Source organism: Pristiophorus japonicus, chromosome 2, assembly GCF_044704955.1.
Source record: "Pristiophorus japonicus isolate sPriJap1 chromosome 2, sPriJap1.hap1, whole genome shotgun sequence".
Classification (NCBI taxonomy): Eukaryota; Metazoa; Chordata; class Chondrichthyes; family Pristiophoridae; genus Pristiophorus; species Pristiophorus japonicus.
In genome coordinates, this window is record NC_091978.1 from 3,125,150 (window position 1) to 3,259,718 (window position 134,569).

The window sequence follows — 134,569 nt, forward strand, 5'->3', positions numbered from 1 at the left end:
GGGACAGATACACTGCAGGGCCGTGGATAACCCACTGGGACAGATACACTGCAGGGCCATGGATAACCCACTGGGACAGATACACTGCAGGGCCGTGGATAACCCACTGGGGCAGATACATTGCAGGGCTGTGGATAACCCACTGGGACAGATACACTGCAGGGCCGTGGATAATCCACTGGGACAGATACACTGCACGGCCGTGGATAACCCACTGGGGCAGATACACTGCAGGGCCGTGGATAACCAACCCACTGGGACAGATACACTGCAGGGCCATGGATAACCCACTGGGACAGATACACTGCACGGCCGTGGATAACCCACTGGGACAGATACACTGCAGGGCCGTGGATAACCCACTGGGGCAGATACACTGCAGGGCCGTGGATAACCCACTGGGGCAGATACACTGCAGGGCCGTGGATAACCCACTGGGACAGATACACTGCAGGGCCGTGGATAACCCACTGGGACAGATACACTGCTGGGCCGTGGATAACCCACTGGGGCAGATACACTGCAGGGCCGTGGATAACCAACCCACTGGGACAGATACACTGCAGGGCCATGGATAACCCACTGGGACAGATACACTGCACGGCCGTGGATAACCCACTGGGACAGATACACTGCAGGGCCGTGGATAACCCACTGGGGCAGATACCCTGCAGGGCCATGGATAACCCACTGGGACAGATACACTGCAGGGCCATGGATAACCCACTGGGACAGATACACTGCAGGGCTGTGGATAATGCACTGGGATAGATACACTGCTGGGCCGTGGATAACCCACTGGGACAGATACACTGCAGGGCCGTGGATAACCCACTGGGGCAGATACATTCCAGGGCCGTGGATAACCCACTGGGACAGATACACTGCAGGGCCATGGATAACCCACTGGGGCAGATACCCTGCAGGGCCATGGATAACCCACTGGGACAGATACACTGCAGGGCCGTGGATAACCCACTGGGACAGATACACTGCAGGGCCGTGGATAACCCACTGGGACAGATACACTGCAGGGCCGTGGATAACCCACTGGGACAGATACACTGCAGGGCCGTGGATAACCCACTGGGACAGATACACTGCAGGGCCGTGGATAACCCACTGGGACAGATACACTGCAGGGCCGCGGATAACCCACTGGGACAGATACACTGCAGGGCCGTGGATAACCCACTGGGACAGATACACTGCAGGGCCGTGGATAACCCACTGGGGCAGATACATTCCAGGGCCGTGGATAACCCACTGGGACAGATACACTGCAGGGCCGTGGATAACACACTGGGACAGATACACTGCAGGGCCGTGGATAACCCACTGGGGCAGATACATTGCAGGGCCGTGGATAACCCACTGGGGCAGATACATTGCAGGGCCGTGGATAACGCACTGGGGCAGATACATTCCAGGGCCGTGGCTAACCCACTGGGACAGATACACTGCAGGGCCGTGGATAACCCACTGGGACAGATACATTGCAGGGCCGTGGATAACCCACTGGGACAGATCCACTGCAGGGCCGTGGATAACCCAGTGGGACAGATGCATTCCAGGGCCGTGGATAACCCATTGGGACAGATACACTGCAGGGCCGTGGATAACCCACTGGGACAGATACATTGCAGGGCCGTGGATAACCCACTGGGACAGATACCCTGCAGGGCCCTGGATAACCCACTGGGACAGATACACTGCACGGCCGTGGATAACCCACTGGGACAGATACACTGCAGGGCCGTGGATAACCCACTGGGGCAGATACATTGCAGGGCCGTGGATAACCCACTGGGAAAGATACACTGCAGGGCCGTGGATAACCCACTGGGACAGATACATTGCAGGGCCGTGGATAACCCACTGGGACAGATACACTGCAGGGCCGTGGATAACCCACTGGGACAGATACACTGCAGGGCCGTGGATAACCCACTGGGACAGATACACTGCAGGGCCGTGGATAACCCACTGGGACAGATACACTGCAGGGCCGTGGATAACCCACTGGGACAGATACACTGCAGGGCCGTGGATAACCAACCCACTGGGACAGATACACTGCAGGGCCATGGATAACCCACTGGGACAGATACACTGCACGGCCGTGGATAACCCACTGGGACAGATACACTGCAGGGCCATGGATGACCCACTGGGACAGATACACTGCACGGCCGTGGATAACCCACTGGGACAGATACACTGCAGGGCCGTGGATAACCAACCCACTGGGACAGATACACTGCAGGGCCATGGATAACCCACTGGGACAGATACACTGCACGGCCGTGGATAACCCACTGGGACAGATACACTGCAGGGCCGTGGATAACCCACTGGGGCAGATACACTGCAGGGCCGTGGATAACCCACTGGGGCAGATACACTGCAGGGCCGTGGATAACCCACTGGGGCAGATACACTGCAGGGCCGTGGATAACCCACTGGGACAGATACACTGCTGGGCCGTGGATAACCCACTGGGGCAGATACACTGCAGGGCCGTGGATAACCAACCCACTGGGACAGATACACTGCACGGCCGTGGATAACCCACTGGGACAGATACACTGCAGGGCCGTGGATAACCCACTGGGGCAGATACACTGCAGGGCCGTGGATAACCCACTGGGACAGATACACTGCAGGGCCGTGGATAACCCACTGGGACAGATACACTGCAGGGCCGTGGATAACCCACTGGGGCAGATACCCTGCAAAGCCGTGGATAACCCACTGGGACAGATACACTGCAGGGCTGTGGATAACCCACTGGGGCAGATACACTGCAGGGCCGTGGATAACCCACTGGGACAGATACATTGCAGGGCCGTGGATAACCCACTGGGGCAGATACATTGCAGGGCTGTGGATAACCCACTGGGACAGATACACTGCAGGGCCGTGGATAACCCACTGGGACAGATACACTGCACGGCCGTGGATAATCCACTGGGACAGATACACTGCAGGGCCGTGGATAACCCACTGGGACAGATACACTGCAGGGCCATGGATAACCCACTGGGGCAGATACATTCCAGGGCCGTGGCTAACCCACTGGGACAGATACACTGCAGGGCGGTGGATAACCCACTGGGACAGATACATTGCAGGGCCGTGGATAACCCACTGGGACAGATCCACTGCAGGGCCGTGGATAACCCAGTGGGACAGATGCATTCCAGGGCCGTGGATAACCCATTGGGACAGATACACTGCAGGGCCGTGGATAACCCACTGGGACAGATACATTGCAGGGCCGTGGATAACCCACTGGGACAGATACACTGCAGGGCCGTGGATAACCCACTGGGACAGATATATTGCAGGGCCGTGGATAACCCACTGGGACAGATACACTGCACGGCCGTGGATAACCCACTGGGACAGATACACTGCAGGGCCGTGGATAACCCACTGGGGCAGATACATTCCAGGGCCGTGGATAACCCACTGGGACAGATACACTGCAGGGCCGTGGATAACCCACTGGGAAAGATACACTGCAGGGCCGTGGATAACCCACTGGGCCAGATACACTGCAGGGCCTTGGATAACCCACTGAGACAGATACACTGCAGGGCTGTGGAGAACCCACTGGGACAGATACACTGCACGGCCGTGGATAACCCACTGGGACAGATACACTGCAGGGCCGTGGATAACCCACTGGGGCAGATACATTGCAGGGCCGTGGATAACCCACTGGGAAAGATACACTGCAGGGCCGTGGATAACCCACTGGGACAGATACACTGCAGGGCCGTGGATAACCCACTGGGACAGATACACTGCAGGGCCGTGGATAACCCACTGGGACAGATACACTGCAGGGCCGTGGATAACCCACTGGGACAGATACACTGCAGGGCCGTGGATAACCCACTGGGACAGATACACTGCAGGGCCGTGGATAACCCACTGGGACAGATACACTGCAGGGCCGTGGATAACCCACTGGGACAGATACACTGCAGGGCCGTGGATAACCCACTGGGACAGATACACTGCAGGGCCGTGGATAACCCACTGGGACAGATACACTGCAGGGCCGTGGATAACCCACTGGGACAGATACACTGCAGGGCCATGGATAACCCACTGGGACAGATACACTGCAGGGCCGTGGATACCCAACCCACTGGGACAGATACACTGCAGGGCCATGGATAACCCACTGGGACAGATACACTGCACGGCCGTGGATAACCCACTGGGACAGATACACTGCAGGGCCGTGGATAACCCACTGGGGCAGATACATTCCAGGGCCGTGGATAACCCACTGGGACAGATACACTGCAGGGCCGTGGATAACCCACTGGGACAGATACACTGCAGGGCCGTGGATAACCCACTGGGACAGATACACTGCAGGGCCGTGGATAACCCACTGGGGCAGATACATTGCAGGGCTGTGGATAACCCACTGGGACAGATACACTGCAGGGCCGTGGATAATCCACTGGGACAGATACACTGCACGGCCGTGGATAACCCACTGGGACAGATACACTGCAGGGCCATGGATAACCCACTGGGACAGATACACTGCAGGGCCGTGGATAACCCACTGGGACAGATACACTGCAGGGCCGTGGATAACCCACTGGGACAGGTACACTGCAGGGCCGTGGATAACCCACTGGGGCAGATACACTGCAGGGCTGTGGATAACCCACTGGGACAGATACACTGCAGGGCCGTGGATAACCCACTGGGACAGATGCACTGCAGGGCCGTGGATAACCCACTGGGGCAGATACACTGCAGGGCCGTGGATAACCCACTGGGACAGATACACTGCAGGGCCGTGGATAACCCACTGGGGCAGATACACTGCAGGGCCGTGGATAACCCACTGGGACAGATACACTGCAGGGCCGTGGATAACCCACTGGGGCAGATACACTGCAGGGCCGTGGATAACCCACTGGGACAGATACACTGCAGGGCCGTGGATAACCAACCCACTGGGACAGATACACTGCACGGCCGTGGATAACCCACTGGGACAGATACACTGCAGGGCCGTGGATAACCCACTGGGACAGATACACTGCAGGGCCGTGGATAACCAACCCACTGGGACAGATACACTGCAGGGCCGTGGATAACCCACTGGGACAGATACAATGCAGGGCCGTGGATAACCCACTGGGGCAGATACCCTGCAAAGCCGTGGATAACCCACTGGGACAGATACACTGCAGGGCTGTGGATAACCCACTGGGGCAGATACACTGCAGGGCCGTGGATAACCCACTGGGACAGATACATTGCAGGGCCGTGGATAACCCACTGGGGCAGATACATTGCAGGGCTGTGGATAACCCACTGGGACAGATACACTGCAGGGCCGTGGATAACCCACTGGGACAGATACACTGCACGGCCGTGGATAATCCACTGGGACAGATACACTGCAGGGCCGTGGATAACCCACTGGGACAGATACACTGCAGGGCCATGGATAACCCACTGGGGCAGATACATTCCAGGGCCGTGGATAACCCACTGGGACAGATACACTGCAGGGCCATGGATAACCCACTGGGGCAGATACCCTGCAGGGCCATGGATAACCCACTGGGACAGATACACTGCAGGGCCATGGATAACCCACTGGGACAGATACACTGCACGGCCGTGGATAACCCACTGGGACAGATACACTGCAGGGCCGTTGATAACCCACTGAGACAGATACACTGCAGGGCCGTGGATAACCCACTGGGGCAGATACACTGCAGGGCTGTGGATAATGCACTGGGACAGATACACTGCTGGGCCGTGGATAACCCACTGGGACAGATACACTGCAGGGCTGTGGATAACCCACTGGGACAGATACACTGCACGGCCGTGGATAACCCACTGGGACAGATACACTGCAGGGCCGTTGATAACCCACTGAGACAGATACACTGCAGGGCCGTGGATAACCCACTGGGGCAGATACACTGCAGGGCTGTGGATAACCCACTGGGACAGATACACTGCACGGCCGTGGATAACCCACTGGGACAGATACACTGCAGGGCCGTTGATAACCCACTGAGACAGATACACTGCAGGGCTGTGGATAACCCACTGGGGCAGATACACTGCAGGGCTGTGGATAACCCACTGGGACAGATACACTGCAGGGCCGTGGATAACCCACTGGGACAGATACACTGCAGGGCTGTGGATAACCCACTGGGACAGATACACTGCAGGGCTGTAGATAACCCACTGAGACAGATACACTGCAGGGCTGTAGATAACCCACTGGGACAGATACACTGCAGGGCCGTGGATAACCCACTGGGACAGATACACTGCAGGGCCGTGGATAACCCACTGGGACAGATACACTGCACGGCCGTGGATAACCCACTGGGACAGATACATTGCAGGGCCGTGGATAACCCACTGGGACAGATCCACTGCAGGGCCGTGGATAACCCAGTGGGACAGATGCATTCCAGGGCCGTGGATAACCCATTGGGACAGATACACTGCAGGGCCGTGGATAACCCACTGGGACAGATACATTGCAGGGCCGTGGATAACCCACTGGGACAGATACACTGCAGGGCCGTGGATAACCCACTGGGACAGATATATTGCAGGGCCGTGGATAACCCACTGGGACAGATACACTGCACGGCCGTGGATAACCCACTGGGACAGATATATTGCAGGGCCGTGGATAACCCACTGGGACAGATACACTGCAGGGCCGTGGATAACCCACTGGGACAGATACACTGCAGGGCCGTGGATAACCCACTGGGAAAGATATACTGCACGGCCGTGGATAACCCACTGGGACAGATACACTGCAGGGCCTTGGATAACCCACTGGGACAGATACACTGCAGGGCTGTGGATAACCCACTGGGACAGATACACTGCAGGGCCGTGGATAACCCACTGGGACAGATACACTGCAGGGCCTTGGATAACCCACTGGGACAGATACACTGCAGGGCTGTGGATAACCCACTGGGGCAGATACATTGCAGGGCCGTGGATAACCCACTGGGAAAGATACACTGCAGGGCCGTGGATAACCCACTGGGACAGATACACTGCAGGGCCGTGGATAACCCACTGGGACAGATACACTGCAGGGCCGTGGATAACCCACTGGGACAGATACACTGCAGGGCCGTGGATAACCCACTGGGACAGATACACTGCAGGGCCGTGGATAACCCACTGGGACAGATACACTGCAGGGCCGTGGATAACCCACTGGGACAGATACACTGCAGGGCCGTGGATAACCCACTGGGACAGATACACTGCAGGGCCGTGGATAACCCACTGGGACAGATACACTGCAGGGCCGTGGATAACCCACTGGGACAGATACACTGCAGGGCCGTGGATAACCCACTGGGACAGATACACTGCAGGGCCATGGATAACCCACTGGGACAGATACACTGCAGGGCCGTGGATAACCCACTGGGGCAGATACATTCCAGGGCCGTGGATAACCCACTGGGACAGATACACTGCAGGGCCGTGGATAACCCACTGGGACAGATACACTGCAGGGCCGTGGATAACCCACTGGGACAGATACACTGCAGGGCCGTGGATAACCCACTGGGGCAGATACATTGCAGGGCTGTGGATAACCCACTGGGACAGATACACTGCAGGGCCGTGGATAATCCACTGGGACAGATACACTGCACGGCCGTGGATAACCCACTGGGACAGATACACTGCAGGGCCATGGATAACCCACTGGGACAGATACACTGCAGGGCCGTGGATAACCCACTGGGACAGATACACTGCAGGGCCGTGGATAACCCACTGGGACAGGTACACTGCAGGGCCGTGGATAACCCACTGGGGCAGATACACTGCAGGGCTGTGGATAACCCACTGGGACAGATACACTGCAGGGCCGTGGATAACCCACTGGGACAGATACACTGCAGGGCCGTGGATAACCCACTGGGGCAGATACACTGCAGGGCCGTGGATAACCCACTGGGACAGATACACTGCAGGGCCGTGGATAACCCACTGGGGCAGATACACTGCAGGGCCGTGGATAACCCACTGGGACAGATACACTGCAGGGCCGTGGATAACCCACTGGGGCAGATACACTGCAGGGCCGTGGATAACCCACTGGGACAGATACACTGCAGGGCCGTGGATAACCAACCCACTGGGACAGATACACTGCACGGCCGTGGATAACCCACTGGGACAGATACACTGCAGGGCCGTGGATAACCCACTGGGACAGATACACTGCAGGGCCGTGGATAACCAACCCACTGGGACAGATACACTGCAGGGCCGTGGATAACCCACTGGGACAGATACAATGCAGGGCCGTGGATAACCCACTGGGGCAGATACCCTGCAAAGCCGTGGATAACCCACTGGGGCAGATACACTGCAGGGCCGTGGATAACCCACTGGGACAGATACACTGCAGGGCCGTGGATAACCAACCCACTGGGACAGATACACTGCACGGCCGTGGATAACCCACTGGGACAGATACACTGCAGGGCCGTGGATAACCCACTGGGACAGATACACTGCAGGGCCGTGGATAACCAACCCACTGGGACAGATACACTGCAGGGCCGTGGATAACCCACTGGGACAGATACAATGCAGGGCCGTGGATAACCCACTGGGGCAGATACCCTGCAAAGCCGTGGATAACCCACTGGGACAGATACACTGCACGGCCGTGGATAATCCACTGGGACAGATACACTGCAGGGCCGTGGATAACCCACTGGGACAGATACACTGCAGGGCCATGGATAACCCACTGGGGCAGATACATTCCAGGGCCGTGGATAACCCACTGGGACAGATACACTGCAGGGCCATGGATAACCCACTGGGGCAGATACCCTGCAGGGCCATGGATAACCCACTGGGACAGATACACTGCAGGGCCATGGATAACCCACTGGGACAGATACACTGCACGGCCGTGGATAACCCACTGGGACAGATACACTGCAGGGCCGTTGATAACCCACTGAGACAGATACACTGCAGGGCCGTGGATAACCCACTGGGGCAGATACACTGCAGGGCTGTGGATAATGCACTGGGACAGATACACTGCTGGGCCGTGGATAACCCAGTGGGACAGATACACTGCAGGGCTGTGGATAACCCACTGGGACAGATACACTGCACGGCCGTTGATAACCCACTGAGACAGATACACTGCAGGGCCGTGGATAACCCACTGGGACAGATACACTGCAGGGCCGTGGATAACCCACTGGGACAGATACACTGCAGGGCTGTAGATAACCCACTGGGACAGATACACTGCAGGGCCGTGGATAACCCACTGGGACAGATACACTGCAGGGCTGTGGATAACCCACTGGGGCAGATACACTGCAGGGCCGTGGATAACCCACTGGGACAGATACACTGCAGGGCCGTGGATAACCCACTGGGACAGATACACTGCAGGGCCGTAGATAACCCACTGGGACAGATACACTGCAGGGCCGTGGATAACCCACTGGGACAGATACACTGCAGGGCCGTGGATAACCCACTGGGACAGATACACTGCAGGGCCGTGGATAACCCACTGGGACAGATACACTGCAGGGCTGTAGATAACCCACTGGGACAGATACACTGCAGGGATGTAGATCACCCACTGGGACAGATACACTGCAGGGCCATGGATAACCCACTGGGACAGATACACTGCAGGGCCGTGGATAACCCACTGGGACAGATACACTGCAGGGCTGTAGATAACCCACTGGGACAGATACACTGCAGGGCCGTGGATAACCCACTGGGACAGATACACTGCAGGGCCGTGGATAACCCACTGGGACAGATACACTGCAGGGCCGTGGATAACCCACTGGGACAGATACACTGCAGGGCCGTGGATAACCCACTGGGACAGATACACTGCAGGGCTGTGGATAACCCACTGAGACAGATACACTGCAGGGCCGTGGATAACCCACTGGAACAGATACATTGCAGGGCCGTGGATAACCCACTGGGGCAGATACACTGCAGGGCCGTGGATAACCCACTGGGACAGATACACTGCAGGGCCGTGGATAACCCACTGGGACAGATACACTGCAGGGCCGTGGATAACCCACTGGGACAGATACACTGCAGGGCCGTGGATAACCCACTGGGACAGATACACTGCAGGGCCGTGGATAACCCACTGGGACAGATACACTGCTGGGCCGTGGATAACCCACTGGGACAGATACACTGCAGGGCCGTGGATAACCCACTGGGACAGATGCATTCCAGGGCCGTGGATAACCCACTGGGGCAGATACACTGCAGGGCTGTGGATAACCCACTGGGACAGATACACTGCAGGGCCGTGGATAACCCACTGGGACAGATACACTGCAGGGCTGTGGATAACCCACTGGGACAGATACACTGCAGGGCTGTAGATAACCCACTGAGACAGATACACTGCAGGGCTGTAGATAACCCACTGGGACAGATACACTGCAGGGCCGTGGATAACCCACTGGGACAGATACACTGCAGGGCTGTAGATAACCCACTGGGACAGATACACTGCAGGGCCGTGGATAACCCACTGGGACAGATACACTGCAGGGCTGTGGATAACCCACTGGGGCAGATACACTGCAGGGCCGTGGATAACCCACTGGGACAGATACACTGCAGGGCCGTGGATAACCCACTGGGACAGATACACTGCAGGGCCGTAGATAACCCACTGGGACAGATACACTGCAGGGCCGTGGATAACCCACTGGGACAGATACACTGCAGGGCTGTAGATAACCCACTGGGACAGATACACTGCAGGGATGTAGATCACCCACTGGGACAGATACACTGCAGGGCCATGGATAACCCACTGGGACAGATACACTGCAGGGCCGTGGATAACCCACTGGGACAGATACACTGCAGGGCTGTAGATAACCCACTGGGACAGATACACTGCAGGGCCGTGGATAACCCACTGGGACAGATACACTGCAGGGCCGTGGATAACCCACTGGGACAGATACACTGCAGGGCCGTGGATAACCCACTGGGACAGATACACTGCAGGGCCGTGGATAACCCACTGGGACAGATACACTGCAGGGCTGTGGATAACCCACTGAGACAGATACACTGCAGGGCCGTGGATAACCCACTGGAACAGATACATTGCAGGGCCGTGGATAACCCACTGGGACAGATACACTGCAGGGCCGTGGATAACCCACTGGGACAGATACACTGCTGGGCCGTGGATAACCCACTGGGACAGATACACTGCAGGGCCGTGGATAACCCACTGGGACAGATGCATTCCAGGGCCGTGGATAACCCACTGGGGCAGATACACTGCTGGGCCGTGGATAACCCACTGGGACAGATACATTGCAGGGCCGTGGATAACCCACTGGGGCAGATACATTGCAGGGCCGTGGATAACGCACTGGGGCAGATACATTCCAGGGCCGTGGCTAACCCACTGGGACAGATACACTGCAGGGCCGTGGATAACCCACTGGGACAGATACATTGCAGGGCCGTGGATAACCCACTGGGACAGATCCACTGCAGGGCCGTGGATAACCCAGTGGGACAGATGCATTCCAGGGCCGTGGATAACCCACTGGGACAGATACACTGCAGGGCCGTGGATAACCCACTGGGACAGATACACTGCAGGGCCGTGGATAACCCACTGGGAAAGATATACTGCACGGCCGTGGATAACCCACTGGGACAGATACACTGCAGGGCCTTGGATAACCCACTGGGACAGATACACTGCAGGGCTGTGGATAACCCACTGGGACAGATACACTGCAGGGCCGTGGATAACCCACTGGGACAGATACACTGCAGGGCCTTGGATAACCCACTGGGACAGATACACTGCAGGGCTGTGGATAACCCACTGGGGCAGATACATTGCAGGGCCGTGGATAACCCACTGGGAAAGATACACTGCAGGGCCGTGGATAACCCACTGGGACAGATACACTGCAGGGCCGTGGATAACCCACTGGGACAGATACACTGCAGGGCCGTGGATAACCCACTGGGACAGATACACTGCAGGGCCGTGGATAACCCACTGGGACAGATACACTGCAGGGCCGTGGATAACCCACTGGGACAGATACACTGCAGGGCCGTGGATAACCCACTGGGACAGATACACTGCAGGGCCGTGGATAACCCACTGGGACAGATACACTGCAGGGCCGTGGATAACCCACTGGGACAGATACACTGCAGGGCCGTGGATAACCCACTGGGACAGATACACTGCAGGGCCGTGGATAACCCACTGGGACAGATACACTGCAGGGCCATGGATAACCCACTGGGACAGATACACTGCAGGGCCGTGGATAACCCACTGGGGCAGATACATTCCAGGGCCGTGGATAACCCACTGGGACAGATACACTGCAGGGCCGTGGATAACCCACTGGGACAGATACACTGCAGGGCCGTGGATAACCCACTGGGACAGATACACTGCAGGGCCGTGGATAACCCACTGGGGCAGATACATTGCAGGGCTGTGGATAACCCACTGGGACAGATACACTGCAGGGCCGTGGATAATCCACTGGGACAGATACACTGCACGGCCGTGGATAACCCACTGGGACAGATACACTGCAGGGCCATGGATAACCCACTGGGACAGATACACTGCAGGGCCGTGGATAACCCACTGGGACAGATACACTGCAGGGCCGTGGATAACCCACTGGGACAGGTACACTGCAGGGCCGTGGATAACCCACTGGGGCAGATACACTGCAGGGCTGTGGATAACCCACTGGGACAGATACACTGCAGGGCCGTGGATAACCCACTGGGACAGATACACTGCAGGGCCGTGGATAACCCACTGGGGCAGATACACTGCAGGGCCGTGGATAACCCACTGGGACAGATACACTGCAGGGCCGTGGATAACCCACTGGGGCAGATACACTGCAGGGCCGTGGATAACCCACTGGGACAGATACACTGCAGGGCCGTGGATAACCCACTGGGGCAGATACACTGCAGGGCCGTGGATAACCCACTGGGACAGATACACTGCAGGGCCGTGGATAACCAACCCACTGGGACAGATACACTGCACGGCCGTGGATAACCCACTGGGACAGATACACTGCAGGGCCGTGGATAACCCACTGGGACAGATACACTGCAGGGCCGTGGATAACCAACCCACTGGGACAGATACACTGCAGGGCCGTGGATAACCCACTGGGACAGATACAATGCAGGGCCGTGGATAACCCACTGGGGCAGATACCCTGCAAAGCCGTGGATAACCCACTGGGGCAGATACACTGCAGGGCCGTGGATAACCCACTGGGACAGATACACTGCAGGGCCGTGGATAACCAACCCACTGGGACAGATACACTGCACGGCCGTGGATAACCCACTGGGACAGATACACTGCAGGGCCGTGGATAACCCACTGGGACAGATACACTGCAGGGCCGTGGATAACCAACCCACTGGGACAGATACACTGCAGGGCCGTGGATAACCCACTGGGACAGATACAATGCAGGGCCGTGGATAACCCACTGGGGCAGATACCCTGCAAAGCCGTGGATAACCCACTGGGACAGATACACTGCACGGCCGTGGATAATCCACTGGGACAGATACACTGCAGGGCCGTGGATAACCCACTGGGACAGATACACTGCAGGGCCATGGATAACCCACTGGGGCAGATACATTCCAGGGCCGTGGATAACCCACTGGGACAGATACACTGCAGGGCCATGGATAACCCACTGGGGCAGATACCCTGCAGGGCCATGGATAACCCACTGGGACAGATACACTGCAGGGCCATGGATAACCCACTGGGACAGATACACTGCACGGCCGTGGATAACCCACTGGGACAGATACACTGCAGGGCCGTTGATAACCCACTGAGACAGATACACTGCAGGGCCGTGGATAACCCACTGGGGCAGATACACTGCAGGGCTGTGGATAATGCACTGGGACAGATACACTGCTGGGCCGTGGATAACCCAGTGGGACAGATACACTGCAGGGCTGTGGATAACCCACTGGGACAGATACACTGCACGGCCGTTGATAACCCACTGAGACAGATACACTGCAGGGCCGTGGATAACCCACTGGGACAGATACACTGCAGGGCCGTGGATAACCCACTGGGACAGATACACTGCAGGGCTGTAGATAACCCACTGGGACAGATACACTGCAGGGCCGTGGATAACCCACTGGGACAGATACACTGCAGGGCTGTGGATAACCCACTGGGGCAGATACACTGCAGGGCCGTGGATAACCCACTGGGACAGATACACTGCAGGGCCGTGGATAACCCACTGGGACAGATACACTGCAGGGCCGTAGATAACCCACTGGGACAGATACACTGCAGGGCCGTGGATAACCCACTGGGACAGATACACTGCAGGGCCGTGGATAACCCACTGGGACAGATACACTGCAGGGCCGTGGATAACCCACTGGGACAGATACACTGCAGGGCTGTAGATAACCCACTGGGACAGATACACTGCAGGGATGTAGATCACCCACTGGGACAGATACACTGCAGGGCCATGGATAACCCACTGGGACAGATACACTGCAGGGCCGTGGATAACCCACTGGGACAGATACACTGCAGGGCTGTAGATAACCCACTGGGACAGATACACTGCAGGGCCGTGGATAACCCACTGGGACAGATACACTGCAGGGCCGTGGATAACCCACTGGGACAGATACACTGCAGGGCCGTGGATAACCCACTGGGACAGATACACTGCAGGGCCGTGGATAACCCACTGGGACAGATACACTGCAGGGCTGTGGATAACCCACTGAGACAGATACACTGCAGGGCCGTGGATAACCCACTGGAACAGATACATTGCAGGGCCGTGGATAACCCACTGGGGCAGATACACTGCAGGGCCGTGGATAACCCACTGGGACAGATACACTGCAGGGCCGTGGATAACCCACTGGGACAGATACACTGCAGGGCCGTGGATAACCCACTGGGACAGATACACTGCAGGGCCGTGGATAACCCACTGGGACAGATACACTGCAGGGCCGTGGATAACCCACTGGGACAGATACACTGCTGGGCCGTGGATAACCCACTGGGACAGATACACTGCAGGGCCGTGGATAACCCACTGGGACAGATGCATTCCAGGGCCGTGGATAACCCACTGGGGCAGATACACTGCAGGGCTGTGGATAACCCACTGGGACAGATACACTGCAGGGCCGTGGATAACCCACTGGGACAGATACACTGCAGGGCTGTGGATAACCCACTGGGACAGATACACTGCAGGGCTGTAGATAACCCACTGAGACAGATACACTGCAGGGCTGTAGATAACCCACTGGGACAGATACACTGCAGGGCCGTGGATAACCCACTGGGACAGATACACTGCAGGGCTGTAGATAACCCACTGGGACAGATACACTGCAGGGCCGTGGATAACCCACTGGGACAGATACACTGCAGGGCTGTGGATAACCCACTGGGGCAGATACACTGCAGGGCCGTGGATAACCCACTGGGACAGATACACTGCAGGGCCGTGGATAACCCACTGGGACAGATACACTGCAGGGCCGTAGATAACCCACTGGGACAGATACACTGCAGGGCCGTGGATAACCCACTGGGACAGATACACTGCAGGGCTGTAGATAACCCACTGGGACAGATACACTGCAGGGATGTAGATCACCCACTGGGACAGATACACTGCAGGGCCATGGATAACCCACTGGGACAGATACACTGCAGGGCCGTGGATAACCCACTGGGACAGATACACTGCAGGGCTGTAGATAACCCACTGGGACAGATACACTGCAGGGCCGTGGATAACCCACTGGGACAGATACACTGCAGGGCCGTGGATAACCCACTGGGACAGATACACTGCAGGGCCGTGGATAACCCACTGGGACAGATACACTGCAGGGCCGTGGATAACCCACTGGGACAGATACACTGCAGGGCTGTGGATAACCCACTGAGACAGATACACTGCAGGGCCGTGGATAACCCACTGGAACAGATACATTGCAGGGCCGTGGATAACCCACTGGGACAGATACACTGCAGGGCCGTGGATAACCCACTGGGACAGATACACTGCTGGGCCGTGGATAACCCACTGGGACAGATACACTGCAGGGCCGTGGATAACCCACTGGGACAGATGCATTCCAGGGCCGTGGATAACCCACTGGGGCAGATACACTGCTGGGCCGTGGATAACCCACTGGGACAGATACATTGCAGGGCCGTGGATAACCCACTGGGGCAGATACATTGCAGGGCCGTGGATAACGCACTGGGGCAGATACATTCCAGGGCCGTGGCTAACCCACTGGGACAGATACACTGCAGGGCCGTGGATAACCCACTGGGACAGATACATTGCAGGGCCGTGGATAACCCACTGGGACAGATCCACTGCAGGGCCGTGGATAACCCAGTGGGACAGATGCATTCCAGGGCCGTGGATAACCCATTGGGACAGATACACTGCAGGGCCGTGGATAACCCACTGGGACAGATACACTGCAGGGCCGTGGATAACCCACTGGGACAGATACACTGCAGGGCCGTGGATAACCCACTGGGGCAGATACATTGCAGGGCCGTGGATAACCCACTGGGAAAGATACACTGCAGGGCCGTGGATAACCCACTGGGACAGATACACTGCAGGGCCGTGGATAACCCACTGGGACAGATACACTGCAGGGCCGTGGATAACCCACTGGGACAGATACACTGCAGGGCCGTGGATAACCCACTGGGGCAGATACATTGCAGGGCCGTGGATAACCCACTGGGACAGATACACTGCAGGGCCGTGGATAACCCACTGGGACAGATACACTGCAGGGCCGTGGATAACCCACTGGGGCAGATACACTGCAGGGCCGTGGATAACCCACTGGGACAGATACACTGCAGGGCCGTGGATAACCAACCCACTGGGACAGATACACTGCAGGGCCATGGATAACCCACTGGGACAGATACACTGCACGGCCGTGGATAACCCACTGGGACAGATACACTGCAGGGCCGTGGATAACCCACTGGGGCAGATACATTCCAGGGCCGTGGATAACCCACTGGGACAGATACACTGCAGGGCCGTGGATAACCCACTGGGGCAGATACATTCCAGGGCCGTGGATAACCCACTGGGGCAGATACATTCCAGGGCCGTGGATAACCCACTGGGGCAGATACACTGCAGGGCCGTGGATAACCCACTGGGGCAGATACATTGCAGGGCCGTGGATAACCCACTGGGGCAGATACATTGCAGGGCCGTGGATAACGCACTGGGGCAGATACATTCCAGGGCCGTGGCTAACCCACTGGGACAGATACACTGCAGGGCCGTGGATAACCCACTGGGACAGATACATTGCAGGGCCGTGGATAACCCACTGGGACAGATCCACTGCAGGGCCGTGGATAACCCAGTGGGACAGATGCATTCCAGGGCCGTGGATAACCCATTGGGACAGATACACTGCAGGGCCGTGGATAACCCACTGGGACAGATACATTGCAGGGCCGTGGATAACCCACTGGGACAGATACACTGCAGGGCCGTGGATAACCCACTGGGGCAGATACATTGCAGGGCCGTGGATAACCCACTGGGACAGATACACTGCAGGGCCGTGGATAACCCACTGGGACAGATATATTGCAGGGCCGTGGATAACCCACTGGGACAGATACCCTGCAGGGCCCTGGATAACCCACTGGGACAGATACACTGCACGGCCGTGGATAACCCACTGGGACAGATACACTGCAGGGCCGTGGATAACCCACTGGGGCAGATACATTGCAGGGCCGTGGATAACCCACTGGGAAAGATACACTGCAGGGCCGTGGATAACCCACTGGGACAGATACACTGCAGGGCCGTGGATAACCCACTGGGACAGATACACTGCAGGGCCGTGGATAACCCACTGGGACAGATACACTGCAGGGCCGTGGATAACCAACCCACTGGGACAGATACACTGCAGGGCCATGGATAACCCACTGGGACAGATACACTGCACGGCCGTGGATAACCCACTGGGACAGATACACTGCAGGGCCGTGGATAACCCACTGGGGCAGATACATTCCAGGGCCGTGGATAACCCACTGGGACAGATACACTGCAGGGCCGTGGATAACCCACTGGGGCAGATACATTCCAGGGCCGTGGATAACCCACTGGGGCAGATACATTCCAGGGCCGTGGATAACCCACTGGGGCAGATACATTCCAGGGCCGTGGATAACCCACTGGGACAGATACACTGCAGGGCCGTGGATAACCCACTGGGACAGATACACTGCAGGGCCGTGGATAACCCACTGGGGCAGATACATTGCAGGGCTGTGGATAACCCACTGCGACAGATACACTGCAGGGCCGTGGATAATCCACTGGGACAGATACACTGCACAGCCGTGGATAACCCACTGGGACAGATACACTGCAGGGCCGTGGATAACCCACTGGGGCAGATACACTGCAGGGCCGTGGATAACCCACTGGGACAGATACACTGCAGGGCCGTGGATAACCCACTGGGGCAGATACATTGCAGGGCTGTGGATAACCCACTGCGACAGATACACTGCAGGGCCGTGGATAATCCACTGGGACAGATACACTGCACAGCCGTGGATAACCCACTGGGACAGATACACTGCAGGGCCGTGGATAACCCACTGGGGCAGATACACTGCAGGGCCGTGGATAACCCACTGGGACAGATACACTGCAGGGCCGTGGATAACCCACTGGGACAGATACACTGCAGGGCCGTGGATAACCCACTGGGACAGATACACTGCAGTGCCGTGGATAACCCACTGGGACAGATACACTGCAGGGCCGTGGATAACCCACTGGGGCAGATACACTGCAGGGCCGTGGATAACCCACTGGGACAGATACACTGCTGGGCCGTGGATAACCCACTGGGGCAGATACACTGCAGGGCCGTGGATAACCAACCCACTGGGACAGATACACTGCACGGCCGTGGATAACCCACTGGGACAGATACACTGCAGGGCCGTGGATAACCCACTGGGGCAGATACATTGCAGGGCCGTGGATAACCCACTGGGACAGATACACTGCAGGGCCGTGGATAACCCACTGGGACAGATACACTGCAGGGCCGTGGATAACCCACTGTGGCAGATACCCTGCAAAGCCGTGGATAACCCACTGGGACAGATACACTGCAGGGCTGTGGATAACCCACTGGGGCAGATACACTGCAGGGCCGTTGATAACCCACTGGGACAGATACATTGCAGGGCCGTGGATAACCCACTGGGGCAGATACATTGCAGGGCTGTGGATAACCCACTGGGACAGATACACTGCAGGGCCGTGGATAACCCACTGGGACAGATACACTGCACGGCCGTGGATAACCCACTGGGACAGATACACTGCAGGGCCATGGATAACCCACTGGGGCAGATACATTCCAGGGCCGTGGCTAACCCACTGGGACAGATACACTGCAGGGCTGTAGATAACCCACTGGGACAGATACACTGCAGGGCCATGGATAACCCACTGGGGCAGATACATTGCAGGGCCGTGGATAACCCACTGGGAAAGATACACTGCAGGGCCGTGGATAACCCACTGGGACAGATACACTGCAGGGCCGTGGATAACCCACTGGGGCAGATACACTGCAGGGCCATGGATAACCCACTGGGACAGATACACTGCACGGCCGTGGATAACCCACTGGGACAGATACACTGCAGGGCCGTGGATAACCCACTGGGGCAGATACATTCCAGGGCCGTGGATAACCCACTGGGACAGATACACTGCAGGGCCGTGGATAACCCACTGGGGCAGATACATTGCAGGGCCGTGGATAACCCACTGGGACAGATACACTGCAGGGCCGTGGATAACCCACTGGGACAGATACACTGCAGGGCCGTGGATAACCCACTGGGACAGATACACTGCAGGGCCGTGGATAACCCACTGGGGCAGATACACTGCAGGGCTGTGGATAACCCACTGGGACAGATACACTGCAGGGCCGTGGATAACCCACTGGGACAGATACACTGCACGGCCGTGGATAACCCACTGGGACAGATACACTGCAGGGCCGTGGATAACCCACTGGGACAGATACACTGCAGGGCCGTGGATAATCCACTGGGACAGATACACTGCACGGCCGTGGATAACCCACTGGGACAGATACACTGCAGGGCCGTGGATAACCCACTGGGGCAGATACATTCCAGGGCCATGGATAACCCACTGGGACAGATACACTGCAGGGCCATGGATAACCCACTGGGGCAGATACCCTGCAGGGCCATGGATAACCCACTGGGACAGATACACTGCAGGGCCATGGATAACCCACTGGGACAGATACACTGCAGGGCTGTGGATAATGCACTGGGACAGATACACTGCTGGGCCGTGGATAACCCACTGGGACAGATACCCTGCAGGGCCATGGATAACCCACTGGGACAGATACACTGCACGGCCGTGGATAACCCACTGGGACAGATACACTGCAGGGCTGTGGATAACCCACTGGGACAGATACACTGCAGGGCCGTGGATAACCCACTGGGACAGATACACTACAGGGCCGTGGATAACCCACTGGGACAGATACACTGCAGGGCTGTGGATAACCCACTGGGACAGATACACTGCAGGGCCGTGGATAACCCACTGGGGCAGATACACTGCAGGGCTGTGGATAACCCACTGGGACAGATACATTGCAGGGCCGTGGATAACCCACTGGGACAGATACACTGCAGGGCCGTGGATAACCCACTGGGACAGATACACTGCAGGGCCGTGGATAACCCACTGGGACAGATACATTCCAGGGCTGTAGATAACCCACTGGGGCAGATACACTGCAGGGCCGTGGATAACCCACTGGGGCAGATACACTGCAGGGCCGTGGATAACCCACTGGGACAGATACACTGCAGGGCCGTGGATAACCCACTGGGACAGATACACTGCAGGGCTGTGGATAACCCACTGGGACAGATACATTGCAGGGCCGTGGATACAGAACATCTGGCCGTGTGAGTACTGCACGCTTTGTTAGTTGTACAGTTTATTAAGAACGACGAGCAGATACAAAAGTATGTGATGCTGTGAAGGGTGCACTGTGCTGGTCACACACCTCTCAGTCTTGTGCAGGCATCACGGAAGGGGGAAGATTTTTGGAAGAAAGAATAAGGGCGACTGATTCCCCCCGACAAATCCGTGGGGGAGAGCCCCGATGAAACAGAGAGACGAAGAGCAGCCCGCTCCGGGGTGTTGGACCTGCGTGTGCTGCTTTTAGTTTGTTGATTGATTGATGGATGTACACACATTTATTATTTGAGATATTCTTGAGCCACGTTGATGGTTACTGAACTGATTTAAACTGTGTGAGCAGGCACATAACCTGCGAATATCACCTCCAAACAAACTGGCACTTTGAGTTGGTAACCAGTTACAGGGATCCATATTTCTAAATTGTGTTTAAGTTTGTTCATTTCAATTTAAGATTGTGCACCCAGGATTGAATTACATTTTAAGTTAAATGCCGCTGTGAAATGCACAAACGAAGTTACAATGTCCAGTATGAAAATGAATTGGAACTTTTCAACGCGATTTGTTTTAATTGGATTACAGCTTAAAAAATGTTATTGCAAGTGTAAAATGTACAGAGACTTCAAAAGAGAATCAAGCGCCAATTTACTGTCTTTTTCGATTGGAAAAGTTTTTTAAAATGACCTGAAGTGACGCAGTTGCATGTGTCTGGCGATATTTACTCGGTCTTCTCATAAACTTGCAAAATAGTTCATCCTTTCCACTGACAGCTGCTTTACGTTTAAATTCATCACACATTGCTCAGCGAAATGTATATATTGTACATTATTAAATGTAAGTTTCTTCATTTGAAGTGGATATTTTCCCACCGTGACAGAAGGAAAATTAGGTTAAGCAGTGACACACTGGATCCTCGGGTTTTCTCCCTTTAAATAGCTTCCCACTGTTTGACTATTGATGGCAAAGCAGGAGTTCCAGAAGTTGCAGAATTTATCGCAGACATCAAAAATCACAGCAAGCCTGGGCGTCACTTGTTTCTGAAATTGGAACTGATACGATCAATTAATGAGAAGGAAAGTCTACCTGAAATTTAAAGGGATAATCAATTTTCCACTAAAGTAAACTGGTTGAGAGCAGTTTGGTGGCCCTGCCCATCGCTGCCTATTAAAGATGGTTCACACGTAATGAATGAACTGATAAAATGAACTCGGACACAACATAGTGCCTTATTTTGGGGGCAATAAAAGCTGCGCCAAACATAGAAAATAGGTGCAGGAGTAGGCCATTCGGCCCTTCGAGCCTGCACCACCATTCAATAAGATCATGGCTGATCATTCACCTCAGTACCCCATTCCTGCTTTCTCTCCATACCCCTTGATCCCTTAGTAAGGGCCGTATCTAACTCCCTTTTGAATATATCTAACTAACTGGCCTCAACAACTTTCTGTGGTAGAGAATTCCACAGGTTCACCACTCTCTGAGTGAAGAAGTTTCTCTTCATCTCAGTCCTAAATGGCTTACCCCTTATTCTTAGAATGTGACCCCTGGTTCTGGACTTCCCCAACATTGGGAACATTCTTCCTGCATCTAACCTGTCCAGTCCCATCAGAATTTTATATGCTTCTATGAGATCCCCTCTCATTCTTCTAAATTCCAGTGAATATAAGCCTAGTCGATCCAGTCTTTCTTCATATGTCAGTCCTGCCATCCCGGGAATCAGTCTGGTGAACCTTCGCTGCACTCTCTCAATAGCAAGAATGTCCTTCCTCAGATTAGGAGACCAAAACTGAACACAATATTCCAGGTGAGGCCTCACCAAGGCCCTGTACAACTGCAGTAAGACCTCCCTGCTCCTATACTCAAATCCTCTCGATATGAAGGCCAACATGCCATTTGCCTTCTTCACCGCCTGCTGTACCTGCATGCCAACTTTCAATGACTGATGTACCATGACATCCAGGTCTCGTTGCACCTCCCCTTTTCCTAATATGTCACCATTCAGATAATATTCTGCCTTCCTGTTTTTGCCCCCAAAGTGGATAACCTCACATTTATCCACATTATACTGCATCTGCCATGCATTTGCCCATTCACCTAACTTGTCCAAGTCACCTTGCAGCCTCTTGGCATCCTCCTCACAGCTCGCACTGCCACCCAGCTTAGTGTCATCTGCAAACTTGGAGATATTATATTCAATTCCTTCGTCTAAATTATTAATGTGTAATGTATAATGTAAATAGCTGGGGTCCCAGCACTGAACCTTGTGGCAACCCACTAGTCACTGCCTGCCATTCTGAAAAGGACCCGTTTATCCCGACTCTCTGCTTCCTGTCTGCCAACCAGTTCTCTATCCACGTCAGTACATTACCCCCAATACCATGTGCTTTAATTTTGCACACCAATCTCTTGTGTGGGACTTTGTCAAAAGCCTTCTGAAAGTCCAAATACACCACATCCACTGGCTCCCCCTTGTCCACTCTACTAGTTACATCCTCAAAAAACTGCAGAAGATTTGTCAAGCATGATTTCCCTTTCATAAATCCATGCTGACTTGGACTGATCCTGTCACTGCTTTCCAAATGCGCTGCTATTTCATCTTTAATAATTGATTCCAACATTTCCCCCCCCCCCCCCTACCAATGTCAAGGTAACCGGTCTATAATTACCCGTTTTCTCGCTTCCTCCTTTATTAAAAAGTGGTGTTACATTAGCTACTCTCCAGTCCATAAGAACTGATCCAGAGTCGATAGAATGTTGGAAAATTATCCCCAATGCATCCACTATTTCCAAGGCCACCTCCTTAAGTACTTTGGGATGCAGTCCATCAGGCCCTGGGGATTTATCGGCCTTCAATCCCATCAATTTTCCCAACACAATTTCATGACCAAGAAGGATTTCCTTCAGTTCCTCCTTCCCGCTAGACCCTCAGTCCCCTAGTATTTCCAGAAGATTAGAACCAAAGTATTTGTTCAATTGGTCTGCCATTTCTTTGTTCCCCATTATAAATTCACCTGAATCTGACTGCAAGGGACCTACATTTGTCTTCACTAATCTTTTTCTCTTCACATATCTATGGAAGCTTTTGCAGTCAGTTTTTATGCTCCCTGCAAGCTTCTTCTCGTACTCTATTTCCCCCCTCCTAATTAAACTCTTTGTCCTCCTCTGCTGAATTCTAAATTTCTCCCAGTCCTCAGGTTTGCTGCTTTTTCTGGCCAATTTATATGCCTCTTCCTTGGATTTAACATTATTCCTAAATTCCCTTGTTAGCCACGGTTGATCTACCTTCCCCATTTTATTTTTACGCCAGACAAGGAACTACAATTGTTCATCCATGTGATATTTAAATGTTTGCCATTGCCTATCCACCGTCAACCCTTTAAGCATAATTCGCCAGTCTATCCTAGCCAATTCACATCTCATATCATCGAAGTTACCTTTCCTTAAGTTCAGGACGCTAGTTTCTGAATTAACTGTGTCACTCTCCATCTTAATAAAGAATTCTACCATATTATGGTCACTCTTCCTCAAGGGGCCTCGCACAACAAGATTGCTAATTAGTCCCTTCTCATTACACATCACCCAGTCTAGGATGGCCAGCCCTCTAGTTGGTTCCTCGACATATAGGTCTAGAAAGCCATCTTAATACACTCCAGAAAATCCTCCTCCACCATATTGCTACCAGTTTGGTTAGCCCAATCTATATGTAGATTAAAGTCACCCATGATAACTGCTGTACCTTTATTGCACGCATCCCTAATTTCCTGTTTGATGCCATCCCCAACCTCACTACTACTGTTTGGAGATCTGTACACAACTCCCACGAGCGTTTTCTGCCCTTTGGTATTCCGCAGCTCCACCCATAGCGATTCCACATCATCCAAGCTAATGTCCTTCCTTACTATTGCGTTAATTTCCTCTTTAACCAGCAACGCTACACCACCTCCTTTTCCTTTCTGTCTATCCTTTCTGAATATTGAATACCCCTGGGGATCAGTGTACACTGTACAATGTGTGGTACATGGGGATCAGTATACACTGTACAATGTGTGGTACATGGGGATCAGTGTACACTGTACAATGTGTGGTACATGGGGATCAGTGTACACTGCACAATGTGTAGTGCATGGGGATCAGTGTACAATATGTGGTACATGGAGATCAGTGTGCACTGGACAATGTGTGGTACATGGAGATCAGTGTACAATGTGTTATACATGGAGATCAGTGTACACTGTACAATGTACTCACAAAGGAAGACACAAATAACCTTCCCAATGTACTTGGGGTCTGAAGGTCTAGTAAGAAGGAGGAACTGAAGGATATCCTTATCAGGCGGGAAATTGTGTTAGGGAAATTGACGGGATTGAAGGCCGATAAATCCCCGGGGCCTGACAGTCTACATCCCAGAGTACTTAAGGAAGTGGCCCGAGAAATAGTGGATGCATTGGTGATAATTTTCCAACAGTCTATCGACTCTGGATCAGTTCCTATGGACTGGAGGGTTCCTAATGTAACACCACTTTTTAAAAAAGGAGGGAGAGAGAAACCGGGTAATTATAGACCGGTAAACCTGACATCAGTAGTGGGGAAAATGTTGGAATCAATTATTAAAGATGAAATAGCAGCACATTTTGGAAAGCAGTGACAGGATTGGTCCAAGTCAGCATGGATTTATGAAAGGGAAATCATGCTTGACAAATCTTCTGGAATTTTTTGAGGATGTAACTAGCAGAGTGGACAAGGGAGAACCAGTGGATGTGGTGTATTTGGACTTTCAAAAGGCATTTGACAAGGTCCCACACAAGAGATTGGTGTGCAAAATCAAAGCACATGGTATTGGGGGTAATGTACTGACGTGGATAGAGAACTGGTTGGCAGACAGGAAGCAGAGAGTCGGGATAAATGGGTCCTTTTCAGGCAGTGACTAGTGGAGTGCCGCAGGGCTCAGTGCTGGGACCCCAGCTCTTTACAATATACATTAATGATTTGGATGATGGAATTGAGTGTAATATCTCCAAGTTTGCAGATGACACTAAACTGGGTGGCAGTGTGAGCTGTGAGGAGGATGCTAAGAGGCTGCAGGGTGATTTGGACAGGTTAGGCGAGTGGGCAAATGCTTGGCAGATGCAGTATAATGTGGATAAATGTGAGGTTATCCACTTTGGGGGCAAAAACACGAAGGCAGAATATTATCTGAATGGTGGCAGATTAGGAAAAGGGGAGGTGCAACGAGACCTGGGTGTCATGGTACATCAGTCATTGAAGGTTGGCATGCAGGTACAGCAGGCGGTGAAGAAGGTAAATGGTATGTTGGCCTTCATAGCTAGGGGATTTGAGTATAGGAGCAGGGAGATCTTACTGCAGTTGTACAGGGCCTTGGTAAGGCCTCACCTGGAATATTGTGTTCAGTTTTGGTCTCTTAATCTGAGGAAGAACGCTCTTGCTATTGAGGGAGTCCAGCGAAGGTTCACCAGACTGATTCCAGGGATGGCTGGACTGTCATATGAGGAGAGACTGGATCGACTGGGCCTTTATACACTGGAGTTTAGAAGGATGAGAGGGGATCTCATAGAAACATATAGAATTCTGACGGGACTGGACAGGTTAGATGCAGGAAGAATGTTCCCGATGTTGGGGGAGTCCAGTACCAGGGGACACAGTCTAAGGATAAGGGGTAAGCCATTTCGGACTGAGATGAGGAGAAACTTCTTCACTCTGAGAGTTGTTAACCTGTGGAATTCCCTGCCGCAGAGAGTTGTTGATGCCAGTTCACTGGATATATTCAAGAGGGAGTTAGATATTGCCCTTGCGGCGAAAGGGATCAAGGGGCATGGAAAGAAAGCAGGAACAGGGTACTGAGGGAATGATCAGCTATGATCTTATTGAATGGTGGTGCAGGCTCGAAGGGCCGAATGGCCTACTCCTGCACCTATTTTCTATGTTTCTATGTAATGTGTGGTACATGAAGATCAGTGTACACTGTACAATGTGTGGTACATGAGGATCAGTGTACATTGCACAATGTGTGGTACATGGAGATCAGTGCACTCTGCACAATGTGTGGTACATGGAGATCAGTGTACACTGCACAATGTGTGGTACATGGGGATCAGTATACACTGTACAATGTGTAGTACATGGGGATCAGTGTACTCTGTACAATGTGTGGTACATGGGGATCAGTATACACTGTACAATGTGTGGTACATGGGGATCAGTGTACTCTGTACAATGTGTGGTACATGGGATCAGTGTATTCTGTACAATGTGTGGTACATGGGGATTAGTGTACACTGCACAATGTGTGGTACATGGGGATCAGTGTACACTGTACAATGTGTGGTACATGAAGATCAGTGTACACTGTACAATGTGTGGTACATGAGGATCAGTGTACATTGCACAATGTGTGGTACATGGGGATCAGTATACACTGCACAATGTGTGGTACATGGGGATCAGTATACACTGTACAATGTGTGGTACATGGGGATCAGTGTACTCTGTACAATGTGTGGTACATGGGATCAGTGTATTCTGTACAATGTGTGGTACATGGGGATCAGTATACACTGCACAATGTGTGGTACATGGGGATCAGTGTACACTGTACAATGTGTGGTACATGGGGATCAGTGTACACTGTACAATGTGTGGTACATGAAGATCAGTGTACACTGCACAATGTGTGGTACATGGGGATCAGTATACACTGCACAATGTGTGGTACATGGGGATCAGTGTACACTGCACAATGTGTGGTACATGGGGATCAGTATACACTGTACAATGTGTGGTACATGGGGATCAGTGTACTCTGTACAATGTGTGGTACATGGGATCAGTGTATTCTGTACAATGTGTGGTACATGGGGATTAGTGTACACTGCACAATGTGTGGTACATGGGGATCAGTGTACACTGTACAATGTGTGGTACATGAAGATCAGTGTACACTGTACAATGTGTGGTACATGAGGATCAGTGTACATTGCACAATGTGTGGTACATGGAGATCAGTGTACTCTGTACAATGTGTGGTACATGGGGATCAGTGTACACTGTACAATGTGTGGTACATGGGGATCAGTGTACTCTGTACAATGTGTGGTACATGGGGATCAGTGTACACTGTACGGTACATGGGGATCAGTGTACTCTGTACAATGTGTGGTACATGGGGATCAGTGTACTCTGTACAATGTGTGGTACATGGGGATCAGTGTACACTGTACAATGTGTGGTACATGGGGATCAGTGTACTCTGTACAATGTGTGGTACATGGGGATCAGTGTACTCTGTACAATGTGTGGTACATGGGGATCAGTGTACTCTGTACAATGTGTGGTACATGGGGATCAGTGTAGAAGAAACAGAGGTGAGGTAACTAGATGGAGAATAAATGTTACATTTGATTGCACTTCAATAGGACAGGACGTGGGTGGTTACTGTACTAACACTGACCTCCACCAGCAGGAAACAACAACCGGGGAGACGATGGAATTGCGTTACAGACCCAGTTGATCTGGATAGAACCAGTGGGGAGTGGGGAGGAAATGGGTTACAAATATGAATTAAATGGGTGTTTAAGTAAGTATTTCCTTACAGCCAGAATAGTCATTAATTTCAAGGTCTCCATTAACCGTTGAATAAATAAAGTTTGTAGGAAGCTAAAAACAAAGATAAGTGAAACCTAGGCCTTATCTCTGTAATTAGGGTAGGGTTAAGTAGAAGGGTGTACTCTACTTAATAGTAGAGTACTACTATAATAATCCATAGTGAGTGTGTTTAAACACAATGGTGATCCACCATAATAATCTCATCATCACGGCCAGTCCCTCGGAATCGAGGAAGACTTGCTTCCACTCTAAAAATGAGTCCTTGGGTGACTGAATAGTCCAATACAGGAATTACAGACCCTGTCACAGGTGGGACAGATAGGCATTGAGGGAAAGGGTGGGTGGGACTGGTTTGCCGCATGCTCTTTCCGTTTGATTTCTGCATGCTCTCGGCGACGAGACTCGAGGAGCTCAGCGCCCTCCCGGATGCTCTCCCTCCACTTAGGGCGGTCTTTGGCCAGGGACTCCCAGGTGTCAGAGGGGATGTTGCACTTTATCAGGGAGGCTTTGATATTTGCCATAATAATCCATAGTGTGTGTGTAAACACAATGGTGTCCCAACGTAATAATCCGTAGATAGTAAGCTTGGTAGCAACAGTTAATTTAACAAACGACATTGTACCTGGTCCTTAAAAAACTTGCCCAAGAACATTGTCGATCGTTGCCTGCACAGCTGCAAATGGTACAATAAGTCAGGCTGCCTTGTTCACAGACAAGCAAGCCAGTGTGGAGTTGGGAGCAGAGGAGAGAAGGGACATGTTAGATGAAGAAATAACGATAAAGATGTACCTTGCTCTCTGGGTGATTGTGCCCGAGTCGAGCTGCCCACTCCCGGCTGTTTCCAGGCTGTGAGAAGGCCTGGCGGGGAGGCCGATGGTCAAACTAAAGATCACGCTGGAGGCACCGAGGAGGGGTGGCACGCTGGATGATGTGTTTTTCTTTATCTCTTCATTGTCTCATTAGTTGTAACAGTGGGGAAGTTTGTGCGTGGGTTGGAGAAGTTTGAGGTATCGTGTCCCAGCGAGCATGGTGCCATCTGGCCGATGGGGCAATTCAGTCGGCCTGCTGACCACTTGCCCCAGGGTGAACGTGCATCACCACCCTCTCACCTTTGGGCATAAAAACTGGATTTGGGAGTTGGAGCCTGCTCCTAACGCCCGGCGGTAAAATCAACACTCGGGCGCTGAAACCGCCTCAAACACGGCAACACCCAATCGCAACCCCAAAATGTCCGTTTTTATATAATTCTGTGCCTGCAGTGAACGCTGTTATGTGCAGAATAACTCCCTCCACCAGACTGTACATTGTAAGCTCAAACTGTTGTGACCTTGATCTGTTTAATGTAACTCCAGAGTGAGGAAGCAGCAAGGTAGTCTACCTTTTATACCTGCTTGCCCAGGGTGTGCAGGTAACCCTTGGCTCTCCCACAGGTGTGCCCCCTGGTGGCAAGTCTTACACATTGGTAATGTTTACATACAGAACAAACGCAAATCTGCCTCTTTGCCCTGGATTGGATTCTTTCTGTCACCTGACTTAATGTGGCCCCGCCCCTCCAGTACATTTCCATCACAGCCAGCCCAGCGCAGAGACTGAGCTTCCTGGCATCGAACATGTCCCTTATCTCAGCTGCTCCCAACTCCTCCTCGGTCTTTGCTGCCCATTAGCCGTCTCCTGCGTGCGGGAACTGTAGGAACGGAATTCCGACCCCTTTGTGTTTAGGTTTAGTACGACATTCAACCGCCTGCTCACATGGATTGTTCTCTGTGGGTCCACTCCACCTGTAACTCGCTTTGCATGCTGAAGTTCCTTGTCGACATGAGAGCTAAGTGGCGGAAGGAGCGTATGCGCAGGCTGAAACGTAAAAGGCGAAAGATGAGGCAGAGGTCCAGGTGAACTACGGCTGAAGATGCACTACTGATCAGGCCTTGTTGAATCTTGCATGGTAAATGGACCCTGGACACTTCTGTTTATACATGTACCGCCAAGACTGTGATGTATGTAGCACTCAGATCACTGACTGCACACAGTCTGATGTTGTAGTAACTGCTGTGACCTTAGTCCTGTGTGGTGGACAGCCTTTTATACTCTGTCTTGCAGGTACTTCCAGCTCTCCCACCACAGCGCCCTCTGTGGCGCACCATTGTAACTATACATTTAATGTACCTGGACAACACATAACAAAGACCAACAATTTAGAGGCACCTCACATGCTGGTTATGAGAAGATCTTGAACATTGGTCTGTTGTAGTACTGTGCTTTGATGTATAGTAGTTATAAAATAAAAATGTGAATTGAAGAAATAAAGGGATTGAACCTGAACCAATGACTATTTTCATTACTGCTCAAGGGGAAGGGGTCTAGCTGAAGTGCTCTTGCAGAGAGCTGGCATGGGCTCGATGGGCCGAATGGCCTCCTCCTGTGCTGTAACCATTCTGTGATTCTAACTACACAACTTCCGTTATTTTACAGAGTACAACAGCAATGAAGTTATGATGAACCTGTATAAAACACTGGTTCGGCCACAGCTGGAGTATTGTGTCCAATTCTGGGCCCCACACTTTAGGAAGGATGTGAAGGCCTTAGAGAGGGGGCAGAGGTTTACCAGAATGGTTCCAGGGATGAGGGACTTCAGTTACGTGGATAGACTGGAGAAGCTGGAGTTGTTCTCCTTAGAGCAGAGAAGATTGAGGGGAGATTTAAGCAGAGTTGAAAATCACGAGTAGTTTTATCGAGTAAATCAAGAGAACTGTTCCCAGTGGCAAGAGGGTCAGTAACCAGGGACACAGATTGAAGGTGGAGGGTAAAGAACCGGAGGTGAGATGCGGAAACATCTTTTTAACGTAGCGAGATGTTGTGATCGGGAACACGCTGCCTGAAAGGGCGGTGGGAGCAGATTTAATAGTAACTTTCAAACGGAGAATTGGATAAATACTTGGGAGAAAAAATGCAGGGCTGTGGGGAAAGAGCAGGGGGAGTGGGATTAATTGGGCCTCTCACAGAGCCAGCACAGGCACGATGGGCTGAATGGCTTCCCTCTGTGCTGTCTCATTCTGTGATTCTAAGATATAAACAACAGCAAGAGAAGACAAAAAATAAAGAGCGAGCTGTAAAAAGGGAGTACAGCAAGAAAGTTGTGCGGAATGTCAAGATGAACGCAAAGTTTTTACAATTATATTATCGACAGGTAACGCCTATAAAACACTATGGCCAAGATGCTCCCTAAAGCCCCTCAAAGCCCGATTGCCCACTGAGAAGAACCACGAACGTTCGGCGAGAAAAGCTGGCGAGAATTTAAAGTTTAAAGTTTAAAAGTAAGTAGAACTAATCGCCCGGCGAGAAAATGGGCATTGCACAATTGTCAGCGGTCTCTCGGTGGGTAAATGGACAGTTAGCAACATGGGCGGTCATTACTGGAATGGACGGTAAGTACGGAAATTTAGTCCCAGGCTGCGGTTGGGCCTACAAAGCATTCCCAAGACAGTTTTAACGCTAATGGCGAGGTATTGGTTCTACACGTACCAGCGATCTGAAGGTCAGGAAGTGGCGAGCTATGTTGCCGAGCTAAGGCGACTTGCAGGACAATGTGAGTTTGATGGCTACCTGGAGCAAATGCTCAGAGACTTTTTTGTTCTGGACATTGGCCACGAGACCACCCTATGAAAACTTTTAACTGTAGAGACACCGACCTTCAGTAAGGCCATTGCGATAGCACAGGCGTTTATGTCCACCAGTGATAACACCAAACAAATCTCTCAGCACACAAGTGCTAGCAATGTTTATAAATTAACTGGAACTGTGTTTGTGAGCAGAAAGGTACAGGGCAGAAACCACGAGTCTGCAACCGCCAGCAGACCTCAGGTGACCCAGATGACTCAGAGTCCCCAACAAAGGATGAATGCAAGGCAATTCACACCTTGTTGACGTTGTGGAGGCTTCCATTCAGCCCACTCATGCCGCTTGAAAGGGTATGTTTGCAAGAGCTGTGGAACAATGGGGCACCTCCAATGAGCTTGCAAACGAGCTGCAAGCTCTGCAAAACCTGCTAAATACCACGTGACAGAGGAAGATCGGTCCATGGTGGATCAAAGCAATTTAGAGCCCCAGAGAGAGGAGGCAGATGCTGAAGTACACGGGGTGCAAACATTTGAGACGAAATGTCCACCTATAATGCTAAACGTAAAATTGAATGGCTTACCCATAGCCATGGAACTGGACACTGGTGCGAGCCAATCCATCATGAGTAAAAAGATGTTTGAGAGACGGTGGTGCAACAAGGCACTCAGATCAGCCCTGAGCCCCATCAACACGAAACTGAGAACGTACACCAAAGAGCTCATCACTGTCCTGGGCAGCGCCATGGTCAAGGTCACCTACGAGGGCACGGTGCATGAACTGCCACTCTGGATTGTCCCGGGCGATGGCCCCACACTGCTTGGAAGGAGCTGGCTGGGCAAAATCCACAGGAACTGGGATGACATCCGAGCGCTATCACATGTCGATGAGGCCTCATGTATCTAGGTTCTTAACAAATTTCCTTCCCTTTTTGAGCCAGGCATTGGAAACCTTTCCGGGGCGAAGGTGCGGATCCACTTGGTCCCTGAGGCACGACCCGTTCACCACAAGGCGCGAGCGGTACCTCACATGATGAGGGAGAGAGTGGAAATTGAGCTGGACAGGCGGCAACACGAAGGCATCATCTCCCCAGTGGAATTCAGCGAGTGGGCCAGCCCGATTGTTCCAGTACTCAAAAGTGATGGCACGGTCAGGATTTGCGGCGATTATAAAGTAACTATTAATCGTTTCTCGCTACCTAAGGCAGACGACCTATTTGCGACGCTGGCAGGAGGCAAGACGTTCACCAAGCTCGACCTGACTTCGGCCTACATGACGCAGGAGCTGGAGGAGTCTTCGAAGGGCCTCACCTGTATCAACACGCACAAGGGACTGTTCATCTACAACAGATGACCGTTTGGAATTCGGTCGGCTGCAGCGATCTTCCAGAGAAACATGGAGAGCCTACTCAAGTCGGTACCACACACGGTGGTCTTTCAGGATGACATATTGGTCACGGGTCGGGACAGCGCCGAGCACCTACAAAACCTGGAGGAGGTCCTCCAGCGACTGGATTGCGTAGGGCTGCGGCTGAAAAGGTCGAAATGCGTCTTCATGGCAACAGAAGTGGAGTTTTTGGGGAGAAAGATCGTGGCGGACGGCATTCGGCCCACAGACGCCAAGACAGAGGCTATCAGGAACGTGCCCAGGCCACAAAACGTCACGGAGTTGCGGTCGTTCCTGGGACTCCTCAACTATTTTGCTAACTTCCTACCGGGGTTAAGCGCCCTTTTAGAGCCCCTACATGTGTTATTGCGTAAAGGTGAGAACTGGGTATGGGGAAAAAAAACAAGAAATTGCTTTAGAGAAAGCCAGAAACATTTTATGCTCCAATAAGCTGCTTGTATTGTATAACCCGTGTAAAACACTTGTGCTAGCATGTGATGTGTCGTCGTACAGAGTTGGGTGTGTATTACAACAAGCTAACGTTGTGGGGAAGTTGCAACCTGTCGCCTATGCCTCCAGGAGCTTGTCTAAGGCCGAGAGGGCCTACAGCATGATTGAGAAAGAGGCATTAACGTGTGTGTTCGGGTAAAGAAAATGCATCAGTACCTGTTTGGCCTCAAGTTTGAGCTGGAAACCGATCACAAGCCCCTCAACATCCCTGTTCGCTGAAAACAAGGGAATAAATACAAATGCCTCAGCCCGCATACAAAGGTGGTCACTCGCGCTATCAGCATATAACTATACCATCCGCCACAGGCCAGGCACCGAGAACTGTGCGGATGCTCTCAGTCGGCTACTATTGCCCACCACGGGGGTGGAAATGGCGCAGTCTGCAAACTTGTTGATGGTGGCGCAGCCCGCAGACTTGTTGATGGTCATGGAAGCGTTTGAAAATGATAAATCACCTGTCACGGCCCACCAGATTATGACTTGGACCAGCCAAGATCCTCTGCTGTCCCTAGTAAAAAACTATGTACTGCATGGGAGCTGGGCCAGCATCCCTGTTGAAATGCAAGAGCCAATCAAGCCGTTCCAGCGGCGAAAGGACGAGCTGTCCATTCAGGCAGTCTGCCTGTTGTGGGGTAACCGCGTAGTGCTACCCAAAAAGGGCAGGGAGACGTTCATCTCAGATTTACACAGCACACACCCGGGTATAGTAATGATGAAAGCGATAGCCAGATCTCACGTGTGGTGGCCCGGAATCGACTCTGACTTAGAGTCCTGTGTACGGCAATGCAGCGTATGTGCTCAGTTGAGCAACGCGCCCAGAGAGGCACCACTAAGTTTGTGGTCCTGGCCCTCCAGACCATGGTCGAGGATCCATGTCGACTATGCGAGCCCGTTTCTCGGTAAAATGTTCCTGGTGGTGGTGGATGCTTTTTCAAAATGGATTGAATGTGAAATAATGTCGGGAAGCACCGCCACCGCCACCATTGAAAGCCTGAGGGCCATGTTTGCCACCCACGACCTGCCTGACACACTGGTCAGTGACAACGGGCCATGTTTCACCAGTGCCGAATTTAAAGAATTCATGACCCGCAATGGGATCAAACATGTCACCTCGGCCCTGTTTAAACCAGCCTCCAATGGGCAGGCAGAACAGGCAGTACAAACCATCAAACAGAGCCTTAAACGTGTCACAGAAGGCTCACTCCAGACCCGCCTGTCCTGAGTACTGCTCAGCTACTGTACGAGACCCCACTCACTCACAGGGGTGCCCCCGGCTGAGCTACTCATGAAAAGGACACTTAAAACCAGACTCTCGCTGGTTCACCCCAACCTGCATGATCAGGTAGAGAGCAGGCGGCAGCAACAAAATGTAAACGATGGTCGCGCCACTGTGTCACGGGAAATTGATCTGAATGACCCTGTGTATGTGCTAAACTATGGACATGGTCCCAAGTGGATCGCGGGCACGGTGATAGCTAAAGAAGGGAGTAGGGTGTTTGTAGTCAAACTAGACAATGGACAAATTTGCAGAAAACACCTGGACCAAACGAGGCTGCGGTTCACAGACTGCCCTGAACAACCCACAGCAGACACCACCTTTTTCGAGCCCACAACACACACCCAAAGGATCAACGACACCACCCCGGACCAGGAAATCGAACTCATCATGCCCAACAGCCCAGCAAGGCCAGGCTCACCCAGCAGCCCTGCAGGGCCAACAACACGCCAGCCCAGCGAGGGCACAGCCAACACACCAGGACAGACATTTGTACCGAGGCGGTCCACCAGGGAAAGAAAGGCTCCCGACCGCCTCACCTTGTAAATAGTTTTCACTTTGACTTTGGGGGGAATGATGTTGTGTATCTGTAAAGCATGCACTCCCATGTTCTGCCACCAGGGAGCGCATCCCCTGAAGTCCCAAGGGATCCCAGCATCCCTTGGGAGCACTGTATATAAGCCGGCCCCTAAGGCCTGTTCCTCACTCTGGAGTGTCTTATTAAAGACTGAGGTCACTGTTACTTTCACCTCCCTGTGTGCAGCCTCATCTGTGTTAGGGACACAATATATATCTGTGTTAGGAACACAATATATATCTGTGTTAGGGACACAATATATATCTGTGTTAGGGACACAATATATATCTGTGTTAGGGACACAATATATATCTGTGTTAGGGACACAATATATATCTGTGCTAGGGACACAATATATATCTGTGTTAGGGACACAATATATATCTGTGTTAGGGACACAATATATATCTGTGTTAGGGACACAATATATATCTGTGTTAGGGACACAATATATATCTGTGTTAGGAACACAATATATATCTGTGTTAGGGACACAATATATATCTGTGTTAGGGACACAATATATATCTGTGTTAGGGACACAATATATATCTGTGTTAGGGACACAATATATATCTGTGTTAGGGACACAATATATATCTGTGTTAGGGACACAATATATATCTGTGTTAGGGACACAATATATATCTGTGTTAGGGACACAATATATATCTGTGTTAGGGACACAATATATATCTGTGTTAGGGACACAATATATATCTGTGTTAGGGACACAATATATATCTGTGTTAGGGACACAATATATATCTGTGTTAGGGACACAATATATATCTGTGTTAGGGACACAATATATATCTGTGTTAGGGACACAATATATATCTGTGTTAGGAACACAATATATATCTGTGTTAGGGACACAATATATATCTGTGTTAGGGACACAATATATATCTGTGTTAGGGACACAATAGAACCTTTAACGGACCTTTCTTTGCAGGGTCCCCCCCCTTACCGCCCGGTTTAATCAGCGTTTACCGGCCGGGTCTCTCGGCGATCTGGACGCCGACGGTTGAGGCCAAACTTACGCCCTGGCGGTTGTTCTCGGCCTTGCACGTGGGCCGTTTGGTCCCAGCGGGCAACTTCAGATGTGGGCGATACCAAGGAAAAAACGTACTTGGAAACTCTCACTGGGCGAAAAACCAGCTGTAACGCCGAGAAAATCGCCGACAATGAAGCCAAAAGTCTGGCCCATGGTCTCCATATTGCAAATTAAAATACGTAAATGATAGACCTGTTGAATAATTGTGTCAGTCCTCACAGTCGGGGAGGAGGATAACGTAGCTGGCAATCCAGGGAAACCAATACTGAATCACAGACTGGATCACACTGAAGGTAACAGAGGAAGGGAACTATTAGAACATATAATGGCACTAGGTACTGACCAATCCCCAGGGCCTGATGGTTCCCACCCCAGGGTTTTACAGGAAGTGAGGGAGCAAATTGCAGATGCTTTAGCCATAATCTTCCAAAGCTCTCTCCATGCTGGAATTGTCCCATTAGATTGGAAAATTACAAATCTAACTACTTACTGTGTTAACCGTGGCTCAGGGGGCAGCACACTCGTCTCCGAGTCAGAAGGTTGTGGGTTCAAGTCCCACTCCAGGGACTGAGCACAAACTCCAGGCTGACACTCCCAGTGCAGTACTGAGGGAGCGCCGCACTGTTGGGGGGGCAGTACTGAGGGAGCGCCGCACTGTTGGGGGGGCAGTACTGAGGGAGCGCTGCACTGTCGGGGGGGCAGTACTGAGGGAGCACCGCACTGTCGGAGGGGCAGTACTGAGGGAGTGCCGCACTGTCGGGGGGGCAGTACTGAGGGAGCGCCGCACTGTTGGAGGAGCAGTACTGAGGGAGCGCCGCACTGTTGGGGGGGCAGTACTGAGGGAGCGCCGCACTGTTGGGGGGGCAGTACTGAGGGAGCGCTGCACTGTCGGGGGGGCAGTACTGAGGGAGCACCGCACTGTCGGAGGGGCAGTACTGAGGGAGTGCCGCACTGTCGGGGGGGCAGTACTGAGGGAGCGCCGCACTGTCGGGGGGGCAGTACTGAGGGAGCGCCGCACTGTCGGAGGGGCAGTACTGAGGGAGTGCCGCACTGTCGGAGGGGCAGTACTGAGGGAGTGCCGCACTGTCGGAGGGGCAGTACAGAGGGAGTGCTGCACTGTCGGAGGGGCAGTGCTCAAGTAATGCTGCACTGTCGGAGGTGTTGTCTTTTGGATGAGATGCTGCCCGTGTGCTCTCTCAGGAGGACATAAAAGACCCTATGGCACTATTTCGAAGAAGAGCAAAGGAGTTATCCCTGGTGTACTGGCCGATATTTATCCCTCAATTGACAGAAGTAAAACGGATTATCTGGTCATTATCACATTGCTGTTTGTGTGCACACATTGGCTGCCATGTTTCCTACATTACAACAGTGACTACATTCAAGAAGTACGGCATTGGCTGTAAAGCGCTTTGGGACATGCAGTGGTCATGAATGGAGCGAGAGAAAGTCTGTCTGTCTTTTGTGAGAGAAACCAGGAAATTATAGACCTGTTAGACTAACATCTGATGTGGGGAAGTTATTAGAATCTATAATTAAGGACTGAGTGAATTAAGAGTTGATTAGAGAGAGATCACTTGGATTTACAAAGTGTAGGTCATGTCTAACAAACCGAATAAATATTTTGAGGAAGTAGCTAAAGTAGTAGACAGGGGGACGTCTGTGGATGGAGTTTACTTGAACTTCCAGAAGGCATTCTACAAGGTTCCACATAAAAGAGGGGTTGCTAACATTTAAGCACCGGAATTGAATGTAAATGATTAACCTGGTTAGGAGATTGGTTGGGTGGTTGAAAACAGAGAGTAGGGATAATAGGTATGTACGTGATTGGGAAGGAAGTGACCAGCAGTGTCCCACAAGGATCTGTGCCGGGGCCTCAACTAATCACTATATTTATTAATAATGCAACAGAGAACCCTTTATCCAAGTTTGCCGATGTCACAGAGCTTGGTGGCACAGTAATTAGTGTAGTTGGGAACATAACGTTACAAAAACATTGATAGATTAGGTCAATGGCTAAAACTGTGGCACATAGAAACATAGAAAATAGGTGCAGGAGTAGCCCATTCGGCCCTTCTAGCCTGCACCACCATTCAATGAGTTCATGGCTGATCATGCAACTTCAGTAACCCATTCCTGCTTTCTCACCATACCCCTTGATCCCCCTAGTAGTAAGGACTTCATCTAACTCCTTTTTGAATATATTTAGTGAATTGGCCTCCACAACTTTCTGTGGTAGAGAATTCCACAGGTTCACCACTCTCTGGGTGAAGAAGTTTCTCCTCATCTCGGTCCTAAATGGCTTACCCCTTATCCTTGGACTGTGACCCCTGGTTCTTGACTTCCCCAACATTGGGAACATTCTTCCTGCATCTAACCTGTCTAAACCCGTCAGAATTTTAAACGTTTCTATGAGGTCCCCTCTCATTCTTCTGAATTCCAGTGAATACAAGCCCAGTTGATTCAGTCTTTCTTGAATCAATGTAATTCATGGAATTCAATGTAATCCCACAGACCCACACCAGCCTCTCCCCGGAACCCTGCGACTTAAGTCATAAGAACATAAGAAATAGGAGCAGGAGTTGGCCATACAGCCCCTCGAGCCTGCTCCACCATTCAATACGATCATGGCTGATCTGATCATGGACTCAGCTCCACTTCCCCGCCTGCTCCTCATAACCCTTTAGTCCCTTATCACTCAAAAATCTGTCTATCTCCATCTTAAATATATTCAATAATCCAGCCTCCACAGCTCTCTGGGGCAGAGAATTCCACAGATTTACAACCCTCTGAGAGAAGAAATTCCTCCTCATCTCGTTTTAAATGGGCAGCCCCTTATTCTGAGACTATGTCCCCTAGTTTTAGTTTCCCCTATGAGTGGAAATATCCTCTCTGCATCCACCTTGTCGAGCCCCCTCATTATCTTATATGTTTCGATAAGATCACCTCTCATTCTTCTGAACCCCATTGAGTACAGGCCCAACCTACTCAACCTTTCCTCATAAGTCAACCCCCTCAGCTCCTTCTCTGAACAGCCTCCAATGCAAGTATATCCCTCCTTAAATACAGAGACCAAAACTGTACCCAATACCCTGTACAGTTGTAGCAGGACTTCTCTGCTTTTATACTCTATCCCCCTTGCAATAAAGGCCAACATTCCATTGGCCTTCCTGATCACTTGCTGTACCTGCATACTAACTTTTTGTGTTTCATGCACAAGGACCCCCAGGTCCCTCTGTACTGCAGCATTTTGCGATTTTTCTCCATTTATATTATAATTTGTTTTTTTAATTTTCTGCCAAAGTGGATAATCTCACATTTTCCCACATTATACTCTATCTGCCAAATTTTTGCCCACTCACTGAGCCTGTCTATAGCCCTTTGCAGATTTTTTGTCGACTCCTCACAATTTACTTTCCCACCCAGCTTTGTATCATCAGCAAACTTGGCGACATTACACTCAGTCCCTTCATCCAAGTCATTAATATAGTCCTCTTCAGGCACATGTCCAGATGCCTTTTGAAACTTACCTTGGAATCTGATTCCACCTCCCGTTCAGGTGGTGCATTCCACATCACCGAGAGCGCCACACTCACCTCACGCACCGAGGGTGCCTCACGGATCTCACTCACCGAGGGCGCCTCACTCATCGAGAGCCCATCACGCACCTCACGCACCGAGGGTGCCTCACGGATCTCACTCACCGAGGGCGCCTCACTCATCGAGAGCCATCACGCACCTCACGCACTGGCGGCACCTCGAGCTTGCTCCGCCATTTAATACGATCATGGCTGGAGGGTTCCTATGGACTGGAGGGTAGCTAATGGAACACCACTTTTTTAAAAAAGGAGGGAGAGAGAAAGCGGGTAATTATAGACCGGTTAGCCTGACATCAGTGGTGAGGAAAATGTTGGAATCAATTATTAAGGATGAAACAGCAGCGCATTTGGAAAGCAGTGACAGGATCGGTCCAAGTCAGCACGGATTTATGAAAGGGAAATCAGGCTTGACAAATCTTTGAGAATTTTTTGAGGATGTAACTAGTAGAGTGGACAAGGGAGAACCAGTGGATGTGGTGTATTTGGACTTTCAAAAGGCTTTTGACAAGGTCCCACACAAGAGATTGGTGTGCAACATCAAAGCACATGGTATTGGGGGTAATGTACTGAGGTGGATAGAGAACTGGTTGGCAGACAGGAAGCAGAGTCGGGATAAATGGGTCCTTTACAGAATGGCAGGCAGTGACTAGTGGTGTGCCGCAGGGCTCAGTGCTGGGACCCCAGCTCTTTACAATTGACATCAATGATTTAGATGAAGTAATTGAGTGTAATATCTCCAAGTTTACAGCTGACACTAAACTGGGTGGCGGTGTGAGCTGTGAGGAGGATGCCAAGAGGCTGCAGGGTGACTTAGACAGGTTAGGTGAGTGAGCAAATGCATGGCAGATGCAGTATAATGTGGATAAATGTGAGGTTATCCACGTTGATGGCAAAAACACGAAGGCAGAATATTACCTGAATGGCAGATTAGGAAAAGGGGAGGTGCAACGAGACCTGGGTGTCATGGTACATCAGTCATTGAAAGTTGGCATGCAGGTACAGCAGGCGGTGAAGAAGGCAAATGATATGTTGGCCTTCATATCTTGGGGATTTGAGTATAGGAGCAGGGAGGTCTTACTGCAGTTGTACAGGGCCTTGGTGAGGACTCACATGGAATAGTGTGTTCAGTTTTGGTCTCCTAATCTGAGGAAGGATGTTCTTGCTATTGAGGGAGTGCAGCAAAGGTTCACCAGACTGATTCCCTGGATGGCAGGACTGACATATGAGGAGAGACTGGATCAACTGGGCCTTTATTCACTGGAGTTTAGAAGGATGAGAGGAGATCTCATAGAAACATATAACATTCTGATAGGACTAGACAGGTTAGATGCAGGAAGAATGTTCCCGATGTTGGGGAAGTCCAGGACCAGGGAACACAGTCTAAGGATAAGGGGTAAGCCATTTCGGACTGAAATGAAGAGAAACTTCTTGACTCAGAGAATTGTGAACCTGTGGAATTCACTACCGCAGAGAGTTGTTGAGACCAGTTTGTTAGATATATTCAAAAGGGAGTTTTGAATAACTTACGGCTAAAGGGATCAATGGGTATGGAGAGAAAGCAGGAATGGGGTACTGAGGTGAATGATCAGCCATGATCTTATTGAATGGTGGTGCAGGCTCGAAGGGCCGAATGGCCTACTCCTGCACCTATTTTCTATGTTTCTATGATCCAATCATGGACTCAAGTCCACTTCCCCATAACCTCTTATCCCCTTATCGTTTAAGAAACTGTCTATTTCTGTCTTAAATTTATTCAATGTCCCAGCCTCCACAGATCTCTGAGGCAGCGAATTCCACAGATTTATAACCCTGAGAAAAAATTCCTCATCTCAGTTTTAAATGGGCGGCCCCTTATTCTAAGATCGTGCCCTCTAGTTCTAGTCTCCCCCATCAGTGGAAACATCCTCTCTGCATCCACCTTGTCAAGCCCCCTCATAATCTTTTACGTTTCGATAAGATCACCTCTCATTCTTCTGAATTCCAATGAGAAGAGACCAAACCTACTCAACCTTTCCTCATAAGTCAACCCCCTCATCTCTGGAATCAACCGAGTGAACCTTCTCTGAACTGCCTCCAAAGCAAGTATATCCTTTTGTAAATATGGAAATCTAAACTGCACGCAGTGTTCCAGGTGTGACCTCACCAATACCCTGTATAACTGTAGCAAGACTTCTCTGCTTTTATACTTCATCCCCTTTGTAATAAAGGCCAAGATACCATTGGCCTTCCTGATCACTTGCTGTACCTGCATACTAACCTTTTATGTTTCATGTACAAGTACCCCCAAGTCCCTCTGTACTGCAGCACTTTGCAATCTTTCGCCATTTAAATAATAACTTGCTCTTTGATTTTTTTCTGCCAAAGTGAATGACCTCACACTTTCCAACATTATACTCCATCTGTCAAATGTTTGCCCACTCACTTGGCCTGTCTATGTCCTTGGGCAGATTTTTTGTGTCTTCCTCACAATTTGCTTTTCCTCCCATCTTTGTATTGTCAGCAAACTTGGCTACATTACACTCAGTCCCTTCATCCAAGTCATTAATATAGATTGTAAATAGTTGGGGTCCCAGCACTGATCCCTGCGGCACCCCACTAGTTACTGATTGCCAACCAGAGAATGAACCATTTATCCCATAAGAACATAAGAAATCGGAACAGGATTAGGCCATAAGGCCTCTCGAGCCTGCTCCACCATTCAATAAGATCATGGACGATCTGATCATGGACTCAGCTCCACTTCCCTGCCCGCTCCCCATAACCCCTTATTGATTAAGAAACCCTCTATTTGTGTTTTAAATTTATTCAATGCCCCAGCTTCCAAAGCTCTCTGAGGCAGCAAATTCCACAGATTCACAACCCTCAGAGAAGAAATTTCTCCTCATCTGTTTTAATCCCTACACTCTGTTTTCTGTTCGTTAGCCAATCCTCTATCCATGCTAATATATTACCCCCAACCCCGTGAACTTTTATCTTGTGTAGTAACCTTTTATATGGCACCTTGTCAAATGCCTTCTGGAAATCCAAATACACCACATCCACTGGTTCCCCTTTATCCACCCTGTTCGTTACATCCTCAAAGAATTCCAGCAAATTTGTCAAACATGACTTCCCCTTCATAAATCCATGCTGTCTCTTCTGACTGAATTATGTTTTTCCAAATGTCCTGCTACTGCTTCTTTAATAATGGACTCCAACATTTTCCCAACCACAGATGTTAGACTAACTGGTCTATAATTTCCTGCTTTTTGTCTGCCTCCTTTTTTAAATAGGGGCGTCATGTTTGCGGTTTTCTAATCTGCTGGGACCTCCCCAGAATCCAGGGAATTTTGGTAAATTACAACCAATGCATCCACTATCCCTACCGCTACTTCTCTTAAGACCCTAGGATGCAGGCCATCAGGTGCAGGGGATTTATCTGCCTTTAGTCCCATTATCTGACTGAGTACCACCTCCTTAGTGATTGTGATTGTGTTAAGTTCCTCCCCCCTATAGCCCCTTGACTATCCACTGTTGGGATATTGTTAGTGTCCTCCACCATAAAGACTGATACAGAATATTTGTTCAGAATTTCTGCCATCTCCATGTTCCCCATTACTAATTCCCCGGTCTCGTCCTCTAAGGAACCAACATTTACTTTAGCCACTCTTTTTCTTTATATATACCTGTAGAAACTCTTGCTATCTGTTTTTATATTTCTTGCTAGTTTACTTTCATAATCTATCTTCCCTTTCTTAATCATTTTTTAGTCATTCTTTGCTGGCTTTTAAAAGTTTCCCAGTCTTCTGTCCTCGCACTAGTTTTGGCCACTTTGTATGTCCTTGTTTTTAATTGGATACCGTCCTTCATTTCTTTGGTTAGCCACTGATGGCTATCTTTTCTCTTACAACCTTTCCTCCTCACTGGAATATATTTTTGATGAGAGTTGTGAAATATCTCCTTAAATGTCCGCCACTGTTCATCAACCGTGCAGCACTTTAATCTATTTTCCCAGTCCAGTTGAGCCAAATAAGTTAGTAACAGACAGAAGTGTTGACTGATTGTTTAATAGTGTAAACGGCACACGTGTAAACGTTAATACTGAAACTATTAGTGAATAAGGCCAGGTATTGAATCTGTGGTTCAGAGTGTAACAGTCTTTCGCTCCCACACAGACTGCCGGGTGAGGAAGTGATCCCGGGATAGTCTGTGGGAGGGGGAAGTGATCCCGGGGCACTCGGCGGGAGGGGGAAGTGATCCCGGGGCACTCGGCGGGAGGGGGAAGTGACCCCGGGGCACTCGGCGGGAGGGGGAAGTGATCCCGGGGCACTCGGCGGGAGGGGGAAGTGATCCCGGGGCACTCGGCGGGAGGGGGAAGTGACCCCGGGGCACTCGGCGGGAGGGGGAAGTGATCCCGGGGCACTCGGCGGGAGGAGGAAGTGATCCCGGGGCACTCGGCGGGAGGGGGAAGTGACCCCGGGACACTCGGCGGGAGGGGGAAGTGATCCCGGGGCACTCGGCGGGAGGGGGAAGTGATCCCGGGGCACTCGGCGGGAGGGGGAAGTGACCCCGGGGCACTCGGCGGGAGGGGGAAGTGATCCCGGGGCACTCGGCGGGAGGGGGAAGTGACCCCGGGGCACTCGGCGGGAGGGGGAAGTGACCCCGGGGCACTCGGCGGGAGGGGGAAGTGATCCCGGGGCACTCGGCGGGAGGGGGAAGTGACCCCGGGGCACTCGGCGGGAGGGGGAAGTGATCCCGGGGCACTCGGCGGGAGGGGGAAGTGATCCCGGGGCACTCGGCGGGAGGGGGAAGTGATCCCGGGGCACTCGGCGGGAGGGGGAAGTGACCCCGGGGCACTCGGCGGGAGGGGGAAGTGACCCCGGGGCACTCGGCGGGAGGGGGAAGTGATCCCGGGGCACTCGGCGGGAGGGGGAAGTGACCCCGGGGCACTCGGCGGGAGGGGGAAGTGATCCCGGGGCACTCGGCGGGAGGGGGAAGTGATCCCGGGGCACTCGGCGGGAGGGGGAAGTGATCCCGGGGCACTCGGCGGGAGGGGGAAGTGACCCCGGGACACTCGGCGGGAGGGGGAAGTGATCCCGGGGCACTCGGCGGGAGGGGGAAGTGATCCCGGGGCACTCGGCGGGAGGGGGAAGTGACCCCGGGGCACTCGGCGGGAGGGGGAAGTGACCCCGGGGCACTCGGCGGGAGGGGGAAGTGACCCCGGGGCACTCGGCGGGAGGGGGAAGTGATCCCGGGGCACTCGGCGGGAGGGGGAAGTGATCCCGGGGCACTCGGCGGGAGGGGGAAGTGATCCCGGGGCACTCGGCGGGAGGGGGAAGTGATCCCGGGACACTCGGCGGGAGGGGGATCGAGAGGGGGGGAATCGAGAGGAGGGGGTGGGGGATATCGAGAAGGGGCGGGATCGAGGGGGGGGATTGAGGGGTGGGATTGAGAGAGGGGGATTGAGAGGGGTGGGATTGAGAGGGGTGGGATTGAGAGAGGGAGGGAGGGGGGGGGTGGGGGTAGGGGATTGAGAGGGCGGAGGGAGATTGAGAGGGGGGATGGGGGGGGGGGTGAGGGGGGTGGGGTATTGAGGGGGGGAGATTAAGAGAGTGGGGGCGGATTTGGGGGGGGGGGTTGGAGGGGGGGGGATTGCGAGAGGGGGTTTGAGGGGGGGGGATTGAGAAAGGGGGGGGATTGCGAGAGGGGGATTGAGGGGGGGGATTGAGAAAGGGGGGGGATTGCGAGAGGGGGATTGAGGGGGGGGGGAATTGAGGGGGGGGATTGAGAGGAGAATGCGGGTCATGTGCAGGTTAACAGTCGAGCCACTGGGCTGAGGCCTCGTGTGGTTAACAGTCGGTTGAAGTGCAGAGAGCACCAGTGTGGGATCGACAGCAGCACACAGCATTGACTGAATAGTCAGACCCCCATCGGGGATTGGTTGCTGCCCCACTATCGGCACAATGTGGTCCCTGACACAGCTTTGTACAAAAACTGCAGCCCTTAACTTCCAATACACGGAAGTGGATAAAATATTTTGGTGAAGATCCAGAGCTCTGACTCTCTGACACACTCGCCCACAGGATCCGGACTCTGACACACTCTCTGACACACTCACACACAGGGGCCTGACTCTGACACACTCACACACAGTCTGCGGGAGAGGGAAGTGATCCCGGGACAGTCTGGGGGAGGGGGAAGTGATCCCGGGACAGTCTGCAGGAGGGGGAAGTGATCCCGGGACAGTCTGGGGAAGGGGGAAGTGATCTCGGGACACTCGGCGGGAGGGGGAAGTGACCCCGGGACAGTCTACGGTAGGGGTGGTAGTGATCCCGGGACAGTCTGCGGGAGGGGGAAGTGATCCTGGGACAGTCTGGGGGAGGGGGGAGGGGGGGTAGTGATCCCGGGACACTCGGCGGGAGGGTGAAGTGATCCCGGGACAGTCTGGGGGAGGGGGGGGAAGTGATCCCGGGACAGTCTACGGGAGGGGAAAGTGATCCCGGGACAGTCTGGAGGAGGGGGGGTAGTGATCCCGGGACACTTGGCGGGAGGGGGAAGTGATCCCGGGACACTCGGCGGGAGGGGGAAGTGATCCCGGGACACTCGGCGGGAGGGGGGAAGTGATCCCGGGACAGTCTGGAAGATGTGACTGTGTTTGGGCCGAGCACCAAATATAAACTTGTGCTTCTGAAAAATTTCAGTGGGAGGGGCAAGAATTGGTTAACGGGGTGGGGATCGAGAGGGTGGGGGGGGGGGAAGAGATCGGGATCGAGGGGGGGGGTTGTCGAAGGGGGGGGGGGGGGTTGTCGAGGGGGGGGGAAATCGAGAGGGGGCGGGATTGAGAGGGGGGATTGAGGAGCGGGGGATCAAAATGGGGGGGGTCGAGAGGAGGGGGATCGAGAAGAGGCGGGATCGAGGGGCGGGGGATCAAAATGGGGGTGGATCGAGAGGGGGATCAAGAAGGGGCGGAATAGAGAGGGGGGGGAAATCGAGAAGGGGGGAGGGGGGGAATTGTCGAGGGGGGGCGGGATCGGGGGGGCGGATCGAGGGGGGGGGAATCGAGGGGATGCGGGATCGAGGGGGGGCGGGATCGAGAGGGGGTGTCAGGGCGGGGGTGGGATCTGGGGGGGATGGAGGGTGGGGGAGAGACTGAGATGGAGGGGGTTTGAAAAAGGGGGGGGTTGCGAGAGGGGGATTGAGGGGGGGGGGATTGAGAGAGTGGGGGGGATTGAGAGAGTGGGGGGATTGAGGGGGGGATTGAGAAAGGGGGGGGATTGAGAGAGTGGGGGGGATTGAGGGGGGGATTGAGAAAGGGGGGGATTGCGAGAGGGGGATTGAGGGGGGGGGGAATTGAGAGGAGAATGCGGGTCATGTGCAGGTTAACAGTCGAGCCACTGGGCTGAGGCCTCGTGTGGTTAACAGTCGGTTGAAGTGCAGAGAGCACCAGTGTGGGATCGACAGCAGCACACAGCATTGACTGAATAGTCAGACCCCCATCGGGGATTGGTTGCTGCCCCACTATCGGCACAATGTGGTCCCTGACACAGCTTTGTACAAAAACTGCAGCCCTTAACTTCCAATACACGGAAGTGGATAAAATATTTTGGTGAAGATCCAGAGCTCTCTGACTCTCTGACGCACTCGCCCACAGGATCCGGACTCTGACACACTGTCTGACACACTCACACACAGGGTCCGGACTCTGACACAATGTCTGACACACTCGCACACAGGGTCCGGACTCTGACACAATGTCTGACACACTCGCACACAGGGTCCGGACTCTGACACAATGTCTGACACACACACACAGGGTCCGGACTCTGACACAATGTCTGTCACACTCGCACACAGGGTCCGGACTCTGACACAATGTCTGACACACTCGCACACAGGGTCCGGACTCTGACACAATGTCTGACACACACACACAGGGTCCGGACTCTGACACAATGTCTGTCACACTCGCACACAGGGTCCGGACTCTGACACAATGTCTGACACACACACACAGGGTCCGGACTCTGACACACTGTCTGACACACTCACACACAGGGTCCGGACTCTGACACACTGTCTGACACACTCACACACAGGGTCCGGACTCTGACACACTGTCTGACACACTCACACACAGGGTCCTGAGCTCTGACACACTGACACACAGGGTCCGGACTCTGACACACTGTCCGACACACTCGCACACAGGGTCCTGAGCTCTGACACACTGTCTGACACACTCACACACAGGGTCCTGAGCTCTGACACACTGTCTGACACGCCCCTGTCTGCCGACAGTCCTGCCCTGTGTTTAGATCGTCCTTTATGGCCACGTGCTCCTGAAGCCCCAGACACCCGCCACTATTCTCGCCCACAGTCCGTGGTGTGGCGGGGGTTTGCTGCCCGTTCAGGAGACGGCTTGTTCCGGACCGGGGGTGGAGGGGAGGGGGAGCGCTGCCCGTTCAGGAGACGGCTTGCTCCGGACCGGGGGTGGAGGGGAGGGGGAGCGCTGCCCGTTCAGGAGACGGCTTGCTCCGGACCGGGGGTGGAGGGGAGGGGGAGCGCTGCCCGTTCAGGAGACGGCTTGCTCCGGATACCGGGGGTGGAGGGGAGGGGGAGCGCTGCCCATTCAGGAGATAGCTTGCTCCGGATACCGGGGGTGGAGGGGAGGGGGAGCGCTGCCCATTCAGGAGATAGCTTGCTCCGGATACCGGGGGTGGAGGGGAGGGGGAGCGCTGCCCGTTCAGGAGATAGCTTGCTCCGGACCGGGGGGTCGGGCCGGGTGTGGTGATGCTCTAAGACACGGAGGAGGTGCTGGATCGCCAGAAGCACCATTTTCTCTTGGCGTGCTGTTTGTGCAGGAGCTGCTCCTCTCGTTGCCGTTCTTTCTCGGCCCGCTGATAGCGATCGTCCTCCTTCAGGTACCACACCGGAGGCCAGCGCCACTTCTCAAAATGGGCCTGGTTCCCTAGGGGCACAACAAGCAGGCATACGCTGAGGAGCAGAACATAATAAGAAATAGGAGCAGGAGTCGGCCATACCGCCCCTCGAGCCTGCTCCGCCATTTAATACCATCATGGCTGATCCGATCATGGACTCAGCTCCACTTCCCCGCCTGCTCCTGTCTATCTGTGTCTTAAATATATTCAATGTCCCAACCCCCACAGCTCTCTGAGGCAGAGAATTCCACAGATTTACAACCCTCTGAGAGAAGAAATTTCTCCTCATCTCAGTTTTAAATGAGCGGCCCCTTATTCTAAGATTATGCCCCCTAGTTCTAGTCTCCCCCATCAGTGGAAACATCCTCTCTGCATCCACCTTGTCGAGCCCCCTCATAATCTTATAAGTTTCGATAAGATCACCTCTCATTCTTCTGAATTCCAATGAGTAGAGGCCCAACCTACTCAACCTTTCCTCATAAGTCAACCCCCTCATCCCCGGAATTAACCGAGTGAACCTTCTCTGAACTGCCTCCAAAGCAAGTGTATCCTTTCGTAAATACGGAAACCAAAACTGTACGCAGTATTCCAGGTGTGGCGGAAAACACACCACTGAAGACTATCTGCCAGGCGTCTTTGTGAAATGGGAAAGTGCCTTGATTCAGTCAACATCCCGCTCCCTCTCCAGCCCTCTGCCATGCCAGGGATCCCAGGGCACTGTCGGTTCGCAAGGGTTGGAGATTGAAATGGAAACGGGAGAATCACACGACTGCGTGTGACAGAGCACCTACTCATCAGGGAGCAAAGGGGACAACAGGTTCAACTCACTCGGAGAGAGACAGAGCGACAGAGAGCGGTGACAGGATCAGAGACATTTACAGCACAGGAGGCCATTCGGCCCATCGTGTCCGTGCCGGCCGACCAAGAGCTACCCAGCCTAATCCCACTTTCCAGCTCTAGGTCCGTAGCTCTGCAGGTTACGGCACTTTAAGAGCACATTCAAGCAATTTTAAAATGTGGTGAGGGTTTCTGCCTTGACCACCCTTTCAGGCAGTGAGTTCCAGAACCCCACCACCCTCTGGGTGAAGACATTTCCCCTCAAATCCCCTCTAAACCTCCCCCCAATTACTTTAAATCTATGCCCCCTGGTTAAGAACATAAGAAATATGAGCAGGAGCAGGCCATTTGGCCCCTCGAGCCTGCTCCGCCAATCAATATCATGGCTGATCTGATCATGGGCTCAGCTCCACTTCCCTGCCCGCTCCCCTCAGTTGACCCCTGTGCCAAGGGAAACAGGTCCTTCCTATCCATCTCAATAAGGTCTCCCCTCAGCCTCCTCTGTTCCCAAGAAAACAAACTCAGCCGATCCAATCTTTCCTCATAGCTAAAATTCTCCAGTCCGGGCAACATCCTCGTAAATCTCCTCTGTACCCTCTCTAGTGTGATCATGTCTTTCCTGTAATGTGGTGACCAGAACTGCACACAGTACTCTAGTTGTGGCTGACTAGTGTTTTATACAGTTCAAGCATAACCCCCCTGCTCTTGTATTCCATGCCTCGACTAATAAAGGCAGGTATTCCGTATGCCTTCGTAACCACATTATCTACCTGGCCTGCTACCTTCAGGGATCTGTGGACCTGCACTCCCAGGGTTAGGGTTTGTTCCTCTACACTTCTCAGTGTCCTACCATTTAATGTGTATTCCCTTGCCTTGTTAGCCCTCCCCAAATGCATTACCTCACACTTCTCCAGATTGAATTCCATTTGCCACTGTTCTGCCCACCTGACCAGTACATTGATATCTTCCTGAAGTCGACAGCTTTCTTCCTCATTATCAACCACACGGCCTATTTTAGTATCATCTGTAAACTTCTGAATCATACCCCCTACATTAAATCATTGATATATACTGTACCACAAAAAGCAAGGGACCCAGTCCTGAGCCCTGCAGAACCCCACTGGAAACATCCTTCCAGTCACAAAAACACCCATCAACCATTACCCTTTGCTTCCTGCCTCTGAGCCAATTTTGGATCCAACTTGCCACTTTGCCCTGGATCCCATGGGCTTTTACTTTCATGACCAGTCTGCCATGTGGAACCTTCTCAAAAGCCTTGTTAAAATCCATATACATCAGTTCAAACAGAGAGGTGGACAGAGAGAGAGAGGGAGACAGACAGAGAGAGAGAGAGAGAGAGAGAGAGAGAGGGAGATGGACAGAGAGAGAGCGAGGGAGAGGGAGAGAGGGAGACGGACAGAGAGAGAGACGGTCAGAGAGAGAGAGAGAGGGGGGAGAGGGGGAGACGGACAGAGAGAGAGAGAGAGGGAGGGAGACGGACAGAGAGAGAGAAAGGGAGACGGACAGAGAGAGAGAGAGAGGGAGATGGACAGAGAGAGAGAGAGAGAGGGAGAGACGGACAGAGAGAGGGAGAGAGGGAGATGGACAGAGAGGGAGGGAGACGGAGAGAGAGAGAGTGAGACGGACAGAGAGAGAGAAAGAGGGAGATAGACAGAGAGAGAGGGAGATGGACATAGAGAGAGGGAGACGGACAGAAAGGGAGGGAGAGACGGACAGAGAGAGAGGGGGAGAGACGGACAGAGAGAGAGAGAGAGGGAGACGGAGAGAGAGAAAGCGAGAGAGAGAGGGGGAGAGGGAGAGAGAGAGATGGACAGAGAGGGAGATGGACAGAGACAGAGAGAGAGAGAGGTGGATAGAGAGAGAGGTGGATAGAGAGAGAGGTGGATAGAGAGAGAGGTGGATAGAGAGAGAGGTGGATAGAGAGAGAGGTGGATAGAGAGGGAGAGAGTTGGACTGAGAGAGGACGAGAGAGGGAGAGAGCTGGAGAACTACCACTTGCATTTATCTATTGCCGATAATGTCAAGTGCTGGTGCTGTGCGGCCTGCGAGTGCTGGAATGGTGGGCGTGTGTTGGGAGTGAGGAACTCAGGGCTTGCTGTACCTGCAGACATGTGGCGCATCTCCTTCGGAAACTTGCGGCAGATGCTGTTGTAATTGGTGCAGATGTGATGGAGGCACCAGTCAGCGAGCTGTCCGGCACTGTGCAACTAAAACAAAACAAACTCAATTAAATACTCTGACATTGGACAAGGACACCAGGGAGCGGCGTCCGAGGGAGCGGGTCTGAGGGAGCGGTGTCCGAGGGAGCGGTGTCTGAGGGAGCGGCGTCTGAGGGAGCGGCGTCCGAGGGAGCGGCGTCTGAGGGAGCGGCGTCCGAGGGAGCGGCGTCCGAGGGAGCGGCGTCTGAGGGAGCGGCGTCTGAGGGAGCGGCGTCCGAGGGAGCGGCGTCCGAGGGAGCGGCGAGTGGCGCCTGAGGGAGCGGCGTCTGAGGGAGCGGCGTCTGAGGGAGCGGCGTCTGAGGGAGCGGTGCCTGAGGGAGTGACGTCTGAAGGAGCGGTGCCTGAGGGAGCGGCGTCTGAGGGAGTGACGTCTGAGGGAGCGGCGTCTGAGGGAGCGACGTCCGAGGGAGCGGTGTCTGAGGGAGCGGCGTCTGAGGGAGCGGCGTCTGAGGGAGCGGCGTCTGAGGGAGCGGTGCCTGAGGGAGTGACGTCTGAAGGAGCGGTGCCTGAGGGAGCGGCGTCTGAGGGAGTGACGTCTGAGGGAGCGGCGTCTGAGGGAGCGACGTCCGAGGGAGCGGTGTCTGAGGGAGCGGCGTCTGAGGGAGCGGCGTCCGAGGGAGCGGCGTCCGAGGGAGCGGCGCCTGAGGGAGCGGTGCCTGAGGGAGCGGCGCCTGAGGGAGCGGCGTCCGAGGGAGCGGCGTCCGAGGGAGCGGCGTCCGAGGGAGCGGCGTCTGAGGGAGCGGCGTCCGAGGGAGCGGCGTCTGAGGGAGCGGCGTCCGAGGGAGCGGCGTCCGAGGGAGCGGCGTCTGAGGGAGTGGCGTCTGAGGGAGCGGTGTCTGAGGGAGCGGCGCCTGAGGGAGCGGCGTCTGAGGGAGCGACGCCTGAGGGAGCGGCGTCCGAGGGAGCGGCGTCCGAGGGAGCGGCGTCCGAGGGAGCGGCGTCCGAGGGAGCGGCGTCCGAGGGAGCGGCGTCCGAGGGAGCGGCGCCTGAGGGAGCGGCGTCCGAGGGAGCGGCGTCCGAGGGAGCGGCGTCTGAGGGAGCGGCGTCTGAGGGAGCGGCGTCTGAGGGAGCGGCGTCTGAGGGAGCGGCGTCTGAGGGAGCGGCGTCCGAGGGAGCGGCGTCCGAGGGAGCGGTGTCTGAGGGAGCGGCGTCCGAGGGAGCGGCGTCTGAGGGAGCGGCGTCCGAGGGAGCGGCGTCTGAGGGAGCGGCGTCCGAGGGAGCGGCGTCTGAGGGAGCGGCGTCTGAGGGAGCGGCGTCCGAGGGAGCGGCGTCCGAGGGAGCGGCGCCTGAGGGAGCGGCGTCTGAGGGAGCGGCGTCCGAGGGAGCGGCGTCCGAGGGAGTGGCGTCCGAGGGAGCGGTGTCCGAGGGAGCGGCGTCTGAGGGAGCGGCGTCTGAGGGAGCGGCGTCCGAGGGAGCGGCGTCTGAGGGAGCGGCGAGCGGCGTCTGAGGGAGCGGCGTCTGAGGGAGCGGCGTCTGAGGGAGCGGCGTCTGAGGGAGCGGCGTCTGAGGGAGCGATGCCTGAGGGAGCGGCGTCTGAGGGAGCGGCGTCCGAGGGAGCGGCGTCCGAGGGAGCGGTGCCTGAGGGAGCGGCGTCTGAGGGAGCGGCGTCCGAGGGAGCGGCGTCCGAGGGAGCGGCGTCCGAGGGAGCGATGCCTGAGGGAGCGGCGTCTGAGGGAGCGGCGTCCGAGGGAGCGGCGTCCGAGGGAGCGGTGCCTGAGGGAGCGGTGCCTGAGGGAGCGGCGTCCGAGGGAGCGGTGCCTGAGGGAGCGGCGTCTGAGGGAGCGGCGCCTGAGGGAGCGGCGTCTGAGGGAGTGGCGTCCGAGGGAGCGGCGTCCGAGGGAGCGGCGTCTGAGGGAGTGGCGTCTGAGGGAGCGGTGCCTCAGGGAGCGGCGTCTGAGGGAGTGGCGTCTGAGGGAGTGGCGTCTGAGGGAGCGGGTCTGAGGGAGTGGCGTCTGAGGGAGCGGGTCTGAGGGAGCGGTGTCTGAGGGAGCGGCGTCTGAGGGAGCGGGTCTGAGGGAGCGGCGTCTGAGGGAGCGGGTCTGAGGGAGCGGTGTCTGAGGGAGCGGCGTCTGAGGGAGCGGGTCTGAGGGAGTGGCGTCTGGGCACCAGAGTCTAGAGTCCACACATGCGGTATCTGGTACCCTGACATCACCCCTCGATCAACCAGTTTCTGAACCATGCCCAGGATTTATACAGAAACCACCGAACATTGAGTTTAGTTAATAGCCTGTCATATGGAACTTGATCAAAAGCCTGTGGAAGTGAAACATAGAAACATAGAAAATAGGTGCAGGAGTAGGCCATTCGGTCCTTCTAGCCTGCACCGCCATTCAATGAGTTCATGGCTGATCATTCACTTCAGTACCCCCTTCCTGCTTTCTCACCATACCCCTTGATCCCCCGAGTAGTAAGGACTTCATCTAACTCCTTTTTGAATATATTTAGTGAATTGTCCTCAACAACTTTCTGTGGTAGAGAATTCCACAGGTTCACCACTCTCTGGGTGAAGAAGTTTCTCCTCATCTCGGTCCTAAATGGCTTACCCCTTATCCTTAGACTGTGACCCCTGGTTCTGGACTTCCCCAACATTGGGAACATTCTTCCTGCATCTAACCTGTCTAAACCCGTCAGAATTTTAAACGTTTCTATGAAATCCTCTTTCATTCTTCTGAACTCCAATGAATACAAGCCCAGTTGATCCAGTCTTTCTTGATAGGTCAGTCCCGCCATCCCGGGAATCAGTCTGGTGAACCTTCGCTGCACTCCCTCAATAGCAAGAATGTCCTTCCTCAGGTTAGGAGACCAAAACTGTACACAATACTCCAGGTGTGGCCTCACCAAGGCCCTGTACAACTGTAGCAACACCTCACTGCCCCTGTACTCAAATCCCCTCGCTATGAAGGCCAACATGCCATTTGCTTTCTTAACCGCCTGCTGTACCTGCATGCCAACCTTCAATGACTGATGTACCATGACACCCAGGTCTCGTTGCACCTCCCTTTTCCTAATCTGTCACCATTCAGATAATAGTCTGTCTCTCTGTTTTTACCACCAAAGTGGATAACCTCACATTTATCCACATTATACTTCATCTGCCATGCATTTGCCCACTCACCTAACCTATCCAAGTCACTCTGCAGCCTCATAGCATCCTCCTCGCAGCTCACACTGCCACCCATCTTAGTGTCATCCGCAAATTTGGAGATACTACATTTAATCCACTCGTCTAAATCATTAATGTACAATGTAAACAGCTGGGGCCCCAGCACAGAACCTTGCGGTACCCCACTAGTCACTGTCTGCCATTCTGAAAAGTACCCATTTACTCCTACTCTTTGTTTCCTGTCTGACAACCAGTTCTCAATCCATGTCAGCACACTACCCCCAATCCCATGTGCTTTAACTTTGCACATTATTCTCTTGTGTGGGACCTTGTCGAAAGCCTTCTGAAAGTCCAAATACACCACCATCAACTGGTTCTACCTTGTCCACTCTACTGGAAACATCCTCAAATAATTCCAGAAGATTTGTCAAGCATGATTTCCCTTTCACAAATCCATGCTGACTTGGACCTATCATATTACCTCTTTCCAAATGCACTGCGATGACATCCTTAATAATTGATTCCATCATTTTACCCACTCACCGATGTCAGGCTGACCGGTCTATAATTCCCTGTTTTCTCTCTCCCTCCTTTTTTAAAAAGTGGGGTTACATTGGCTACCCTCCACTCCCTAGGAACTGATCCAAAGTCTATGGAATGTTGAAAAATGACTGTCAATGCATCCACTATTTCCAAGGCCACCTCCTTAAGTACTCTGGGATGCAGACCATCAGGCCCTGGGGATTTATCGGCCTTCAATCCCATCAATTTCCCCAACACAATTTCCCGACTAATAAGGATTTCCCTCAGTTCCTCCTTCTTATTAGACCCTCTGACCTCTTTTATATCCGGAAGGTTGTTTGTGTCCTCCTGAGTGAATACTGAACCAAAGTACTTGTTCAATTGATCTGCCATTTCTTTGTTCCCCGTTATGACTTCCCCTGATTCTGACTGCAGGGGACCTACATTTGTCTTTACTAACCTTTTTCTCTTTACATATCTATAGAAGCTTTTGCAGTCCGTCTTAATGTTCCCTGCAAGCTTCCTCTCGAACTCTCTTTTCCCTGCCCTAATCAAACCCTTTGTCCTCCTCTGCTGAGTTCTAAATTTCTCCCAGTCCCCAGGTTCACTGCTATTTCTGGCCAATTTGTATGCCACTTCCTTGGCTTTAATACTATCCCTGATTTCCCTTGATAGCCACGGTTGAGCCACCTTCCCTTTTTTATTTTTACGCCAGACAGGATTGTACAATTGTTGTAGTTCATCCGTGCGGTCTCTAAATGTCTGCCATTGCCCATCCACAGTCAACCCCTTAAGTATCAATCGCCAATCTATCCTAGCCAATTCACGCCTCATACCTTCAAAGTTACCCTTCTTTAAGTTCTGGACCATGGTCTCTGAATTAACTGTTTCATTCTCCATCCTAATGCAGAATTCCACCATATTATGGTCACTCTTCCCCAAGGGGCCTCGCACAACGAGATTGCTAATTAATCCTCTCTCATTACACAACACCCAGTCTAAGATGGCCTCCCCCCTAGTTGGTTCCTCGACATATTGGTCTGGAAAACCATCCCTTCTGCACTCCAGGAAATCCTCCTCCACCGTGTTGCTTCCAGTTTGGTTAGCCCAATCTATGTGCATATTAAAGTCACCCATGATAACTGCTGCACCTTTATTGCATGCACCCCTAATTTCCTGTTTGATGTCCTCCCAAACATCACGACTACTGTTTGGAGGTCTGTACACAACTCCCACTAATGTTTTTTGCCCTTTGGTGTTCTGCAGCTCTACCCATATAGATTCCACATCATCCAAGCTAATGTCCTTCCTAACTATTGCATTAATCTCCTCTTTAACCAGCAATGCAACCCCACCTCCTTTTCCTTTTATTCTATCCTTCCTGAATGTTGAATACCCCTGGATGTTGAAGATACACCGTGTCACAGGTTACCTCAGTGCATGTGACCTGGCAGTCCCTCAGCGGCTGCGGAGGTTGGTCAGGGTGAGGGTAGTGCAGTGAGAACAGAAGAAATAGGAGCAGGAGTGGTCCACCTGGCCCCTCGAGCCTGCTCCACCATTCAATAAGATCATGGCTGATCTGATCACGGACTCAGCTCCACTTCCCTGCCCGCTCCCCATAACCCCTGAATCCCTTATTGCTCAAAAATCTGTCTATCTCCGCCTTAAATAAATTCAATGACCCAGCCTCCACAGCTCTCTGGGGCAGAGAATTCCACAGATTTACAACCTCAGAGTACATTGATACCTTCCTGTAGTAATACCCACCCTCCTGTCTGGCTCAGAGACATGGACCATGTACAGCAGACACATCAAGTCGCTAGAGAAATAACACCAACGATGTCTCCGCAAGATCCTGAAAATCCCCTGGGAGGACAGACGCATCAACGTTAGCGTCCTCGACCAGGCCAACATCCCCAGCATTGAAGCACTGACCACACTCGACCAGCTCCACTGGGCAGGCCACATTGTTCGCATGCCTGACACAAGACTCCCAAAGCAAGCTCTCTGCTCGGAACTCCTTCACGGCAAATGAGCCAAAGGTGGGCAGAGGAAACGTTTCAAGGACACCCTCAAAGCCTCCCTGATAAAGGGCAATATCCCCACCGACACCTGGGAGTCCCTGGCCAAAGACCGCACTAATTGGGGGAAGTGCATCCGGGAGGGCGCTGAGCACCTCGAGTCTCGTCGCCGAGAGCGTGCAGAAACCAAGCGCAGGCAGCGGAAGGAGCGTGCGGCAAACCTGTCCCACCCTCCCCTTCCCTCAACCACTGTCTGTCCCACCTGTGACAGGGACTGTGGTTCTCCTGTTCAGTCACCGAAGGACTCATGTTAACAGTGGAAGCAAGTCTTCCTCGATTCCGAGGGACTGCCTGTGAATGAATGAATCTTACTGCAGTCTACAGCTTTCTCCTTCATCAGGCATAGAGTACAAACAGCAAGGAAGTTCTGCTAAACCTTTACAACACTGGTTCGGCCTCAGCTGGAGTATTGTATCCAATTCTGGGCACCGCACCCCAGGGAGGATAGATAAAAACATAAGAACATAAGAATTAGGAACAGGAGTAGGCCATCTAGCCCCTCGAGCCTGCTCCGCCATTCAACAAGATCATGGCTGATCTGGCCGTGGACTCAGCTCCACTTACCCGCCCGCTCCCCGTAACCCTTAATTCCCTTATTGGTTAAAAATCTATCTATCTGTGGCTTGAATACATTCAATGAGCTAGCCTCAACTGCTTCCTTGGGCAGAGAATTCCACAGATTCACAACCCTCTGGGAGAAGAAATTCCTTCTCAACTCGGTTTTAAATTGGCTCCCCCGTATTTTGAGGCTGTGCCCCCTAGTTCTAGTCTCCCCGACCAGTGGAAACAACCTCTCTGCCTCTATCTTGTCCATCCCTTTCATGATTTTAAATGTTTCTATAAGATCACCTCTCATCCTTCTGAACTCCAACGAGTAAAGACCCAGTCTACTCAATCTATCATCATAAGGTAACCCCCTCATCTCCAGAATCAGCCCAGTGAATCGTCTCTGTACCCCCTCCAAGGCCAGTATATCCTTCCTTAAGTAAGGTGACCAAAACTGCACGCAGTACTCCAGGTGCGGCCTCACCAATACCCTGTACAGTTGCAGCAGGACCTCCCTGCTTTTGTACTCCATCCCTCTCGCAATGAAGGCCAACATTCCATTCACCTTCCTGATTACCTGCTGCACCTGCAAACCAACTTTTTGGGATTCATGCACAAGGACTCCCAGGTCCCTCTGCACCGCAGCATGTTGTAATTTCTCCCCATTCAAATAATATTCCCTTTTACTGTTTTTTTCCCCCCAAGGTGGATGACCTCACATTTTCCGCCATTGTATTCCATCTGCCAAATCTTAGCCCATTCGCTTAACCTATCCAAATCTCCTTGCAGCCTCTCTGTGTCCTCCACACAACCCGCTTTCCCACTAATCTTTGTGTCATCTGCAAATTTTGTTACACTACACTCTGTCCCCTCTTCCAGGTCATCTATGTATATTGTAAACAGTTGTGGTCCCAGCACCGATCCCTGTGGCACACCACTAACCACCGATTTCCAACCGGAAAAGGACCCATTTATCCCGACTCTCTGCTTTCTGTTAGCTAGCCAATTCTCTATCCATGCTAATACATTTCCTCTGACTCCGCGTACCTTTATCTTCTGCATTAACCTTTTGTGTGGCACCTTATCGAATGCCTTTTGGAAATCTAAATACACCACATCCATCGGTACACCTCTATCCACCATGCTCGTTATATCCTCAAAGAATTCCAGTAAATTAGTTAAACATGATTTCCCCTTCATGAATCCATGTTGCATCTGCTTGATTGCACTATTCCTATCTAGATGTCCCGCTATTTCTTCCTTAATGACAGCTTCAAGCATTTTCCCCACTACAGATGTTAAACTAACTGGCCTATAGTTAACTGCCTTTTGTCTGCCCCCTTTTTTTTTTTTTTAAACAGAGGCGTTACATTAGCTGCTTTCCAATCCGCTGGTACCTCCCCAGAGTCCAGAGAATTTTGGTAGATTATAACCAATGCATCTGCTATAACTTCTGCCATCTCTTTTAATACCCTGGGATGCATTTCATCAGGACCAGGGGAATTGTCTACCTTGAGTCCCATTAGCCTGTCCAGCACTACCCCCCCTAGTGATAGTGATTGTCTCCAGGTCCTCCCTTCCCACATTCCTGTGACCAGCAATTTTTGGCATGGTTTTTGTGTCTTCCACTGTGAAGACCGAAGCAAAATAATTGTTTTAGGTCTCAGCCATTTCCACATTTCCCATTATTAAATCCCCCTTCTCATCTTCTAAGGGACCAACATTTACTTTAGTCACTCTTTTCCTTTTTATATATCGGTAAAAGCTTTTACTATCTGTTTTTATGTTTTGCGCAAGTTTACTTTCGTAATCTATCTTTCCTTTCTTTATTGCTTTCTTAGTCATTCTTTGCTGTCGTTTAAAATTTTCCCAATCTTCTAGTTTCCCACTAACCTTGGCCACCTTATACACATTGGTTTTTAATTTGATACTCCCCTTTATTTCCTTGGTTATCCACGGCTGGTTATCCCTTCTCTTACCGCCCTTCTTTTTCACTGGACTATATTTTTGTTGAGCACTATGAAAGAGCTCCTTAAAAGTCCTCCACTGTTCCTCAATTGTGCCACCGTTTAATCTGTGTTCCCAGTCTACTTTAGCCAACTCTGCCCTCATCCCACTGTAGTCCCCTTTGTTTAAGCATAGTACGCTCGTTTGAGACACTACTTCCTCATCCTCAATCTGTATTACAAATTCAACCATACTGTGATCACTCATTCCGAGAGGATCTTTTACTAGGAGATCGTTTATTATTCCTGTCTCATTACACAGGACCAGATCCAAGATAGCTTACTCCCTTGTAGGTTCTGTAACATACTGTTTTAAGAAACAATCCTGTATGCATTCTATGTATTCCTCCTCAAGGCTACCCCATGTGATTTGATTTGACCAATCGCTATGTAGGTTAAAATCCCCCATGATTACTGCCGTTCCTTTTTCACATGCCTCCATTATTCATCTGATTATTGTCCGCCCCACCGTGAAGTTATTATTTGGGGGCCTATAAACTACACCCACCAGTGACTTTTTCCCCTTACTATCTCTAATCTCCACCCACAATGATTCAACATTTTGTTCATTAGAGCCAATATCATCTCTCACAACTGCCCTGATATCATCCTTTATTAACAGAGCTACCCCACCTCCTTTCCCTTCTTGTCTATCTTTCTGAATTGTCAGATACCCCTGTATGTTTAATTCCCAGTCTTGGCCACCCTGCAACCACGTTTCTGTAATGGCCACCAAATCATACCCATTTGTAATGATTTGTGCCGTCAACTTATTTACTTTATTTCGAATGCTGCGTGCATTTAGGTAGAGTGTTTTAATACTAGTTTTTAAACCATGATTTTTAGTTTTGACCCCTCCTGCAGCCCCTTTATATTCATACATATTGTCCCTTCCTATCACCTTGTGGTTTACACTTACCCCAGTGCTACACTGCTCTGTTGCCTCCTGCCTTTTGCATTCTTTCTTGGGGTCCTGTTCATCTGAGCTCTCACCCACTCTAACTAGCTCAGAGCCCTCTCCTGGGTTCCGAATACTCCTCGCATTGAGGCACCGAGCTTTCAGGCTTGCCTTTTTATTACACTTTGACCCTTTAGAATTTTGCTGTACAGTGGCTCTTTTTGTTTTTTCCTTGGGTTTCTCTGCCCTCCACTTTTACTCATCTCCTTTCTGTCTTTTGCTTCTGTCTCCTTTTTGTTTCCCTCTGTCTCCCTGCATTGGTTCCCATCCCCCTGCCATATTAGTTTAACTCCTCCCCAACAGCACTAGCAAACACTCCCCCTAGGACACTGGTTCCGGTCCTGCCCAGGTGCAGACTGTCCGGTTTGTACTGGTCCCACCTCCCCCAGAACCGGTTCCAATGCCCCAGGAATTTGAATCCCTCTCTGCTGCACCACTGCTCAAGCCACGTATTCATCTGCGCTATCCTGTGATTCCTACTCTGACTAGCACGTGGCACTGGTAGCAATCCCGAGATTACTACTTTTGAGGTCCTACTTTTTAATTTAGCTCCTAGCTCCTTAAATTCGGCTTGTAGGACCTCATCCCTTTTTTTTTTTACCTATATGGTTGGTAGCAATGTGCACCACGACAACTGGCTGTTCACCCTCCCTTTTCAGAATGTACTGCACCCGCTCCGATACATCCTTGACCCTTGCACCAGGGAGGCAACATACCATCCTGGAGTCTCGGTTGCGGCCGCAGAAACGCCTATCTATTCCCCTTACAATCGAATCCCCTATCACTATAACTCTCCCACTCTTTTTCCTGCCCTCCTATGCAGCAGAACCAGCCACGGTGCCATGAACTTGGCTGCTGCTGCCCTCCCCTGATGAGTCATCCGCCTCAACAGTACTCAAAGCGGTGTATCTGTTTTGCAGGGGGATGACCACAGGGGACCCCTGCACTATCTTTCTTGCACGACTCTTCCTGCTGGTCTTCCATTCCCTATCTCGACCTTTCACCTGCGGTGAGACCAACTCGCTACACGTGATAATCACGTCATTCTCAGCATCGTGGATGCTCCAGAGTGAATCCACCCTCAGCTCCAATTCCGCAACGCGGTCCGTCAGGAGCTGGAGGCGGATACACTTCCCGCACACGTAGTCGTCAGGGACACCGGAAGTGTCCCTGAGTTCCCACATGGTACAGGAGGAGCATATCACATGACTGAGCTCTCTTGCCATGACTTAACCCTTAGATACACTTAATTTGGCAACAACAATGTTAACAGGTTACTTACTGATATAAAAAAGAAAAAGAAAAACTACTCAGCTATCACCAGCCAATCACTTACCCCTTTGGCTGTGACGTCACCTTTTGATTTCTTTCTACTACTTTTTTGCTTTTTCTCCCGGCTGGAGCTGCACAAGCTGGGCCTTAATCGGCCTCTCCACGCACCTCGAGCTCCCACCTCTGATGTGAAGGCCTTGGAGAGGGTGCAGAGGAGATTGACCAGAATGGTACTGGGGATGAGGGACGTCAGTGACGTGGAGAGACTGGACAAGCTGGGCTTGTTCGCCTTAGAGCGGAGCAGGTTAAGGGGAGAAGTTCAAAATCATGAAGGGTTTTGAAAGAGTAACTAAGGAGAAACTGCTTCCAGTGGCAGGAGGGTCAGTAACCAGGAGACACAGGGTTAATTTGATTGGCAAAAGAACCAGAGATCTGGGGCGCGCTGCCTGAAAGGGCAGTGGAAGCAGATTCAATAGTAACTTGCAAAAAGAGTATTGGATAAATACTGGGAGAAAAAACTCTGGGCTATGGGGAAAGAGTTCTTTCAAAAAGCCGGCACAGGCACGATGGACTGAATGGCGTGCTTCTGTGCTGTAAGATTCTATCGGAGCAGGAGGAGGCCATTGAGCGCCCCCAGCCATTTCCACCACACAGTTAGATTATGGCGTATCTCTATCTTGACTCCATCTAGTGTCTCAGTTTTGAAATTTTCAATTGAGCCCCCAATCTCACCAGTTTTTTTGGAAAGAGAGTTCCAGATTTCCACTGCCCTTTGTGTGACGAGGTGTTTCCTGACATCACCCCTGTACGACCTAGCTCTAAATTTAAGGTTACGCCGCCTTATTCTGGACTCCCCAAACACAGGGTATAATTCCTCCCTATCTACCCCATCAAATCAGAAACTTCGCTGGACCAGCCACAACAAGAGCAGGTCAGAGGCTGGGTATTCTGCGGTGAGTGTCTCACTTTCTGACTCTCCAAAGCCTTCCCACCATCTACAGGGCACAAGTCAGGAGTGTGATGGAATACTCTCCACTTGCCTGGATGGTGCAGCTCCAACAACACTCGAGAAACTCGACACCACCCAGGACAAAGCAGCCGCTTGATTGGCCCCCCATCCCCCACCTCCAACACTCACTCCCTCCACCACCGGCGCCCCCTGGCTGCAGTGTGGACCATCTACAAGATGCACTGCAGCAACTCGCCAAGGCTTCTTCGGCAGCACCTCCCAAACCCACGACCTCTACCACCTAGAAGGACAAGGGCAGCAGGTACATGGGAACACCACCACCTCCACGTTCCCCTCCCAGTCACACACCATCCTGACTTGGAAATATATCACCGTTCCTTCATCGTCGCTGGGTCACAATCCTGGGGCCAGGGAGCTGATAGGGCAATGGGGTGGTGCGGGGGGGAGGTTCCAGGATGTGGGTGTTGCCAGCTAGGCTGGCATTTATTGCCCATCCCTAATTGTCCTTGGGAAGGTGGTGGTGAGCTGCCTTCTTGAACCGTTGCAGTCCGTGTGGTGAAGGTGCTCCCACAGTGCTGTTAGGGAGGGAGTTCCAGGAGAGTGAGGGGGGGGGGGCAGGGGGAGAATGGGGGGGGGGGGGGGCAGCAGGGGGAGAATGGGGGGGCAGGGGAGATTGGGGGCAGGGGGAGGATGGGGAGGGGCAGGGGAGGGTGCAGGGGGAGAATGGAGGGCAGGGGCAGGGGGAGGATGGGGGGGCAGGGGGAGGATGGGGGGGAGGGAGAGGATGGGGGGGAGGGGGAGGGTTCAGGGGGAGAATGGGGGGCAGGGGGAGATTAGGGGGGCAGGGGGAGGTTGGGGGGGGCAGGGGAGGATTTGGAGCAGGGGGAGAATGGAGGGTGCAGGGGGAGGATGGGGGGGCAGGGGAGGGTGCAGGGGGAGAATGGGGGGGCAGGGGCAGGGGGAGGATGGGGGGGCAGGGGGAGGATGGGGGGGGGGCAGGGGGAGGATGGGGGGGGGCAGGGGGAGGATGGGGGGGGCAGGGGGAGGATGGGGGGGGCAGGGGGAGGATGGGGGGGCAGGGGGAGGATGGGGGGGGCAGGGGGAGGATTCAGGGGGAGAATGGGGGGCAGGGGGAGGATGGAGGGCAGGGGGAGGATGGGGAGGATGGGGGATGCAGGGGGGAGGATGGGGGGCAGGGGAGGGTGCAGGGGGAGAATGGGGGGCAGGTGCAGGGGGAGAATGGGGGCAGGGGCAGGGGGAGGATGGGAGGGCAGGGGGAGGATAGGGGGGCAGGGGGAGAATGGGGGGTGCAGGGGGGAGGATGGGGGGGCAGGGGAGGGTGCAGGGGGAGAATGGGGGGCAGGTGCAGGGGGAGAATGGGGGGCAGGGGCAGGGGGAGGATGGGAGGGCAGGGGGAGGATAGGGGGGCAGGGGGAGGATGGGGGGGTCAGGGGGAGGATGGGGGGCAGGGGCAGGGGGAGGATGGGGGGAGCAGGGGAGGATGCAGGGGGAGAATGGGGGGCAGGGGCAGGGGGAGGATGGGGGGGGCAGGGGAGGATGGGGGGTCAGGGGGAGGCAGGGGAGGATGCAGGGGGAGGATGGGGGGTCAGGGGGAGGATGGGGGGTCAGGGGGAGGATGGGGGGGGCAGGGGAGGATGCAGGGGGAGGATGGGGGGGCAGGGGGAGGATGGGGGGGCAGGGGGAGGATGGGGGGTCAGGGGGAGGATGGGGGGTCAGGGGGAGGATGGGGGGTCAGGGGGAGGATGGGGGGTCAGGGGGAGGATGGGGGGTCAGGGGGAGGATGGGGGGGGCAGGGGAGGATGCAGGGGGAGAATGGGTGGCAGGGGCCGGGGAGGAGGTGGGGGGCGGGGGGGTTGGATGACCCATCGACACTGCCGTGGGGAACTCCGCTTTCAGTTCCCAACTCCCTGGGAAATTACAAACAAATTCACGGCACGTTGGGGGCCGAGAGCTCATGTCGGGGGGACCTTGGAGAGATGTGGGGCAATAAAGTACAGCAAATAAGTAACAAAAGTTTTAAAACTAGATCGCCGAAGGAGTTCATTCAGCCTCGGCTGGATAATACATTTCCAAATTATCTAAAAAACCTTGTCTCAATGTGACCTCCCGTGGTTCGGAAAATTCTCTGTCCCGGCACCGATCAGGTCCCGAGGGTGCCAGACCAGAGAGGGCCAACCTGTACAGTCAGGCAGAGTCAACATAGTTTTATGAAAGGAAAACCATGTTTGACAAATTTGCTGGATTCCTTTGAGGATGTAACGAGCAGGGTGGATAAGGGGGAACCAGTGGATGTGGTGTATTTGGATTTCTAGGAGGCATTCCATAAGGTGCCACATAAAAGGTTACTGCACAAGATAAAAGTTCAGGGGGTTGGGGGTAATATATTAGCAGGGATAGAGGATTGGCTAACTAACACAAAACAGAGAGTCGGGATAAATGGTTCATTCTCCGGTCAGCAAATAATAACCAGTGGGGTGTCGCAGGGATCAGTGCAGGGGCCTCAACTATTTACAATCTATATTAATGACTTGGATGAAGAGACCGAGTGTAATGTGGCCAAGTTTGCTGATGATACAAAGATAGATGGGAAAGCAAGTTGTGAGGAGGACACAAAGAATCTGCAAAGGGATATAGATCGGTTACGTCAGTGGGCAAAAAATTGGCAGATGGAGTATAATGTGGGAAAATATGAATAAAAAAGCAAATTATTATTTAAATGGAGAGAGATTACAAAATGCTGCAGTACAGCGGGACCTGGGGGCCCTTGTGCCTGAAACACAAAAGGTTAGTATGCAGGTACAGCAAGTGATCAGGAAGGCAAATGGAATGTTGGCCTTTATTGCAAGGGAGATAGAGTATAAAAGCAGAGAAGTCCTGCTACAACGGTACAGGGTATTGGTGAGGCCACACCTGGAGTACTGCGTACAGTTTTGGTCTCCTTATTTACATAAGAAACATAAGAAATAGGAGCGGGAGTAGGCCATTTGGTCTGTCCAACCTGCTCCGCCATTCAATAAGAAGGAGGGATATACTTACATTGGAGGCAGAAGGTTTAAAGAAGGTTCACAAGCTTGATTCCTGAGATGAAGGGGTTGTCTTATGAAGAAAGGTTGAGTAGGTTGGGCCTTTACTCATTGGAGTTCAGAAGAATGAGAGGTGATCTTATTGAAACATATAAGATAATGAGGGGGCTCGACAGGGTAGATGCAGAGAGGATGCTTCACCTCGAGGGGGAAATCTAGAACTAGGGGGAATAGTTTCTATATGAGATGAGAACAAATTTCTTCTCTCAGTGGGTTGTGTATCTCTGTCCCAGAGAACTGTGGAGGCTGGGTCATTGATATTTAAGGTGCAGACAGACAGATTTTTGAATGATAAGTGAGTGAAGGGTTATGGGCAGCGGGCAGGGAAGTGGAGTTGAGGCTAAGATCAGATCAGCCGTGATCTTATTGAATGGCAGAGCAGGCTCGAGGGGCCAAATGGCTGACTCCTGCTCCTGTTTCTTATGTTCTTATGTTACACTGCCGACTGTAGACCCGATAACACTGTGTATTGATGGTGTTTACACTGCAATCTATAGTCATCATCATAGGAATCGAGGAAGACTTGCTTCCACTCTTAAAATGAGTCCTTAGGTGGCTGAACAGTCCAAAACGGGAATTACAGTCCCTGTCACAGGTGGGACACACAGTGGTTGAGGGAAGGGGTGGGTGGGACTGGTTTGCCGCACGCTCCTTCCGCTGCCTGCGCTTGATTTCTGCATGCTCTCGGCGATGAGACTCGAGGTGCTCAGCGCCCTCCCGGATGCACTTCCTCCACTTAGGGCGGTCTTTGGCCAGGGACTCCCAGGTGTCGGTGAGGATGTTGCACTTTATCAGGGAGGCCTTGAGGGTGTCCTTGTAACGTTTCCTCTGTCCACCTATAGACCCTATTACACTGTGCACTCATGATGTTTACACTGCAATCTATGGACCCTTATGATTGTCCAGTCACACACCATCACTGTGTAAACTCCACGCTTATCGGAGGCCAGGCCGTTAAATGAGGGAGAAACCCTTGTGAAAACACATTAACACAGATGAACAGATGCTCGTGACTCAGACTGCTGGCCTCCAGCAGTCGGATGGTCACAGCCTGGCGAGCCAGGGAACTGGACTCAAACTCTTCCCCCAGAGACTGCATCCTGCATTGACCGACCTACCTGGGCCTTCTCGAGGTACTGTAAGACAAAGCCATCGATGTCAATCCCCTCCGCAGATGCCTTCAGAAGATTGTCCACGGCAAACTGCTCTAGAAGGTCAAAACCAGAGAGGAGAATCAGCACGGGCACCAAGGGGAAGCGTCGCTGCCTCAAGCCAACGGGACTTTATTGGGACAGGACGAGCCAGCACTCAGTCACAGGCACAACAGAATTCAGCAAAGGAGGAGCAAGGAATTGCTGAAGAAAGGAAAAATAAAATATGGGAGTAAACCAGCGAGAGACATAAAAACAGACGGTAAAAGCTTCTATAGGTATGTCAAAAGGAAAAGATTAGTGACAGTAAATGTGGGTCCCCTACAGGCTGAGACAGGAGAAATTATAATGGGGAATAAGGGAATGGCAGAGAAATTAAATAAATATTTTGTGTCTGTCTTCACGGAAGATGCAGCAAAAAACCTCCCGGAAATAGTGGAGAACCAAGGGTCTGGAGAGAATGAGGAACTGAAAGAAATTAGTATTAGTAAAAAAGTAGCACTGGGGAAATTAATGGGACTGGAAGCTGATAAATCCCCTGGACCTGATGGCCTGCATCCTAGGGTTTTGAAAGAGGTGGCTATAGAGATAGTGGATGCAGTGGTTGTCATCTTCCAAAATTGCATAGATTCTCAAACGTTCCCATGGATTGGAAGGTTGCAAATGTAACCCCGCTATTTAAGAAAGGCTTGGGCCCCAGTTATTCACAATCTGTATCAATGATTTGGATGAGGGGACCAAATGTAATATATCCAAGTTTGCTGATGATACAAAGCTCGGTGGGAATGTAAGTTGTGAGGAGGATGCAAAGAGGCTTCAAGGAGATACAGACAGGCTGAGTGAGTGGGCAAGTACATGGCAAATGGAATATAATGTGGAGAAATGTGAAGTTATCCACTTTGGTAGGAAAAATACAAAAGCCGAGTATCTTTTAAACGGTGAGAGATTGGGAAATGTTGGTGTTCAGAGGGACCTGGGTGTCCTTGTACACCAATCACTGAAACATAGAAACATAGAAAATAGGTGCAGGAGTAGGCCATTCGGCCCTTCAAGCCTGCACCACTATTCAATAAGATCATGGCTGATCATTCCCTCAGTACCCCTTTCCTGCTTTCTCTCCATACCCCTTGATCCCTTTAGCCGTAAGGGCCATATCTAACTCCCTCTTGAATATATCCAATGAGCTGGCATCAACAACTCTCTGTGGTAGGGAATTCCACAGGTTAACAACTCTCTGAGTGAAGAAGTTTCTCCTCATCTCAGTCCTAAATGGCTTACCCCTTATCCTTAGACTTTGTCCCCTGGTTCTGGACTTCCCCAACATTGGGAACATTCTTCCTGCATCTAACCTGGCCAGTCCCATCAGAATTTTATATGTTTCACTGAAAGTTAACATGCAGCAAGCAATTAAAAAGCAAATGGTATGTTGGCCTTTATTACAAGAGGATTTAAGTATAAGAGTAAAGACGTCTTACTGCAATTATATAGGGCCCTGGTAAGACCACACCGGGAGTATTGTGCACAGTTTTGGTCTCCTTACCTAAGGAAGAATATACTTGCCATAGAGGGAGTGCAACGAAGGTTCACCAGACTGATTCCTGGGATAGGGGGATTGTCCTATGAGGAGAGATTGAGCAGACTAGGACGATATTCTCTAGAGTTTAGAAGAATGAGAGGTGATCTCATTGAAACATACAACATTCTTACAGGGCTTGACAGGGTAGATGCAGGGAGGGTGTTTCCCCCGGGCTGGGGAGTCTAGAACCAGGGGTCACAGTCTCAGGATAAGGGGTCGGCCATTTGGGACTGAGATGAGGAGAATCTTCTTCACTCAGAGGGTGGTGAATCTTTGGAATTCTCTGCCCCAGAGAGCTGTGGAGGCTCAGTCTTTGAGTATATTCAAGGCTGAGATCGATAGATTTTTGAATATTAAGGGAATCAAGGGATACGGAATAGTGCAGGAAAGTGGAGTAGAGTTAGAAGATCAGCCATAATCTTACTGAGTGGCGGAGCAGGCTCGAGGGGCTGAATGGCCGACTCCTGCTCCTAATTCTTACGTTTTTAAAAAGAGCTGTGCAGTTTAATCCCACTTCCCAGCTCTCGGTCTGTAGCCCTGCAGATTAAATCTTAGCGGTTAAATGGGTGGTAGTGGGACAAACCCGATGAAAAGTCTAGCACATAGAATCAGAGACATTTACAGCACAGGAGGCCATTTCGGCCCATCGTGTCCACGCCGGCCGACCAAGAGCTACCCGGCCTAATCCCACTTTCCAGCTCTCGGTCCGTAGCCCTGCAGGTTACAGCACTTCAGGTGCACATCCAAGTACTGTTTAAATGTGGTGAGGGTTTCTGCCTCTACCACCCTTTCAGGCCGTGAGTTCCAGACCCCCTCACCCTCTAGGTGAAAAACGTTCTGCTCAAATCCCCTCTAAACCTCCTATCAATTACTTTAAATCTACGCCTCCTGGTTGTTGACCCCTCTGCTAAGGGCAATAGGCCCTTTCTAGCCACTCAATCCAGGCCCCTCATAATTCTATACGCCTAAGAACACAAGAAATAGGAGCAGGAGTAGGCCCCTCGAGCCTGCTCCACCGTTTAATAAGATCATGGCTGATCTGATCATGGACTCAGCTCCACTTCCCTGCCCGCTCCCCATAACCCCTCATTCCCTTATCGATTACGAAACTGTCTATCTCTGTCTTAAATTTATTCAATGTCCCAGCTTCCACAGCTCTCTAAGGCAGCAAATTCCACAGATTTACAACCCTCTGAGAAGAAATTCCTCCTCATCTCAGTTTTAAATGGGCGGCCCCTTATTCTAAGATTATGCCCTCTAGTTCTAGTCTCCCCCATCAGCGGAAACATCATCTCTGCATCCACCTTGTCAAGCCCCCTCATAATCTTATACATTTCGATAAGATCACCTCTCATTCTTCTGAATTCCAATGAGTAGAGGCCCAACCCCCTCAACCTTTCCTCATAAGTCAACCTCCTCATCCCCAGAATCAAACTAGTGAACCTTCTCTGAACTGCCTCCAAAGCAAGTATATCCTTTCGTAAATATGGAAACCAAAACTACACGCAGTATTCCAGGTGTGGCCTCACCAATACCCTGTATAACTGGAGCAAGACTTCCCTGCTTTTATACTCCATTTGCAGCAAAGGCCTCAATCAGGTCTCCCCTCAGCCTTCTGTTCCAGACTGACCCCCACACCAACTCGCCTTCACTGGTGCATGTGGTTTGGGATGGACAGTGTGCGGCTCCCGAGACCGGCCTGTGCGCATGTCCATGTTTGGTACTTACCTGTGAGTGCAATAAGCCGGGGCAGGCACAGGCGGTCGGCCAATACGATCAATTCAATGGCATCCACCTGAGGGCTCAACACCAACTGGCCGGTGTACAAAAACTCCAGCACTGTACGCACACAGGCACTGCTGCTGCTGGGTAATGGGACCTGACACAGGGATCAGAAACCAAGGTTACTCCATCTGCACACCAAGGACCAACCATACCCCACACCTACTCATCCTCACCACAGAGTGCAGCTCCCTCTACACTGTCCCATCAAACACTCCCGGGGCAGGTACAGCACGGGGTTAGATACAGAGTAAAGCTCCCTCTACACTGTCCCATCAAACACTCCCAGGGCAGGTACAGGGGGTTAGATACAGAGTAAAGCTCTCTCTACACTGTCCCATCAAACACTCCCAGGGCAGGTACAGCACGGGTTAGATACAGAGTAAAGCTCCCTCTACACTGTCCCATCAAACACTCCCAGGGCAGGTACAACACGGGATAGATACAGAGTAAAGCTCCCTCTACACTGTCCCATCAAACACTCCCAGGGCAGGTACAGTACGGGGTTAGATACAGAGTAAAGCTCCCTCTACACTGTCCCATCAAACACTCCCAGGGCAGGTACAGTACGGGGTTAGATACAGAGTAAAGCTCCCTCTACACTGTCCCATCAAACACTCCCAGGGCAGGTACAGGGGGTTAGATACAGAGTAAAGCTCCCTCTACACTGTCCCATCAAACACTCCCAGGGCAGGTACAGGGGGTTAGATACAGAGTAAAGCTCCCTCTACACTGTCCCATCAAACACTCCCAGGGCAGGTACAGCACGGGTTAGATACAGAGGAAAGCTCCCTCTACACTGTCCCATCAAACACTCCCAGGGCAGGTACAGGGGGTTCGATACAGAGTAAAGCTCCCTCTACACTGTCCCATCAAACACTCCCAGGGCAGGTACAGCACAGGGTTAGATACAGAGTAAAGCTCCCTCTACACTGTCCCATCAAACACTCCCAGGGCAGGTACAGCCCGGGTTAGATACAGAGTAAAGCTCCCTCTACACTGTCCCATCACACACTCCCAGGTCAGGTACAGCACGGGGTTAGATACATGATTGATTTCACACACTCAGTCCATAGCCTCCTCCCAGCAATGCTTTTATCGAAGTTAACATTCATGAAACATCACTTTTTTGATCAGTATGTTTCCGGCTCAACGAGGGAGGAGGCCTTGCTGGATCTGGCTCTGGGGAGAGATGGGTCAAGAGGAGCAAGTCGGGGAACATTTAGGTAACAGTGTTCATAGTCTCATAAGGTTTAGATTAGCTGAAAAAAAGGACAGGGAGCAATCTAGTGAAAAGGGGTCGAAACTGTCCTCCATCCTGTACCGTATTTTTGGGGGAAGAGTTACTGCCCCAATCGACAGGGCGATGTTTCGATCGATTTTGCCCTCTTTTGGAGATTCTAGCCGCCGGGACAGTGAAGTTGGGGGGGGGGTGGAAGTGGTTGGGAAGTGGGACAGACGGCGTGATGAGCGCCCCGCTGACGTCACAGCATCTCTCCGGTCAGTTCAAGGGGAGAGGCCGCTGCGAGCTCTGCATCGTCAGGTGGTGCCCACTGGGCCTAGCGGGAGGGCTTCGGCTGGGCCAGCGACCTGGTACACAAGATGGTGTGCCAGGCCTGACTGTCGGGGCCGACTGCGACACTTCAAATGGCGGCCGCTCCGTGTCGGCCGACTCTGCGTGGCGGGAACACGGGCCCCCCAGTGGTATCCGACACCGCCACAAAATGGGAGCAAAGCAATTTACAAAATGTGGGCCCCTCCGTCCCCTGAGCTGCAGCTCCTTACCGCCCCTTCTCTCTGAGGCAGGGCCTCCCCGGGTGACAAAACACAGAATATGAAGCAGAGAAAAGGAGCTGACAACAGGCAGAGAATACATCTGAGAATCAGCATCTGTACAGGAAGGTCAGAGGGGAAGTGAGAAAGGAAATCAGAGGGGCAGAGAGGGTATGAGAATAGAATGGGGTCAGAGAGGGTATGAGAATAGAATGGGGTCAGAGAGGGTATGAGAATAGAATGGGGGCAGAGAGGGTATGAGAATAGAATGGGGGCAGAGAGCGTATGAGAATAGAATGGGGGCAGAGAGGGTATGAGAATAGAATGGGGGCAGAGAGGGTATGAGAATAGAATGGGGGCAGAGAGGGTATGAGAATAGAATGGGGGCAGAGAGGGTATGAGAATAGAATGGGGGCAGAGAGGGTATGAGAATAGAATGGGGGCAGAGAGGGTATGAGAATAGAATGGGGGCAGAGAGGGTATGAGAATAGAATGGGGGCAGAGAGGGTATGAGAATAGAATGGGGGCAGAGAGGGTATGAGAATAGAATGGGGGCAGAGAGGGTATGAGAATAGAATGGGGGCAGAGAGGGTATGAGAATAGAATGGGGGCAGAGAGGGTATGAGAATAGAATGGCAGGCAACATCAAAAGGAATCTAATAGTCTTCTATAGGCTGAGAAATAGTAAACGGGTAGTAAGGCGGGGGGGGGGTGTGGGGGGGGAGGGGGGATTAGGGACCAGAATGGAGACCTACACATGGAGGCAGAGGGTGTGGCTGAGGGACTAAATGAGGACTTTGCATTTGTCTTCACCAAGGAAGAGGATGCTGCCATAGACAGAGTAAAGGTGGAGGTAGTGGAGACACTTGATGGGATAAAAATTGATCAAGAGGTATTAGAAAGGCTGGCTGTACTTAAAGTGAATAAATCACCAGGAGCAGGTGGGATGCATCCTAGGATGGTGAGGGAACTGAGGGTGGAAACCACGGAGGTACTGACCATAATATTCCGATCCTTCTTAGATCCAGGGGTGGTGCCAGAGGACTGGAGAATTACAAATGTTACACCCTTGTTTAAAAAAAGGGTGTAAGGATAAACCCAGCAACTACAGGCCGCTCAGTTTAACCTCGGTACTGGGGAAGCTTTGAGAAACAGTGATCAGGGACATAATTAACAGTCACTTGGATAGGGGTGGATTAATAACGGAAAGCCAGCACGGATTTGTTAAAGGCAAATCATGTTTAACCAACTTGATTGAGTTTTTTGATGCGGTAACAGGGAGGGTCGATGAGGGCAGTGCAGTTAGCGTGGTGTACATGGATTTCCAAAAGGTGTTGGATAAAGTGCCACACAATGGGCTTGGCAGCAAAGGTGAAGGCCATGGAATAAAAGGGACAGGGGCAGCCTGGATCCGGATTGTCTCGGTGACAGGAAACCGAGAGTAGTGGTGGTCGGTTGTTTCTGGGACTGGAGGGAGGTATACAGTGGTGTTCCCCAGAGGTCCACACACATTCCAGGGATGAGTACTTCAGTTACGTGGAGATGCTGGAGAAGCTGGGGTTGTTCTCCTTGAAGCAGCGAAGATTGAGAGATTTGAGAGGGATCTGGGCAGGGTAGATGGAGAGAAACTGTTCCCATTGGTGGAAGGGTCGAGAACCAGAGGACACAGATTTAAAGGGATTGGGAGAAGAACCAAAGGCAACACAAGAAAAAATGTTTTTACACAGCGAGTGGTTAGGATCTGGAATGCACGGCCTGAAAGGGTGGTGGAGGCAGACTCAGTCACTGCTTTCAAAAGGGATTGGATAAATTCCTGAGGTAAAATATTTGCAGGGCTATGGGGAGAGGGCGGGGGAGGGGGGCTCGCTGAGAGACGGCACGGGCTCGATGGGCCGAATGGCCTCCCGTGCTATAACCATTCAATAATTCTATGAAAGACCATTTCAACTGTTCAATATCTCTGCCCATAGTCTGCTCCCGCCCCACCCTGAGAAACAACTCATCATAGATCACAAGCTGTTGTACTTTGCAAACACCTCTGACCCACCAGGGCATGGCGCAAGACCTGTTTGAACCCACTGCCCGAAGCCCCTCCCTCTCCCCTACCCCCCCCACCCCCCCTCCCAAGGCTGGAAAGTAGCCGAGATCGATACCGCGGCAGTGAGCAGCACCATGGATACCGAGGTGGGTCTGGGATAACACAGGATTGACACCAGCTGTGTAGGGCAGGAGCATCGGTGGAACCCTGGTACAGCAGAGGAGCGCGAAGGTCGTGGTGGACTTTTGACGAGTGATCGGGGCGGCGGAGTGATGAGGGATCGTGGCTGAGATTTGGCGGGTGATTGTGACAGAGGTTTGGCGAATATTTGGTGTTCTTATGTTCTTATGTGTGGAGAGGCGACGGGAGATCGTGGTGCAGGTGCAGTGAGTGTTTGTGGCGGAGGAGCGGTGAGAGATCGTGGCGGAGGTGCGGAGAATGAGGGTACGGGGCCCAGAATAGCCGAGGGCCCAGGGGCAGCACGGGCCCAGCCCACACTGCGATATGTGTGAACGCTCGGTCTGTGCAGCAGAGCAGGTCTCCAGTCGTCCTGGTCAACCCTTGCCCCTGGACAAGACCTCGCTCTGTCAAGCCCCGTGTGGTGGCTGATGTACAACGGTCACCCCACGTTAAACAAACCCACCCACAGGCATCTTCCATCCCCTCAACTGGAGTTCAGGACTAGAACATCGGGTCCTTCATTGACACACCAGTGAACTTGTGGAAGCAAGTCATCCTCGTTCGAGGGACCGCCTGTGATGAGGAGGGGAATCACACTCCCCACAAGCCCTTCAGATGGGCTGCTCAGAAACACACATTCACTATGGCCGCTGGAACGGAGAGGGTTAAAGAGATTGCATTGCTGAGCAACTGACAGCTGGTGCCCAGAGAATGCTGTGGAAACATGTTGGCCCTGTGGGTGTAAATGTGCAGTCTCGGCACGATCTCTCCCACATAAACACTGCGTCAGCCAATATACACACAGCGTGTTTACACAGGACATCAGCGGCTCACCGCCAGTTACACTGTCCTCCTCCCTCACACACCCCCAGTAACACTGTCCTCCTCCCTCACACACCTCCAGTAACACTGTCCTCCTCCCTCACACACCCCCAGTAACACTGTCCTCCTCCCTCACACACCTCCAGTAACACTGTCCTCCTCCCTCACACACCCCCAGTAACACTGTCCTCCTCCCTCACACACCCAGTAACACTGTCCTCCTCCCTCACACACCCAGTAACACTCCCTCTCACACACACCCCCAGTTACACTGTCCTCCTCCCTCACACACCCCCAGTAACACTGTCCTCCTCCCTCACACACCTCCAGTAACACTCCCTCTCACACACACCCCCAGTAACACTGTCCTCCTCCCTCACACACCCAGTAACACTGTCCTCCTCCCTCACACACCCCCAGTAACACTGTCCTCCTCCCTCACACACCTCCAGTAACACTCCCTCTCACACACACCCCCAGTAACACTGTCCTCCTCCCTCACACACCCAGTAACACTGTCCTCCTCCCTCACACACCCAGTAACACTCCCTCTCACACACACCCCCAGTTACACTGTCCTCCTCCCTCACACACCCCCAGTAACACTGTCCTCCTCCCTCACACACCTCCAGTAACACTCCCTCTCACACACACCCCCAGTAACACTGTCCTCCTCCCTCAACACCCAGTAACACTGTCCTCCTCCCTCACACACCTCCAGTAACACTGTCCTCCTCCCTCACACACTTCCAGTAACACTCCCTCTCACACACACCCCCAGTAACACTGTCCTCCTCCCTCACACACCCCCAGTAACACTGTCCTCCTCCCTCACACACTTCCAGTAACACTCCCTCTCACACACACCCCCAGTAACACTGTCCTCCTCCCTCACACACCCCCAGGAACACTGTCCTCCTCCCTCACACACCCAGTAACACTCCCTCTCACACATACCCCCAGTTACACTGTCCTCCTCCCTCACACACCTCCAGTAACACTCCCTCTCACACACACCCCCAGTAACACTGTCCTCCTCCCTCACACACCCACTAACACTCCCTCTCACACACACCCCCAGTTACACTGTCCTCCTCCCTCACACACCCCCAGTAACACTGTCCTCCTCCCTCACACACCCCCAGTAACACTGTCCTCCTCCCTCACACACCCAGTAACACTCCCTCTCACACACACCCCCAGTTACACTGTCCTCCTCCCTCACACACCCCCAGTAACACTGTCCTCCTCCCTCACACACACCCAGTAACACTGTCCTCCTCCCTCACACACCCCCAGTAACACTGTCCTCCTCCCTCACACACCTCCAGTAACACTGTCCTCCTCCCTCACACACCCCCAGTAACACTGTCCTCCTCCCTCACACACCTCCAGTAACACTGTCCTCCTCCCTCACACACCCCCAGTAACACTGTCCTCCTCCCTCACACAACTCCAGTAACACTGTCCTCCTCCCTCACACACCCCCAGGAACACTGTCCTCCTCCCTCACACACCCCCAGTAACACTGTCCTCCTCCCTCACACACCCCCAGTAACACTGTCCTCCTCCCTCACACACCCCCAGTAACACTGTCCTCCTCCCTCACACACCCAGTAACACTGTCCTCCTCCCTCACACACCTCCAGTAACACTCCCTCTCACACACACACCTCCAGTAACACTCCCTCACACACACACACACCCTCAGTAACACTCCCTCTCACACACACACCTCCAGTAACACTGTCCTCCTCCCTCACACACCCCCAGTAACACTGTCCTCCTCCCTCACACACCTCCAGTAACACTCCCTCTCACACACAAACCCCCAGTAACACTCCCTCACACACCCCCAGTAACACTGTCCTCCTCCCTCACACACCTCCAGTAACACTCACTCTCACACACACACCCCCAGTAACACTCCCTCACACACACACACCCCCAGTAACATTCCCTCACACACACACACCCCCAGTAACACTGTCCTCCTCCCTCACACACCTCCAGTAACACTCCCTCACACACACACACCCCCAGTAACACTCCCTCACACACACACACCCCCAGTAACACTGTCCTCCTCCCTCACACACCCCCAGCAACACTCCCTCTCACACACACACCCCCAGTAACACTCCCTCCCTCACACACCTCCAGTAACAATCCCTCTCACACACACACCTCCAGTAACACTCCCTCTCACACACACACCTCCAGTAACAATCCCTCTCACACACACCTCCAGTAACAATCCCTCTCACACACACACCCCCAGTAACACTCCCTCTCACACAAACCCCCAGTAACACTGTCCTCCTCCCTCACACACCTCCAGTAACACTCCCTCACACACACACACACCCAGTAACACTGTCTCCTCCCTCACACACCTCCAGTAACACTCGCTCTCACACACACACCTCCAGTAACACTCCATCTCACACACACACCTCCAGTAACAATCCCTCTCACACACACACCTCCAGTAACACTCCCTCTCTCACACACACCCCCAGTAACACTCCCTCACACACACACCCAGTAACACTGTCCTCCTCCCTCATACACCTCCAGTAACACTCCCTCACACACACACACCCAGTAACACTCCCTCACACACACACACCCAGTAACACTCCCTCTCACACACACCTCCAGTTACACTGTCCTTATCCCTCACACACACCCAGTAACGCTCCCTCTCACACACACACCCCCAGTAACACTCCCTCTCACACACACACCTCCAGTAACACTCCCTCTCACACACACACACAGTAACACTCCCTCTCACACACACACCCCCAGTAACACTCCCTCTCACACACACACCCCCAGTAACACTCCCTGTCACACATACATCCCCAGTAACACTCCCTCTCACACACACACCCCCAGTAACACTCCCTCTCACAAACACACACAGTAACACTCCCTCTCACACACATCCCCAGTAACACTCCCTCTCACACACAAACCCCCAGTAACACTCCCTCTCACACACACATACACCCAGTAACAGTCCCTCTCACACACACATCCCCAGTAACACTCCCTCTCACACACACACCCCCAGTAACACTCCGTCTCAGACACACACCCCCCGTAACACTCCCTCTCACACACACATACACCCAGTAACACTCCCTCTCACACACACATCCCCAGTAACACTCACTCTCACACATACACCCAGTAACGCTCCCTCTCACACATACACCCCCAGTAACACTCCCTCACACACACACCCCCAGTAACACTCCCTCTCACACATACACCCAGTAACACTCCCTCTCACACATACACCCAGTAACACTCCCTCTCACACATACACCCCCAGTAACACTCCCTCACACACATACACCCAGTAACACTCCCTCTCACACATACACCCAGTAACACTCCCTCTCACACATACACCCCCAGTAACACTCCCTCACACACACACCCCCAGTAACACTCCCTCTCACACACACATCCCCAGTAACACTCCCTCTCACACACACATCCCCAGTAACACTCCCTCTCACACATACACCCCCAGTAACTCTCCCTCACACACACACCCCCAGTAACACTCCCTCTCACACACACATCCCCAGTAACACTCCCTCTCACACACACATCCCCAGTAACACTCCCTCTCACACATACACCCCCAGTAATACTCCCTCACACACACACACCCAGTAACACTCCCTCTCACACATACACCCCCAGTAATACTCCCTCACACACACACACCCAGTAACACTCCCTCTCACACAGACACCCAGTAACACTCCCTCACACACACACATCCCCAGTAACACTCCCTCTCACACATACACCCAGTAACGCTCCCTCTCACACACACACCCCCAGTAACACTCCCTCTCACACACACATCCCCAGTAACACTCCCTCACACACACGCACACCCAGTAACACTCCCTCTCACACACACACATCCCCCAGTAACACTCCCTCTCACACACACACACCCAGTAACACTCCCTCACACACACACACACCCCCAGTAACACTCCCTCACACACACACCTCCAGTAACAATCCCTCTCACACACACACCTCCAGTAACACTCCCTCACACACACACACCCCCAGTAACACTCCCTCACACACACACACCCCCAGAAACACTGTCCTCCTCCCTCACACACCTCCAGTAACACTCCCTCACACACACACACCCCCAGTAACACTCCCTCACACACACACACCCCCAGTAACACTGTCCTCCTCCCTCACACACCCCCAGCAACACTCCCTCTCACACACACACCCCCAGTAACACTCCCTCCCTCACACACCTCCAGTAACAATCCCTCTCACACACACACCTCCAGTAACACTCCCTCTCACACACACACCTCCAGTAACAATCCCTCTCACACACACCTCCAGTAACAATCCCTCTCACACACACACCCCCAGTAACACTCCCTCTCACACAAACCCCCAGTAACACTGTCCTCCTCCCTCACACACCTCCAGTAATACTCCCTCTCACACACACACCTCCAGTAACACTCCCTCTCACACACACACCTCCAGTAACACTCCCTCTCACACACACACCCTCAGTAACAATCCCTCTCACACACACACCCCCAGTAACACTCCCTCTCACACAAACCCCCAGTAACACTGTCCTCCTCCCTCACACACCTCCAGTAATACTCCCTCTCACACACACACCTCCAGTAACACTCCCTCTCACACACACACCCCCAGCAACACTCCCTCTCACACACACACCCCCCCCAGTAACACTGTCCTCCTCCCTCACACACCTCGAGTAATACTCCCTCTCACACACACACCCCCAGTAACACTCCCTCTCACACACACCTCCAGTAACACTTTCTCTCACACACCCCCCCTGTAACACTCCCTCTCACACACACACCCAGTAACACTCCCTCACACACCCCCAGTAACACTGTCCTCCTCCCTCACACACCTCCAGTAACACTCCCTCACACACACACACACCCAGTAACACTGTCCTCCTCCCTCACACACCTCCAGTAACACTCCCTCTCACACACACACCTCCAGTAACACTCCCTCTCACACACACACCTCCAGTAACAATCCCTCTCACACACACACCTCCAGTAACACTCCCTCTCTCACACACACCCCCAGTAACACTCCCTCACACACACACCCAGTAACACTGTCCTCCTCCCTCACACACCTCCAGTAACACTCCCTCTCACACACACACCTCCAGTAACACTCCCTCTCACACACACACCTCCAGTAACAATCCCTCTCACACACACATCCCCAGTAACACTCCCTCACACACACACACCCAGTAACAATTCCTCACACACACACACCCAGTAACACTGTCCTCCTCCCTCACACACCTCCAGTAACACTCCCTCTCACACACCTCCAGTAACACTCCCTCTCACACACACACCCCCAGTAACACTCCCTCTCACACACACACCCCCAGTAACACTGTCCTTATCCCACACACATCCAGTAACACTGTCCTTATCACTCACACACTCCCAGTAACGCTCCCTCTCACACACACACCCCCAGTAACACTCCCTCTCACACACACACACCCAGTAACACTCCCTCTCACACACACATCCCCAGTAACACTCCCTCACACACACGCACACCCAGTAACACTCCCTCTCACACACACACATCCCCCAGTAACACTCCCTCACACACACCCCCAAGTAACACTCCCTCTCACACACACACCCCCAGTAACACTCCCTCACACACACACACACACCCAGTAACACTCCCTCTCACACACACACACCCAGTAACACTCCCTCAGACACACACACCCAGTAACACTCCCTCTCACACACACATCCCCAGTAACACTCCCTCACACACACACACCCCCAGTAACACTGTCCTCCTCCCTCACACACCCCCAGCAACACTCCCTCTCACACACACACCCCCAGTAACACTCCCTCCCTCACACACCTCCAGTAACAATCTCTCTCACACACACACCTCCAGTAACACTCCCTCACACACACACACCCCCAGTAACACTCCCTCACACACACACACCCCCAGTAACACTGTCCTCCTCCCTCACACACCTCCAGTAACACTCCCTCACACACACACACCCCCAGTAACACTCCCTCACACACACACCCCCAGTAACACTGTCCTCCTCCCTCACACACCCCCAGCAACACTCCCTCTCACACACACACCTCCAGTAACACTCCCTCTCACACACACACCTCCAGTAACAATCCCTCTCACACACACCTCCAGTAACAATCCCTCTCACACACACACCCCCAGTAACACTCCCTCTCACACAAACACCCAGTAACACTGTCCTCCTCCCTCACACACCTCCAGTAATACTCCCTCTCACACACACACCTCCAGTAACACTCCCTCTCACACACACACCTCCAGTAACACTCCCTCTCACACACACACCCTCAGTAACACTCCCTCTCACACACACACCCCCAGTAACACTCCCTCTCACACACACCCAGTAACACTGTCCTCCTCCCTCACACACCTCCAGTAATACTCCCTCTCACACACACACCCCCAGTAACACTCCCTCTCACACACACACACCCAGTAACACTCCCTCTCACACACACACCTCCAGTAACAATCCCTCTCACACACACCCCCCCAGTAACACTCCCTCTCACACAAACACCCAGTAACACTCCCACCCAGTAACACTCCCTCACACACCCCCAGTAACACTGTCCTCCTCCCTCACACACCTCCAGTAACACTCCCTCACACACACACACACCCAGTAACACTGTCCTCCTCCCTCACACACCTCCAGTAACACTCCCTCTCACACACACACCTCCAGTAACACTCCCTCTCACACACACACCTCCAGTAACAATCCCTCTCATGCACACACCTCCAGTAACACTCCCTCTCTCACACACACCCCCAGTAACACTCCCTCACACACACACCCAGTAACACTGTCCTCCTCCCTCACATACCTCCAGTAACATTCCCTCTCACACACACACCCAGTAACAATCCCTCACACATCCCAGTAACACTGTCCTCCTCCCTCACACACCTCCAGTAACACTCCCTCTCACACACACACCTCCAGTAACAATCCCTCTCACACACACACCCCCAGTAACACTGTCCACATCCCTCACACACCCCCAGTAACAATCCCTCTCACACACACACCTCCAGTTACACTGTCCTTATCCCTCACACACACCCAGTAACACTCCCTCTCACACACACACCCCCAGTAACACTCCCTCTCACACACACACCTCCAGTAACACTCCCTCTCACACACACACACAGTAACACTCCCTCTCACACACACACCCCCAGTAACACTCCCTCTCACACACACACCCCCAGTAACACTCCCTCTCACACACACACACCCAGTAACACTCCCTCTCACACATACATCCCCAGTAACACTCCCTCTCACACACACACCCCCAGTAACACTCCCTCTCACAAACACACACAGTAACACTCCCTCTCACACACATCCCCAGTAACACTCCCTCTCACACACACACGCCCAGTAACACTCCCTCTCACACACACACCCCCAGTAACACTCCCTCTCACACAAACCCCCAGTAACACTGTCCTCCTCCCTCACACACCTCCAGTAATACTCCCTCTCACACACACACCTCCAGTAACACTCCCTCTCACACACACACCCCCAGCAACACTCCCTCTCACACACACACCTCCAGTAACAATCCCTCTCACACACACACGCCCAGTAACACTCCCTCTCACACACACACCCCCAGTAACACTCCCTCTCACACAAACCCCCAGTAACACTGTCCTCCTCCCTCACACACCTCCAGTAACACTCCCTCACACACACACACACCCAGTAACACTGTCCTCCTCCCTCACACACCTCCAGTAACACTCCCTCTCACACACACACCTCCAGTAACACTCCCTCTCACACACACACCTCCAGTAACAATCCCTCTCACACACACACCTCCAGTAACACTCCCTCTCTCACACACACCCCCAGTAACACTCCCTCACACACACACCCAGTAACACTGTCCTCCTCCCTCACACACCTCCAGTAACACTCCCTCTCACACACACACCTCCAGCAACACTCCCTCTCACACACACACCTCCAGTAACACTCCCTCTCACACACACACCCCCAGTAACACTCCCTCTCACACACACCCCCCCAGTAACACTGTCCTTATCCCACACACATCCAGTAACACTGTCCTTATCACTCACACACTCCCAGTAACGCTCCCTCTCACACACACACCCCCAGTAACACTCCCTCTCACACACACACACCCAGTAACACTCCCTCTCACACACACATCCCCAGTAACACTCCCTCACACACACGCACACCCAGTAACACTCCCTCTCACACACACACATCCCCCAGTAACACTCCCTCACACACACCCCCAAGTAACACTCCCTCTCACACACACACCCCCAGTAACACTCCCTCACACACACACACACCCCCAGTAACACTCCCTCTCACACACACACACCCAGTAACACTCCCTCACAGACACACACACCCAGTAACACTCCCTCTCACACACACATCCCCAGTAACACTCCCTCTCACACACACACCCCCAGTAACACTGTCCTCCTCCCTCACACACCCCCAGCAACACTCCCTCTCACACACACACCCCCAGTAACACTCCCTCCCTCACACACCTCCAGTAACAATCTCTCTCACACACACACCTCCAGTAACACTCCCTCACACACACACACCCCCAGTAACACTCCCTCACACACACACACCCCCAGTAACACTGTCCTCCTCCCTCACACACCTCCAGTAACACTCCCTCACACACACACACCCCCAGTAACACTCCCTCACACACACACCCCCAGTAACACTGTCCTCCTCCCTCACACACCCCCAGCAACACTCCCTCTCACACACACACCCCCAGTAACACTCCCTCCCTCACACACCTCCAGTAACAATCCCTCTCACACACACACCTCCAGTAACACTCCCTCTCACACACACACCTCCAGTAACAATCCCTCTCACACACACCTCCAGTAACAATCCCTCTCACACACACACCCCCAGTAACACTCCCTCTCACACACACACCCCCAGTAACACTGTCCTCCTCCCTCACACACCTCCAGTAATACTCCCTCTCACACACACACCTCCAGTAACACTCCCTCTCACACACACACCTCCAGTAACACTCCCTCTCACACACACACCCTCAGTAACACTCCCTCTCACACACACACCCCCAGTAACACTCCCTCTCACACACACCCAGTAACACTGTCCTCCTCCCTCACACACCTCCAGTAATACTCCCTCTCACACACACACCCCCAGTAACACTCCCTCTCACACACACACACCCAGTAACACTCCCTCTCACACACACACCTCCAGTAACAATCCCTCTCACACACACACACCCAGTAACACTCCCTCTCACACACACACCTCCAGTAACACTTCCTCTCACACACACCCCCCCAGTAACACTCCCTCTCACACACACACCCAGTAACACTCCCTCACACACCCCCAGTAACACTGTCCTCCTCCCTCACACACCTGCAGTAACACTCCCTCACACACACACACACCCAGTAACACTGTCCTCCTCCCTCACACACCTCCAGTAACACTCCCTCTCACACACACACCCCCAGTAACACTCCCTCACACACACACCCAGTAACACTGTCCTCCTCCCTCACATACCTCCAGTAACACTCCCTCTCACACACACACCCCCAGTAACACTCCCTCTCACACACACATACACCCAGTAACACTCCCTCTCACACACACATCCCCAGTAACACTCCCTCTCACACACACATCCCCAGTAACACTCCCTCTCACACACACACCCCCAGTAACACTCCGTCTCAGACACACACCCCCCGTAACACTTCCTCTCACACACACACCCCCAGTAACACTCCCTCTCACACATACACCCAGTAACACTCCCTCACACACACACACCCCCAGTAACACTCCCTCTCACACACACATCCCCAGTAACACTCCCTCTCACACATACACCCAGTAACGCTCCCTCTCACACACACACCCCCAGTAACACTCCCTCTCACACATACACCCAGTAACACTCCCTCTCACACACACATCCCCAGTAACGCTCCCTCTCACACATACACACCCAGGAACACTCCCTCTCACACACACACCCAGTAACACTCCCTCATACACACCCCCAAGTAACACTCTCTCTCACACACACACCCCCAGTAACACTGTCCTTATCCCTCACACACCCCCAGTAACACTGTCCTCATCACTCACACACTCCCAGTAACGCTCCCTCTCACACACACACCCCCAGTAACACTGTCCTTATCCCTCACACACCCCCAGTAACACTGTCCTCATCACTCACACACTCCCAGTAACGCTCCCTCTCACACACACACACCCAGTAACACTCCCTCTCACACACACATCCCCAGTAACACTCCCTCACACACACGCACACCCAGTAACACTCCCTCTCACACACACACATCCCCCAGTAACACTCCCTCACACACACCCCCAAGTAACACTCCCTCTCACACACACACCCCCAGTAACACTCCCTCTCACACACACACACCCAGTAACACTCCCTCTCACACACACACCTCCAGTAACAATCCCTCTCACACACACCCCCCCAGTAACACTCCCTCTCACACAAACACCCAGTAACACTCCCACCCAGTAACACTCCCTCACACACCCCCAGTAACACTGTCCTCCTCCCTCACACACCTCCAGTAACACTCCCTCACACACACACACACCCAGTAACACTGTCCTCCTCCCTCACACACCTCCAGTAACACTCCCTCTCACACACACACCTCCAGTAACACTCCCTCTCACACACACACCTCCAGTAACAATCCCTCTCATGCACACACCTCCAGTAACACTCCCTCTCTCACACACACCCCCAGTAACACTCCCTCACACACACACCCAGTAACACTGTCCTCCTCCCTCACATACCTCCAGTAACATTCCCTCTCACACACACACCCAGTAACAATCCCTCACACATCCCAGTAACACTGTCCTCCTCCCTCACACACCTCCAGTAACACTCCCTCTCACACACACACCTCCAGTAACAATCCCTCTCACACACACACCCCCAGTAACACTGTCCACATCCCTCACACACCCCCAGTAACAATCCCTCTCACACACACACCTCCAGTTACACTGTCCTTATCCCTCACACACACCCAGTAACACTCCCTCTCACACACACACCCCCAGTAACACTCCCTCTCACACACACACCTCCAGTAACACTCCCTCTCACACACACACACAGTAACACTCCCTCTCACACACACACCCCCAGTAACACTCCCTCTCACACACACACCCCCAGTAACACTCCCTCTCACACACACACACCCAGTAACACTCCCTCTCACACATACATCCCCAGTAACACTCCCTCTCACACACACACCCCCAGTAACACTCCCTCTCACAAACACACACAGTAACACTCCCTCTCACACACATCCCCAGTAACACTCCCTCTCACACACACACGCCCAGTAACACTCCCTCTCACACACACACCCCCAGTAACACTCCCTCTCACACAAACCCCCAGTAACACTGTCCTCCTCCCTCACACACCTCCAGTAATACTCCCTCTCACACACACACCTCCAGTAACACTCCCTCTCACACACACACCCCCAGCAACACTCCCTCTCACACACACACCTCCAGTAACAATCCCTCTCACACACACACGCCCAGTAACACTCCCTCTCACACACACACCCCCAGTAACACTCCCTCTCACACAAACCCCCAGTAACACTGTCCTCCTCCCTCACACACCTCCAGTAATACTCCCTCTCACACACACACCCCCAGTAACACTCCCTCTCACACACACACCTCCAGTAACACTTCCTCTCACACACCCCCCCAATAACACTCCCTCTCACACACACACCCAGTAACACTCCCTCACACACCCCCAGTAACACTGTCCTCCTCCCTCACACACCTCCAGTAACACTCCCTCACACACACACACACCCAGTAACACTGTCCTCCTCCCTCACACACCTCCAGTAACACTCCCTCTCACACACACACCTCCAGTAACACTCCCTCTCACACACACACCTCCAGTAACAATCCCTCTCACACACACACCTCCAGTAACACTCCCTCTCTCACACACACCCCCAGTAACACTCCCTCACACACACACCCAGTAACACTGTCCTCCTCCCTCACACACCTCCAGTAACACTCCCTCTCACACACACACCTCCAGTAACACTCCCTCTCACACACACACCTCCAGTAACAATCCCTCTCACACACACACCTCCAGTAACACTCCCTCTCTCACACACACCCCCAGTAACACTCCCTCACACACACACCCAGTAACACTGTCCTCCTCCCTCACACACCTCCAGTAACACTCCCTCTCACACACACACCTCCAGCAACACTCCCTCTCACACACACACCCCCAGTAACACTCCCTCTCACACACACCCCCCCAGTAACACTGTCCTTATCCCACACACATCCAGTAACACTGTCCTTATCACTCACACACTCCCAGTAACGCTCCCTCTCACACACACACCCCCAGTAACACTCCCTCTCACACACACACACCCAGTAACACTCCCTCTCACACACACATCCCCAGTAACACTCCCTCACACACACGCACACCCAGTAACACTCCCTCTCACACACACACATCCCCCAGTAACACTCCCTCACACACACCCCCAAGTAACACTCCCTCTCACACACACACCCCCAGTAACACTCCCTCACACACACACACACCCCCAGTAACACTCCCTCTCACACACACACACCCAGTAACACTCCCTCACAGACACACACACCCAGTAACACTCCCTCTCACACACACATCCCCAGTAACACTCCCTCTCACACACACACCCCCAGTAACACTGTCCTCCTCCCTCACACACCCCCAGCAACACTCCCTCTCACACACACACCCCCAGTAACACTCCCTCCCTCACACACCTCCAGTAACAATCTCTCTCACACACACACCTCCAGTAACACTCCCTCACACACACACACCCCCAGTAACACTCCCTCACACACACACACCCCCAGTAACACTGTCCTCCTCCCTCACACACCTCCAGTAACACTCCCTCACACACACACACCCCCAGTAACACTCCCTCACACACACACCCCCAGTAACACTGTCCTCCTCCCTCACACACCCCCAGCAACACTCCCTCTCACACACACACCCCCAGTAACACTCCCTCCCTCACACACCTCCAGTAACAATCCCTCTCACACACACACCTCCAGTAACACTCCCTCTCACACACACACCTCCAGTAACAATCCCTCTCACACACACCTCCAGTAACAATCCCTCTCACACACACACCCCCAGTAACACTCCCTCTCACACACACACCCCCAGTAACACTGTCCTCCTCCCTCACACACCTCCAGTAATACTCCCTCTCACACACACACCTCCAGTAACACTCCCTCTCACACACACACCTCCAGTAACACTCCCTCTCACACACACACCCTCAGTAACACTCCCTCTCACACACACACCCCCAGTAACACTCCCTCTCACACACACCCAGTAACACTGTCCTCCTCCCTCACACACCTCCAGTAATACTCCCTCTCACACACACACCCCCAGTAACACTCCCTCTCACACACACACACCCAGTAACACTCCCTCTCACACACACACCTCCAGTAACAATCCCTCTCACACACACACACCCAGTAACACTCCCTCTCACACACACACCTCCAGTAACACTTCCTCTCACACACACCCCCCCAGTAACACTCCCTCTCACACACACACCCAGTAACACTCCCTCACACACCCCCAGTAACACTGTCCTCCTCCCTCACACACCTGCAGTAACACTCCCTCACACACACACACACCCAGTAACACTGTCCTCCTCCCTCACACACCTCCAGTAACACTCCCTCTCACACACACACCCCCAGTAACACTCCCTCACACACACACCCAGTAACACTGTCCTCCTCCCTCACATACCTCCAGTAACACTCCCTCTCACACACACACCCCCAGTAACACTCCCTCTCACACACACATACACCCAGTAACACTCCCTCTCACACACACATCCCCAGTAACACTCCCTCTCACACACACATCCCCAGTAACACTCCCTCTCACACACACACCCCCAGTAACACTCCGTCTCAGACACACACCCCCCGTAACACTTCCTCTCACACACACACCCCCAGTAACACTCCCTCTCACACATACACCCAGTAACACTCCCTCACACACACACACCCCCAGTAACACTCCCTCTCACACACACATCCCCAGTAACACTCCCTCTCACACATACACCCAGTAACGCTCCCTCTCACACACACACCCCCAGTAACACTCCCTCTCACACATACACCCAGTAACACTCCCTCTCACACACACATCCCCAGTAACGCTCCCTCTCACACATACACACCCAGGAACACTCCCTCTCACACACACACCCAGTAACACTCCCTCATACACACCCCCAAGTAACACTCTCTCTCACACACACACCCCCAGTAACACTGTCCTTATCCCTCACACACCCCCAGTAACACTGTCCTCATCACTCACACACTCCCAGTAACGCTCCCTCTCACACACACACCCCCAGTAACACTGTCCTTATCCCTCACACACCCCCAGTAACACTGTCCTCATCACTCACACACTCCCAGTAACGCTCCCTCTCACACACACACACCCAGTAACACTCCCTCTCACACACACATCCCCAGTAACACTCCCTCACACACACGCACACCCAGTAACACTCCCTCTCACACACACACATCCCCCAGTAACACTCCCTCACACACACCCCCAAGTAACACTCCCTCTCACACACACACCCCCAGTAACACTCCCTCTCACACACACACCCCCAGTAACACTCCCTCTCACACACACACCCCCAGTAACACTCCCTCTCACACACACACCCCCAGTAACACTCCCTCTCACACATACATCCCCAGTAACACTCCCTCTCACACACACACCCCCAGTAACACTCCCTCACACACACACACACCCAGTAACACTCCCTCTCACACACACATCCCCAGTAACACTCCCTCACACACACACACCCAAAGCAATCCCTCACACATCCCAGTAACACTGTCCTCCTCCCTCACACACCTCCAGTAACACTCCCTCTCACACACACACCCCCAGTGACACTCTCTCTCACACACACACACCCAGTAACACTCCCTCTCACACACACATCCCCAGTAACACTCCCTCACACACACACACACCCAGTAACACTCCCTCTCACACACACACATCCCCCAGTAACACTCCCTCACACACACCCCCAAGTAACACTCCCTCTCACACACACACCCCCAGTAACACTCCCTCTCACACACACACACCCAGTAACACTCCCTCTCACACATACATCCCCAGTAACACTCCCTCTCACACACACAACGCCAGTAACACTCCCTCTCACACACACCGCCAGTTACACTGTCCTTATCCCTCACACACCCCCAGTAACGCTCCCTCTCACACACACACAGTAACACTCCCTCTCACACACACACACACACCCAGTAACACTCCCTCTCACACACACACAGTAACACTCCCGTCATCCCTCACACCCCCTGTAACACTCCCTCCCTCACACACACACACAACCCCAGTAACACTCCCTCCTTCACACACACACACTCCCAGTAAAACTCCCTCACACACACACCCCCAGTGACACTCCCTCTCACACACACACCCCCAGTAACACTCCCTCACACACACACACACCCAGTAACACTCCCTCTCACACACACATCCCCAGTAACACTCCCTCTCACACACACCCCCAAGTAACACTCCCTCTCACACACACCCCCAGTAACACTCCCTCACACACACCCCCAGTAACACTCCTTCTCACACATACCCCCAAGTAACACTCCCTCTCACACACACAACGCCAGTAACACTCCCTCTCACACACACCGCCAGTTACACTGTCCTTATCCCTCACACACCCCCAGTGACACTCCCTCCCTCACACACACACACTCCCAGTAAAACTCCCTCACACACACACCCCCAGTGACACTCCCTCCCTCACACACACACCCAGTAACACTCCCTCTCACACACACCGCCAGTTACACTGTCCTTATCCCTCACACACCCCCAGTAACACTCCCTCCCTCACACACACACACACTCCCAGTAAAACTGCCTCACACACACACCCCCAGTAACACTCCCTCCCTCACACACACACACACCCCCAGTAACACTCCCTCTCACACACACACCTCCAGTAACACTTCCTCTCACACACCCCCCCAGTAACACTCCCTCTCACACACACACCCAGTAACACTCCCTCACACACCCCCAGTAACACTGTCCTCCTCCCTCACACACCTCCAGTAACACTCCCTCACACACACACACACCCAGTAACACTGTCCTCCTCCCTCACACACCTCCAGTCACACTCCCTCTCACACACACACCTCCAGTAACACTCCCTCTCACACACACACCTCCAGTAACAATCCCTCTCACACACACACCTCCAGTAACACTCCCTCTCTCACACACACCCCCAGTAACACTCCCTCACACACACACCCAGTAACACTGTCCTCCTCCCTCACACACCTCCAGTAACACTCCCTCTCACACACACACCTCCAGTAACACTCCCTCTCACACACACACCTCCAGTAACAATCCCTCTCACACACACATCCCCAGTAACACTCCCTCACACACACACACCCAGTAACAATCCCTCACACACACACACCCAGTAACACTGTCCTCCTCCCTCACACACCTCCAGTAACACTCCCTCTCACACACCTCCAGTAACACTCCCTCTCACACACACACCCCCAGTAACACTCCCTCTCACACACACACCCCCAGTAACACTGTCCTTATCCCACACACATCCAGTAACACTGTCCTTATCACTCACACACTCCCAGTAACGCTCCCTCTCACACACACACCCCCAGTAACACTCCCTCTCACACACACACACCCAGTAACACTCCCTCTCACACACACACATCCCCCAGTAACACTCCCTCACACACACCCCCAAGTAACACTCCCTCTCACACACACACCCCCAGTAACACTCCCTCACACACACACACACCCCCAGTAACACTCCCTCTCACACACACACACCCAGTCACACTCCCTCACAGACACACACCCCCAGTAACACTCCCTCTCACACACACACACCCAGTAACACTCCCTCACAGACACACACACCCAGTAACACTCCCTCTCACACACACATCCCCAGTAACACTCCCTCACAGACACACACACCCAGTAACACTCCCTCTCACACACACACCCCCAGTAACACTCCCTCCCTCACACACCTCCAGTAACAATCTCTCTCACACACACACCTCCAGTAACACTCCCTCACACACACACACCCCCAGTAACACTCCCTCACACACACACACCCCCAGTAACACTGTCCTCCTCCCTCACACACCTCCAGTAACACTCCCTCACACACACACACCCCCAGTAACACTCCCTCACACACACACCCCCAGTAACACTGTCCTCCTCCCTCACACACCCCCAGCAACACTCCCTCTCACACACACACCCCCAGTAACACTCCCTCCCTCACACACCTCCAGTAACAATCCCTCTCACACACACCTCCAGTAACAATCCCTCTCACACACACACCCCCAGTAACACTCCCTCTCACACAGACCCCCAGTAACACTGTCCTCCTCCCTCACACACCTCCAGTAATACTCCCTCTCACACACACACCTCCAGGAACACTCCCTCTCACACACACACCTCCAGTAACACTCCCTCTCACACACACACCCTCAGTAACACTCCCTCTCACACACACACCCCCAGTAACACTCCCTCTCACACACACCCAGTAACACTGTCCTCCTCCCTCACACACCTCCAGTAATACTCCCTCTCACACACACACCCCCAGTAACACTCCCTCTCACACACACACACCCAGTAACACTGTCCACATCCCTCACACCCCCCCAGTAACAATCCCTCTCACACACACACCTCCAGTTACACTGTCCTTATCCCTCACACACACCCAGTAACACTCCCTCTCACACACACACCCCCAGTAACACTCCCTCTCACACACACACCTCCAGTAACACTCCCTCTCACACACACACCCAGTAACACTCCCTCTCACACACACACCTCCAGTAACAATCCCTCTCACACACACACACCCAGTAACACTCCCTCTCACACACACACCTCCAGTAACACTTCCTCTCACACACACACCCAGTAACACTCCCTCACACACCCCCAGTAACACTGTCCTCCTCCCTCACACACCTCCAGTAACACTCCCTCACACACACACACACCCAGTAACACTGTCCTCCTCCCTCACACACCTCCAGTAACACTCCCTCTCACACACACACCTCCAGTAACAATCCCTCTCATGCACACACCTCCAGTAACACTCCCTCTCTCACACACACCCCCAGTAACACTCCCTCACACACACACCCAGTAACACTGTCCTCCTCCCTCACATACCTCCAGTAACATTCCCTCTCACACACACACCCAGTAACAATCCCTCACACATCCCAGTAACACTGTCCTCCTCCCTCACACACCTCCAGTAACACTCCCTCTCACACACACACCTCCAGTAACAATCCCTCTCACACACACACCCCCAGTAACACTGTCCACATCCCTCACACACCCCCAGTAACAATCCCTCTCACACACACACCTCCAGTTACACTGTCCTTATCCCTCACACACACCCAGTAACACTCCCTCTCACACACACACCCCCAGTAACACTCCCTCTCACACACACACCTCCAGTAACACTCCCTCTCACACACACACACAGTAACACTCCCTCTCACACACACACCCCCAGTAACACTCCCTCTCACACACACACCCCCAGTAACACTCCCTCTCACACACACACACCCAGTAACACTCCCTCTCACACATACATCCCCAGTAACACTCCCTCTCACACACACACCCCCAGTAACACTCCCTCTCACAAACACACACAGTAACACTCCCTCTCACACACATCCCCAGTAACACTCCCTCTCACACACACACCCCCAGTAACACTCCCTCTCACACACACACCCCCAGTAACACTCCCTCTCACACAAACCCCCAGTAACACTGTCCTCCTCCCTCACACACCTCCAGTAATACTCCCTCTCACACACACACCTCCAGTAACACTCCCTCTCACACACACACCCCCAGCAACACTCCCTCTCACACACACACCTCCAGTAACAATCCCTCTCACACACACACCCCCCAGTAACACTGTCCTCCTCCCTCACACACCTCCAGTAATACTCCCTCTCACACACACACCCCCAGTAACACTCCCTCTCACACACACACCTCCAGTAACACTTCCTCTCACACACCCCCCCAATAACACTCCCTCTCACACACACACCCAGTAACACTCCCTCACACACCCCCAGTAACACTGTCCTCCTCCCTCACACACCTCCAGTAACACTCCCTCACACACACACACACCCAGTAACACTGTCCTCCTCCCTCACACACCTCCAGTAACACTCCCTCTCACACACACACCTCCAGTAACACTCCCTCTCACACACACACCTCCAGTAACAATCCCTCTCACACACACACCTCCAGTAACACTCCCTCTCTCACACACACCCCCAGTAACACTCCCTCACACACACACCCAGTAACACTGTCCTCCTCCCTCACACACCTCCAGTAACACTCCCTCTCACACACACACCTCCAGTAACACTCCCTCTCACACACACACCTCCAGTAACAATCCCTCTCACACACACATCCCCAGTAACACTCCCTCACACACACACACCCAGTAACAATCCCTCACACACACACACCCAGTAACACTGTCCTTCTCCCTCACACACCTCCAGTAACACTCCCTCTCACACACCTCCAGTAACACTCCCTCTCACACACACACCCCCAGTAACACTCCCTCTCACACACACACCCCCAGTAACACTGTCCTTATCCCACACACATCCAGTAACACTGTCCTTATCACTCACACACTCCCAGTAACGCTCCCTCTCACACACACACCCCCAGTAACACTCCCTCTCACACACACACACCCAGTAACACTCCCTCTCACACACACATCCCCAGTAACACTCCCTCACACACACGCACACCCAGTAACACTCCCTCTCACACACACACATCCCCCAGTAACACTCCCTCACACACACCCCCAAGTAACACTCCCTCTCACACACACACCCCCAGTAACACTCCCTCACACACACACACACCCCCAGTAACACTCCCTCTCACACACACACACCCAGTAACACTCCCTCACAGACACACACACCCAGTAACACTCCCTCTCACACACACATCCCCAGTAACACTCCCTCACACACACACACCCCCAGTAACACTGTCCTCCTCCCTCACACACCCCCAGCAACACTCCCTCTCACACACACACCCCCAGTAACACTCCCTCCCTCACACACCTCCAGTAACAATCTCTCTCACACACACACCTCCAGTAACACTCCCTCACACACACACACCCCCAGTAACACTCCCTCACACACACACACCCCCAGTAACACTGTCCTCCTCCCTCACACACCTCCAGTAACACTCCCTCACACACACACACCCCCAGTAACACTCCCTCACACACACACCCCCAGTAACACTGTCCTCCTCCCTCACACACCCCCAGCAACACTCCCTCTCACACACACACCCCCAGTAACACTCCCTCCCTCACACACCTCCAGTAACAATCCCTCTCACACACACCCCTCCAGTAACACTCCCTCTCACACACACACCTCCAGTAACAATCCCTCTCACACAGACCCCCAGTAACACTGTCCTCCTCCCTCACACACCTCCAGTAATACTCCCTCTCACACACACACCTCCAGTAACACTCCCTCTCACACACACACCTCCAGTAACACTCCCTCTCACACACACACCCTCAGTAACACTCCCTCTCACACACACACCCCCAGTAACACTCCCTCTCACACACACCCAGTAACACTGTCCTCCTCCCTCACACACCTCCAGTAATACTCCCTCTCACACACACACCCCCAGTAACACTCCCTCTCACACACACACACCCAGTAACACTGTCCACATCCCTCACACACCCCCAGTAACAATCCCTCTCACACACACACCTCCAGTTACACTGTCCTTATCCCTCACACACACCCAGTAACACTCCCTCTCACACACACACCCCCAGTAACACTCCCTCTCACACACACACCTCCAGTAACACTCCCTCTCACACACACACCCAGTAACACTCCCTCTCACACACACACCTCCAGTAACAATCCCTCTCACACACACACACCCAGTAACACTCCCTCTCACACACACACCTCCAGTAACACTTCCTCTCACACACACCCCCCCAGTAACACTCCCTCTCACACACACACCCAGTAACACTCCCTCACACACCCCCAGTAACACTGTCCTCCTCCCTCACACACCTCCAGTAACACTCCCTCACACACACACACACCCAGTAACACTGTCCTCCTCCCTCACACACCTCCAGTAACACTCCCTCTCACACACACACCTCCAGTAACAATCCCTCTCATGCACACACCTCCAGTAACACTCCCTCTCTCACACACACCCCCAGTAACACTCCCTCACACACACACCCAGTAACACTGTCCTCCTCCCTCACATACCTCCAGTAACATTCCCTCTCACACACACACCCAGTAACAATCCCTCACACATCCCAGTAACACTGTCCTCCTCCCTCACACACCTCCAGTAACACTCCCTCTCACACACACACCTCCAGTAACAATCCCTCTCACACACACACCCCCAGTAACACTGTCCACATCCCTCACACACCCCCAGTAACAATCCCTCTCACACACACACCTCCAGTTACACTGTCCTTATCCCTCACACACACCCAGTAACACTCCCTCTCACACACACACCCCCAGTAACACTCCCTCTCACACACACACCTCCAGTAACACTCCCTCTCACACACATCCCCAGTAACACTCCCTCTCACACACACACCCCCAGTAACACTCCCTCTCACACACACACCCCCAGTAACACTCCCTCTCACACACACATACACCCAGTAACACTCCCTCTCACACACACATCCCCAGTAACACTCCCTCTCACATACACATCCCCAGTAACACTCCCTCTCACACACACACCCCCAGTAACACTCCGTCTCAGACACACACCCCCCGTAACACTTCCTCTCACACACACACCCCCAGTAACACTCCCTCTCACACATACACCCAGTAACACTCCCTCACACACACACACCCCCAGTAACACTCCCTCTCACACATACACCCAGTAACACTCCCTCTCACACACACATCCCCAGTAACGCTCCCTCTCACACATACACACCCAGTAACACTCCCTCTCACACACACACCCAGTAACACTCCCTCATACACACCCCCAAGTAACACTCTCTCTCACACACACACCCCCAGTAACACTGTCCTTATCCCTCACACACCCCCAGTAACACTGTCCTTATCACTCACACACTCCCAGTAACGCTCCCTCTCACACACACACCCCCAGTAACACTCCCTCTCACACACACACCCCCAGTAACACTCCCTCTCACACACACACACTCAGTAACACTCCCTCTCACACACACATCCCCAGTAACACTCCCTCACACACACGCACACCCAGTAACACTCCCTCTCACACACACACATCCCCCAGTAACACTCCCTCACACACACCCCCAAGTAACACTCCCTCTCACACACACACCCCCAGTAACACTCCCTCTCACACACACACCCCCAGTAACACTCCCTCTCACACACACACCCCCAGTAACACTCCCTCTCACACATACATCCCCAGTAACACTCCCTCTCACACACACACCCCCAGTAACACTCCCTCACACACACACACACCCAGTAACACTCCCTCTCACACACACATCCCCAGTAACACTCCCTCACACACACACACCCAGTAACAATCCCTCACACATCCCAGTAACACTGTCCTCCTCCCTCACACACCTCCAGTAACACTCCCTCTCACACACACACCCCCAGTAACACTCTCTCTCACACACACACCCCCAGTAACACTCCCTCTCACACACACACTCCCAGTAACGCTCCCTCTCACACACACTCCCCCAGTAACACTCTCTCTCACACACACACCCCCAGTAACACTCCCTCTCGCACACATACACACAGTAACACTCCCTCTCACACACACACAGTAACACTCCCGTCATCACTCACACCCCCTGTAACACTCCCTCCCTCACACACACACACAACCCCAGTAACACTCCCTCCTTCACACACACACACTCCCAGTAAAACTCCATCACACACACACCCCCAGTGACACTCCCTCTCACACACACACCCCCAGTAACACTCCCTCACACACACACACACCCAGTAACACTCCCTCTCACACACACATCCCCAGTAACACTCCCTCTCACACACACCCCCAAGTAACACTCCCTCTCACACACACCCCCAGTAACACTCCCTCACACACACCCCCAGTAACACTCCTTCTCACACATACATCCCCAGTAACACTCCCTCTCACACATACCCCCAAGTAACACTCCCTCTCACACACACAACGCCAGTAACACTCCCTCTCACACACACCGCCAGTTACACTGTCCTTATCCCTCACACACCCCCAGTAACACTCCCTCCCTCACACACACACACTCCCAGTAAAACTCCCTCACACACACACCCCCAGTGACACTCCCTCCCTCACACACACACCCAGTAACACTCCCTCTCACACACACCCCCAGTGACACTCCCTCCCTCACACACACACCCAGTAACACTCCCTCTCACACACACCGCCAGTTACACTGTCCTTATCCCTCACACACCCCCAGTAACACTCCCTCCCTCACACACACACACTCCCAGTAAAACTCCCTCACACACACACCCCCAGTAACACTCCCTCCCTCACACACACACACACCCCCAGTAACACTCCCTCTCACACACACACACAATAATCCTCCTTCCCTGACACACACACCCCCAGTAACAATCCCTCCCTCACACACACACCCCCAGTAACACTCCCTCTCTCACACTCTCCCCCAATAACACTCCCTCCTGCACACACCCCCAGTAACACTCCCTCACACATACACACATAATCAGTAACACTCCCTCCCTCACACACACACAATAATACTCCCTCCCTTACACACACACACCCAGTAACACTCCCGTCATCCCTCACACCTCCTGTAACACTCCCTCTCACACACACACCCCCTGTAACACTCCCTCTCACACACACACCCCCAGTAACACTCCCTCTCACACACACACCCCCAGTAACACTCCCTCACACACACCCCCAGTAACACTCCCTCTCACACACACACCCCCAGTAACACTCCCTCTCACACACACACACAGTAACACTCCCTCTCACACACACACCCCCAGTAACACTCCCTCTCACACACCCCCCCCAGTAACACTCCCTCTCACACACCCCCCCCCCAGTAACACTCCCTCACACACACACACCCCCAGTAACACTCCCTCTCACACACACACACCCAGTAACACTCCCTCACACACACACACCCCCAGTAACACTCCCTCTCACACACACACCCCCAGTAACACTCCCTCTCACACACACACACACTCCCAGTAACACTCCCTCTCACACACACACACCCAGTAACACTCCCTCACACACACACACCCCCAGTAACACTCCCTCTCACACACACACCCCCAGTAACACTCCCTCTCACATACACACACCCAGTAAAACTCCCTCACACACACACACTCCCAGTAACACTCCCTCCCTCACACACACAAACAACCCCAGTAACACTCCCTCTCACACACACCCCCAGTAACACTCCCTCACACACAACCCCAGTAACACTCCCTCACACACACACACCCCCTGTAACACTCCCACAACCCCAGTAACACTCCCTCTCACACACACCCAGTTACATTCCCTCTCACACACACACCCCCAGTAACACTCCCTCACACATACACACAGTAATACTCCCTCCCTCACACACACACACCCCCAGTAACACTCCCTCCCTCACACACACACCCCCAGTAACACTTACTCTCTCTCACACACACCCCCAGTAACACTCCCTCACACACACACCTCCAGTAACACTCCCTCCTGCACACACACCCAGTAACACTCCTGTCATCCCTCACACCTCCTGTAACACTCCCTCTCACACACACACCCCCAGTAACACTCCCTCTCACACACACACTCCCAGTAACACCCCGGTCATCCCTCATACCCCCTGTAACACTCCCTCCCTCACACACACACACCCCCAGTAACACTCCCTCACACACACACGCGCACACACACAGTAACATTCCCTCTCACACACACACCCCCAGTAACACTCCCTCACACACACACCCCCAGTAACACTCCCTCTCACACACACACCCCCAGTGACACTCCCTCTCACACACACCCCCCCAGTAACACTCCCTCTCACACACACACCCCCAGTGACACTCCCTCTCACACACACCCCCAGTAACATTCCCTCACACACAACCCCAGTAACACTCACTCTCACACACACCCCCAGTAACACTCCCTCTCACACACACCCCCAGTAACATTCCCTCTCACACACACAACCCCAGTAACACTCCCTCACACACACACACGCCCAGTAACACTCCCTCACACACACACACCCCCAGTAACGCTCCCTCACACACACCCCCAGTAACGCTCCCTCACACACACCCCCAGTAACACTGTCCTTATCCCTCACACACCCCCAGTAACACTCCCTCTCACACACACATTCCCAGTAACACTCCCTCACACACACACACACCCCCAGTAACACTCCCTCTCACACACACTCCCAGTAACACTCCCTCCCTCACACACACACACTCCCAGTAAAACTCCCTCACACACACACACCCAGTAACACTCCCTCACACACACACACACCCAGTAACACTCCCTCTCACACACACATCCCCAGTAACACTCCCTCTCACACATACACCCAGTAACACTCCCTCTCACACACACACCCAGTAACACTCCCTCATACACACCCCCAAGTAACACTCTCTCTCACACACACACCCCCAGTAACACTCCCTCTCACACACACACCCCCAGTAACACTCCCTCTCACACACACACCCCCAGTAACACTGTCCTCATCACTCACACACTCCCAGTAACGCTCCCTCTCACACACACACCCCCAGTAACACTCCCTCTCACACACACACACCCAGTAACACTCCCTCTCACACACACATCCCCAGTAACACTCCCTCACACACACACACACCCAGTAGCACTCCCTCTCACACACACACATCCCCCAGTAACACTCCCTCACACACACCCCCAAGTAACACTCCCTCTCACACACACACCCCCAGTAACACTCCCTCTCACACACACACACCCAGTAACATTCCCTCTCACACACACACCCAGTAACACTCCCTCTCACACACACATCCCCCAGTAACACTCCCTCATACACACCCCCAAGTAACACTCTCTCTCACACACACACCCCCAGTAACACTCCCTCTCACACACACATCCCCAGTAACACTCCCTCACACACACACATCCCCCAGTAACACTCCCTCACACACACCCCCAAGTAACACTCCCTCTCACACACACATCCCCCAGTAACACTCCCTCACACACACCCCCAAGTAACACTCCCTCTCACACACACCCCCAGTAACACTCCCTCACACACACCCCCAGTAACACTCCTTCTCACACACACACCGCCAGTAACACTCCCTCTCACACACACCGCCAGTTACACTGTCCTTATCCCTCACACACCGCCAGTAACGCTCCCTCTCACACACACACACAGTAACACTCCCTCTCACACACACACCCCCAGTAACACTCCCTCACACACACACACACCCAGTAACATTCCCTCTCACACACACACCCCCAGTAACACTCCCTCACACACACCCCCTGTAACACTCCCACAACCCCAGTAACACTCCCTCTCACACACACCCAGTAACACTCCTGTCATCCCTCACACCTCCTGTAACACTCCCTCTCACACACACACCCCCAGTAACACTCCCTCACACACACACGCGCACACACACAGTAACATTCCCTCTCACACACACACCCCCAGTAACACTCCCTCACACATACACACACACCCAGTAACACTCCCTCTCACACACACACCCCCAGTAACACTCCCTCTCACACACACCCCCAGTAACACTCCCTCTCACACACACACCCCCAGTAACACTCCCTCTCACACACACACCCCCAGTAACACTCCCTCTCACACACACCCCCAGTAACATTCCCTCTCACACACACAACCCCAGTAACACTCACTCTCACACACACCCCCAGTAACACTCCCTCTCACACACCCCCAGTAACATTCCCTCTCACACACACAACCCCAGTAACACTCACTCTCACACACACCCCCAGTAACACTCCCTCTTACACACACCCCCAGTAACACTCCCTCTCACACACCCCCAGTAACATTCCCTCTCACACACAACCCCAGTAACACTCCCTCACACACACACACGCCCAGTAACACTCCCTCACACACACACACCCCCAGTAACGCTCCCTCACACACACCCCCAGTAACACTGTCCTTATCCCTCACACACCCCCAGTAACGCACCCTCCCACACACACACCCCCAGTAACACTCCCTCTCACACACACACCCCCAGTAACACTCCCTCTCACACACACATCCCCAGTAACACTCCCTCACACACACACACACCCAGTAACACTCCCTCTCACACACACCCCCAGTAACACTCCCTCTCACACACACACCCAGTAACACTCCCTCTCACACACACACCCAGTAACACTCCCTCTCACACACACATCCCCCAGTAACACTCCCTCACACACACCCCCAAGTAACACTCCCTCTCACACACACACCCCCAGTAACACTCCCTCTCACACACACATCCCCAGTAACACTCCCTCACACACACACACACCCCCAGTAACACTCCCTCTCACACACACATCCCCAGTAACACTCCCTCACACACACAAACCCCCAGTAACACTGTCCTCCTCCCTCACACACCCCCAGCAACACTCCCTCTCACACACACACCCCCAGTAACACTCCCTCCCTCACACACCTCCAGTAACAATCCCTCTCACACACACCTCCAGTAACACTCCCTCACACACACACACCCCCAGTAACACTCCCTCACACACACACACCCCCAGTAACACTGTCCTCCTCCCTCACACACCTCCAGTAACACTCCCTCACACGCACACACCCCCAGTAACACTCCCTCACACACACCCCCAGTAACACTGTCCTCCTCCCAAACACACCCCCAGCAACACTCCCTCTCACACACACACCCCCAGTAACACTCCCTCCCTCACACACCTCCAGTAACAATCCCTCTCACACACACACCTCCAGTAACACTCCCTCTCACACACACACCTCCAGTAACAATCCCTCTCACACACACCTCCAGTAACAATCCCTCTCACACACACACCCCCAGTAACACTCCCTCTCACACAAACCCCCAGTAACACTGTCCTCCTCCCTCACACACCTCCAGTAATACTCCCTCTCACACACACACCTCCAGTAACACTCCCTCTCACACACACACCTCCAGTAACATTCCCTCTCACACACACACCCTCAGTAACACTCCCTCTCACACACACCCCCAGTAACACTCCCTCTCACACACACCCAGTAACACTGTCCTCCTCCCTCACACCTCCAGTAATACTCCCTCTCACACACACACCCCCAGCAACACTCCCTCTCACACACACACCTCCAGTAACAATCCCTCTCACACACACCCCCAGTAATACTCACTCACACAACCCCCCAGTAACACTGTCCTCCTCCCTCACACACCTCCAGTAATACTCCCTCTCACACACACACCCCCAGTAACACTCCCTCTCACACACACACCCAGTAACACTCCCTCTCACACACACACCTCCAGTAACAATCCCTCTCACACACACACACCCAGTAACACTCCCTCTCACACACACACCTCCAGTAACACTTCCTCTCACACACACCCCCCCAGTAACACTCCCTCTCACACACACACCCAGTAACACTCCCTCTCACACACACATTCCCAGTAACACTCCCTCACACACACACACACCCCCAGTAACACTCCCTCTCACACACACTCCCAGTAACACTCCCTCCCTCACACACACACACTCCCAGTAAAACTCCCTCACACACACACCCCCAGTAACACTCCCTCACACACACACACCCCCAGTAACACTCCCTCACACATACACACATAATCAGTAACACTCCCTCCCTCACACACACACAATAATACTCCCTCCGTTACACACACACCCCCAGTAACACTCCCTCTCACACACACACACACAACCCCAGTAACATTCCCTCACACACACACACAACCCCAGTAACACTCCCTCACACACACACACACACACCCCCAGTAACACTCCCTCCCTCACACACACACACACACACACTCCCAGTAACACTCCCTCCCTCACACACACACACACTCTCAGTAAAACTCCCTCACACACACACCTCCAGTAACACTCCCTCTCACACACACCCAGTAACACTCCTGTCATCCCTCACACCTCCTGCAACACTCCCTCTCACACACACACCCCCAGTAACACTCCCTCTCACACACACACCCCCAGTAACACCCCGGTCATCCCTCACACCCCCTGTAACACTCCCTCCCTCACACACACACACCCCCAGTAACACTCCCTCACACACACACGCGCACACACACAGTAACATTCCCTCTCACACACACACCCCCAGTAACACTCCCTCTCACATACACCCCCAGTAACACTCCCTCTCACACACACACGCCCAGTAACACTCCCTCTCACACACACACCCCCAGTAACACTCCCTCTCACACACACCCCCAGTAACATTCCCTCTCACACACACACGCCCAGTAACACTCCCTCACACACACACACCCCCAGTAACGCTCCCTCACACACACCCCCAGTAACACTGTCCTTATCCCTCACACACCCCCAGTAACACTGTCCTTATCCCTCACACACCCCCAGTAACGCACCCTCCCACACACACACCCCCAGTAACACTCCCTCTCACACACTCATTCCCAGTAACACTCCCTCACACACACACACCCCCAGTAACACTCCCTCACACACACACCCCCAGTAACACTCCCTCTCACACACACCCCCAGTAACACTTCCTCACACACCCCCAGTAACACTCCCGCACACACACCCCCTGTAACACTCCCTCTCACACACACACACACACCCAGTAACATTCCCTCTCACACACACACCCCCAGTAACACTCCCTCACACATACACACAGTAATACTCCCTCCCTCACACACACACCCCCAGTAACACTCCCTCCCTCTCACACACACCCCCAGTAACACTCCCTCACACATACACACAGTAACACTCCCTCCCTCTCACACACACCCCCAGTAACACTCCCTCACACACACACCCCCAGTAACACTCCCTCACACACACACCTCCAGTAACACTCCCTCCTGCACACACACCCCCAGTAACACTCCCTCTCACACACACACCCCCAGTAACACTCCCTCTCACACACACACAGTAACACTCCCTCTCACACACACACAGTAACACTCCCGTCATCCCTCACACCCCCTGTAACACTCCCTCCCTCACACACACACACAACCCCAGTAACATTCCCTCTCACACACACACCCCCAGTAACACTCCCTCCCTCACACACACACACTCCCAGTAACATTCCCTCACACACACACACAACCCCAGTAACATTCCCTCTCACACACACACCCCCAGTAACACTCCCTCCCTCACACACACACACAACCCCAGTAACATTCCCTCACACACACACACAACCCCAGTAACATTCCCTCTCACACACACACACCCCCAGTAACACTCCCTCCCTCACACACACACACTCCCAGTAAAACTCCCTCACACACACACCCCCAGTGACACTCCCTCCCTCACACACACACACACACCCAGTAACATTCCCTCTCACACACACACCCCCAGTAACACTCCCTCCCTCACACACACACACACCCCCAGTAACACTCCCTCTCTCACACACACACACTCCCAGTAACACTCCCTCCCTCACACACACACACTCCCAGTAAAACTCCCTCACACACACACCCCCAGTGACACTCCCTCCCTCACACACACACACACCCCCAGTAACACTCCCTCTCTCACACACACACACTCCCAGTAACACTCCCTCCCTCACACACACACACTCCCAGTAAAACTCCCTCACACACACACCCCCAGTAACACTTCCTCACACACACACACACCCAGTAACACTCCCTCTCACACACACCCCCCCAGTAACACTCCCTCTTACACACACACCCCCAGTAACACTGTCCTTATCCCTCACACACCCCCAGTAACACTGACGTGGATAGAGAACTGGTTGGCAGACAGGAAGCAGAGAGTCGGGATAAATGGGTCCTTTTCAGAATGGCAGGCAGTGACTAGTGGAGTGCCGCAGGGCTCAGTGCTGTGACCCCAGCTCTTTACAATATACATTAATGATTTAGATGAAGGAATTGAGTGTAATATCTTCAAGTTTGCAGATGACACTAAGCTGGGTGGCAGTGTGAGCTGTGAGGAGGATGCTAAGAGGCTGCAGGGTGACTTGGATAGGTTAGGTGAGTGGGTAAACGCATGGCAGATGCAGTATAATGTGGATAAATGTGAGGTTATCCACTTTGGGGGCAAAAACACAAAGAATGAATATTATCTGAATGGTGGCAGATTAGGAAAAGGGGAGGTGCAACGAGACCTGGGTGTCATGGTACATCAGCCATTGAAAGTTGACATGCAGGTACAGCAGGCGGTGAAGAAGGCAAATGGTATGTTGGCTTTATAGCTAGGGGATTTGAGTATAGGAGCAGGGAGGTCTTACTGCAGTTATACAGGGCCTTGGTGAGGCCTCACCTGGAATATTGTGTTCAGTTTTGGTCTCCTAATCTGAGGAAGGACGTTCTTGCTATTGAGGGAGTGCAGCGAAGGTTCACCAGATTGATTCCCGGGATGGTTGGACTGACATATGAGGAGAGACTGGATCGACTGGGCCTGTATTCACTGGAGTTTAGAAGGATGAGAGGAGATCTCATAGAAACATGAAATTCTGACGGGACTGGACAGGTTAGATGCAGGAAGAATGTTCCCGATGTTGGGGAAGTCCAGAACCAGGGGTCACAGTCTAAGGATAAGGGGTAAGCCATTTAGGACTGAGATGAGGAGAAACTTCTTCACTCAGAGAGTTGTTAACCTGTGGAATTCCCTGCCGCAGAGAGTTGTTGATGCCAGTTTTTGGATATATTCAAGAGGGAGTTAGATATGGCCCTTACGGCTAAAGGGATCAAGGGGTATGGAGAGAAAGCAGGAAAGGGGTACTGAGGTGAATGATCAGCCATGATCTTATTGAATGGTGGTGCAGGCTCGAAGGGCCGAATGGCCTACTCCTGCACCTATTTTCTATGTTTCTATGTAACATTCCCTCACACACACAGATCACCATAGTGAGTAGAAATATCCTCTCTGCATCCACCTTGTCAAGCCCCTTCATTATCTTACATGTTTCGATAAGATCACCTCTCAACCACAACTATTCAACCTATCTTAAGTCAACCCCCTCATCTCCGGAATCAACCTAGTGAACCTTCTGTGAACAGCCTCCAATGCAAGTATATCCTTCCTTAAATAGAGACCATAACTGTACGCAGTACTCCAGGTGTGGCCTCACCAATACCCTGTACAGTTGTAGCAGGACTTCTCTGCTTTTATACCCCATCCCCCTTGCAATAAAGGCCAACATTGCATTGGCCTTCCTGATCACTTGCTGTACCTGTATACTATTTGTGTTTCATGCACAAGGACCCCCAGGTCTCTCGGTACTGCAGCACTTTGTAATTTTTCTCCATTTAAATTAGAATTTGTTTTTTTATTTTTTCTGCCAAAGTGGATAACCCTCACATTTTCCCACATTATACGCCATCTGCCAAATTTTTGCCATTCACTTGGCCTGTCTATATCCCTTTGCAGATTTTTTGTGTCCTCCTCACAATTTGCTTTCTCACCCATCTTTGTATCATCAGTAAACTTGGCCACATTACACTCGGTCCCTTCATCCAAGTCATTAATATAGAGTGTAAATAGTTGAGGCCCCAGCACCGATCCCTGTGGCACCCCACTGGTCACTGATTGCCAACCGGAAAATGACCCATTTATCCTGTCTCTCTGTTTTGTTAGTTAGCCAATCCTCTATCCATGCTAATATATTACCCTCAACCCCGTGAACTTTTATCTTGTGCAGTAACCTTTTATGTGGCAACTTGTCAAATACCTTCTGGAAGTCCAAATACACCACATCCACTGATTCCCCTTTATCCACCCTGTTCGTTACATCCTCAAAGAACTCCAGCAAATTTGTCAAACACTATTTCCCTTTCATAAAACTATGCTGACTCTGCTTGACTGAATTTTGCTTTTCCAAGTGTCCTACTACTGCTTCCTTAATAATGGACTCCAACATTTTCCCAACCACAGATGTTAGACTAACTGGTCTATAGTTTCCTGCTTTCTGTCTGCCTCCTTTTTTAAATAGGGGCATTACATTTGCGGTTTTCCAATCTGCTGGGACCTCCCCAGAATTTAGGGAATTTTGGTAGATTACAACCAATGCATCCACTATCTCTACAGCCACTTCTTTTAAGACGCCAGGATGTCAGCCATCAGGTCCAAGGCACTTGGCAAACTAATGGGACTAAAGGTAGACAAGTACTTTTTCTCTAGTGATAGTTTTAAGTTCCCACCTCCCAATAGCCCCTTATCAATTTCTGCTCATCCAGAACTGGATGTTGGACAAGCTTAGAGACCGTGGAGGGGTCAAGAGAAGTGGGGGTGAGGTAGAGCTGGGTGTCATCAGCGTACATGTGGAAACTGACGCTGTGTTTCAGATGTCGCCCAGGGGCAACATGTCGATGAGAAATAGGAGGGGCCAAGGATAGATCCTTGTGGGATACCAGAGGTAACGATGTGGGGGGCGGGGGGAATAATTTGCCTTTGTCAGACACAGTGACTTTGATGAAGCCATTTGGGTACTGTGGCTGGCACGGAAACCTGATTGGAGGGAATCAATCATGGCGTTCTGGGAAAATGGGCAGGGATTTGGGAGGTGACAACACGTTCAGGGACTTGGGAGAGGAAAGGGAGGTTGGAGATGGGGCGGTAAGCTTGCAAGGGCGGAGGGTTCGAAGGCAATGTTCCCTTGAGCTCCCGTGCAGTCCGATCACCGGCTTTGAAATGCAGAAACTTTGCACACGTGGTTTTTCTGAAGGGGGCGTGCGGCACCAAAAAACAATCGGGAAGGGTCAAGGGTTGCTTTTTTTGAGAGAGGTGATGATGGCAAATTTGAAGCAGAGGGGGACTTTAATCTTCATATAGATTGGACAAATCACATTGGCAAAGGTCGCCTTGAGGAAGAGTTCATGGAGTATTTTCATAGAAGCATAGAAAATAGGTGCAGGAGTAGGCCATTCGGCCCTTCTAGCCTGCACCACCATTCAATGAGTTCATGGCTGAACATGCAACTTCAGTACCCCATTCCTGCTTTCTCTCCATACCCCTTGATCCCCCGAGTAGTAAGGACTACATCTAACTCCTTTTTGAATATATTTAGGGATGGTTTCTTGGAACAATACGTTGCAGAACCAACCAGGGAACAGACTATTTTAGATCTGGTATGTGTAATGAGACAGGATTAATTACTGATCTGAGAGTAAAGGATCCTCTGGGGAAAGTGATCATAACATGATAGAATTTCACATTCGGTTTGAGGGGGAGAAACTTGGGTCTGAAACTAGTGTCTTAACCCTAAATAAAGGCAATGACAAAGGTGTGGAGACAGAGTTGGGTAAAGTGGACTGGGTAAAGAGGGTCAGACGGTCGAGAAACAGTGGCAGACACCGTGCCCTGTCCCACCCCAGCCCATACCTCCCCCGTGTGGTTCCTGACTCCGCCTGTCATGCCGTTACCTTGTTGCTGTAACTTTCAATGAAGGAACCACGGAACATCGCAGCCATCCAATCGCAGCTTGAGATCAGCAAGGGCTTATGGGCAGGGATAGGTCGGTCCTCCACCTCGAACACAAAATCTGGAACAACAGCAAGTGGGTATAACAACATATCCTGTACACGATGGAAGGGTTCACCAGCGAGGCAGTCAGCAGCATCAGTCATTGGGCACATGGCCAGCCTGCCTGCTGCCACGCTGTGCAAATGGAATCATACTCCAGGTCCCCAACAACACAGCTTCCCGAATACCGACTTGTTCTATGTCCCCATCCAACCAGAGAGTGGAAGGTCAGGGGGGCTCACAGCCATGGTACTCACCACGTGCTGGAGGAGGAGACGAGGCCAGGTCACCAGTCGGGAAGGAGAGCTCCAATCCCCACCGACACCTGGGGCTCCCTGGCCCAAGACCGCCCTAAGTGGAGGAAGTGCATCCGGGAGGGCGCTGAGCACCTCGAGTCTCATCGCCGAGAGCATGCAGAAACCAAGCGCAGGCAGCGGAAGGAGCGTGCGGCAAACCTGTCCCACCCTCCCCTTCCCTCAACCACTGTCTGTCCCACCTGTGACAGGCACTGTAATTCCTATATTAGTATTCGGCAGTTCCTCGTATCATAGAAACATAGAAACATAGAAAATAGGTGCAGGAGCAGGCCATTCAGCCCTTCTAGCCTGCACCGCCATTCAATGAGTTCATGGCTGAACATGAAACTTCAGTACCCCCTTCCTGCTTTCTCGCCATAACCCTTGATCCCCCGAGTAGTAAGGACTTCATCTAACTCCCTTTTGAATATATTTAGTGAATTGGCCTCAACTACTTTCTGTGGTAGAGAATTCCACAGGTTCACCACTCTCTGGGTGAAGAAGTTTCTCCTCATCTCGGTCCTAAATGGCTTACCCCTTATCCTCAGACTGTGACCCCTGGTTCTGGACCTCCCCAACATTGGGAACATTCTTTCTGCATCTAACCTGTCTAAACCCGTCAGAATTTTAAACGTTTCTATGAGGTCCCCTCTCATTCTTCTGAACTCCAGTGAATACAAGCCCAATTGATCCAATCTTTCTTGATAGGTCAGTCCCGCCATCCCGGGAATCAGTCTGGTGAACCTTCGCTGCACTCCCTCAATAGCAAGAATGTCCTTCCTCAAGTTAGGAGACCAAAACTGTACACAATACTCCAGGTGTGGCCTCACCAAGGCCCTGTACAACTGTAGCAACACCTCCCTGCCCCTGTATTCAAATCCCCTCGCTATGAAGGCCAACATGCCATTTGCTTTCTTAACCGCCTGCTGTACCTGCATGCCAACCTTCAATGACTGATGTACCATGACACCCAGGTCTCGTTGCACCTTCCCTTTTCCTAATCTGTCACCATTCAGATAATAGTCTGTCTCTCTGTTTTTACCACCAAAGTGGATAACCTCACATTTATCCACATTATACTTCATCTGCCATGCATTTGCCCACTCACCTAACCTATCCAAGTCACTCTGCAGCCTAATAGCATCCTCCTCGCAGCTCACACTGCCACCCAACTTAGTATCATCCGCAAATTTGGAGATACTGCATTTAATCCCCTCGTCTAAATCATTAATGTACAGTGTAAACAGCTGGGGCCCCAGCACAGAACCTTGCGGCACTCCACTAGTCACTGCCTGCCATTCTGAAAAGTACCCGTTTACTCCTACTCTTTGCTTCCTGTCTGACAACCAGTTCTCAATCCACGTCAGCACACTACCCCCAATCCCATGTGCTTTAACTTTGCACATTAATCTCTTGTGTGGGACCTTGTCGAAAGCCTTCTGAAAGTCCAAATATACCACATCAACTGGTTCTCCTTTGTCCACTTTACTGGAAACATCCTCAAAAAATTCCAGAAGATTTGTCAAGCATGATTTCCCTTTCACAAATCCATGCTGACTTCGACCTATCATGTCACCATTTTCCAGATGCACTGCTATGACATCCTTAATAATTGATTCCATCATTTTACCCACTACTGAGGTCAGGCTGACCGGTCTATAATTCCCTGTTTTCTCTCTCCCTCCTTTTTTAAAAAGTGGGGTTACATTGGCTACCCTCCACTCCATAGGAACTGATCCAGAGTCAATGGAATGTTGGAAAATGACTGTCAATGCATCCGCTATTTCCAAGGCCACCTCCTTAAGTACTCTAGGATGCAGGCCATCAGGCCCTGGGGATTTATCGGCCTTCAATCCCATCAATTTCCCCAACACAATTTCCCGACTAATAAAGATTTCCCTCAGTTCCTCTTCCTTACTAGACCCTCTGACCCCTTTTATATCCGGAAGGTTGTTTGTATCCTCCTTAGTGAATACCGAACCAAAGTACTTGTTCAATTGATCCGCCATTTCTTTGTTCCCCGTTATGACTTCCCCTGATTCTGACTGCAGGGGACCTACGTTTGTCTTCACCAACCTTTTTCTCTTTACATACCTATAGAAACTTTTGCAATCCGCCTTAATGTTCCCTGCAAGCTTCTTCTCGTACTCCATTTTCCCTGTCCTAATCAAACCCTTTGTCCTCCTCTGCTGAGTTCTAAATTTCTCCCAGTCCCCAGGTTCGCTGCTATTTCTGGCCAATTTGTATGCCACTTCCTTGGCTTTAATACTATCCCTGATTTCCCTAGATAGCCACGGTTGAGCCACCTTCCCCTTTTTATTTTTACGCCAGACAGGAATGTACAATTGTTGTACTTCATCCATGCGGTCTCTAAATGTCTGCCATTGCCCATCCACAGTCAACCCCCTAAGTGTCATTCGCCAATCTATCCTAGCCAATTCACGCCTCATACCTTCAAAGTTACCCTTCTTTAAGTTCTGGACCATGGTCTCTGAAATTACTGTTTCACTCTCCATCCTAATGCAGAATTCCACCATATTATGGTCACTCTTCCCCAAGGGGCCTCGCACAATGAGATTGCTAATTAATCCTCTCTCATTACACAACACCCAGTCTAAGATGGCCTCCCCCCTAGTTGGTTCCTCAACATATTGGTCTAGAAAACCATCCCTTATGCACTCCAGGAAATCCTCCTCCACCGTATTGCTTCCAGTTTGGCTAGCCCAATCTATGTGCATATTAAAGTCACCCATTATAACTGCTACACCTTTATTGCATGCACCCCTAATTTCCTGTTTGATGCCCTCCCCAACATCCCTACTACTGTTTGGAGGTCTGTACACAACTCCTACTAACGTTTTTTGCCCTTTGGTGGATGACTTGCTTCCACACCAAAAATAGATGAGTTCACAGGTGTTTCAATGATGGACCTGACAATCTAGGTCCCGAACTACATGTTGAAGGGTGGAAGATGCCTGTGCATGGAATCTTTTTAACGTGGGGTGACCGTTACACACCAGCCACCACACGGGCTTGACAGAGCGAGGTCTTGGTCCAGTGGCAAGGGTTAACCAGGACCACTGGAGACCTGCTCTGCTGCACAGACCTAGTGCACACGCATGCTCCTACCATCCATGGATCTCAGTGTGGGCTGGTCCATGCTGCCCCGGGCCCTCGCCTCTCCTGGGCCCCGAATTTTCGCTCCTGGGCCCCGATCTTTCACTGCTCCTGGGCCCCGAACCCTCGCTCCTGGGCCCCGATCTCTCACTGCTCCTGGGCCCCGATCTCTCACTGCTCCTGGGCCCCGATCTCTCACTGCTCCTCCCCCCGATCTCTCACTGCTCCTCCCCCCGATCTCTCACTGCTCCTCCCCCCGATCTCTCACTGCTCCTCCCCCCGATCTCTCACTGCTCCTCCCCCCGATCTCTCACTGCTCCTCCCCCCGATCTCTCACTGCTCCTGGGCCCCGATCTCTCACTGCTCCTGGGCCCCGATCTCTCACTGCTCCTGGGCCCCGATCTCTCACTGCTCCGGGGCCCCGATCTCTCACTGCTCCTCCCCCCGATCTCTCACTGCTCCTGGGCCCCGATCTCTCACTGCTCCTGGGCCCCGAACCCTCGCTCCTGGGCCCCGATCTCTCACTGCTCCTGGGCCCTGATCTATCACTGCTCCTCCCCCCGATCTCTCACTGCTCCTGGGCCCCGATCTCTCACTGCTCCTGGGCCCCGATCTCTCACTGCTCCTCCCCCCGATCTCTCACTGCTCCTGGGCCCTGATCTATCACTGCTCCTCCCCCCGATCTCTCACTGCTCCTGGGCCCCGATCTCTCACTGCTCCGGGGCCCCGATCTCTCACTGCTCCTCCCCCCGATCTCTCACTGCTCCTCCCCCCCGATCTCTCACTGCTCCTGGGCCCCGATCTCTCACTGCTCCTGGGCCCCGATCTCTCACTGCTCCTGGGCCCCGATCTCTCACTGCTCCTGGGCCCCGATCTCTCACTGCTCCTGGGCCCCGATCTCTCACTGCTCCTCCCCCCGATCTCTCACTGCTCCTCCCCCCGATCTCTCACTGCTCCTCCGCCCGATCTCTCACTGCTCCTCCCCCCGATCTCTCACTGCTCCTGGGCCCCGATCTCTCACTGCTCCTGGGCCCCGATCTCTCACTGCTCCTCCCCCCGATCTCTCACTGCTCCTCCCCCCCGATCTCTCACTGCTCCTGGGCCCCGATCTCTCACTGCTCCTGGGCCCCGATCTCTCACTGCTCCTCCCCCCGATCTCTCACTGCTCCTCCCCCCGATCTCTCACTGCTCCTCCCCCCGATCTCTCACTGCTCCTGGGCCCCGATCTCTCACTGCTCCTGGGCCCCGATCTCTCACTGCTCCTGGGCCCCGATCTCTCACTGCTCCTGGGCCCCGATCTCTCACTGCTCCTCCCCACGATCTCTCACTGCTCCTGGGCCCCGATCTCTCACTGCTCCTCCCCCCGATCTCTCACTGCTCCTCCCCCCCGATCTCTCACTGCTCCTCCCCCCGATCTCTCACTGCTCCTCCCCCCCGATCTCTCACTGCTCCTCCCCCCGATCTCTCACTGCTCCTCCCCCCGATCTCTCACTGCTCCTGGGCCCCGATCTCTCACTGCTCCTCCCCCCCGATCTCTCACTGCTCCTCCCCCCGATCTCTCACTGCTCCTGGGCCCCGATCTCTCACTGCTCCTCCCCCCGATCTCTCACTGCTCCTCCCCCCCGATCTCTCACTGCTCCTCCCCCCGATCTCTCACTGCTCCTCCCCCCCGATCTCTCACTGCTCCTGGGCCCCGATCTCTCACTGCTCCTCCCCCCGATCTCTCACTGCTCCTCCGCCCCGATCTCTCACTGCTCCTCCCCCCGATCTCTCACTGCTCCTCCCCCCGATCTCTCACTGCTCCTCCCCCCGATCTGTCACTGCTCCTCCCCCCCGATCTCTCACTGCTCCTGGGCCCCGATCTCTCACTGCTCCTCCCCCCGATCTCTCACTGCTCCTGGGCCCCGATCTCTCACTGCTCCTGGGCCCCGATCTCTCACTGCTCCTCCCCCCGATCTCTCACTGCTCCTCGGCCCCGATCTCTCACTGCTCCTGGGCCCCGATCTCTCACTGCTCCTCCCCCCGATCTCTCACTGCTCCTCCCCCCGATCTCTCACTGCTCCTCCGCCCCGATCTCTCACTGCTCCTCCCCCCGATCTCTCACTGCTCCTCCCCCCGATCTCTCACTGCTCCTCCCCCCCGATCTCTCACTGCTCCTCCCCCCGATCTCTCACTGCTCCTGGGCCCCGATCTCTCACTGCTCCTGGGCCCCGATCTCTCACTGCTCCTCCCCCCGATCTCTCACTGCTCCTGGGCCCCGATCTCTCACTGCTCCTCCCCCCGATCTCTCACTGCTCCTCCCCCCGATCTCTCACTGCTCCTCCCCCCGATCTCTCACTGCTCCTCCCCCCGATCTCTCACTGCTCCTCCCCCCGATCTCTCACTGCTCCTGGGCCCCGATCTCTCACTGCTCCTGGGCCCCGATCTCTCACTGCTCCTGGGCCCCGATCTCTCACTGCTCCTGGGCCCCGATCTCTCACTGCTCCTGGGCCCCGATCTCTCACTGCTCCTGGGCCCCGATCTCTCACTGCTCCTGGGCCCCGATCTCTCACTGCTCCTGGGCCCCGATCTCTCACTGCTCCTGGGCCCCGATCTCTCACTGCTCCTGGGCCCCGATCTCTCACTGCTCCTCCCCCCGATCTCTCACTGCTCCTCCCCCCGATCTCTCACTGCTCCTGGGCCCCGATCTCTCACTGCTCCTCCCCCCGAGCTCTCACTGCTCCTCCCCCCCGATCTCTCACTGCTCCTGGGCCCCGATCTCTCACTGCTCCTCCTCCCCGATCTCTCACTGCTCCTGGGCCCCGATCTCTCACTGCTCCTGGGCCCCGATCTCTCACTGCTCCTCCCCCCGATCTCTCACTGCTCCTGGGCCCCGATCTCTCACTGCTCCTCCCCCCGATCTCTCACTGCTCCTCCCCCCGATCCCTCACTGCTCCTGGGCCCCGATCTCTCACTGCTCCTGGGCCCCGATCTCTCACTGCTCCTCCCCCCGATCTCTCACTGCTCCTCCCCCCGATCTCTCACTGCTCCTGGGCCCCAATCTCTCACTGCTCCTGGGCCCCGATCTCTCACTGCTCCTCCCCCCGATCTCTCACTGCTCCTCCCCCCGATCTCTCACTGCTCCTCCCCCCGATCTCTCACTGCTCCTCCCCCCGATCTCTCACTGCTCCTGGGCCCCGATCTCTCACTGCTCCTCCCCCCGATCTCTCACTGCTCCTCCTCCCGATCTCTCACTGCTCCTGGGCCCCGATCTCTCACTGCTCCTGGGCCCCGATCTCTCACTGCTCCTGGGCCCCGATCTCTCACTGCTCCTCCCCCCCGATCTCTCACTGCTCCTGGGCCCCGATCTCTCACTGCTCCTCCCCCCGATCTCTCACTGCTCCTCCCCCCGATCTCTCACTGCTCCTCCCCCCGATCTCTCACTGCTCCTGGGCCCCGATCTCTCACTGCTCCTCCCCCCGATCTCTCACTGCTCCTGGGCCCCGATCTCTCACTGCTCCTCCCCCCCGATCTCTCACTGCTCCTCCCCCCGATCTCTCACTGCTCCTCCCCCCGATCTCTCACTGCTCCTCCGCCCCGATCTCTCACTGCTCCTCCCCCCGATCTCTCACTGCTCCTGGGCCCCGATCTCTCACTGCTCCTGGGCCCCGATCTCTCACTGCTCCTCCCCCCGATCTCTCACTGCTCCTGGGCCCCGATCTCTCACTGCTCCTGGGCCCCGATCTCTCACTGCTCCTGGGCCCCGATCTCTCACTGCTCCTGGGCCCCGATCTCTCACTGCTCCTCCCCCCCAATCTCTCACTGCTCCTCCCCCCGATCTCTCACTGCTCCTGGGCCCCGATCTCTCACTGCTCCTGGGCCCCGATCTCTCACTGCTCCTGGGCCCCGATCTCTCACTGCTCCTCCCCCCGATCTCTCACTGCTCCTCCCCCCGATCTCTCACTGCTCCTGGGCCCCGATCTCTCACTGCTCCTGGGCCCCGATCTCTCACTGCTCCTCCCCCCGATCTCTCACTGCTCCTCCCCCCGATCTCTCACTGCTCCTCCCCCCGATCTCTCACTGCTCCTCCCCCCGATCTCTCACTGCTCCTCCCCCCGATCTCTCACTGCTCCTGGGCCCCGATCTCTCACTGCTCCTGCCCCCCGATCTCTCACTGCTCCTCCCCCCCGATCTCTCACTGCTCCTGGGCCCCGATCTCTCACTGCTCCTGGGCCCCGATCTCTCACTGCTCCTCCCCCCCGATCTCTCACTGCTCCTCCCCCCGATCTCTCACTGCTCCTCCCCCCGATCTCTCACTGCTCCTGGGCCCCGATCTCTCACTGCTCCTCCCCCCGATCTCTCACTGCTCCTCCCCCCGATCTCTCACTGCTCCTCCCCCCGATCTCTCACTGCTCCTGGGCCCCGATCTCTCACTGCTCCTGGGCCCCGATCTCTCACTGCTCCTCCCCCCCGATCTCTCACTGCTCCTCCCCCTCGATCTCTCACTGCTCCTGGGCCCCGATCTCTCACTGCTCCTGGGCCCCGATCTCTCACTGCTCCTGGGCCCCGATCTCTCACTGCTCCTCCCCCCCGATCTCTCACTGCTCCTCCCCCTGATCTCTCACTGCTCCTCCCCCCCCGATCTCTCACTGCTCCTCCCCCCGATCTCTCACTGCTCCTCCCCCCGATCTCTCACTGCTCCTGGGCCCCGATCTCTCACTGCTCCTCCCCCCCGATCTCTCACTGCTCCTCACCCCCGATCTCTCACTGCTCCTCCCCCCCGATCTCTCACTGCTCCTCCCCCCCGATCTCTCACTGCTCCTCCCCCCCCGATCTCTCACTGCTCCTGGGCCCCGATCTCTCACTGCTCCTGGGCCCCGATCTCTCACTGCTCCTGGGCCCCGATCTCTCACTGCTCCTCCCCCCGATCTCTCACTGCTCCTGGGCCCCGATCTCTCACTGCTCCTCCCCCCCGATCTCTCACTGCTCCTCCCCCCGATCTCTCACTGCTCCTCCCCCCCGATCTCTCACTGCTCCTCCCCCCGATCTCTCACTGCTCCTCCCCCCGATCTCTCACTGCTCCTGGGCCCCGATCTCTCACTGCTCCTGGGCCCCGATCTCTCACTGCTCCTCCCCCCGATCTCTCACTGCTCCTCCCCCCCGATCTCTCACTGCTCCTGGGCCCCGATCTCTCACTGCTCCTGGGCCCCGATCTCTCACTGCTCATCCCCCGATCTCTCACTGCTCCTCCCCCCCCGATCTCTCACTGCTCCTGGGCCCCGATCTCTCACTGCTCCTGGGCCCCGATCTCTCACTGCTCCTGGGCCCCGATCTCTCACTGCTCCTGGGCCCCGATCTCTCACTGCTCCTGGGCCCCGATCTCTCACTGCTCCTGGGCCCCGATCTCTCACTGCTCCTCCCCCCGATCTCTCACTGCTCCTGGGCCCCGATCTCTCACTGCTCCTGGGCCCCGATCTCTCACTGCTCCTCCCCCCGATCTCTCACTGCTCCTCCCCCCCGATCTCTCACTGCTCCTGGGCCCCGATCTCTCACTGCTCCTGGGCCCCGATCTCTCACTGCTCCTGGACCCCGATCTCTCACTGCTCCTGGGCCCCGATCTCTCACTGCTCCTGGGCCCCGATCTCTCACTGCTCCTCCCCCCGATCTCTCACTGCTCCTGGGCCCCGATCTCTCACTGCTCCTGGGCCCCGATCTCTCACTGCTCCTGGACCCCGATCTCTCACTGCTCCTGGGCCCCGATCTCTCACTGCTCCTGGCCCGATCTCTCACTGCTCCTCCCCCCCGATCTCTCACTGCTCCTGGACCCCGATCTCTCACTGCTCCTGGGCCCCGATCTCTCACTGCTCCTGGACCCCGATCTCTCACTGCTCCTCCCCCCGATCTCTCACTGCTCCTGGGCCCCGATCTCTCACTGCTCCTGGCCCCGATCTCTCACTGCTCCTGGACCCCGATCTCTCACTGCTCCTGGGCCCGATCTCTCACTGCTCCCCTCCCCCCCCGATCTCTCACTGCTCCTCCCCCCGATCTCTCACTGACTCCTCCCCCCGATCTCTCACTGCTCCTCCCCCGATCTCTCACTGCCTCCTCCCCCCGATCTCACTGCTCCTCCCCCCGATCTCTCACTGCTCCTCCCCCGATCTCTCACTGCTCCTCCCCCCGATCTCTCACTGCTCCTCCCCCCGATCTCTCACTGCTCCTGGGCCCCGATCTCTCACTGCTCCTCCCCCGATCTCTCACTGCTCCTGGCCCCGATCTCTCACTGCTCCTCCCCCCCGATCTCTCACTGCTCCTCCCCCCGATCTCTCACTGCTCCTCCCCCGATCTCTCACTGCTCCTCTCCCCGATCTCTCACTGCTCCTCCCCCCGATCTCTCACTGCTCCTCCCCCCCGATCTCTCACTGCTCCTGGCCCCGATCTCTCACTGCTCCTCCCCCCGATCTCTCACTGCTCCTCCCCCGATCTCTCACTGCTCCTCCCCCGATCTCTCATGTCTGGGCCCCGTCACTGCTCCTGGGCCCCGATCTCTCACTGCTCCTCCCCCGATCTCTCACTGCTCCTCCCCCCGATCTCTCACTGCTCCTGGGCCCCGATCTCTCACTGCTCCTCCCCCCGATCTCTCACTGCTCCTCCCCCCGATCTCTCACTGCTCCCTGGGCCCCGATCTCTCACTGCTCCTCCCCCGATCTCTCACTGCTCCTCCCCCCGATCTCTCACTGCTCCTCCCCCCCGATCTCTCACTGCTCCTCCCCCGATCTCTCACTGCTCCTGGGCCCCGATCTCTCACTGCTCCTCCCCCCGATCTCTCACTGCTCCTCCCCCCGATCTCTCACTGCTCCTGGGCCCCCGATCTCTCACTGCTCCTCCCCCGATCTCTCACTGCTCCTGGGCCCCGATCTCTCACTGCTCCTCCCCCGATCTCTCACTGCTCCTCCCCCCGATCTCTCACTGCTCCTGGGCCCCGATCTCTCACTGCTCCTCCCCCCGATCTCTCACTGCTCCTCCCCCGATCTCTCACTGCTCCTGGGCCCCGATCTCTCACTGCTCCTGGCCCCGATCTCTCACTGCTCCTCCCCCCGATCTCTCACTGCTCCTCCCCCCGATCTCTCACTGCTCCTCCCCCCGATCTCTCACTGCCTCCTGCCCCCGATCTCTCACTGCTCCTCCCCCCTATCTCTCACTGCTCCTCCCCCCGATCTCTCACTGCTCCTCCCCCCGATCTCTCACTGCTCCTGGGCCCGATCTCTCACTGCTCCTCCCCCCAGATCTCTCACTGCTCCTCCCCCCGATCTCTCACTGCTCCTGGGCCCCGATCTCTCACTGCTCCTGGGCCCCGATCTCTCACTGCTCCTCCCCCCCGATCTCTCACTGCTCCTCCCCCCCCGATCTCTCACTGCTCCCTCCCCCCGATCTCTCACTGCTCCTGGGCCCCGATCTCTCACTGCTCCTCCCCCCGATCTCTCACTGCTCCTCCCCCCAATCTCTCACTGCTCCTCCCCCCGATCTCTCCACTGCTCCTGGGCCCCGATCTCTCACTGCTCCTCCCCGATCTCTCATGCTCCTCCCCCCGATCTCTCACTGCCCTCCCCCCGATCTCTCACTGTCCTCACCCGATCTCTCACTGCTCCTCCCCCCGATCTCTCACTGCTCCTCCCCCCTCGATCTCTCACTGCTCCTCCCCCCGATCTCTCACTGCTCCTCCCCCGATCTCTCACTGCTCCTCCCCCCCGATCTCTCACTGCTCCTGGGCCCCGATCTCTCACTGCTCCTCCCCCGATCTCTCACTGCTCCTCCCCTCGATCTCTCACTGCTCCTCCCCCCGATCTCTCACTGCTCCTCCCCCGATCTCTCACTGCTCCTCCCCCCCGATCTCTCACTGCTCCTGGGCCCCGATCTCTCACTGCTCCTCCCCCCGATCTCTCACTGCTCCTCCCCCCGATCTCTCACTGCTCCTGGGCCCCGATCTCTCACTGCTCCTGGGCCCCGATCTCTCACTGCTCCTCCCCCCCCGATCTCTCACTGCTCCTCCCCCCCGATCTCTCACTGCTCCTCCCCCCGATCTCTCACTGCTCCTCCCCCCGATCTCTCACTGCTCCTCCCCCCCCCCGATCTCTCACTGCTCCTCCCCCCGATCTCTCACTGCTCCTCCCCCCGATCTCTCACTGCTCCTGGGCCCCGATCTCTCACTGCTCCTGGGCCCCGATCTCTCACTGCTCCTCCCCCCCGATCTCTCACTGCTCCTGCCCCCGATCTCTCACTGCTCCTCCGCCCGATCTCTCACTGCCCCCTGGGCCCCGATCTCTCACTGCTCCTGGGCCCCGATCTCTCACTGCTCCTCCCCCCCGATCTCTCACTGCTCCTCCCCCCCGATCTCTCACTGCTCCTCCGCCCCGATCTCTCACTGCCCCTGGGCCCCGATCTCTCACTGCTCCTGGGCCCCGATCTCTCACTGCTCCTGGGCCCGATCTCTCACTGCTCCTGCCCCGATCTCTCACTGCTCCTCCCCCCAATCTCTCACTGCTCCTGGGCCCCGATCTCTCACTGCTCCTGTGCCCCGATCTCTCACTGCTCCTCCCCCCCGATCTCTCACTGCTCCTCCCCCCGATCTCTCACTGCTCCTCCCCCGATCTCTCACTGCTCCTGGGCCCCGATCTCTCACTGCTCCTGGGCCCCGATCTCTCACTGCTCCTCCCCCCGATCTCTCACTGCTCCTGGCCCCCGATCTCTCACTGCTCCTCCCCCCCGATCTCTCACTGCTCCTCCCCCCGATCTCTCACTGCTCCTGGGCCCCGATCTCTCACTGCTCTTCCCCCCCGATCTCTCACTGCTCCTCCCCCCGATCTCTCACTGCTCCTGGGCCCCGATCTCTCACTGCTCCTCCCCCCGATCTCTCACTGCTCCTCCCCCCCGATCTCTCACTGCTCCTGGGCCCCGATCTCTCACTGCTCCTCCCCCCGATCTCTCACTGCTCCTCCCCCGATCTCTCACTGCTCCTCCCCCCCGATCTCTCACTGCTCCTGGGCCCCGATCTCTCACTGCTCCTCCCCCCAATCTCTCACTGCTCTGGGCCCCGATCTCTCACTGCTCCTGGGCCCCGATCTATCACTGCTCCTGGGCCCCGATCTCTCACTGCTCCTCCCCCCGATCTCTCACTGCTCCTCCCCCCAATCTCTCACTGCTCCTCCCCCCGATCTCTCACTGCTCCTGGGCCCCGATCTCTCACTGCTCCTGGGCCCCGATCTCTCACTGCTCCTGGGCCCCGATCTCTCACTGCTCCTCCCCCCGATCTCTCACTGCTCCTCCCCCCCGATCTCTCACTGCTCCTGGGCCCCGATCTCTCACTGCTCCTGGGCCCCCGATCTCTCACTGCTCCTGGGCCCGATCTCTCACTGCTCCTGGCCCCGATCTCTCACTGCTCCTGGGCCCGATCTCTCACTGCTCCTGGGCCCCGATCTCTCACTGCTCCTCCCCCCGATCTCTCACTGCTCCTGGGCCCCGATCTCTCACTGCTCCTGGGCCCCGATCTCTCACTGCTCCTCCCCCCCGATCTCTCACTGCTCCTGGGCCCCGATCTCTCACTGCTCCTCCCCCCGATCTCTCACTGCTCCTCCCCCGATCTCTCACTGCTCCTGGGCCCCGATCTCTCACTGCTCCTCCCCCCCGATCTCTCACTGCTCCTGGGCCCCGATCTCTCACTGCTCCTCCCCCCCGATCTCTCACTGCTCCTGGGCCCCGATCTCTCACTGCTCCTCCCCCCTGATCTCTCACTGCTCCTCCCCCCCGATCTCTCACTGCTCCTCCCCCCGATCTCTCACTGCTCCTGGGCCCCGATCTCTCACTGCTCCCCTCCCGATCTCTCACTGCTCCTGGGCCCCGATCTCTCACTGCTCCTCCCCCGATCTCTCACTGCTCCTCCCCCCCGATCTCTCACTGCTCCTGGGCCCCGATCTCTCACTGCTCCTGGGCCCCGATCTCTCACTGCTCCTGGGCCCCGATCTCTCACTGCTCCTGGGCCCCGATCTCTCACTGCTCCTGGGCCCCGATCTCTCACTGCTCCTGGGCCCCGATCTCTCACTGCTCCTCCCCCCGATCTCTCACTGCTCCTGGGCCCCGATCTCTCACTGCTCCTGGGCCCCGATCTCTCACTGCTCCTCCCCCCCGATCTCTCACTGCTCCTGGGCCCCGATCTCTCACTGCTCCTCCCCCGATCTCTCACTGCTCCTCCCCCCGATCTCTCACTGCTCCTGGGCCCCGATCTCTCACTGCTCCTGGGCCCCGATCTCTCACTGCTCCTGGGCCCCGATCTCTCACTGCTCCTCCCCCCCGATCTCTCACTGCTCCTGGGCCCCGATCTCTCACTGCTCCTCCCCCCCGATCTCTCACTGCTCCTCCCCCCCGATCTCTCACTGCTCCTCCCCCCGATCTCTCACTGCTCCTGGGCCCCGATCTCTCACTGCTCCTCCCCCTGATCTCTCACTGCTCCTCCCCCCCGATCTCTCACTGCTCCTCCCCCCGATCTCTCACTGCTCCTGGGCCCCGATCTCTCACTGCTCCTCCCCCGATCTCTCACTGCTCCTGGGCCCCGATCTCTCACTGCTCCTCCCCCCGATCTCTCACTGCTCCTGGGCCCCGATCTCTCACTGCTCCTCGGCCCCGATCTCTCACTGCTCCTGGCCCGATCTCTCACTGCTCCTGGGCCCCGATCCTCTCACTGCTCCTCCCCCCCGATCTCTCACTGCTCCTGCCCCGATCTCTCACTGCTCCTGGGCCCCGATCTCTCACTGCTCCTGCCCCCGATCTCTCACTGCTCCTCCCCCCGATCTCTCACTGCTCCTCCCCCCGATCTCTCACTGCTCCTCCCCCCGATCTCTCACTGCTCCTCCCCCCGATCTCTCACTGCTCCTCCCCCCGATCTCTCACTGCTCCTGGGCCCCGATCTCTCACTGCTCCTGGGCCCCGATCTCTCACTGCTCCTCCCCCCGATCTCTCACTGCTCCTGGGCCCCGATCTCTCACTGCTCCTCCCCCCCGATCTCTCACTGCTCCTCCCCCGATCTCTCACTGCTCCTGGGCCCCGATCTCTCACTGCTCCTGGGCCCCGATCTCTCACTGCTCCTCCCCCCGATCTCTCACTGCTCCTCCCCCCCGATCTCTCACTGCTCCTCCCCCCGATCTCTCACTGCTCCTCCCCCCCGATCTCTCACTGCTCCTCCCCCCGATCTCTCACTGCTCCTCCCCCCGATCTCTCACTGCTCCTGGGCCCCGATCTCTCACTGCTCCTCCCCCCCGATCTCTCACTGCTCCTCCTCCCGATCTCTCACTGCTCCTCCCCCCGATCTCTCACTGCTCCTCCCCCCGATCTCTCACTGCTCCTCCCCCCGATCTCTCACTGCTCCTCCCCCGATCTCTCACTGCTCCTCCCCCCGATCTCTCACTGCTCCTCCCCCCGATCTCTCACTGCTCCTCCCCCCGATCTCTCACTGCTCCTCCCCCCGATCTCTCACTGCTCCTCCCCCCGATCTCTCACTGCTCCTCCCCCCGATCTCTCACTGCTCCTGGCCCCGATCTCTCACTGCTCCTCCCCCCGATCTCTCACTGCTCCTGGGCCCCGATCTCTCACTGCTCCTGGGCCCCGATCTCTCACTGCTCCTCCCCCCCGATCTCTCACTGCTCCTCCCCCCGATCTCTCACTGCTCCTCCCCCGATCTCTCACTGCTCCTCCCCCCGATCTCTCACTGCTCCTCCCCCCGATCTCTCACTGCTCCTGGGCCCCGATCTCTCACTGCTCCTCCCCCCGATCTCTCACTGCTCCTCCCCCCGATCTCTCACTGCTCCTGGGCCCCGATCTCTCACTGCTCCTCCCCCCGATCTCTCACTGCTCCTGGGCCCCGATCTCTCACTGCTCCTCCCCCCGATCTCTCACTGCTCCTGGGCCCCGATCTCTCACTGCTCCTGGGCCCCGATCTCTCACTGCTCCTCCCCCCGATCTCTCACTGCTCCTCCCCCCCGATCTCTCACTGCTCCTCCCCCCGATCTCTCACTGCTCCTCCCCCCGATCTCTCACTGCTCCTCCCCCCCGATCTCTCACTGCTCCTCCCCCCGATCTCTCACTGCTCCTCCCCCCGATCTCTCACTGCTCCTGGGCCCCGATCTCTCACTGCTCCTCCCCCCCGATCTCTCACTGCTCCTCCCCCCGATCTCTCACTGCTCCTGGGCCCCGATCTCTCACTGCTCCTGGGCCCCGATCTCTCACTGCTCCTCCCCCGATCTCTCACTGCTCCTCCCCCCCAATCTCTCACTGCTCCTGGGCCCCGATCTCTCACTGCTCCTGGGCCCCGATCTCTCACTGCTCCTCCCCCCGATCTCTCACTGCTCCTGGGCCCCGATCTCTCACTGCTCCTCCCCCCGATCTCTCACTGCTCCTGGGCCCCGATCTCTCACTGCTCCTCCCCCCGATCTCTCACTGCTCCTCCCCCGATCTCTCACTGCTCCTCCCCCGATCTCTCACTGCTCCTCCCCCCGATCTCTCACTGCTCCTCCCCCGATCTCTCACTGCTCCTCCCCCCTCGATCTCTCACTGCTCCTCCCCCGATCTCTCACTGCTCCTCCCCCCGATCTCTCACTGCTCCTCCCCCCGATCTCTCACTGCTCCTGGGCCCCGATCTCTCACTGCTCCTCCCCCGATCTCTCACTGCTCCTCCCCCGATCTCTCACTGCTCCTCCCCCCGATCTCTCACTGCTCCTCCCCCCCGATCTCTCACTGCTCCTGGGCCCCGATCTCTCACTGCTCCTGCGGCCCCGATCTCTCACTGCTCCTGGGCCCCGATCTCTCACTGCTCCTCCCCCCCGATCTCTCACTGCTCCTCCCCCCGATCTCTCACTGCTCCTCCCCCCCCGATCTCTCACTGCTCCTGGGCCCCCGATCTCTCACTGCTCCTCCCCCCCCGATCTCTCACTGCTCCTCCCCCGATCTCTCACTGCTCCTCCCCCGATCTCTCACTGCTCCTGGGCCCCGATCTCTCACTGCTCCTCCGCCCCGATCTCTCACTGCCCCTGGGCCCCGATCTCTCACTGCTCCTGGGCCCCGATCTCTCACTGCTCCTGGGCCCCGATCTCTCACTGCTCCTCCCCCCCGATCTCTCACTGCTCCTCCCCCCCAATCTCTCACTGCTCCTGGGCCCCGATCTCTCACTGCTCCTGGGCCCCGATCTCTCACTGCTCCTCCCCCCCGATCTCTCACTGCTCCTCCCCCCGATCTCTCACTGCTCCTGGGCCCCGATCTCTCACTGCTCCTCCCCCCGATCTCTCCACTGCTCCTCCCCCCCGATCTCTCACTGCTCCTGGGCCCCGATCTCTCACTGCTCTTCCCCCCGATCTCTCACTGCTCCTGGGCCCCGATCTCTCACTGCTCCTCCCCCCCGATCTCTCACTGCTCCTGGGCCCCGATCTCTCACTGCTCCTCCGCCCCGATCTCTCACTGCTCCTGGGCCCCGATCTCTCACTGCTCCTCCCCCCCGATCTCTCACTGCTCCTCCCCCCCAATCTCTCACTGCTCCTGGGCCCCCGATCTCTCACTGCTCCTGGCCCCGATCTCTCACTGCTCCTGGGCCCCGATCTATCACTGCTCCTGGGCCCCGATCTCTCACTGCTCCTCCCCCCGATCTCTCACTGCTCCTCCCCCCAATCTCTCACTGCTCCTCCCCCCGATCTCTCACTGCTCCTGGGCCCGATTTTACTGCTCCTGGGCCCCGATCTCTCACTGCTCCTGGGCCCCGATCTCTCACTGCTCCTGGGCCCCGATCTCTCACTGCTCCTCCCCCCGATCTCTCACTGCTCCTGGCCCCGATCTCTCACTGCTCCTGGGCCCCGATCTCTCACTGCTCCTCCCCCCGATCTCTCACTGCTCCTCCCCCCGATCTCTCACTGCTCCTCCCCCCCGATCTCTCACTGCTCCTGGGCCCCGATCTCTCACTGCTCCTGGGCCCCGATCTCTCACTGCTCCTGGGCCCCGATCTCTCACTGCTCCTGGGCCCCGATCTCTCACTGCTCCTGGGCCCCGATCTCTCACTGCTCCTGGGCCCCGATCTCTCACTGCTCCTGGGCCCCGATCTCTCACTGCTCCTGGGCCCCGATCTCTCACTGCTCCTGGGCCCCGATCTCTCACTGCTCCTCCCCCCGATCTCTCACTGCTCCTGGGCCCCGATCTCTCACTGCTCCTGCCCCCGATCTCTCACTGCTCCTCCCCCCGATCTCTCACTGCTCCTGGGCCCCGATCTCTCACTGCTCCTCCCCCCGATCTCTCACTGCTCCTCCCCCCGATCTCTCACTGCTCCTGGGCCCGATCTCTCACTGCTCCTCCCCCCCGATCTCTCACTGCTCCTGGGCCCCGATCTCTCACTGCTCCTCCCCCCGATCTCTCACTGCTCCTGGCCCCCGATCTCTCACTGCTCCTCCCCCTGATCTCTCACTGCTCCTCCCCCCCGATCTCTCACTGCTCCTCCCCCCGATCTCTCACTGCTCCTGGGCCCCGATCTCTCACTGCTCCTGGGCCCCGATGTCTCACTGCTCCTGGGCCCCGATCTCTCACTGCTCCTGGGCCCCGATCTCTCACTGCTCCTCCCCCGATCTCTCACTGCTCCTGGGCCCCGATCTCTCACTGCTCCTCCCCCCCGATCTCTCACTGCTCCTGGGCCCCGATCTCTCACTGCTCCTCGGCCCCGATCTCTCACTGCTCCTGGGCCCCGATCTCTCACTGCTCCTGGGCCCCGATCTCTCACTGCTCCTCCCCCCCGATCTCTCACTGCTCCTGGGCCCCGATCTCTCACTGCTCCTGGCCCCGATCTCTCACTGCTCCTCCCCCCGATCTCTCACTGCTCCTCCCCCCGATCTCTCACTGCTCCTCCCCCCGATCTCTCACTGCTCCTCCCCCGATCTCTCACTGCTCCTCCCCCGATCTCTCACTGCTCCTCCCCGATCTCTCACTGCTCCTGGGCCCCGATCTCTCACTGCTCCTGGGCCCCGATCTCTCACTGCTCCTCCCCCCGATCTCTCACTGCTCCTGGGCCCCGATCTCTCACTGCTCCTCCCCCCCGATCTCTCACTGCTCCTCCCCCGATCTCTCACTGCTCCTGGGCCCCGATCTCTCACTGCTCCTCCCCCCGATCTCTCACTGCTCCTCCCCCCGATCTCTCACTGCTCCTCCCCCCCGATCTCTCACTGCTCCTCCCCCCGATCTCTCACTGCTCCTGGGCCCCGATCTCTCACTGCTCCTCCCCCCCGATCTCTCACTGCTCCTCCCCCCGATCTCTCACTGCTCCTCCCCCCGATCTCTCACTGCTCCTCCCCCGATCTCTCACTGCTCCTGGGCCCCGATCTCTCACTGCTCCTCCCCCCGATCTCTCATCCCCCCCCGATCTCTCACTGCTCCTGGGCCCCGATCTCTCACTGCTCCTCCCCCCGATCTCTCACTGCTCCTCCCCCCGATCTCTCACTGCTCCTCCCCCCGATCTCTCACTGCTCCTGGGCCCCGATCTCTCACTGCTCCTGCCCCCGATCTCTCACTGCTCCTCCCCCCGATCTCTCACTGCTCCTCCCCCCGATCTCTCACTGCTCCTCCCCCCGATCTCTCACTGCTCCTGCCCCGATCTCTCACTGCTTCCTGGGCCCCGATCTCTCACTGCTCCTCCCCCCCGATCTCTCACTGCTCCTCCCCCCGATCTCTCACTGCTCCTGCCCCCGATCTCTCACTGCTCCTCCCCCCGATCTCTCACTGCTCCTGGGCCCCGATCTCTCACTGCTCCTGGCCCCGATCTCTCACTGCTCCTCCCCCCGATCTCTCACTGCTCCTGGGCCCCGATCTCTCACTGCTCCTGGGCCCCGATCTCTCACTGCTCCTCCCCCCGATCTCTCACTGCTCCTCCCCCCGATCTCTCACTGCTCCTGGGCCCCGATCTCTCACTGCTCCTGGGCCCCGATCTCTCACTGCTCCTCCCCCCGATCTCTCACTGCTCCTGGGCCCCGATCTCTCACTGCTCCTCCCCCCGATCTCTCACTGCTCCTCCCCCCGATCTCTCACTGCTCCTCCCCCCGATCTCTCACTGCTCCTGGCCCCCGATCTCTCACTGCTCCTCCCCCCGATCTCTCACTGCTCCTGGGCCCCCGATCTCTCACTGCTCCTGGGCCCCCGATCTCTCACTGCTCCTGGGCCCCGATCTCTCACTGCTCCCCCTCTCTGCTCCTCCCCCCCGATCTCTCACTGCTCCTCCCCGATCTCTCACTGCTCCTCCCCCCCGATCTCTCACTGCTCCTGGGCCCCGATCTCTCACTGCTCCTGGGCCCCCGATCTCTCACTGCTCCTGCCCCCGATCTCTCACTGCTCCTGGCCCCGATCTCTCACTGCTCCTCCCCCCGATCTCTCACTGCTCCTCCCCCCGATCTCTCACTGCTCCTCCCCCCGATCTCTCACTGCTCCTGGGCCCCGATCTCTCACTGCTCCTCCCCCCGATCTCTCACTGCTCCTCCCCCCGATCTCTCACTGCTCCTGCCCCCCGATCTCTCACTGCTCCTCCCCCCCGATCTCTCACTGCTCCTGCCCCCGATCTCTCACTGCTCCTCCCCCGATCTCTCACTGCTCCTCCCCCCGATCTCTCACTGCTCCTCCCCCCGATCTCTCACTGCTCCTCCCCCCGATCTCTCACTGCTCCTGGGCCCCGATCTCTCACTGCTCCTGGGCCCCCGATCTCTCACTGCTCCTGGCCCCGATCTCTCACTGCTCCTGGCCCCCGATCTCTCACTGCTCCTGCCCCCCGATCTCTCACTGCTCCTCCCCCGATCTCTCACTGCTCCCTGGGCCCCGATCTCTCACTGCTCCTGCCCCCGATCTCTCACTGCTCCTGTGGGCCCCCCGATCTCTCACTGCTCCTCCCCCGATCTCTCACTGCTCCTCCCCCCGATCTCTCACTGCTCCTGGGCCCCGATCTCTCACTGCTCCTCCCCCCGATCTCTCACTGCTCCTCGCGCGGCCCCCAATCTCTCACTGCTCCTCCCCCCGATCTCTCACTGCTCCTGCCCCCGATCTCTCACTGCTCCTCCCCCGATCTCTCACTGCTCCTCCCCCCGATCTCTCACTGCTCCTGGGCCCCGATCTCTCACTGCTCCTCCCCCCGATCTCTCACTGCTCCTCCCCCGATCTCTCACTGCTCCTCCCCCCGATCTCTCACTGCTCCTCCCCCCGATCTCTCACTGCTCCTCCCCCCGATCTCTCACTGCTCCTCCCCCCGATCTCTCACTGCTCCTGGCCTTCCCCGATCTCTCACTGCTCCTGGGCCCCGATCTCTCACTGCTCCTCCCCCCGATCTCTCACTGCTCCTGGCCCCGATCTCTCACTGCTCCTCCCCCGATCTCTCACTGCTCCTGGCCCCGATCTCTCACTGCTCCTCCCCCCCGATCTCTCACTGCTCCTGCCCCGATCTCTCACTGCTCCTCCCCCCGATCTCTCACTGCTCCTCCCCCCGATCTCTCACTGCTCCTGGGCCCCGATCTCTCACTGCTCCTCCCCCCGATCTCTCACTGCTCCTCCCCCCGATCTCTCACTGCTCCTCCCCCCGATCTCTCACTGCTCCTCCCCCGATCTCTCACTGCTCCTCCCCCCGATCTCTCACTGCTCCTGGGCCCCGATCTCTCACTGCTCCTCCCCCGATCTCTCACTGCTCCTGGGCCCCGATCTCTCACTGCTCCTGGGCCCCGATCTCTCACTGCTCCTGGGCCCCGATCTCTCACTGCTCCTCCCCCCGATCTCTCACTGCTCCTGGGCCCCGATCTCTCACTGCTCCTGGCCCCCGATCTCTCACTGCTCCTCCCCCCGATCTCTCACTGCTCCTGGCCCCGATCTCTCACTGCTCCTCCCCCCCGATCTCTCACTGCTCCTCCCCCCGATCTCTCACTGCTCCTGGGCCCCGATCTCTCACTGCTCCTGGGGCCCCGATCTCTCACTGCTCCTGGCCCCGATCTCTCACTGCTCCTCCCCCCGATCTCTCACTGCTCCTGGGCCCCCGATCTCTCACTGCTCCTGGCCCCCGATCTCTCACTGCTCCTCCCCCCGATCTCTCACTGCTCCTGCCCCCGATCTCTCACTGCTCCTCCCCCCGATCTCTCACTGCTCCTCCCCCCGATCTCTCACTGCTCCTCCCCCCGATCTCTCACTGCTCCTGGGCCCCGATCTCTCACTGCTCCTCCCCCCGATCTCTCACTGCTCCTCCCCCCGATCTCTCACTGCTCCTCCCCCCGATCTCTCACTGCTCCTGGGCCCCGATCTCTCACTGCTCCTGGCCCGATCTCTCACTGCTCCTGGGCCCCCGATCTCTCACTGCTCCTCCCCCGATCTCTCACTGCTCCTGCCCCGATCTCTCACTGCTCCTGGGCCCCCGATCTCTCACTGCTCCTCCCCCGATCTCTCACTGCTCCTGGGCCCCGATCTCTCACTGCTCCTCCCCCGATCTCTCACTGCTCCTCCCCCCGATCTCTCACTGCTCCTCCCCCCGATCTCCTCACTGCTCCTCCCCCCCGATCTCTCACTGCTCCTGGGCCCCGATCTCTCACTGCTCCTGGCCCCCGATCTCTCACTGCTCCTCCCCCCCGATCTCTCACTGCTCCTCCCCCCGATCTCTCACTGCTCCTCCCCCCGATCTCT

The 134,569-nt window shown here is 54.5% G+C and overlaps 1 protein-coding gene across 1 annotated transcript; it reads right to left on the reverse strand.

The window, feature by feature from the left end:
- Positions 1-47,990: 47,990 nt before the first annotated feature.
- On the reverse strand, positions 47,991-115,701 carry LOC139229241 (rho-related BTB domain-containing protein 2). The gene is made up of 6 exons (XM_070860904.1): positions 115,625-115,701; positions 112,373-112,491; positions 71,922-72,072; positions 68,585-68,673; positions 52,787-52,892; positions 47,991-49,856 (listed from the first exon to the last, which is right to left on the reverse strand). Exons 2-6 carry the CDS (start codon positions 112,418-112,420, stop codon positions 49,684-49,686), a joined length of 567 nt encoding a protein of 188 aa, XP_070717005.1. The 5' UTR covers positions 112,421-112,491; positions 115,625-115,701; the 3' UTR covers positions 47,991-49,683.
- Positions 115,702-134,569: the final 18,868 nt, after the last annotated feature.

Coding starts and splice junctions, on each gene's coding strand:
- LOC139229241 (XM_070860904.1), bottom strand. CDS start 112,420: ATGGCTGCGATGTTCCGTGGTTCCTTCATTGAAAGTTACAGCAACAAG. Junction 68,674..71,921: donor CCGGCTTATTGCACTCACAG/GTAAGTACCAAA, acceptor TTGACCTTCTAG/AGCAGTTTGCCGTGGACAAT. Junction 49,857..52,786: donor GATGCGCCACATGTCTGCAG/GTACAGCAAGCC, acceptor TTGTGCCCCTAG/GGAACCAGGCCCATTTTGAG.